This window comes from Monodelphis domestica, chromosome 1, assembly GCF_027887165.1.
Source record: "Monodelphis domestica isolate mMonDom1 chromosome 1, mMonDom1.pri, whole genome shotgun sequence".
NCBI lineage: Eukaryota > Metazoa > Chordata > Mammalia > Didelphimorphia > Didelphidae > Monodelphis > Monodelphis domestica.
Genome location: NC_077227.1, coordinates 256,137,394 through 256,270,524, shown reverse-complemented (window position 1 = coordinate 256,270,524; position 133,131 = coordinate 256,137,394). Strand labels below are relative to the sequence as shown.

At 42.5% G+C, this 133,131-nt stretch overlaps 4 protein-coding genes and 1 long non-coding RNA gene across 7 annotated transcripts; 2 read left to right on the top strand and 3 right to left on the bottom strand.

Moving 5' to 3' along the window:
• Positions 1-5,742: 5,742 nt before the first annotated feature.
• On the bottom strand, positions 5,743-8,370 carry PROX2 (prospero homeobox 2). Its single transcript, XM_007472809.3, has one exon. It carries the CDS (start codon positions 7,981-7,983, stop codon positions 6,646-6,648), a length of 1,338 nt encoding a protein of 445 aa, XP_007472871.3. The 5' UTR covers positions 7,984-8,370; the 3' UTR covers positions 5,743-6,645.
• Positions 8,371-22,601: 14,231 nt separating this feature from the next.
• Positions 22,602-47,157, top strand: DLST (dihydrolipoamide S-succinyltransferase). Its single transcript, XM_001367895.4, has 15 exons — positions 22,602-22,750; positions 23,891-23,924; positions 28,577-28,625; positions 29,962-30,014; positions 30,139-30,213; positions 30,674-30,729; positions 31,759-31,870; positions 34,832-34,993; positions 35,277-35,353; positions 37,191-37,288; positions 40,505-40,635; positions 42,914-42,987; positions 43,497-43,580; positions 44,565-44,732; positions 45,581-47,157. Exons 1-15 carry the CDS (start codon positions 22,688-22,690, stop codon positions 45,713-45,715), a joined length of 1,371 nt encoding a protein of 456 aa, XP_001367932.1. The 5' UTR covers positions 22,602-22,687; the 3' UTR covers positions 45,716-47,157.
• Positions 47,158-48,675: 1,518 nt separating this feature from the next.
• RPS6KL1 (ribosomal protein S6 kinase like 1) lies at positions 48,676-90,043 on the bottom strand. Of its 2 annotated transcripts, XM_001375102.4 has the most exons (11): positions 89,874-90,043; positions 86,685-86,993; positions 82,769-82,893; positions 79,615-79,707; positions 59,575-59,622; positions 58,615-58,747; positions 56,553-57,407; positions 54,621-54,710; positions 54,160-54,242; positions 51,783-51,878; positions 48,676-50,731 (listed from the first exon to the last, which is right to left on the bottom strand). In XM_001375102.4, exons 2-11 carry the CDS (start codon positions 86,950-86,952, stop codon positions 50,621-50,623), a joined length of 1,902 nt encoding a protein of 633 aa, XP_001375139.3. In that variant the 5' UTR covers positions 86,953-86,993; positions 89,874-90,043; the 3' UTR covers positions 48,676-50,620. The 2 variants fall into 2 exon arrangements, with proteins under 2 accessions (XP_001375139.3, XP_056666664.1); XM_056810686.1 differs by lacking the exon at positions 56,553-57,407 and having other exon boundaries at positions 89,874-90,039.
• A 13,916-nt stretch (positions 90,044-103,959) lies between these two features.
• Positions 103,960-127,853, bottom strand: PGF (placental growth factor). Of its 2 annotated transcripts, XM_001375076.5 has the most exons (7): positions 127,300-127,853; positions 125,597-125,639; positions 112,300-112,496; positions 111,136-111,212; positions 106,267-106,296; positions 106,071-106,133; positions 103,960-105,143 (listed from the first exon to the last, which is right to left on the bottom strand). In XM_001375076.5, the coding sequence occupies exons 1-7, from the start codon at positions 127,372-127,374 to the stop codon at positions 105,116-105,118; spliced, it is 513 nt and encodes a 170-aa protein (XP_001375113.3). In that variant the 5' UTR covers positions 127,375-127,853; the 3' UTR covers positions 103,960-105,115. The 2 variants fall into 2 exon arrangements, with proteins under 2 accessions (XP_001375113.3, XP_056666663.1); XM_056810685.1 differs by lacking the exons at positions 103,960-105,143; positions 106,071-106,133; positions 106,267-106,296 and adding an exon at positions 106,597-108,333 and having other exon boundaries at positions 127,300-127,845.
• Positions 121,365-124,002, top strand: LOC107650697 (uncharacterized). Its single transcript, XR_001626491.2, has 2 exons — positions 121,365-123,083; positions 123,287-124,002. It is a non-coding gene; the product is annotated as an uncharacterized LOC107650697 (long non-coding RNA).
• Positions 127,854-133,131: the final 5,278 nt, after the last annotated feature.

The following is a 133,131-nucleotide window of genomic DNA, read 5'->3' as shown; positions in this document are numbered from 1 at the left end:
CAAGGTATACTACATGGAGTGCCTTCTTCAAAAGGTTCCTAAGGGATTGGGGATTTGAATGTTGCATCAATATTAAGATTAAAGTAGAATTCTTTCTCTTCCCAGACCCATGATAATTTTCTAAATAAAGGTCTGAACACAGTGCGACAATGAAATGGGGGTTTGTGCCACTTAATTCCATTTCTAGACTTAGGCACCAATGACTTCTTTGTTAACTGTATCTAGGGCATCCCCAATAATCTTCCATTGGTTTCTTGGTTACTTAAGGAAAGCAGCATCCTGTTCCCTTAAACTCTCAACATTATCCATTAAGTCCTTGTGAGAAACAAAGAGGTAGTCTTACCTCAAAGTCATTTCCCTTATTGTAGTGCATGTTGAGAGTCCTGAAGAGTTCTGAGTTCCTGGGAACTTTCAGTACATTAGGATTTGTGATTCCTTCAGAGATAGCTTGTCGAGCAAATTTTTCCATCTGGATGTAGTAAAACTCACGAAAATTACTGAACCACTTAATGAGCTGGGAGGTGATGCAACGATTGAACTGAAAAAAAATTTTCAACAGGTCAGAAATTAAAGTGTTCCCCCTATTCTCAGGAGTCCCTAAAATAGATACTATATTTATTATATACTACATATATACACTATATTTACTATATAGTATATATACACACACACACTATAAGCAGCCAGTTCAGAATGATGGAGTGATGTGAATATCTTTTAGGTTTCTCTAAAAAGCAGTTCCTTTTTAAAAAAAAAAGTATCATGGTTATTTTCCATATTCTTCATTTAGAGATAGAACAAAATCAAAGGTGTGCTGCCTGTTAGGAAAGAATTATTTCTTCAGCTTTCTGACCTTTTCTTGGTTGCTGGCTTCTAGCCCCCAAGGTGAACAGGAAAAGAGAGGTAGCAAAATACAGATCAACAAGTGCCCTACAGAGTTCTCATGCACATAGCTGGATCCCATGGCACATGTCAACCCCCCCCCCCAAGAGAACAAAAGACTTGGGGAATATGTGTGGAGGTGGGATTCAAGGAAATAACTTGTCAGTAACATGAAGTTGCAAGATGGATGCATGTGAAAATGAGTAAGTTGAGGTTTCTTCAGACATGGAATTCAGGATAACCTATGAAAGTCCTTTCTATCACAGGGTCAAGAATATAGGTCACTCAAACACTTTTTTCTTTGATAATTGATGGAGAGAAATCCCATTTCCAACAGATCAAAGTTGGATTGCACTTTACCCTGGCAGGGTGGCTATGCATGGATGTATATGTTAAGTCAGCTGACCTTCATTTTAAAACACTGGAAATTGGATAGGATTATAGATTGCTAAGGGTACGTCTTATTACTTATTTTAATCATTCTTTTCCAATGTTTTTATCTTACTGATTCGAACCTTTTTGTTAGGAATACTAGACCCAGGACTTAATTTCCTGGGCCATTTGAGGGCTTTGGCCCATACCTATGTACACATGGACTAGAATTTCACCTCCAATTAAAAGAGTGCTTCCAGAACAAGAGGGACACTTTGTATGCTTAGAGTGCTACAAAGGCTTCCGGGGGTAGAATCAGCAAAGGGTTAGGGGATAAGAAAACTATGTTCCTACAGCCTGCAAACAGGGGTGTGCTGATAAGTGATTAACAATAAGTTCTCTGGGAGAAAAAAAATGTGTGCAAGACATACTTTAAGTTTAGTCTGTATTATTAACAGGTTTCTCCATCACTTTCTTAAGTCTAGACAATAAACAAAGCAATAAAGCAAGTCCTGATTTGAGACATTTGCCAATACCAGGGGGGTGCAAATGCTTGCACTGAAAATTTAGCAAATGGCTTTCACGAAAGCTGGTTGTGTCTCCAGCCAGCCCATCCCTACGTGCCTACATCCTACCTCTGGCTTGTCTTAAGTCAAGATCAGTACAGCCAGGCACAGTAAAAACCATTCTAAGGCAACAGTGACTAGTTTTAATTCTCATTAGTAGCTTATCCCTTACCACTGGGGATAAAAGATGTTTTGGCTATGTCTGCAACCCCACTGTATAAAATCCCTGCATGTAGCCCCCATTAGATCAGAGATATCTACTGATATTTCTCTGTAGTCTTATGAATTTTGCTGTTCTGATAAATTACTAGAGAAAGCATAGTGTGTAGTGGGAAGATCATTGTCTGGAGAATTCTGAGACCAAGGTCTCGGTCTTGGCCCTGGCTCGAACTAGCTCTTTGTGTGATCTTGGATAAGTCACTTGACCTCTTCAGCAAATTCCTTCAAATGTGAAATGAGGGGGGTTGGACTAGATAACACTGAGGTCCCTCCCAATTCAATATTCTATGAGTCTAAGGCCTTCAAATAAATTTTTTTAAAGCTCACTAAAACTTGTGCTCATTCTTGTCTAATGTCTTGTTCTACTCGGCCTTCATAAGGTCAAATAAGGATTTGATTTCCATGTGTTTCCATAACTAGCCACTTGGGGGAAGTGAAGTATATCATTCTAAGTAATTGGACGGCTAAAGTGTGCCTTGCTAAGCAAAAACCAGAGAAGTGAAAGTGTTTTCAACACGTGTTTGGTTGGGTTGGCCACATGAGTGAGTTGAGTTGTTTTTACCTGAACATCAGGGAAATAGACTTTCAGGAGGCTGGAGCTTGGATAACGGGTGAAGAAAAACATCAGCTTGGCCTTCTTCAGGTGGCCAGGGGTTAGCCCCTCCTGGATTTGCCCCATTGTCAAGGAGAGATAATTTTTATCAAATTCTCTGACCTGCAAATTGTCTTGCCCCATGTGGTTTTTATTTTCTCTGCAAATGGAAGCTCTTCTTCCCTTGATGCCTAACTAACTCACACAGAAAATATCATTTTTCTTTACTATGTATGAAGATTTTTTAATAATTCATATTTTGCATCTTGAGGCTTGAAATCACATTGTACAGCTTTACTTCATGTATTCATCCCTGTTTAAACACAAACAACCAAAAGTTTATGTGATGCCACATCTCTAAATTCTGGGAATACTCATTTGAGTAAAGGCGGCAGACTGGAGGTACCCTGGAAGTAAGACTGCTAAAAAGAGTACACATGTGGCCCTTGGCTGGATCACTGAATTTTTTTTTTTTTAGATATAGATACCATTCGAGATGTTTGGGTTTTATTTCTGTTATTGTTGCTTTTAAAAAGAATGTATCATATAATTTCTCATATAAATAAAGGTGCCAGCAAGAATGGACTAAGATGGACTAAGCCATTTGAAAACCCAAGCAGAAAGCATCCTTTCTCTCTGAGCTACACTTTCCTCATTTGTAAAATAAAGGGGTTGGACTAGATGATCTCTAATGCCCCTAATTTTCATGAATCCAAGAGTCTGGCATGAATATATGCCAGATTTAGTCCAGAAATTTGTCACCAAAAATTAGGATTTAGACATTAGCAGACATGCCTACTTTTATTCAAGTAGCTTGAAATTCCATGCATTCAGCTGATTATTTAATGAACTCTGACCCTTGTGTCTAAATGGTACTTAGTATGGAACCTTAAAAATGACTCTAGTCTGGGCTTGGAGTCTGAGGACCTGGATTCAAATCCCAACTCTGCCACTTATTGTGTCACCCATGGGTCTCAAATTTCCTTACTTGATGAGGAAGGTAAACTAGTTGATCTCTGAGGTTTCTTCCAGTTCTAAATCGGTGGTTCTGCATAGCTATCCTCTCTTCGTTCCAGTAGTATATTTGGTAGTTTCCCTTTCATCTGAAAGGTCAGGCTGGGAGGGAGGTGTGATTCAATGTTTGCTTTGTCCTTTGTGGGGGGTGGGGGTGGGAGGAGTTCACAGGAATAATCAACTATGAGAGAGTTTGAAAACAACCAGTGTTTATAATAGAGGGGTGGCTTTGGGTTAAAGTAAACAATGATTATGAAAAAGTTGAGCAAAAGCAAATCAGGTAAGGACAATAATCCTCAAATAGTCCCCAAACGGTGGGTAGATAAAGATTGTCTTTGGCATTTATCTTTCATTTTAATATTCCTCTACACAGTCCTATTGGCTAGGCCCTATTCCTCTCCCACAGGATCTTGCTCCTGGTAATCCTCTTAAAGGGCTGAGATGGTTTAAGACCTTGCAACTCCCAGAGTTATTTGTAGGTTAATTTGAATACTCTTAAAACCTGTTAAGTTTTCAAGACCCAAGGGAATGAGTTTCTATTGAATGGATATACTTTGGGGGGGGGGGGGCAGGGTATACTTTGGAGTATTTTGTTCAATTGTCTCAGGATATTACCAATATTGACAGCTACTTCATTTTGTTTTAAATCCTTACCTTTCATCTTAGAATTGATGCTAAGCATTGGTTCCAAGACAGAAGAGCAGTGAGGGCTAGGCAATTGGAGTTCAGAGACTTGCCCAGGGTCATGCAGCTAGGAAATGTCTGAAGCCCCACAGTTGAACCCAAGATCTCCCATCTCCAAGGCATTTCTATCCACTGAGCCACCTAGCTGCCTCTTGGTAGCTACTTTGAATGATATATTGGCATGACTCTGGCCCTGGGAATTTCCTCTATCTTAGGGAGGAGGATGAAGCTAGGACTAAAACTAAATCCAAGAAGATCTCAGTAGGCTAAAAAGGTGGGTTGAGGCAGCCCAGCTAGAGGAAATTTAGTAAGAATGCATGTAAGCTCTGCACTTGGGTTTAAAAAAAAAAAAAGCAGCTACCTAATTTACAAAGTGGGAGAGATGTCACCAGATCCCTTATCAAGAGGAGCAGTCAGTGGGATGTAGCAGCCCAGAAGGCTAATGTAATCTCAGATGGCATTAATAGAAACACCATTCCCAGAGAGATAATAATCCTGCTGCTCTCTGCCCTAGTCTGGCCACAACTGAAATATTATATTTAGTTCTGAATATCTGGCTTAGGAGAGACATTGACACACTCAAGCTCATCCTGAAGAGGGAGATCAAAATGTTGAGGGGATGGAAAGTCATACTGTAAAAGGAATTGGAGGAACTGGGAATGTTTAGATTGAAGAAAGTATATTTGAATAATTGTTACCAAGAAGAGGGGTTATACTTGTTTTACTTCACCTCAAGAGGCCAAAGTAGAAAAGAGGCAGAGTTCAACTGATCTGAGGAAATATCTTTTTGTTTTTAAACCATTAGAGATGTCCAAAAGAATAGTTTGCGTTAGGGACGGATTATTCAACCCCAATTTTCTTCAAACTAACACTAGATGACTATCTTTCAGTAATACTACTAACAATAGTCATGCCAAATAAAAGTTACATTAGATGGTCCTTGAAATCCCTTCCCACTACGTTCTCACCATGGCAGCATGAAACAATTTTCTGGGTCGGTGATATTAATTACAGTGCCGTGTTAGGTTAGCCTTCTTTGGATTATTCTCAGATAATGCTGACAATGTCTCCTCCATTAATGATCTTGTTCAGGTGTTCTAGATAGCTGTCAGACTTGGGTTGCTCTTTATGTTACTCCTATGCCATTGTCATGGGGAGAGAAAACACCACAATTCAAAGTTCCTACCCCTATCCAGAAGACGACTTGTTTCCATCAGATTATCCCTCAGGTAGTTGTTATCTGCCCGTATGACATCTATGGAGACCAGAGTTAGATACAGATTTTTTATAACTGAAAGAGACCTTAGTTCCAATACTGTTGTCCAACACAAAGGGCCAATGGACACAGGACACATGGACTGCCAAAGCCCAAAATAAAAAGATCAAAATTGGAAACATTAATATAGAATTTGGGTACTCCTTTTATCTAGGACCAGCACCCAGGTGAGTCATCCCAAATCACACCCACGTCTGCCCTTTTATATGATACCTTGTAAGGCAGCAGTATCATGCTACTTAAAGCTTTGGTGAGCTCAACCAATTTACACCTGGAAAAATCTCTGGGAACAACAGGGTAAACAGAAATTTCAGAAATATAGCTTCTACTTTTGCCTTTGCTCCAATCTTATTCTGGGTAAGTCATTTCTTCTTTCTGTAAAATGTGACTAATAATGATAATTTATCATATGTGTGGCTATTGCAATGAGAAATGTAATCAGATTTGACTACAGACAAAATTAGCCTGAATATTTGCTTACTTCCTTCATGACTGCCCTGTACCACTTCTGACACTATGTTGCCTCTTTAGTTCTATCAGGGTCTATTTCCCCATGAACAGGTTCTAACACTGTCTCCATCTTACCATGCATGATAGTTTTTATTCTAGCACTTTTACCTTGTATTTTTTTATTCACAACCATCAGGATAGGAAGCATTGGATAAAAATATCAAGGCATTAGCCGATAAATGACCTAAAGATATCTTTCTTGGTATTAATGGAATACTTGGAGCAAGAAAATCCTTCAAGACCCAAGAAATTTAATTTCTAATGGCCAAATAGCAGATGCCATGACAAGAGGTGGGGACAATCATTTTGGCAAGAAGACTTCGTGCTGTTCATGAAATAGCACTATAGGTAATTGCTAACTCTTTGCAAAGCTAGTCTTTGAATGCAGTGAAAAGCTTTGGGTTGCTATAAAGATTGGAATGGAAGAAAAGGTATAAGAAAAACAATGGGAGAGAAGAAGCCTTAACTTTTATCCATATCCCAATATCACTGGGGCTTCCCTCAATTATTTGAATAGTGGCAGGACAGTCTCAGTAACCAGTAAAGGATATGTGGACAGAAGAGAAAGGAATTGCATCTGAGTCAGTCTTCAGTTTTCCATGTTCCATCTTCAATGTTGGAAGAGCCAGATTTTCTACTTGGCTAGAGGTGAAGGGCACTGGGTATGGCCGTTGGCTCATGCCTAATGGCTGAAATTTAAAAGTACTCCAAGGCATGTCTAAAGATGGTGGGGAGGAAGTATCTTGAGAGGAAGAGATCTGGGAAGGGCTATAACTCCAGTGGCTATTTTGTCCATACCCTAACAGCTGGCTAAGAATCTGTTTTTCTGGGATTTGAGAAGTCATAGCCAAGGTTACGTGAGGAACCTGGTAGGGTTTCTGCGTCATTCTTGAATTGGCTGGGTCCCCAAGAGAATCTGAGCATTTCTTCATGGATAAAGGCAAAGCACTCATTTGAGCCTCAGTTTGTGATTGTGACCTATTCTGGGAGGCTTCCATAGTAAGCAAATCTTTCCTTGTGTTCCCTGTAGCAGTAGAATATATATTTTTTCTGTCTTGGCCTGACACTTGGACATCGGTTTCCTGTTGAATCTGGTTGCCTGATGGTTTGGATAATACTTTTCTTAAGACTGAATCCACAACTTGTGACACAGCCCCAGTTAATTCTTTCTTTAATATCTCTGATAGAGTTTTCTCTTCATAAGTTATTAACCAGGGAGTCCTAGATTGGTTTTCCTCTTCAGAAACTTTAGGTTTCTCTTCTTTGGTGTAGTTCCTTTTGAGATGCTTGTACTGGTCAGTGCCTAAAGCCCAATGGTCATGGTTTGGGTCATTGCTATGTTTTAGAAAATTCTTTTTCCTTTCAGTATCTTTCTGGGTTTGAGCTAAGACATTATGTTCAGAAAGCTGGTAGAGTCTCTCTTGAAAATGTCTTAGCTGTTGCTGTAGCATCTGAAGTTGTTCCTTAAAATGGTGACCTTCTCCCTTCCAATTTCCTCTACTGTCCCGTGACCACCCTTCCCCCTGGGGACTCTGCTGCTGAGGAAGCTTTTGTTTCCTTTTGTTCTCCCTACTATTTTCTATGGGGTGCCTGCTCTCTTTTTCCCTGGGATTGCTCAAGGGCATCATTGGGTTCGGTGAGAGAGACATGCCTTGTATGATTGTTTCTACTCTGGCCCTTTTAGCTTGTATTTGTTCATCACAAAACCAGTCAGAATCAACAGAGTTAGAAATAGTGATTTGGTCCCAGGGAATGGATGAATCATGTCCACTTACTCTGGAAGATGGGCTGCTTCCTTCTTCCATAGATTCTCCTATGTAAGAATATGTCTGAGATTTAGAAGAAAGAAGAATAAAATTCGGATCCATACTACTGGTTCCTCACAAACTTGTCAAGTGGTTGTAATTTCACTGGAATTTAGAACCAGAGAATATTCATAAGCATTTTTTTTAAACTAAGGTCTCTCTTTTCCTAACTATCCAGAGCTGAAGCTTGTAGGGCTACCCTCAGTAACCCTCTGGTTGATTCAATAAGGGAATTTTCTCCTCTGATGTTAGAAGAATGAGAGAGAACAGGTACTGGAGGAAAATTTTAACTTCAGTTCCAGAGATCTAGTACCATAACAAAACCAGATTTTCAAATTCTGCTTTTCAGACTCCTGAAAGAAAAGAGAAAAAGAAAATAATTTAGAGACCTCTAAGACTTGCCTTTCAAAAAAGACCCTATTTGCCCACCCGGATTTATGTTCATTTTATTTGCCCATTTATGCCTTTTGGGTGCTATACCCATGTTATTCTTTTATTATTATTATCATCATCATTGTGTCAACTAACTAATAATTTTTGATGTGGTTACCCATATTGTCTTGGCCCTACAGAGCATGTTATTTTTTATATGGTCTTTCTTCAATCTGGAATCTAGTTAAACCAACTTCCCTCCTCCCCTTCTCCCATGTCCATTAAAAAAACCACAACAATGGAGGGGGGGGCAGTTGGATTGCTCAGTAGATTGAGAGCCAGGCCTAGAAACAGGAGGTCCTAGGTTCAAATGTGACCTCAGATACTTCCTAGCTGTGTGACCCTGGGCAAGTCATTTAACCCTCATTGTCTAGTCCTTACCTGTCTTCTGTCTTAGAAGCAATACCCAGTATTGACTCCAAGACAGAAGTTAAGGGTTTGAAAACAGCAATTCATATGATTTCAAGTAGAGGTCAAAAGAAACTTTTTTTTTTTTTATAATCTCCAGTCCTCATTACAGCCTTTTGCCTACCTAAATGGCCACCCACCCACTGCACACTCTTTTGGAGTTAATTTTATTATCTAGAACCATCTCTGTGTCAGGTAAATTTCAGGTCCACAGTAGTGCTTGTGTTCTAGGCAAATCCTGTGTTGTTCCAGCTATAATAGTTGGAAGAGATTTCAAAGGTCATTTAGTTCAAGCTCCTTCCTGAAGCTGGGATCCCCTCAGGGATATGCTCATCATATCATCATAGCCTTCACTTAAAAGAGCTCTGCCTATGGAGAATTCATTGCCCTCCAGAATAACACATTCCATTTTTGGATAGTTCTGATAGTCAAGAAATATATCCTTATATTGAGTCAAAATCTTCTACCCAAATTACATGAGAAGAATGTCTTCTTTCTCTTCTACATGATCGCCCTTCAGATATTGAAGTCAGTCTATCTTTTCCCCTCTTGGCTATGCCTTCTTCATCTCTCTCTCTCCCACCAGAACCCCAGATTCTGTCCCTGCAACTACCCCGGGTTCTGATGGATGAACTTTTATTTTGTATAGAAACGGGCCTGTCTTGTCACAGGTCAGTCATGCCTTTCGGGATTGAAATTAAAACAGCATGTCTTGTTCTTGATGCTGACATTTCCTTTTTTTTATAAGTTTATAAGCATAAGTCTCTTAAAGACCTTTGTATTTTAGTGCTTCTAGGATTTGATGCTATCTCTATGGGACCCGTCTATAACTTAGCAGATGAGATTTAGGTGCCTGAGATTCAAAGGATTTAAAAGACTCACCTCTGGTCATACAGCTAGTAAATGAAAGGGGAAAAATTTCAACCCAGATCTTTTTGTCTTTCTGTCTCTAGGTTACTTTCTCCCTCATATCACATATTTTCTCTAAATAATAATAATCTCTCTTACTATCTAGAATTTTATCAGGATTTGCTAAAAGCTCATTAGCCTATAACACTGACCTTTCTCATTTAAAAAAAATCGAGACCTTTATTCTGGGTCTGAAACAGAATCTTGTTGCTTCTAGTTACTTTGTGAGATAACTGAAGTATAAGGGACTGCTAAGTGGCTCAGTGGATTAAGAGCCAGGTATAGAGATGGGAATCCAGAGTTCAAATCTGACCTCGGATACTACTTACCTGTGTGATTGTGCAAGTCATTTAACCCCCATTGCCTAACCCTTTCTGCCCTTCTGCTTGGAAGTGATACTTACTCTTAGAGTATTGACTCTAAGAGAGAAGGTAAGGGTTAAAAAAATAGCTTAGAGACCAATGTCACTAGATCACAGACTACTTTGGGGTGGGCAAGGTGTTAGAACACTGAAAAGACAGGATGTTCTGATATGAAGGGCTTTGAATGCCCTTCATTTTTTGATCCTAGAGTGATAGGGAGTGACCAGGGTTGTTTTTTTTTAATAGTAGGTCTGACCTACACTTAAGGAAAATTAGTTGCTGAGGGGAAGATAGACTGGGATGAAGAGAGATTTGGATCAGGAATACCAACCAAGAAGTTATTGCAAATAGTCTTCATTGTGAAATAATGAAGCACTGGACCAAAGAGGGAGCAGTGTCAGAAGAGGAGAAAATATAAGAGATTTCACAAACATGGAGTAGCAAACGCTGTCCCCAACATGTAACCATAGGGTATTATTGTGTGTTGAAGAGAGGTTGAATAAGCAGCTCTAGTCTCTTCTCCCAGGGGAGACTAATTCCTGCCTAGAGGAGAAGCAGGAAACGGGTATCAGAAGCTTGGCCACTTTGCTCTCCTCAGAGAGAGGGGTTAACTGCTAGAATTATCTTTGTTCCCTTAAATTTTATTAATCTAGGGAATGTGATTTTGAAGTTCAATCTAACTTCTGATGACTAATTTTCATTAATTGGGGGGGGCATGACCCCAAGCTTTAGATCCAAGGCTTAATTCCTTTTCTACCATATACCAGTTCAACAATGGACACATATAGTGGCAGGGAGACAAGCCCCATTTATCCAAGTCAATAGCAAAAAACAAAAATAAGAAAATAAGAATACATATCAGACAATACAGAGTGAAAGAGCTCTTCCATTGGGGTCAAGGCAACTCAGCTCAGCCCATAAAGAATCTTAAATCTCACCCAAGGAGAAGTCTCTGTAAGCTGTAAGGAACATAATGGAGATTGCCAGCTCCTTCTACTCAGCTTTTTTTCCAGAATCTTTTTCCTTAGCAACCTGAAGTGGGGTTGACACCACTCCACTTCTCTTTTAGAAGCAACCAAAGCCCAAAGAGACTGGAGAGACTCCAAGCAGGTCCAAAGACTTGGAGATACTACCACTCCCCTCTCTCCTGCTCTTGCCAACTCCATACCATCCCTCTTGCAGGCTCAAGCATTGATCTCCATCATTAAGGAGAGAATCTCATACCAAAGACTTTCAGGTTATAATAAAATCAACAGTTGTCCACAGATTGGATTTGGGGGGGTAAGAGAGATTGAAGAATTGTAGATAACACCTAGTTATAAACCTGGGTAACAAAAGATGGTGGTACCATCAAGAGTAAGAGAAAAATTAGGAAGGATCATAAAATATCAGCTATTTTGCTTTTAACAGAAAACAATGTACAGTTGTCCCTTTTGAATAAGGCACATCTTTACACTGCCACATTCCAGTCATTAGTCACATTCCACCAAGTCCCTAATAACCTTGAGGTCAAATTTACCTCCTTGCATTAACACCATTCAACAAGCATTTAAGTACAGTACATACTATAACCCCTGAACACCTTATTGCCCATATGTTTTACATTTATGGATAGACATCTGAGGTGATAAATATTGTATCATTTTAACACTGACAAGTTAACCTACGGTGATTTTTTTTTCCCATCAAAATCCTGGAGTATTCCAAGAAAATAAATACTCATAATATAGTTCCATGTCTAGACTTTCCTAAATATGACAGGAGGTCCAGCTACACAGTCCCTTGATGTACAATATGGGTATGGCATATGGAAAAGCTTTTATTTCGTTCCCTATAAAAGATGCATAAGATGAAAAGAATCCACAGAAGCCCACAACAAATACAGAAATACAAGTCACTCAAATAGCTCATTATATTACTCTCAGAATATAAAGCCACTTTGGAGGCTCCTAAACCATACTCATTCACCTCAGATTTTTAATGGCTTAGAAACTCATGCTAATACCAGGGAAGGGATAACAAGGTTTAGGTCTCCTTTTCCCACCCCTGAACTTGATTTCAGTATTTCAGCTGTAGAAGCCACATCAGCAGACTTCTTTCTTTTCCAAGGAGCATACTGCTGAAGAAATCCCCTTCTAGGAGGTTCAAATGTCCTCAAAGACTCTTAAATTTAGAATTTCGCATAAGGTAATTCCCCAAAGCTGAGAAAGTTCATTCTGAAGAAGTCTAGTTCCTGACTGATGCTCAGAAAAAGGAAGGAAGCAAGAGAAGATAGCCAGGAAGTGGAACTCTTCTTAAACCTATTATATGTTTCTCCTAGAAGTCACCTTTATTTGTTTTGGGGTACAAAAAAGAGAAATTCTCCTCCTTTTACTTGATAAATTACAGCAACGAGGGGAGAGAAGATGCTAGAAAAAAAGGTTGAGCCATTTTCCACAGCTCTTTATATAGACTACAAGGCAAATAACAACTCTTCTGATAAGAGTTGTCCCTCTTCCCCTTAACTCACATATAGTCAAAATATCTGTGTGTGTGTGTGTGGGGGGAATTTATGCCAACTATTCAGTAAACTCCAGTGGCTCCCTATCAAATAAAAAGCTTCGCTTGGCATTGAGAGCCTTTCATAACCTGGCTTCCTCTCACCTTTCCAGGCTTCTTACACCTTACCCCTCATTCTTCAGTTGAAATACCTTCTGACCTCTAAGTTTCTGGGGGCAAGTACCATCTTCCCACCCCACCCCCAAAGAACAATGTCATTAACCAGTTGGAAGCATGGTTTGCATACCATCTTCCTTCTGGTAGCTAATTAATGGGCTGGTCTCCAACAGAATCATACCCACCCATAAACCTCCATTCTGTTCCCTCTAAAGCTGTGCAATTTCCCAACCTTCTCCTTTTTGATCTGGGCATCAATTCTGGGAATAATCTAACACTCAACACAGCACGTATGCAGGTAGCATTGAAAGAATCACACCTCATACTCAGGCAAAAAGTAATGTATTGATTGGGTGTTCAATCAAGAGCATCTAGAGACTGCTGCTCTAAGCAAAGGATTAAAGCACATGGCTGTTCCCATGAGAGGTGCCCTTTTGACAAAGGTAACCTTATCCAGTGGTGGTGATTCATCAATTTGATCAGGGACTACACAGATTGGCCTCTTTCATACATTTATTTCTTGGAATGTTTTCCTATGTTTCTGTCAGCTTGACAGCTTATCTGTCTTATAAGGCTCAGCTCAAATGCCATCTGTTTTATGAAAACTTTCATGATTGCCTCAGCTTGTGATTTCATCTGATAATTTTAGACTCATATATTATTTGTTTCCTATTTATCTATATTGATCATTTCTCTCAATCAAACATATATTAAACAGTTATTATGAATCAGACATTATGCTAGGCATTGCCTTACCAAGACACAATAACCTCAAGCAACTTGACAACAGGTACATATATAAATAAAAACAAATGTATTGGCTTTTTAAAAAACTAGATCCATGATTGAATTGTTATTGATTAAATAAGATTTCTTTTACACACTTACCACAGTGCCTGGCACACCGTAAATGCTATATAAATTCTTATTCCTTTTCCCTCCATCATCCCTATTGAGAACTCCCAGTGAAGAGATTCCTTCCAGGACCTACTCTTCAATTTATGGTCTTGGAGAGTTGCCTGGGGGCACTGAGTTTTAGTAACTTTTCCTAGACATTTCTTCAGTATATGTCAGAGGAGGCAATCAATTCTAACTTTTCTGATTCTGAGGCAAGTGAGTCGCCTTTTATTTATAAAAATACACATGAGATAAATATATTTTATTTCCATGGTGTGGGGGTGAGGGATGGGATTTGCAGTTGTGAAATTTAGAAGAGAGGAGAGAGGGCTCAAGACAGAGCTTTAAAGAAAAACCATGGTTGGAGGTTAGGATATATTTTATAATATAGCAAAGGAAACTGAGGAGTAGCCAGACAGGTGGGAAGAGAACCAATGGAGTGTCATGAAAAGCCATACAGGAGAGAATATCTGGGCGAATTGGGAGTGTCAAATGCTACAGGGTTTAGAGAGTATGAGAACTAAGAAAAAGCCATTGGATTTAGCAGTTAAGAAATCACTGGTGGGGCAACTAGGTAGCTCAGTAGATGGAAAGCCAGTTCTGGAGACTGGAAGTCCTGAGTTCAAATCTAACTTCAGATACTTCCTAACTGTGACCCTGGATTTAACCCAACTGCTTAGCCCTTACCATTCTTCTGCCTTAGAACTGATACTTAGTATAGATTCTAAGACAGAAGTTAAGAGTTTTTTTTTTAATTTTTCTAAAAAAAAAATAAAAAATAAAAAGGAAGAAATCATTGGTAACCTTAGACTGTAAATCCTTGAGGACAGCAACTTTTTTTTTTTAAACCCATATCTTCTTACTAAGTATCAGTTTTAAGATAGAAAAGCAGTAAGGGCTAGGCAATTGGGGTTAAATGACATGACCAGCATCACACAGCTAGGAAGTATCCAAGGTCAAATTTGAACCCAGGTCCTCCTGACTCCAAGCCTGGCACTCTGTCCACCATACAACCCAACTGCACAGACTTTTTTTCCCTTTCTTTTTTTCCCAAGCTTTTATCACAGACCGTAGTACATAGTAGATGCTTAATAAATACTTGTTAGCTTGCCTTCACTTTGGAGAAAGTAGTTTTAATTGAGTGATGACACCAAAAGTCAAATTGCCATGTGTTGGGAAGTAAGTGTTGAGGAAGTAGAAGCAATGAATGTAGGCAGATTATAAATTCTTTGAGGGTACCGTGATTCATTTGTTTTCATATCTTCCCCAGCCCCTAGCATTATGCATTAGACATAGTAGTCACTTAATAAAAGTTTGTTGAACTGAAAGGAAATTCTTGAAAATGTAAGCAGCCTCCAGACACCACAAATGGTATGGTACCTACACTGTTCCAGAATAGATATAGATTATTCCTAAGATGGGAAAAAGCCATCATGGAAACCAGTCGTCTGTGTGACTATTTAACAGAAAACATAGTTTTCCGACACAAACTATCTGAACATGCATCAAAATGTAAGGACAAATTATAGCTCTTCTCTAGTGCATAAAACCACAAGGCAAAAAGGATTTAGAATACATGAGTCTTGCTGTTATCAACAAAACCCTAATCTTTGAGCATTTAAAACCAAAGATACAAAAGACCACTTCCTTTTTTATTGATGTTTGTTATTGAACTGAACTGATTCCATAGTGTGAATGTGTCATGCTCAAAAGCCACCTTTCAACCACAGCACAGAATGGTAGATACTCATGAACAGGCTACAAGTCAGCTTTGGGCTTCCCTTGACAGCAGATGCAAAACACAGATGAAATGGAATGACAGACACATGCTGAGAGTGTGAGACACTAAGTAGGCAATCTCCTTTTGGCTGACTGAGGGAAAAGATATCAAACCAGAGCAGCTAGGTCCTAAGGAAGGTTAGACTATGGTAGCGTCATCAAGAAATAACTCCTAGAAAGCCACTTCTCTGTAAGTGTGTAAGTAGTCTTTTGCCACAGGAACACAAAGGAACCACTACCAAAGTGGCTCCAAAGTAGAATGCCAATATCATGAGAACTGTGGCAAACAGGAATACCTCTTCTGCCTGGAAGATATCTGTGTTCTTGAGTATGGAGGAAGGACTCTTGATTTTGTCACCTCTCTGTCTCTCTGTCTCTGTCTTTCTGTCTCTCTGTCTCTCTGTCTCTCTCTCTCTCTCTCCCTCTCTCTCTCTCTCTCTCTCTCTCTCTCACACACACACACACACACACACACACACACACACACACACACACAGAAGCTTTGAAGTCCTTGGAAAGTACCATCGGTTGTTCTTTTTGTTATCATAACCATTTAGCAAATATTTCTTGAGCACCTGACCCAGTGTTAGCTTTATATGATGGTCATCATTGTCATTATTTAAAGACAAGCCCAAGTTGATCCATAGATGATTTGGTGATACTGGTTCAGTACAATTCCTTCCTTACTTTCATCAGCAACACCTTAATTCTTTTTTTGGCATCTTTAATTCTTCAAGTTCCTAGTTCCCCAAAGTTGTGTGGTAGTAATAGAGTACTTGACCCAGAGTAAAGAAAACCTGAGTTCAAATTTTGCCTCAGATACTTAATAGGTATTTGGTCTTGGACAAGTCCCTTAACTTCTTTCTGCCTCAGTTTTCCTCAATAAAATAATAATAAACAATAAAATAAATAATAAAATGGGGACAATAATAGCACCTACCTCCCAGGGTTGTTGCAAGAATAAAATGAGATATTATTTGCAAGTGCTTTAATGCATCATTATTATTATCAAGTCCTGCTATGAACCTACCTAATGTAGGAAGTGATAAGATTTAAGGGGTCTGAGTATACTATCTTGCTCCAAAGTATTCTCCTTTCCCCCCTATATGCCACAATGGATGGACAACCATTTAATGGCTGAAGCATTTGAATTAGTGGCACTGAGTCTTTAATACCATAGTGACTACTTGCTTTCAAGTTAGTAGGGATCTATGAGATGCCAGGGAATTTTGGTCTAGACTGCCACTCATTAGCTATATGATTTTTGAAAGTTTTTGAACCTTTCTGGACCTCATCTATAAAATTGGTGGTGTATACTAGATTATTTTTAAGGCTCTTTCCACCCTTTGATTTTCAATTTGGCCATTTATGCCATTTTGCCTATGGCTTGACTTGGCTTCCATTGTATAAAAGGTTAGTATAAATAAACCACTCTAGCCTCTACTACTACTACTTTTACTACTACTATGGGTAACAAAATAGGTGTGACCCTTATTTTGGGTGTGTCTGTATATTTATAAACATACTTATATGTATACATATCCATATTTGTACTCACACATATATTTATAGTGGCATATTTCCTGCCAACACTAAGATTCTATTTCATTTTCAAAGATGAAGTGACTAAGATGTTCTATGTATTAGAGTTTCCAATTGTTTGGAGCCCAGGGACACTACCCACTTTCCTCTCTAACACTATCCAGATCAACATTTCATAGATATACAGACAGAGAATAACTCCCTGCAGAGAACAGAAATCAGATTCCAGATAGTCCTTTCAAGTAGTTTGTCTTTTCTATTGATTTAGTCAATAGAATGGAAGCTTACTTGATGGCATAAACCATTTCACTTTTTTATTTAAGGCCAATGATAGAAATAGAAATAGTTACATTTAGAAACCTGACTTTTTCATTGTTTCTGCTTATAGATAACTAAATTAGTTTATTGTAGGATTAGGAGGTCCTAGAATAAGCAAGATTCTCAGAGTCTTTTCCATTCTTAACCTAATTCTGAAGTCATACAGTGTGTAGTTTACCTTTTATATAATCTTGTTCATGCCATTGTTACCTCAACAGTCAGGAACTCTATGGCTTCCTCTAATTTGTCTAAGATGAGATGCTTTGAAGCCTTCTTATAGAATCATAGAATTTATATTGAGTTGGAAAGAAACTTAGAAGCCATCAAACATGTCTAACTTCCTCATTTTATATGAGGAAACTGAGACGAAGAGGTTAAGAAACATGTCCAAGATAACACAGCTACTAAGTGTTTGAGATGGGATTTCAAGTCAGACTCCAATGTAGTATTCTATCCATTACACCATAAGCTCTCTGTAGACCCTCTGACTCTGCAGAGATAGAGGATGGGAGTTCTAGCCTTACTCTCCTCACCTTTAAAATAGAAACATTAATATTTGCTCATACTCATAATCCTACTAGAACTAGATTCCTTAGCTCAATCCCTTTAAGTACCTCACAATATTACTGTGAGAATACAAAAATGGTAAGTGTAAGAGATTGACTTACCCAAGAAGAAATAGATCCAAACAATCTGGCTTGTTTCTTGTAACTTCCATTCAGGGGAGCATTTCCTCTCAAAGGTGGATAGGCAGAGAGATGTCTTAAGGCTAAACTCCCCACCAACATTTGAGAAAAAGAAACTTGATCAGGAACTGTGTTCCCTTTCTCCCAGAGTAAGGTCTTTTTACGGTAGCTGTGAAGAATTGGAATGCTACCTACTGGTGGCTCCCAGGGCGTGGTAAGTAGATTGAAGGGCAGGACCCACTGATACAGTCCTGGAGCTCTCTGTCTGGCATCAAAAGCTCCTACAGAAGGCTAGGCAAGGGGGACTGTTCCAAAGCAGCCAACCAGCTGTGGGGGGCTTATGAATATGCAAATTAATTACAGTCAAGTGCAGGTTGAGCTTTTCCCAGCATGTAGCTATGCTGCTCAGGTGTCCACAAAACTCAGCTTAACTCAGTTCAGTAAGACAGCCTGAAAAAGTGGCTTTTTCTTTCCAAAACCTATTAAGGATCTTTTCAGAGTAAGAAGGGACCAAAGAGCTTATCTAGTCCACTCCACTCATTTTATGAATGAAAAACTATGGACCAAGGAAGTTAAATGGCTTGTTTCTAGCCGCTTTGATCAAGCTCAACAATTTTGAATGGTCTTTGGAGTAAAGGCAGAAGCCTTTTTAATGACATTCAAGGATTGTTGGTCAGTCATTTAGTCTTATCAGAGTCTAAATGATCCCATGAACCATACTGCCCATGGGTTTTGTTTTGTTTTGGCAAAAATACGAGATTTGTCCACTAGATTAAGGCAAGCAGAGGTTAAATGACTTATCAAAGGTTGCATAGCCAGGAAGTGTCTGAGGCTATATTTGAATTCAGGTTTTCTTGACTCCTGGCCCAGAGCTCTGTCCACTGTGTCATCTAACTATCTACTCTTGTAAAACTGGTCTATTGATTGTTTCTCTTCTATATATTGAACATTCCCAAGTCTGTGCCTTTTCTTATATAGTTTCCTTGAATCAGAATGCCTTATTTCTTCATATCCATTTAACTCTACATCTTTCAACTAACATCTCAAGCTTCACTACCTTTGTAAAGTATCCTTTATTCACCTTACCTTTGATCATATTTATTAATCTTTTTTCTCCTTGAGCAATTTTTGTTTGTATCATTATTAATAGCCTTGCAGCACCTATTACAATTCTCAGCTTACAACACATTTCTTATTTCCCTTAGCTAGACTCTAAGTGCCATGAGGTATATTTTCCAACTAGCATGATACCATGAACATAAAAGATATTCAATAAATTTCAATGTTAATATAAGTTCAAGGTGAGCAATTACCTATGCTTTCCATGAGATAAATGAACTTATGACTTCTGTGTAGGGTTAGATTGAAAACAAGAGTTGATTATGAACTATAAATATACTTCTTGAAGTCTTTTCAATCCAGTAGACTCTATCATTATCATCATCACCAGTGACCATTTCTAGAATGCAGTGTTATATTAGGTACTCCAGATATTAAGAGGCATAAGGCATTGTTCTTGTTCTCAAAGTGACTTACAATGTAGTTCACTCAATTTCATGATCATGTATTTACCAAATATTGAAGTATCCACCTTTTAAAGTCATGTGCTAAGTGTTACTTTGAGGGATATTCAGTTCAAAGTAGCATGTATGATATTTCACTCTACTACCTATCATATTCTCTATATTCCATCTGTACTGAGCCATCAGTTCTTATCCTGAACTCCCTTGGCTCTCTGCAAAGCATTGTCTTTGTATCCCTAGCACTTAGCATTGAGCATGGTATGTAACTGACAAACACACACACACACACACACACACACACACACACACATTCTTACTTTATCTCTTAGAATCAGTGCTATATATTGGTTCCAAAGTAGAAAAATGGCAAAGGCTAGTCAATTGGGGTAAAGTGATCTGCTCAAGGTCACACAGCTAGGGGCTAAATTTGAACCTAGGACCTCCTGTCTCTAGATCTGGCCCTCTATCCACTAAGCCACCTCGATGCCTCTATAATTAACTTTTATTTAATGTTCGTTGTATGTTTCAAATTGGTGGCATGGACTTCGGAGGTACTGGAAGACTTCAGAGAAGGGTAAGGGTATTTGGGAAATGCCTCCTGGTAAGGGTAGATTTGAGCTGAGTAAGAGTGGTAAGGGCTGGGCAATTAGGGTTAAGTGATTTGTCTTACCACTCTTTTGTCTTACAACTTATATTCTGCATTGATTTTAAAACAGAAAGCAAAGGTTTAAAATTTGAAAAGAAAGGAAAAAAGAATCCTTTCTCTGAGAGAGCAAACACTTTGAGATAAGACACAAACACAAATAACTATATTAGCTTGTGTAAGTTGCCTACCTAGCCACTTCCCTTGTCCCCTTTTTTCTCTTCTCATCTTATAACTTGAAAAGAGGCTCAACTGTGATGTAGCCATCAAATAGTTAAACTGAGAAGTATTAAGTGTGCCAATGGATGAAGTGTAAAGAATGTTGGATTTGTCACCAAGAGACCCAAGTTAAAAACACTGGCTCTGCTACTCCCTAGCTGTGTGATTCTTGGCTGATCACATAGCCCCCTGGACCTCAGTTTCCATATATATGAAGGTGATGGTGTGCTACATAACCTCTAAGATCCCTTCCAGTTCTATCCTATGAACTTATAAAGATATTATGTGATAAGTACATTGGAGAGATGCCAAATAAAATGAAATGTGAAGTCCTGGATGGGAAGGAAGGTTGCTGCCCAAATGAGGGGTGAGAGAAAACCTCATAGAGGAGATGAGATTTGTCAGGATTGGAACTAAAAAAGCTTTTATGTATACATGCTATATTGTCTTTATTAACGGATAGGTGGGAATCCAGAAGGTAGAGAATAGAAAAAAGGATATTCTAACAAAAAGAATGACATGAGCAAAGTAGAGGTTGGAAGGCACAGATTAAGTTTGGAGAACAATGGAGAGTTCAGTTTTATATGAGTGGAAAGTATATTGAAAAAACATATAAAATAGGGCTGGTAAGGTAGAATGCTGACAGATGGTATAAGGCCTGCAGTGCCTGGGAAATGGAGTTTGAACTTTGCTCAGTAGGCAGTGGGATGCCACACATGGCCAGGTTTATTAATAAGAAAGATTATTGTGTTGGCAGGGTGAAGGATGGACTGCTTGGAAGAGAGAAAAGGGGAGAAATAGAAAGATCTATTAACTGATTTAATTGATTCACCTAGGAGGCACTTAGGGCCTGTACTAGAATGATTAAAGTAGGAAAGAAAGGAAACGAATGGATGGTTGCAAAGGATGGAGGGCTTTGAATGACAGAATTTTATAAACATTGGGAAACCAATGAAACCTTACAGTAAGAGGGTAACAGTTATAAAAGAAACATTAGTTGCTTTGGAATATTAATCTGGCAGGAGTATATAGGATAATTATAGGGTATAGTAGTAATCAATCAGTCAACCAATCATGATGTCAAGAAGACCTGATTTCACGTTCTGCCCCCAACTAGCTGTGTGAACATAAGAAAATCTCTTTTGGTATCCCAACAACTCTCTAGGGCTATAACCTCATAAGATACAGTTGTTAAGCTATATGGATATTCACCATCCCAATGAAATTACAGCTGTGGTTCTTAGCCCAGTGTTTGGTATTTAGGAAGTGATTAATAAATGGTTGTTGACCAATTGACTAAGAAATCCAAAACAAAACAAAAAACCTGGTAGTAGAGGCAACTGTTGCAATAGTTCAAATCTGTGGTGGCAGTGTGAATGACAACATGTGAGGGACATTGTTGAGAAAGAATTAAAAAAAACTTGGTAACTGAATGAATTTGAGTAGAAGACAAAGAAATGGATAGATGAGATGAAAGAAGGTAATAGTCAAGATAGGCACCAAGGTTTTGAATCTGAGTGACGTGAAGAATGATGATCTAAAAGGCAAGTCAGAAAGAGGAGAAAGGCTGGTCTTAGAGCAAAATTAAAATTGAAGACCTCTATTGTTATCATTGGCACAATCCCTCCTCTACTCTCACAATACCTCCCCTTCCTCAATTTCATACATTGTGGGATATCCAGGTGTTACAATTAGGAAACTAGAGTTGTAAAACTCAAGATTCAGGGGAAAAAAAAGAAAAAGGACTGAAGATGCAGATTTTAGTCTTTCTCACTGAGGATGTAGCTAAGGAAGAAAGAAAAGTTCAGCGCAGCATAGGAGCAGAAAGAGAAAGTAGAGCCAGTGAAGAAGGAAGAAGTGTTCCCCCTCCCTCTGCCCCCCAATAAACTATATAGAGACCGGGAGACCAAGAGGAGGAGATGGATGGTTAACCGTTCAAGTGCTTCAAAAGTGTCAAATCTGAAGACAAAAAACTTGTAATAGTGAAAAGAGGAAGTGAAGGAGAGCACTTATGCTAAGATGGTATTGCTCTTAGGGATACTGTAACCAGTTTTGGCCATTCATATTAGTTATCTATAAAAACATTTATTAGGTGCCTACTATTTGCAGCACACTGTTAGTTACTTATGAAAATTAAAAAGTAAATAGGTAATGGTGCCCGCCCTCAATTGCTGGAGGTAAAAAAAAAAAAAACCTAGAATTTGTTCGAGGTTCAGACAAAATCTCAGGCTCAGCCTCTGTCCCTCCTGGCTTCTCCTCCGCATAAAGGTTCAATGGTACAACCCTCCCTTCCCCTCCTGTCCCACTCGCGTGGCGCCGCCCACCGCGCTTCCGGTTGTTGCCGGGCCCTACATCCGGTGTCCGCCCGCCCTAGGCTCCGCTGCCCGGATCGCGATGCTGTCCCGTTCCCGCTGCGTGTCTCGGGCGTTTAGTCGCTCGCTCTCCGCCTTCCAGAAGGTAGGAGCTGGGCGGGATACAAGCTAGAGCGAAGACCACGCGCTAGGGGTCCGGGCAAGGCCACAGAAACTGGAGGGAACGGCAGGGCGGGGCGGGGCGGGCGGCGGCGCTGGCCCGGGCACCAAGGGCACCGGGACGAGGAGGCCGCGGGAGAGTTCGGGCCAAGGTTCGGAGCCGTCTGTCTCTGGTCCCCAGAGAGGCGTCGGGGGGTAGGTGGTGTGCGTGGCCCTCGTATCCCGCCTCCTTCCCCTGTCACCGCTCGGGACACCCGGGGGGGGGGGGTTTAGGCTTGGGGTTTTGATGCGCCCCGGGCCAGGTCTCCGTTCGCGCCCTCCTGCTGCTGGGCCCCGGAAGGCGTGGGATCGGGACTGAGGTCAGGCTTCTCTTCCTGCTCTTGACCTCTAAAAAGACAGTCCTTTCCTGCACCCCCCACGCTGAGCTGCAAGGGACCGAAGGTTCGCTGTTGAACTATTATTAATACCCCAGAGACGGGGCGGGGACGGCCTCGGTCGCGCAGCTCCCCGCCCGGACACTCCACACCCTCCGCGAGTTTCACCCCTTAGGGATGCCAAGAATTAAAAAACCAAGTTGTTTAGTCCCTCCCCGTAGAGCCCACTATTCTTTCTCTGTAGGGGGAGAGAATGCCTTTTACCAAAGCCAGGAGGAGCACGGGTCAATCTGACACCAGTTCTCTAACCATCAATTCCTTTTGTCGTGAGTGTTCGAGATTCAGGGTGTGCAGGTGGTGATATTTATTTTTTTGAATATTGGAAAAGGCCACTTCTCAAAAAGTCAGGATGGCAGAGTGAATAGAGAGCTGATGCTAGGGGTACCTGGGGTCAAGTCCCTTCTCTGATACGTGCTGACTCCTGTGCCGGCAGAGGCGGTGCTATCCAAACTTTTGTTAGAGCTTCTTGTACCAGTGAAATCATAGGTCTAATCTTCATTCTTTCCACTTTAAACTCTTTACACACCGGGCCCTTGTAAATCTCCTCTCTTTACCAGTCCTGGGACTGTTCATGTGTGTTTTGATGGGGAGGGAGAATTTTTCATTTGTGTGTATGTGTGTTTTGATGGGGAAGGGGAATTTTTCCTATCTAATCTCTTGGAAAATACTGGTAATGCTTTCTCTCTTGACAGGGGAACTGCCCTTTAGGGAGGCGTTCCTTGCCTGGTAAGTTTTGACCTTCCTCTTAAAAGTAGTCTGGTTCTGAATCCAACTTCTCTTCTGGACAGAGCATTTATTTTAGACAATTAAAGCATCACTTTTTCTCTGTAAAGAGTGATGCCTTATTTAGAGAAATTTCAGTACAAGTAAATATATAAGTGCTAGGTTTAAGAATACTTAAGCAGTTTTTCTCATGAGCATGTTGAAAATTATTGTCAATAAACATTCCCTCTATTTTAGAATGGAAATTGAAATATTGAAATGAAAGGACTTGTTGTGGAATGCACTAGAAATGCAACTTTGGGTTGTCAGGCTAACTCCAGGTTTCAAAGGAGGGGTGACTTTAAGATCATAAATCCAGCATTTTTTCCCATCATACCATGCTGCTTCAATCATTCAAGCTGTTCTGGGGTGTGCTATTTTAGAACATCTAGTCCTACAGAATTTGCATCTACAGGGATAGCTGAGTTACTGCATTTTCACCCTCTTGTAGAATTTGTGGAGAGTTAGCATAAGTTGAAAAGTTCCCATTATAGGGTCTTTCTTCTCAACCAGGATAGGAAGTAAAATGTTAATAGTTTGAAGAATGAATAGGTTAAATGTTACAACATAAGAATAATATGTCAGTGGAAGGACTTCTTTGGAATAGAATATCTCTACTCTTAAAATGTTTCCCTCCTGAAAACAATCATAGAATAAAAGCAAAGAACATTGAAAAACATGTACCCCAACCCCAAACTTTAGAAACATAAGAAAATAGTTGGGAATAATGGCACATATACCTATATCATTGTTATGTACTGATTTGAGAAAAGAAATGAAGATCCACATACTTGCAAAGGTAACACTATTCATTCTGTTTACTATTACCTTTGCTTCTACTTGATGTTACCATTTTTTACTGAGTTGGTTAGTGTATACAATTTAGTTCTGCTTTTTTCAATCAGCCTCACTTAATGGATCTGCATTTATTTTTTTCTATTCTTGCTATACATTTCTTACAGTACAATAATCCTTTCATTATACATTCATGTAGGACAATTTGTTTAGCAATTCTTATAATTGTGGGGCATATCATTGTTACAGGTTTTTTGCTTTAAAAAATTAATGCTAAGGTACAGCTGGGTAGCTCAGTGGATTGAGAGTTAGGCCTAGAGAAGGGAGGTCCTAGGTACAAATCTGGCCTCAGACTCTTCCTAGCTTTGTGGCCCTGGGCATGTCACTTAACCCCCATTGCCTAGCCTTTTTCTTCTGCCTTAAAACCAATACACTGTACTGATTTTAAGATGGAAAGTAAGGGCTTCTAAAAAAAAAATAATGCTTCTAGTAGGCATCTCTGAAAAAGCTCTCATATGTAAGATATTTAGGGAACGGAGTCAAATTTGTAAGAAAAAGACTGATTCCCCAATTAGTAAAAAATCGAAGGATATGAATAGGCAAGTTCAGGGGAAGAAATTTAAGCTATCAAAAGCCATATTAAAAAATTCCCTAAATCACACATAATTAGAGAAATGTAAGCTAAAGCAATTCTCAAGTACCACCTTGAACCCATTAAGATTGTTTAAGATGATGAAAAAGGAAAATGACTTGCTGGAGGAACTGTGAGAAACTGGATATACAGTTTTGTTTTATAAACCCTTACCTTATCTTAGAATGGATACTAAGTATTGTTGCCAAGGCAGAAGAGGAGCAAGGGTTAGGCAATTGGGGTTAGTGACTTTCCTAGAGTCACACTGGATGTGTCTAAGGTCAAATTTGAACCCATATCCTCCTGATTCCAGGCTTGGCTCTATCCACTGAGATACCCCACTAATATACTGTTAGAGCTGTGAAGTACTAAAGCCATTCTAGAAAGTAGTTTGGAATCTTGCCCAAAATGCTATTAAATTGAGCATACCCTTTGACACAATAATACTGTTACTAGTTCAAGGGAATGGTTTTAGAAAATGCTGGGTGGACTCATATGAACTGATAAAAAGTGAGATAAGCAGAATCTGTATAACACTTTATTATATAATAATAGCAATATCAGCAAGGTGATTAGTTTTGAAAGACTTAATAACAGATCAGAACAACAACTACAATTCCAGAGCACTCATGGTGAAATACCAACAACTACAATTCCAGAGCACTCACGGCCTCCATGTAAAAAAGTGGTGACTGCAGATTGAAACAGATTTTTTTCCCTTTCTTTTTGGACATGGCTAACTTGGGAATTTATTTTGCCTGACTATCAGTTTTAAAATGAGTTCTGTTTTCCTGCTTTCTCAATGGGTGGAGAGGATTTAGAAATGAAAATTTAATTTGAAAAATAAATGCTGCTGAAATATACTATTTAACTCCTAATAGAGAGGTTATGAACTCAAGGTGCAGAATGAGACATCCATTTTCAGACATGACCTATATGGGGATTTGTTTTACTTGTATATGTATATCTGAAGTAGAGGTATCTGTCCCCCCACACCCCAGGGCAGGGATTAGGGATGGTGGTGTAATTTCCAGATTTAAAAAAAAGTAAGAAAAATGGGTCCATTATAAAAGTGAATAGAAAGCAGAACTAGGGTCAGTAGGAAACACATAAACAGGACAGTTTTGAAAATGACATGTTGAATTTATTAGGCTTAAAGATCAAAGCAAGCTCATCATAATACACAGTTGCATCTTTATGTACAATTCTCTTTCCATTCTATTTTGTATATGGAAATGCTTGTGTTTTTTGTTGTCAAGTTCAGAAATTTTTTGGAAAAAAGGAAAAGTGCTGCTGTGAATATTTTTATGCACATGGGTCCTTCTTTTCTAATGCTTACCTTCTTAGGGCATAAATCTCAAAGTGAAATTTGTAGGATAACGGGTATAAACATTTTTTGACTTTTATTATATAATTCCTTGTTGCCTTTTTGCATAGTTATATTAATTCACAACTCCTCCATAAATATGTTAGTGTAAGTTAGGTTTTTTTCATCACCCATCCTGAGTTTTGTCGTCTTTTATCATTTTTGCTATTCTGATGGATGATATATGGTACCTCAGAGTTGTTTTAAATTTTATTTCTCTGATTATTTTCAAGTGATTGGTTGTTAATAAGCTTGTTTGTTGATACTGTTACATTGTAGAGTACCAGTGGCAAAATGGGAAAGATAGGATATTAAAACAATTTGTCGGTGAAGAAAAGATTGTTCTCTCTTTTGTTTTTGTTTTCTTTTATTCTGAACAGAAATTCCAAATAAGATAGATAATTTCAAATATATTGTAAAACATAAAAATATTGTACATGAAACTGAAGATTTATATCATGTATAGCTTAGTTTTTTTTTTTTAAGTTTATACCTATATAAATCACTCTTTGCCTCCTTCTTTCCTTCTCCCTATCCTTCCTTATACTACTCCCCCATCTCATTTCAGGGGTAAGAAGGAAGCTATTGCAACAAATAATCATATTTAAGAAAAATGAATTCTTCTGTTGGCTATATCTATAAACATATCTTATTTTGCATCTTGAGTTCATCACTTTGTCAAGCAGTACTTTATCATCAGTTCTCTAGAATTATAGTTAAGTCTTTGTTACTAGAGTTCTCAAGTCTTTCAAAGCTGTTTGTCTTTACATTATTGTTGTTGTTGGATAAATTGTTCTGGTTCTTTTCACCTCTTCCTGCATCAGTTCCTGTACATCTTCCCAGGTTTCTCTAAAACTGACCTTTTTGTCATTTCTTACAGCACACTGATAGTCTACTATATATACTGATTCATTTAGCCATTCCCCAATAGATGATTTCATGTTTGCTACTACAAAAAGAGCTGCTATAAATAATTTTGTACATATGGGTCCTTTTCTTTCTTTGATCTCTGGGTTATAGGGCTTGACATGATATTATTGAGTCAAAAGATGTGCACAATTTAGTGACATTTTGGTCATAGTTCTAGATGGCTTTCCAGAAAAGTCATACCAATTCTTACCTTTACCAATATGTGCATTAGGGTGCCCATTTCCCAGAGCCCCTCCAACATTTGTCATTGACTTTTTTTTTGTCATTTCCCCCAATCTGAGAGGTGTGAGATAGAAGCTCAGAAGTGCTTTAATTTGTATTTCTTGAATTATTACTGATTTGGAGCATTTTTTCCCCATAGGTTTGTTGTTAGCTTGGGTTTTTCCCAGAAAGAGTTATTTTTGCTTTGTTGAGAGCAGCTAAGTTAAAAAGTCATAAAAGAAAAGCTAAGGGGATGTGAATCAAATGAATGGAGAAATGGTCTGCTTATTATCCAAGGGAATGGGACCTCAAGCAAGGTTCCTATGTGGTTTAAAAATATTTTTTTAAAACCTTACCTTCCATCTTAGAATCAGTACTGTGTTTTGATTCCAAGGCAGAAGAACGATAAGGGGTTATCATTAAGTGCTTTGCCCAGTCACACACCTAGGAATTATCTGAGATCAAATTTGAAACCAGGATGTCCCAGTCTCTAGATCTGGCTCTTGATCCACTGAGCCACCTAGCTCTTCCCTAAAAATATTATGTGTCACAAATTGAAGCTGATCCTATACCCCATTTTCAGGGATGTATAGGAGGCAAAGGAAAACCCTGGTATTTCTCAATAGCTTCTTTGGAAGATAAAGTAATAACTAATACTTTCAGCTAAATTTCCCCCCCTCTTTTTTCTTGCAGGTGTCTCCCTGTGCCAGGGACCAGCTTACCCTTACAGTAAAAAGTTTGTGTAAGTGTTACTTGAGAGCTGTGGATTCCTGAGATATCTGGGAAGTCTTTTGATTTCTGGCTTCTAGGCACAAAAATCATAACTCTTGTTTTGAAGGTTTAGAATTATTTTTGATGATAGCTAGTTTTAACTAATGTTTAAAATGTATACTATGTAAAGTATGTGCATACAGTGTATTCAGGAAACTGGAGACTCTACAAGTTTGGGAGGAAGTGCATTCCATCATGGGTAAAGGCAAGCAGACAACAAGGATTTATTAAATGATCACTATGTGATGGCCACTGTGTTAAGCACTGGGCATACAAAAAAAAAGCAAAAGTAAAGACAGTCCATACTCTCAAAGAGCTTATATTTTTATATAGCTTATCTTTTTGTAAAAATTTGTTTGGCTCCTTTTAGGAGTAACTGTTTACCAAATAAGGTGCTCCCTATTGTTATAAACTTCTTCCTAGTTTTGTTTGTGCTTCACTAGAATCTTTTTTTTCCTACTAGATATCCATTCTGATTTCTTAAAAATCGGACCCAATTTAATAATGTTCATTTTGATCTAAATCCATTTTGCTTATACATATGTAAACTAGTTGTTTATTTTAATCTCATAACAACTAAAAGTGATGTTTCTGAGAAGGGTTTGGATTATAGCTTTCTTCCCCAAAAGATAAAGTGGTATGAAGGAATGTAAAGAAAAAACTTCAGTTTTTCAGTAAAGCCTCCTAGGACTGATATTTGAAATAGAATGTGAAACTACAGAGATATATTGTCACATCATTTTGTCACATCAATGTCACATTTAAAAAAATTCATGGCCTCTTTAGTAGAACACATTGATACAATATATATAGGGATGTAAAGTATAGTATACAATTTGTACTTTACCTTTTTTAAATTAATAATTTAGAATTTTATGTAAACTGCTTCTGACTTTAATTTGTAAACTAGAGGGTAGGAACTCCATAGGATTTGGCATACTGCCATATGTAAGTATATAACAAATATTACTTGAATTTAATTAATTGAATAAAAGAGAAAATTTAAATTAAAAAGTAAAGAAAGAACTTGATTCATTGGTGAGGTGTCAAGAGACCAAATTGCCCAGTTTAACATTTGAAAGAATAAGACCAGTCTGGTTTCTTTGCATACTATATGAATTACATTGATCATATGTATGATACATATTGAATGCTGCTATAGCATATGAAACAAAATCTTTTTGGAGTGGAATTTTGACTATGATGGAGAGCACGTGCTTTTTTATAAAATGAAAACCAAAACTAAGATTTTTGAAGTGAGAAGCATGCCCATTAAAGAAATTAATTGTTGATATTTTTTTCTGTAGCGTAAACGACTCTGTCTTGAATGTTCGCTTCTTTAGAACTACAGCAGTATGCAGTAAGTACTTGTGAGTTAAATAGTTCCTTGCCCTCTTGGGAGAGGAATTTAAGTGAAAAGAGCAAAAACTAAATAGTGGTAAAAGGTGGCTATTGATGTGACTTTTTTCTGCCTCCCTATTTAGAGAATGATGTTATTACAGTCAAAACTCCAGCATTTGCAGAGTCTGTCACAGAGGGGGATGTCAGGTGGGAAAAAGGTAAGATTTGGTACTCTTCTTTTTATTCCGTATGTCTAAATATCATGTTGCAAATACTTCTCCAGGTATTATTAATTAGGTCAAGTAAACATAAATGTATTTTGGTCAGTAGGATCCAATATATACTGTATATTTTCTTCCATACCTTTTCAGAAAATGGCATTGTTGAAAATATGCACTTTTTTTTTTTAAGATCCTTCCCTTCTGTCTTATAGTTGATACTAAATATCAGTTCCAAGACAGAAGAGTGGTAAGGGCATGTTAATGGGGGTTAAGTAAGACTTTCCCAGGGTCACACAGCTAGGAAATGTCTGAGGCTAATTTTGAACCGAAGACCTACTGTTTCTAGGCCTAGCTCTGTGTCCACTGAGCTACTTAGCTGCCCCTGAATATATGATGTTTAAAGTTTTTCTCCTATTATTGAATGTTCCCTTTTGACAGACAGTGGCTTGTTTTTCAGCTGTTGGAGACACAGTCTCAGAAGATGAAGTGGTTTGTGAAATTGAAACAGATAAGGTAGGCTTAGTGTGTGTTGGGTCTCTTCTTACTGCCCTTCCCTTAGTTACTCAGGCCACCAAAAGAGGAGATTAGAAAAAAATTGTTAATGAAATTAACAAAGAATTGTTAATGAAATAGTTGAATTTGTGAGTAAATGTTGGGTTGGGGTTTTTTCTTTTTTTTCCAAGTTGGCTCTGACTTCAAACTGTAACAGTGCTTAGAAGTTCTTAATCTTATGAGTGGAAACCTTTCAAAGCTTATTTTCACTTTTATCACCTAGCTGTCAGGTATTCTTAAAAGGAGAATCTTGTCTGTGTGGTGTTATAGCTTTTGTTTTCTTGAAATGGGCATGGCTAGCTGCAAAATTGATCATCTTAAAGCCCAGGCCTGTCCTTGTCACACATTCCTCTGCTCAGAAAGCCCCCTGGCAACTCTCCCTTCCTGTAGGTGAAATACTAACTCTAGCTTTTAAAGATCTCCCTGTTTGGCTCCAGGCCACATCTCTATGCTTTTGTACAGAAAACTCCTGCAAGCACTCTCATTTTCCAGCCAAACTGGCCTGTTTAGATGTTCCCTGTGTAGGGGATTCCTGTTCCTGTTATAGTACCTTTGCATAGTTTTTCCCTCAAGTCTAGGCAGAATGTACACCCTGTTCCCCTCCACATTTAGAATTCTGAGCTTCCTGTAAATGCTCTCCTGAACCTTCCTACCCCACTGAAACTTTGTATTTTTGTATTGAACTGTGTATGTATTTTGTTGTCTTCCCTGCCACTCGACAGAATGGAGACTTCTTGAAGGAAGGGAAAATTCGACTTTTGTTTCTATATCTGTGGTGCTCATCAGAGTGGTGAATAAGAGCTGAAAGTACTAATTCCCTTATTGTATTCTCTGTTGAATATATCTGGAGTTATTACTGTTTTATAAGGAAAAATGGCTATCTTTTACCTTTTTGGTGTATTGTACTTGCTGTTTTCTGTGCAAAATTAACTTGATTCTAGTATTGAATAAAAATTCTGATGCCTCCCTCAACTCATTTCCATTTTCCAGACCTCTGTGCAGGTTCCATCACCGGCAAATGGAGTGATTGAAGCCCTCTTGGTACCTGATGGAGCAAAAGTGGAAGGAGGAACCCCTCTGTTCACTCTCAGGAAAACTGGCGGTAAGGAAGGAGCTCCTGTTGTCATGGTCTCCAACACACCACCTTGGAGATGGGACTGAGAATAAAGTACTGATTCCCTCCCACCTCATAGGAACTTCTTGGCATTCCAGCCACCTTAGGTGAGGGAGTAAGAGTGGTAACATTTGTTGAGTGTGAACTTGACGTACCTTTGAGAGTTAAGGAATAGTAATGAAGTAGAACACACCAAAATGCTCTCTCCTTGCCTAGGCACATCTTTCTTTCTGGATCTTCTATCTCTTCAAGAGAGAGTAAAGGGGGACAGCTAGTTGGCTCAGTGGGTTGAGAGCTAGGCCTAGAGACAGGAGGTCCTAGGTTCAAATCTGGATCAGACACTTCCTAGTTCTGTAACCCTGGGCAAGTCACTTAACCCCTAGTGCCTAGCCCTTACCACTCTTCTGCCTTAGAACCAATACACAGTTTTAGAGAGAAAGAGAGTAAAGAGGATGGTCCTGTAATAGGAAGAGGCACTTCATTTTGTGTCTGAATCCAAGAGCTCAAAGCATGTCACAGTTTATTTTTCAATCCATCCTGTTCTGAATAGGAATAGTTTTTGGTTTGGTTTTAAACCTTTACCTTCTGTCTTAGAATCAATGCTAAGCATTTGTTGAGATCAGATTTGAACCCATAACCTCTCATGTCCAGGCCTGAGTATCCACTGAGCTGTCCCTGAAATAGTTCTGCTTTAAAAATGTAATAGAGTGATTCCCTTCTTTTTGGTGGATGTGACAAAGAGGGCTTAGCTATAATGACTTCTAGGAGGGGTGAAGGAGTCAACTGCTAAGGGTGGCATCAGACCCAGGGAAGAAATCTCTGAACCCAGATTGGGAAATGTCTGCTGCATCCAAGGGAAACAACAGCCTATCAATAGGAGCCATGGCAACTGCACAGTAGAAATCCAGCATAGCCTCAGGAGAAAAGGATGACCTTCAGAGCAGTACACAGGGTTATGCAAAGCAAACTTTTTAATGAATTGAGAATCTTATCAGACCTAGCAGCTGTTCTAACTCGGGTTAAAAATATTAGTAGTTTGGTCTTTCATACAACCTTAATAGAGTTTAGGTGAGGAATCAGAATAAAGCTAGTAAGTAGACTACATAGAAGAAAACCTAAATTCTCTTCTGGTTCTGCTTCCATTAAAGCCATGTTGCTTTCTTGATCATTAAAGAGCTAAAACTATAGGGACCATTGAACAGAATGGAGAATTGAAACCACTTGATGTTGGGGGTCATTATTAAACTAAGACTTGTTACCTGAAGGTGGAGAGAGAGGAAATATATAATAGGATAGAAAGTACCTTTTGAGGAATTCTAGATTCTCACCTCTTACATTATGGAGTTAAAGAAGAGACTCCCATATGGGTAAGAATTTATCTTTAATGTCTAATGAAACATTTCCCCCCACAGTTGTGAGTATGAGGGAGACTAGAGTTTATGAAATGCTTTGAATTTATATGCCTTGCTATGTTTTATAAAGATATTTGCCAAATAAAATCAACCTCTCTTCTCTGAGATAGCAAGTGGCATGGAGTTAGTAGATGAGGATTTTGGTGACTTTCAGAATATTTTATATTTATTATATTTCTACTTCTCTAATTTGAATCCCCTTTTTTGACTTTTTTGACCCCTGGGAGGATTATCCTCATTTTTATAGTTGAAACAGAGGTTAAGTAACTTGCTCAAGGTGACACCACTAGTAAATGTCTAAGGTCTGATTTGAACTTGGGTGTTCCTGACTTCAGGTCCAGATATTTGTATCCACTGTATCACATCATCATCATTATCATCATCATCATCATAATCTTATATTTTTATAGCAGTCACTGTGCTATAGTGAACTAGGTGGTCTGTGCTAAGCCTTTACAATTACTATTTCATTTGATTCTCACAACAAACCTGTGAAGTAGGTGTGATTACATCCATTTTACTGATGAGGAAACTAAGGGAGACCAAAATTAAGTGCCTTGCCCAGGTTCACACAGCTAATTAAGTGTCTGAGGCCAGATTTGAACTCAAATCTTTGTGGATCCAGGCCCTTCTATCCATTGTACCATCAGCTAGCTGCCCTAGGAAGGAAGAAAGGAAGGATCTTAATTTTTTAAGTGCGTTTTACCAGGTAGGAGCTGAGAATATTTGTGACACTAGAAATATTAGCACAAAGAGCTATAACCTAATTTAGAACATGTAGGGGGATTTTTAAGGGCAGGGATATGTCTTATACCTTTTTGTTTCTCCACTTTCCACAGTAGAAACATTCAATAAAGAATGATTGAAAACAGAATTTAGAACATCAGGTTGTTTTTGTGGCTTTACTTTTCTGTTTTTTTTTTCATGAAAAACTAATTTTAAATTGAAATGACAGGTATATACTGTTCCTCTTCAAGACTTTTGTATAATTACTTTTTTTTAAAACCTTTATCATCTGTCTTAGAATCAACACGAAGTGTTGATTTCAAGGCAGAAGAGTGGTAAGGCCTAGACAATAGGGGTTAAATGACTTGCCCAGGCACACTCAGCTAGGAAGTGTTTGAACCCAGGATTTCCCATCTCTGGGCCTGGCTCTCATTCCACTGAGCCACCAGCTGTCCCTGTGTAATAACTTTTGTGAGCTAAAATTCATCTTTTATTTTGAGCATCCCAACAGTTACTTAAAGGATTCTCCCACATAAGACACCATAGAGAATATTTAGCATATTATGGACTCTTGTTTCCTGGCTTCCTGTTTGATTGTGGCGTTAAAAGATGAGCAGTGGCACTAAGAAGCAAGGAGCCTTGGGACTAGTAGCACTTCTCACCTCCATCTCACTGACCCTGTTTTCATTTCAACCTCTGCAATAATTGTTCAGGAGTGCAACTCTTGCTGAGATGGGGGCTTTACTTCTTGATGCCTATATCAACCAGCTTTTATATGTATGTGTAATAAAGACTCTTTCTCTTTTTTTAGCTGCTCCTGCTAAAGCCAAACCAGCTGAAGCTCCTCCTGCTGCAGCCCCTAAACCAGATTCTGTAGCAGCTCCTCTTTCCCCTCCCCCACCTGCTGCATCTATACCCACCCAGATGCCCCCAGTGCCCCCAGTTTCAGCACAACCTGTTGATACCAAACCTGGTAAGCAATGCTTCTGTTTCCAGGAAGTAGAAGCAGGGGTAGTTCATCAAGTTCCTCTTGTCCCATTTTGTAACAGTTCCTTCCAAGTCTACAAGGGTTCCTTCCTTCCTAATGAGCTTCTTGTCAGTTAGGCCTGATTGGATCCTTCAATGCAGTTTTTGGCAGATTCTTTATGTACTTTCACTAAGTGCCCATAGTCTACTTGATGCTGTAAAGGATAGAAGAGGTAGCAGGAGAAATCATTTCCCTTCCTGATGTATTTATACCTTTTCTCCATTTCCAGTGTCTGCAGTAAAACCCTCTGCTGCTGTTTCAGCAGCAGAGCCAGGAGCTGGCAAAGGTGTGCGTTCAGAACATAGGGTAAGCTGCTGAGGACTAATGAATGCCAGGTTTCGAGTGATAAAGGCACTACTGAGGAGGGGGGATGAGATGTGGCAGTGACAGCTTCTAGGCTGCTACAACCAAATCAACAACTTGCCTCAGGAAACTCTTGCTCAGAGTTTATTCCCTTGGTTGTACCTTACTGCAAGCTGTACCCTTGATTATGTAGATTTCACTTATATTTCAAGAGCTCATGACTCCATACTGATGTCAAAATATAATTTGGTTTTGGACAAAATGATTAGAAATCCCAGATCAAAAGTTAATATGGGGGTGGCGAGCCAGCTCAGTCAGAAGCTGACAAAGAAACAGTTCATTCTTCACCTTGTCTTGGGAGCCTTAAGAAGGGCAGCCCCATCAGCTTTCTAGGGATGAGGAAACAAAGGAAAGGTATATGAGGCATTATTTAGATTTGTAAACACTGGCTTGGGGAGCATAGTGCCAGACAGGAACAATCAGCCTTGTAGCTATTTATAAAGAGCGTAAATTTAATTTTGCTCCCCTTGCCCACAACTGATTCCTTAAGAAACAGAATATATGACAAAAAAGAACAGTGAACTGGAAAGCAGAAGGACCTGGATTCTAACTCTGTCCTCAGCAATTAGCAAAGATGACTTTGGGCAAGTCACTTTTACTTGGATCTGTTTCCTCACCTACAAAAAATGATTATACAATATTTTAAATTAATTTCCTCGCAAATTTATTATGAAAAAAATACTTTATAAACTCTAAAGCACCGTGAAGGCTGCTCTTTACATAATAAGTAAAAATACTGTAGAACAGAGATAATATTAGCACATGGTCACAGCTGTGACCCCTTTTCTGTTTGAATTAGACACTGCTGCTCTAGGTAGTTCTTGAGACTATATTACAGAGAAAGGTCCGCCTGCAGTTTCCTTTCTTGGAGGTTTGCTTTATGAATAAAATAACAGGCCTAGTCTCTACCCTTGTCCCTGTCATTAGTAGTAAATAATAATAGCTTTGAGATCCAGGTCTAGAGATAGGAGATCCTAGGTTCAAATATGATCTGAGACACTTCTGGTTGTGTGACCCTGAGCAAGTTACTTAACCCCAATTGCTTAGCCTTTACCTTTCTTCCACCTTGGAACCAATATAATACTGAGTCTAAGATGGAAGCTGAGGGTTTTAAAAGAAAAAATAATAATGATAAATGATGATAGCTAACATTTATATAGTGCCTACTATGTATTAGAAACTGTGCTAAGTGCTTCACAACTAATACATTGAAAATAACTACCTAAGACATGCCCTTGGTGAATAATCATTTGCAAGGCCTCTGTTGGCTCAGATGTTTGAGAGAGATGATTTGGGGAGTGCTTCTATTTAGCAGAGATGCCCAACAAACTATTGAATAAATTGTTTCTGCTACCATCAGGACAAAAACCTCAAGTGTAGGCAAAACAACTGGGTTTCTTACCTGACAAGGCAGTACTGCCTAGAAAAACTGCAATTTCAGAAGTGCTGGTGTATGATTTCCTTTGCATAAGACATGCATTTCTATAAGTAGTTGCTGTTGTGCATGATTTGGGTTTTATTTTTAAAATCAAAACCATTTCCCGGGACCCACAATCACAAAACACTTAAGGTGAAGCCAAGCAAGTACGGCTTTCTTATCTTTTGAAAAGGCCACCACCAAAAAGGGCAAAGTAGAACTCTGTTGTGTGGAATCACACCAACCTACTTGTTTCTTCAGCCCTGTGCCTTCCAGTGCTGATACTGCTTTGGGCTAAACTGGGATCAGAGTTGATCTCAAGAATCTTAAGGTTTTCTAGGCTCACACTCTTTTCTGTTTTAGGTAAAAATGAACAGGATGCGACAACGTATTGCTCAGCGTCTGAAGGAAGCCCAGAATGTATGTGCAATGCTGACTACTTTCAATGAGGTTGATATGAGGTGAGAATTGTAACCCCATCTCTTTGTGTTTAGAGAATAGAGAAATGATGGTTATTATCCTATACTTAGGAGAGATTTCAATATTGATTTCAGAAAGAATGGTGTTGTTTTTTTTTTAACCAACACTGAATTGTTTTCCTTGCCTATTGACTGTCAAGGCATTGTGTTTCTGAGATTTTGCAATAAACTGGGATCAGAACTGATCTCAAGATAATATATCCAATAATCCAAAAAGATAAGAAGGGCAACAAATCTTTAGATATATTCATAGTGGCAAATGTATTTGAACAGAGAGAAGGAGGCTGAGTTATTAGTTTATTGTGCCATTTCAATATTAAGGTTGTGTTATGAAGTGAAAGGGACACTAAACTTGGGCTCAAAACTTTTTTTTTTGTTCAGCCATTTCCTTTTGCAGTCCATTTTACAGATGAGAAACTGAGATCAGAAGGGTTAAGTGACTTGGCCAGACACACAGCTAGTAAGTGTCTGAGGTCAGATTTGAACTCATCTTCCTGACTCCAGACCTAGTGGTTTAATCACTTTGCCACCTAGTTGCTCCCATCTAATCTCTGTTTTCTACTAACTATATGACCTTGAATACATCATGTCACATCTTCAGGCTTTTTTCTTCATATGTTAAATAAACTGGAAATAGATGATAATTTCTTGCAAAAGTTCCCATTATTGCTTCTTTCAAACCAGAATGTACAACTACTATATTTGTGTTCCTCTAGTTCCTGCATCAATTGCCTATAAAATATGGCCAGCACTGCCTGTATCTGAACTCTGTTGATAATAACCTGTCATTCCATAAAATGATTGTTAGTAAAAGACGTGTCCTAGAACCAATATTTTGCTTCCTTCTTAAACTATTGCCCATTTCTGTACCTGGTCTTCTAACGATGGTTTATACAGATCAAAAAGTATGGCCCTTTCCTATTCTGTTTTCTCTAAACTGGGATGGGTACTTTATAAAATGGGCTATAGTACTGTGTTCCCTAAAAAATAAGATAAAATTATTACTAATTCTGAGCTGTCCTTATTGGTTCCTGTATATGACTCTTGACAAAGTTGTTCCGCTCTTCGGGATTGTTAGAAATCAGCTTATCAGCATTTCTTCTCATAGTAAGCATTTTACTTTTTTTTCAGCAATAATTTTGGGAGCATATCATCCAGCTTTTCAAAAAGGAATTTGATTTTGTGGAAAAGAAGAAGTTTATGGATAAATATCCTGGTGTGTGTTAAAGTAGTTCAATGTTGAGATTTCTTAGTTTGTCACTTTTCTTGTTCTGATTACCAGGAGAAGTTGAGGCAGGGTCTTTTGGCTGTTTCCTTCCTAAAAGCCACAAGGATGCTCTCTTGCCTATTTGATGCAGGGAAGGACCTTGTGGTAATGGATTAGAAGGGAAAACAGCTTGTATTACAGTGCATTAAAGCTAAATTGTACATAAATTGAATTGTACTTTGAAATTCTACCCAATTCCTTAAGACAAAACATGTAAATATTTGTGGCTCTGAAAAAGAGTTGACAAAACAGAAGGGGAAATGTAGTATCTCCAGCTCCTTTCAGTAGCTAATCAGGGTGTCACTTTACAATGGCCCGGGGTCTCAGTGCATCTAATAATCTAGTTTGGTTTGATTGCCTTTAGTGTTTATGCCATTGCCTCACTCAAAAGGGGCTTCTTTGAGACCACCTCCTCTCCCTAGTTGCCTCAGCCTCTGTCACCAAGGGTCAGGACTCAGAAATAGAAGCTCCTTAATGACCTAGGCAATGGAATTTGGGTTGGTTTGAGAGCAAAGATGTTTATCAGTTCTCTTTCCCTCTTCTGCAGCTCTTGTGTCTTGGGATCCAGTAATGTCTTTAGGGTGGTAATCCTAGCAGTAAATAAGGTTAGACTCAGGAAAACATTGTAAACCCGATCAGCCCCCCTAGGAAAACTTCCTTTTTCAAAGACAAAAAGGTCTGAAGAGGAGAGTTAAAGTTGTGTCATATCTTATCTTTCACTTTAATATTATATTAGGCCTATTATAGGGGGAACTGAGCTTTGGAACTGAGTCAAACCTAAATTCAATTTCCATCACAGGAATCTGTTCCGATAAATACAGATATTTCAATGATAAAATTATGGGGAAAACCATTTCCTAGACGATAGTGCTTATGAGAGAGACAAAAAGCAGGTGGATATTGTTCAACAGCTTTCCAGAAATTTCTCATAAAGTTCTGCTTTCTCTGGTAGAAGGGAAAGGCTGAAGCTGAAAGTCCCAAGCTTTATATGAGGCAAAATCCCATTTCTTAAATATCATGACACTTATCTGGCACCAATGAACCTGAAAAGGTGGGGAACTATTTATTTCCATTCTATTTATCTGGATGGGGGCCACATTATTTTAATAGCTATCCTTAGTTTGATCATAAGCTGCTTTGGGGGCAGTTTGTGGGGCCTTAAATATAGTTAATTTGCCCACTTAGTCACCTTTGTGCTCCTATTGTCATCTGGTGAGTTAATACCCTAGCCAAACAAGGAACATAGCAGATGTAAGTCATGCCCTAATTTTGGGGCCCTTGAAAAAATGTTTTTCTAACCAAGTAACACACTAGATAAACTAGATATGATTTTTTGTGTGCATTTTCTGCCAATGAAAAGCTATACGATATCATTTGAAAAAATGATTGGAGATCTTTCAATGGGTATACTGTATATTAGAGGCAGATTGGCATTGATTTCTTCTTGCCTCCCATTGTACTATAACAAATTAATCATGATAAACTTTAGTGAACCATTTTACAGTTTGTTTAAAGGGAGCCTAGAGAAGTTGGGAATTTTAATGGAATGCTTGCCTAATCTATTATTCAGTAAAAATTCCTTTGTATGGGTACCTTCATCAATGAAAATTATACGCCTCTCTCATACCTTAATGGATGGTTTCATGAGTTGCTCTGGCCAAAAAGAATAACAATAGCGAATATTCCTGTGATGAGCCTCTCTGAATTTAGTTAGACTAGTCCTGGAATGCTAGTAATTCTGTCCTGAGGCCTATACTCAAAATTTTTCTAATTTGTATTCCAATTGAGTTGCCTTCCTTCAGGAATCTATTATCAGCCTTATTCCACAATGAGGTGTTGGAGTAGAAAAAGAAAAAATCTATACTTGAATTTAGAAACATGTGAAGGTGTGCACATAATGCTTCCCTTGTGTTTATAATATGTTTTTGCAGTAACATCCAGGACATGCGGGCCCGACACAAAGACACTTTTCTGAAAAAACACAACCTGAAACTAGGCTTCATGTCAGCATTTGTGAAGGCCTCTGCCTTTGCTTTACAGGAGCAGCCAGTAGTAAATGCAGGTGAGTTCACTTGGCCCAAGATGCACACATACACACACGTGATGAGTATTCTCGAAACTAAAGTCTTTATTTCACTGGCATAGAAAAATAAATATTTCATATGAGAGCTTCTTCATTATCTCTCATTTTTAGCTTCCTAAAACAGTAGCATAATGTGTTTCAGCCTATATGTTTTCTCCCATTAGAGAACATTTTTCATTTCCAAATAAAAACCTTTAGAGTTAGTCTTGGCACCAAGCAACGTTTTGAGGGGAGAGGAGAAGAGAATAAATATTATATAGCACCTATTATGTGTTGGGCATGGTGCTAAGTACTTTTACAAATATCTCATTCTCTCAACAACTCTGTAAGGTAGGTATTAGTATTATCTTCATTTTATATATGAGGAAATAGAGGCAAACTAAGTTTAAATGACTTGACTCAGGTTATACAGCTAGCTTCTCTGAAGCCAGATTTGAACTTTGATCTTCCTGACTCTAGACCAGTAATGCCGGCTCTATGGCACTCCATTTCGGGGGGGGAGGGGGGGGGCCGTTAGGGTAGGGGCAGGGCCTGACACTCCTTCTCTAAAAGGTTTGCCATCATTGCTCTATCATCACCATCACTCTCTACTGCTCTTATCCTATGTCTCTTGTGAGGCCATACTTATGAGCAAGTTACCTCTTTTTTATGTACAAAGCTTAGTAAGGGCAACCTTCACCCATCCTCAATGTTATCTAAGAGAGTGACGTCTGTACATGACACACATTCCATGGCAACCTTTTATCTCCAGTTGGGGAGGGGATGGGAATTAATTTACTGGGAGAACTGTTTGTTCTGATCTTTGGACTTGAATCCTTCATCTATATTTTTTTTCCTTAGAATTGATACCAAGTATCAGTTCCAAAGCAGAAAAATGCTGAGGGTTAGGAAATTGGGGTTAAGTGATTTACCCAGAGGTAATACAGCTAGGAATCCTTCACTTACTCTTATATAGAATCTAACCTTGTATTTATTTTCACTTTAGAATATTTGATTCAACAAGATAGTATTCTTTTTAACCTTTCATTTAGATACGTTTCTCCCTCCTGGTTTGATATTGAATAAAAAATTCTTTTACTAGCCATCAGTGGTAGCAAGGCTCCCAAAGAACTGTAAACAACCTTGAGAGAAATAGTTCATGCCATTTGTTTTAATAAGAAATTTTTTGAAATTTTGTTACTCCAAATGTGATAAACAAATCAACATAAACTCTTCTATATACAATAAATAGAAAAAAGGATTGTTGATGGACACCCTCTAATTTCCCAGTTCTTTGCTACAAAAAAAGTGTCCCTGTACATATTTTTACATATCTATGTTCTTTCCCTTTGACCAGCCAGCTCCAGAGAGGATGGGAGGTTCTAGGTTCAAATTTGGCCTCAGACACTTCCTAATTGTGTGACCTTGGGCAAGTTACTTAACTCCCATTGCTTAGCCTTTACCCCTCTTCTGCCTTAGAACCAATACATAGTATTGATTCTAAGATGAAAGGTAAGGGTTAAAAAAAGAGAGGGAGAGAAAAATATAACAAAGCCTCTGCCCTCCAGGAGCTTGACCTTTCTGTTCTTCTACCTGTGTTTGTAAGCACCCTGTTTTGGTTGAATTGTTTTTCAGTTGTGTCTTGACTCTTCATGACCCCATTTGGGCTTTTCTTGGCAAAGATGCTGAAGTAGTTTTCCATATCCTTCTCCAGGTCATTTTTATAGATGAGGAAACTGAGGCAAATGAAGTTAAGTGACTTGTCCAGGATCACACAACTACGAAGTGTCTGATTTGAAATCAGAAAGATGAGGCCTGGCCCAGCACTTTATCCATTTCACCATCTAGGACTAATTCATTTGACTTCTTCTCATTGCTTGAGCAAGAAAGACTGGTTGTGACTTTCAACAGGAAGAGTCTTCATTCTTTCCTAATTTGAAATATGTAGAGGTTGCCCTTTTAGTCTTGTTCAGGTTAGGAAATATTCTTTCCTTCTTAAACTAAGGGATACTATTCCTATTCCTCTGCTAAAAAGAACATTCATACAAAGTTCATAAGGTTTATCGAGTATTTATTGTGTGCAAGGCAGTGTCGTAAGGGAATGTTGGAAAATGTTGCCAAAAAAAAAAGTGCTGGGACCCAAGAGAAGGAATAATAGTGACTGATTGGAGTAAGGAAAAAAAAATCAATTTTGCTGTACAGATATTCTCTTATCCCCACCCAAACCCCACCTCTGAGGAGTGTGTATTAATAATAACCTTTGTCTTTTCTCTCATAGTGATCGATGACACAACCAAAGAGATTGTGTATAGGGATTATATCGATATCAGTGTTGCTGTGGCCACTCCACGGGTATGTAAATTGGGTTTACTGTATTGGGTGCTATAGCATTGCCTCTGAGGGTAGGTAGAAGATATTTGCTTTGGAGATTCCATTTTCTTTTTATTTAATGGACAGTTGGGTGCTGGGGTTTGAGAGGTCGAGACTTGGTATAAAAGAAGCCTTATACTGACCTTATTTAGATTTTGCCTTTTCATATTTAGATCTAACCTTGCCACCCTCCTAATCCTATATGCTGTGAATAATAGTGAAATAGCAAGGCATTTGGGGAAAGTTGTTGGCCTCTTTGGAATCAGTGGATCTAGGGTGAGGACTCTGGTCCATCATTCATTTAGACAAGTCTTCTAACTTTGGTGTCTTATTTTCCTATCTCTAAAAGATTTTTTTCCAGGAATCTTAATGAATTAGCATTATAAAAATGTTTCTTGCTCCTCAGAGGAAAGGTGTTATATAAAGATCATTAAGTACCAAGAATACGTTGTTTTTTTTTCCTCTGTAAACTGGTGCTTCATTCCCTGCAGGGACTTGTGGTACCAGTTGTTAGGAATGTGGAAACGATGAATTTTGCAGACATCGAACGAACCATAAATGAGCTGGGAGAGAAGGTAAATAAAATTCAATGAAGTAACAAAAACATAGAGCTGGGAAAATTAGAGGGTGGGCAAGCAAATCCCCCCCAGCACCAGTCTTTACTTGACTTCTTGACTGCCTTCATTGGCAGAACCAGGATCCCAAAATGGTCTTTTTTTAGTTATTTTTAATTGAATTCCAAAATGTTAATAAATCAGTGCTTCCTGGTGACCTGAAGATAGAGTGAAAGGGGTGGGGGTAGGGAATGCAAAAGCACTGGAGCCCTTTGTCATGAGGTGTCTTTTTTATTTGAACTTCTAATTGAATTTCTTTGTTTTGAGTTTCTGTTTTATTTAAGTCTGTTTCAGTTGAAGAACTTAGAAGAAATTGAGCCAGGTCATGGACAGCTAGGTGGCTCAGTGGATTGAGACCAGGACTAGAGATAGGACAACTAGAGGTTGTCATGGGTTCAAATCTGGCTTTAGACACTTCATTATTGTGTGATCCTGGGCAAGTTACTTAACCCCAATTGCCTAGTCCCTGTCACTCTTCTGTCTTGTAACCAATAAAAAGCATTGATTCTATGGCAGAAGGTAAGAGTTTAAAAGAAAGAAATTGAATCAGGTCCTCAGTGTTTGATTAGAACATGATTGAATCCCCCAGTAAATGAGGACCCAAGTTTTAATTGTTCAGCTTGTAGAGAGATAAAATCTGAATAAATAAGTTTTTTTAATTTTAATTTTTTCCAGATTACATGTTGATATAATTTTTAATACTTTCTGTCATTTTGTAATCCACGTACTCTGCCTCCCACCCATTTCCCCTCCCCAGGGTAGCAGGTAATATGGTGTAGGTTGTACATAAGTTATCATGCAATACATATTTCTACCTGTGTCATGTTATGAAACAACATATATTGCTTACACCAGAGAAAAATTCTTTGAGGAAATAAAGTGAAGAATGATTTGCTTCGATCTGTTCTTTCTTTGTGAATAGGTTTTGAAACTTGTCTTTTTCAGGCCCGAAAGAATGAGCTTGCCATAGAAGATATGGACGGTGGCACTTTTACAATCAGCAATGGAGGAGTCTTTGGCTCCCTCTTTGGGACCCCCATCATCAACCCCCCTCAGTCGGCCATCCTGGGCATGCATGGCATTTTTGATAGGCCTGTTGCTATTGGAGGCAAGGTAGGAACTGCTACAATGTGAGGTTTTATGGTGTTATCACTTGCCTTGTACTATAAAGACTAGTTGCACATACCGAGGTGTGACTTGCTTTATAGAACCTTCTGATGGCGAGGCAAATCCAGCCTTTATCTGGTTCAGCTCCACTTTATGCTAGTTATTAACACTGCTTTGTAGAAGCTTCCCCACAGTCCCAGGAAAGAGTTCTGCAGAGTTCCTGGAACTGTGAGAGAAGTTTCATTCTGTTATCTAAGATTAGCCAAAAGGTATCTGAATCTTACTATGTATTTAGTAATATTATCAGCACTGTGGAGGTGCACCATCGGAGGACATAGTTCCCTCTCCCAAGGAGGTTACTTACAGTCTAATTGAGAGAGAACTTAAAATTGGGAACCTGCAAAAGACAAAACAATTAGATAATATTGTGTGCTGTAGAAAAGATCATTGAATGCTGTTGTAGGTTGGGAAAAGCTTAATGGAGGAGGAGGTAGGTCCTGGGCCTTGAAATATGGGTGGTGGGATTTAGATAGGTAGAAGGGAACATGTCTAAAGGTACTCAGATAAGAAGATAGCCTTAAGGAAGGAATTTTAGGGATTCCTTGACAGAAGGAGCACTTCTGGCCTGTAGAACAGCTTATAAAAGAGGAAAGAGTTAATGTTCTTGGTCAGAGAACACTGTCATTAAATGGGGTTTCCCCTCTTGGGTGTTATACTTGATGGAGCAAGAACCCTAAGTACACAGAAGGGAAAATTCAGGAAGGCACAGCCAAGAAAACTGGGTCTTTTGGTCTGTTTTTTTCTTCATGCCCTGATACAATACAGAGAAGATTGTCTCTCTGTCTCTTCTCTAGGTGGAAGTGCGGCCCATGATGTATGTAGCACTGACTTATGACCACCGACTGATTGATGGCAGAGAGGCAGTGCTTTTCCTTCGAAAAATCAAGGCAGCAGTGGAGGATCCTCGTGTCCTGCTACTTGACCTTTAGAGAAAGTTACACTCTAAAGCTCTAACTCACAGAGACTGAAAACCAGTCTTCCCCTACCCCCTTATGTGTACCTGGGTCAGCTGGGTGGGAGACAGCCCCAAATGCTGCTGACTTAAAGGAAGCCAGAGCACTAGGTAACCAGCAGCTACAGCTCCTTTTAGGGCATTCCTGTCCCTCTCTCCACTGCCTTTGTCTTAAAATGAATGCTCTTACTTCCTTATTATGCTCAAAGGAGGGGGAGAGAGAGAGAGAGAGAGAGAATTGATGGAGCCTCATTAATATCCTAGCCTTTCTTCCATGCATCCTCCCCAGAGATGATTTTGCTTTTTCCCTATGGCGGTATAAATAGAGAAACCACTAGAGATATTTTAACCCCTCTGTCCTACACTTGCCCAGTTTCCAAAATTCTGACATCCTCAGAGGCACAGGAGGAAGATCCTGGCCCCCAGAATTATGAAGCTATCGCCCTGGCTCTGATCTATCCGACTCTGGGCCCTGTGCAAAGTTTCTTTACTCAAATACAGGGGAAGAGATGCTGCTTTGTTTCTTAAAGGGCACCTTCTAGCCTCGGTAGCCTGTGTTGGCTTTAAAATGCCTCTTCTACCTCTTTGGGAAGCACAGACCAGGTGGCCTGAGGTTAGAGGGAAGTCAAGGGCAGGAGGGCAAGCTAGCTTAACAGACTTCAATTTGTGTCTCCAGAAGTGAGAGTGCATCAGGTTTGCACTTAGACCATGGTCCTTTCAGCAAAAAGGCCCATCTCTGCACAGACTTGCTGTGCTCACCTGCTTTTCTTTATAAGTTCCTAGCAATCATACCAGCAACGGTGTTGCATTTAGAACCATATTCATTCTAGGGTGGAAGTGTGGAACAAAGGAGGTAGAATTTGGTTGAGAAGTCTGGAAAATTTCCAACTAGTTGTTGCTGCCTGCTAATTTGAAGTTCAAATTGGTCTTTCTACCCTATGTGGACCAATTCTGGTCTGTCTTTGTGGGCTGGTGGAGGAGAGGAAGCAATATATTGGCTTCTGGGTACATTAGCCCAGGGCCAAGATAAGGACAGTACACTTCCTTAAGTTCTCCACCTTAGCAAAAAGCCAGCTGTGAGTTGTTAGTGTAAGAGAATGAAATGCCTGGAGTCCTCTTTGAAGTACTGCTCAATATTGGAGGGCAAAATCATTGGGGTCCCTTGGAAAATGTTTAAGTATATACTTCCTATTGTGAGGGCTACTGGAAATCCATTGATATGTATCCAAATACCCAGTTCTGAGGCTGCTGGAATCATGGGGCCATTTATCAGGGCCCAGCATGAGAGGGGTGAGGAGGCTGGAATCCAGTACTGAGTGCCTGCAGTGTCTACTATTCTATCTCCGATATACAGAACTTGTAATTAAAATATTTAAAGAATCCAATTTTAAATGAAATTAAAGGGGAAATGTTCTCAAACCGTGTCTTGGCTTCTGGCCTCCTATCTAAAAGATGAAGGACAAGCTTGCTAGTTTTTCAAAAGAACCATTGACTCTTAGAGCCACATCCTGTTCTATCTTTCACCTGTTTCCTGATGCCTTTGGATTAAGTTGGCCTCAGTATTCTAATTGGCCAGAAGAGAGAGCCATGTTACTGACTGCTCACAGAAGAAAAGGAGCTTTCAGACTTGAAACATCATATCCTCACTTCTTGCCCCAGCACTTCCTCTCCACTCTCTTGATGTCTATTTACTTTAAAATATATATTTTTAACCCTTCAATCTTATTATCAATTCTAAGAAGAGTGTAATGGGTTAGGAAATTGGAGTTACATGACTCCCCCCCTTTTTCCAAATTTTCAGTACAACTTTATTTTCATAATCTAAAAATTGTACAGTATATACTTGTTAACTGTAAACTAGTACAAGATTGATTTCCAGGAATCACACAGCTTCCATTTATTTATTTATTCGTTTTCCTTTAATCTTCTGTTTTAGAATCAGTACTGTGTATTGGTTCCAAGGCAGAAGGACACTAAGGACTAGGCAGTGGGGGGGGGGGGGGGGGAGTGGTCAAATTTGAACCCAAGACCTCCCATTTCTAGGCTTGGCTGTCAATCCTCTGAGCTACCCAGCTGCCCCCCCCCCTTATTTATTTTTCAAAAAGGCATTTGCTGCTTTTCCTTAGTTGTCTTTTCCCTAAATTAGATTCAAGTACTAACTAGTATCTACTGTGGTGGGCCATGAGACCCTTAATTATGTGTTTAGCATGGAAACATACTTAGATGGTGGGATGTAAGAATATCTCTTAAAACTGACCATCCTTCCTGCTAAAGTTTTAGCGCTTTAAGTCTGTCACACCAGCAGACGCATGATATAATAGAGTGGGAACCCATTCTCCATGAGACCTTTGAAGGCTCTAGCTTGCCTTCAAACAGTATCCCAGAGGGCAGCAGCCTTAAATGGGAACATGGTAAGAGGGCTGCTGGATTATCCTCTTTGACCCAGTGAATGGAGTCATGACTATTTGCTAATGCTTGGTAGTTCCACATAAAGCATCATTTCTTGCCAGTAACAGGTCTACCCCATGCTGCCACTCCCCCCTCCACTCAGGACAACACCCTGATGTGAGATATGTCCTCAGGTATGTGTGTGGGGAGGGAAGCCTGACCCATGTCCCTCTGGCTTTCTAGTAACAAATTTTGTGCTGGGGCAATGGTGCGTGTGTCCACAGAGAGGGCTCTAGGCCCCCTTTGGCACGTGCACCATAGGTTTGCCATCAAGGCCCTAGACCATCACTTACGCCAAAGCAAATCGGGCAAGCTAGAAAGTTGTTTTTGTACATCCTAATTTCCTCTTGAATTATCACCCTTTCATCCCCAAAGAACTCAAAACATTCCCCCCTCAGTGTGTAGAAGCTTTTTCCCACCTATGAAGTTTAATTCTGGAGTCCCCAATCTCCCTTTTAGGGTGATCATTGCATAAGTAAGACACTTGTAAGACTACCATTTTATTTGGGATGTTGTACATTTAATGGACAAGAGTGACAGTCGTGACTGGGAGTTGGAGGAGTGGGCCACAATCATGCTTACACAGCTGTCCTACAATGTCCTGTGCCCTGGAGAATGCCTGAGCAAAATCCTAGATAACTGCTATCTGAGTGTCACACATGGACACACTGTTGTTCACGCCACACCAAGAATTGAGGTCAGCCAGTCTTCATCCAGAAATGTTCCAGTGGCTCACCCTCAAGGCAGAATAGATGTGCTGTGGTTGGGGTTCTGAGGTCAGCTCCCTCCATCCCTAGGCCTCAGAGACCCCAACTTCTCTGGCCCAGGCTAAAACAACAAGTTTAAATGAGTGAACCTCAAGACCAAGATGTAAAAACCATGGAAAGGACAAATAACCATCTCAGACATGAGAGCTGGAGGGGGACTCTAGAAATCATCCAGTTCATCATTTCTTCAGATGAGGAAACAGAGTCATGGAGCAGAATTGGGATTTGAACCTGAGTACAGCAACTCCCCACCCCTAAACTAGGCTCTCTGCTTTGTATAGTGCCTGTCATTTGGGAAATTGATATCAGTCAGGAAACCCAAGTTGAGCCAGCCCAAAGAAACAAGTTCTCTTGGACTTGCAGGGGCCTCTTCCTCTGCTTTGGGTGGGTGGAAACCCAGTGCTTGGGGAGGGAGAGGGTTCAATAAGGGGTGCTACTGGCCCAGGTCTTTCAAGCATCTTTTGATTCACATCTTCACAGTAGGGCAAGGCCTTCCAGTGTATCCCCCCAACCTTTCCTCCTGACTTCTCCTTGTCCCCTCTCCTCTGGGAGGCTGGAGTGAAAAATAAGGGATCATTCCAGAGGACTTTTTAAAATTCACCAAAGCCCTTCTTTAGACTCATTTTCCAGCCTGCCATCACTGCCTACTTTGGGAAAACCCTGACCAGGGAGTTGTACTCAGTTTATGACTAATGTGATCAGAAGTTTCATTTTGGCTAAGACGGTCTTATCTTACAACAATCTATGCCAGGGGATGGGGGGGGTTGACCCCCAAAATTCCTGGAGGTGGCCCAGGCACAACTTTAAGCTTCCCGACACCCTCTGTGAAATATGGTAGGTAATTTGGTGAATTACCATGTCTCAGCTGAAGATGGCCACCTGGTCTATCACTAGCTCAACAACACTATTTTAGCAGTTTGCTATCTGCTCAGAGCTCCAGAACACCAAGCTAACTAACTAATCCCAGAGAAAGGTACCCTTGAGGTCTGTGAGGTTTGAGCAGCTAAGCTAGGCTTGAGGATCCCTTAGGATGCTCCAGCTCACTGCCCTCTGCTTTGGCTAATGGGAAATACAATCGCCTCGTGTGTTATCATAATCTTTTGCACCTCTATAGTGATGGACAATTACAAAATCCTTTCCCACAAATCTCCTTTGAGCCTCACAATAACCTTAACCCTATGAGGTAGGCAAGGCAGATATTTCTATTTTACAGATGAGGAAACTGAGTCTCAAAAGAAGTGCCCAACATCACACACCCAGTAGGCGGCAGAGGTCAGACTAGTTCCAATATTTTCTGACTTCAAGGTTCCCTATGGTTTCCCCTTATCATGCCTAGGTTCATTTAGGGGTGGGAGTAAAAATTGGAGAACTGAGCCACCATGGAGTATACTTCCAGGGCCTTCAGTGAAACAAACTCATAGGAAAGGGAGTGTCAGAAGCATTGAAGAGAGGCTCAAGCCTGTGGCCCTCCAGGATGCATGATTCAGAATTCATCCTCACCACCAAATGTTTGAAACTTTGGTAGCACGAGGAAACGTAGTCTGACATCCCAGGATTTCAGGCCGGGGCCTTGGACCCATTGGACTAAATTTCTCCTGTGGGCTCTGCCAGCCCAGAAGGCCAGGCTGGGTCTTCCAGAGAAGTTCTCTGCCTCTTCTCTTTTGACCCTACCCCACCAGTTTGTTCCATTGGATGGTGCTAAAAAATGGGTGAGATTTGAGCTTGTTGATACCTCCTCTTCCAGCACCAAGGCGCCGGCAGGGATCAAACTGTAATAACTGAAGAGGAAAAGCCAGGAGTCAGATAAGTGGAACTTCTGTGCCTGCCCTGAATCCCACCTTTGCCATCTCTCCATCAGCTCTGCCTTCTCTTGCTTCCCTTCATTTCCTGGGCACAGTGGCTCCAAGTGTATCCAGTGACAACCTGTGCCCTCTGCACCATCTGGGGATCTCTCTCCTCGATACACAGGGCTGGTAGGGATTCTGCTTGCTTTCACCAACACTGCCCTACTAAACAACTCCCAGGGTTTAAATGGGATGAAAAATCAAGGCAAGGTGAATTTTCTCCTAATATCTCATTAAGGCAAGAGCCTTTGCTCTGGCTCCAACCCAGTTACTAAGTGGTATGGCCAATAAAATCACAAATCTTTTCCCTCACCTGGATTTTAAGAACATCCAAAATGTCCCTGAGAAATCCCAGGACATCCGAATCCCAGACCTATCCTTCCTTCATGCCCCTCCACTTAGGAGCAACAGTGGTGGTGGTGGTAGTAGTAGTAGTGATGATAATAATAATAGCATCTGTATATCACAGGTTGGCATGGTGTTTTACATATATTATCTCCTTTGATTCTCACATCAACACTGTGAGCTTGATATTCCCATTTTATGGATGAGGAAATAGCAACTGGAAAAGCTTAAGTGATTTACCCAGGGCTACAATAGAAAATAAGTATCTGAAGGAGCAGTGAAGTGGCTCAGTGGATAGAGAGCCTGACCTGGAGATAGACCCTTGTGTTCAAATAGGGCTTTATATAATTCTGAGTTGCATGACCCTGGGCAAGTCACTTAACCTCAATTACATAGCCCTTAGAACCAAAACTTTGTATCAATTATAAGATAGAAGGTAGGGGTTTTTACAAAAAAAGAGAAAAGTATCTGAGACAGGATATGAACTTGGGTCTGTCCAGACTCACTCCAAGTCTAGCAGTCATCTCACCGTCCAATTAAGGACAACAAACCTCAAGGCACAGTTTGTCTAGAGAAGAGCTTTTCCCTTCCCTCCCTACATCTGTTCCTACCAGTCTTCCCCAACTAGCATGGCCCTTACCTCAGTAAGCAGGGAGATAGCTGGTCGACTGAGCCACTCGGGAAGATGGAGCCTGGTGTGGATGTGGATTCCTGAGGGGTGGTTCTGGGACAGGGACTGGGGGGAGAGAGAGAAGAGGCACAGGGAGCTTTAAAAGAAAACACCAGAAAAGAAGGGACAGAAGTAACCTAAAATCCTAGGAGGACTAAGGTTGGTTGGTTGGTTTGTTTTCAAACCCTGACCTTCCATCTTGGAATCAATACTGTGTATTGGTTCAAAGGCAGAAGAGCGGTAAGGGCTAGGCAATGAGGGTCAAGTGACTTGCCCAGGGTCACACACAGCTAGGAAGTGTCTGAGGCTAAATATGAACCCAGGAACTCCTGTCAGGTGCCCCCAGGGCTAAGATTTTTGCCTCTGGCAAGGGTTATTTTCCCCAAAAGGGTAGAGGTAGGTCTTCATTACAGTATGAGCAGAATTCAGTCACCAAACCAAGAGAAAATGGGGTCATTGGATGGCTCCTCTTCCCTTTATGCAATTTCTTATGGTTATAAGGATTTCCCAATAAACCAAATTACTTTTAATTTTTTACAGGTAGGCTTTAGAAATGTTAATGTCATTAATTAATTGACATAATAGAAAAGCCTGGGAGAGCCAGGACTGAAGGGGCAGAGATATTTGGAGATGATCCCAGGACTAGTACTAGAAGAGACTCTAAAGGTCATCCTGCCCACTCTCTTACCCCCCACTTTACAAAGAGCCAACTTGTTTGCTTCAGAAGCTAAATGACTTGCTCAAGGTCTCAAGTCATAAAAGACAGTGCCAGAATTGGAACTCAGGTCCTGGAATTTGAAGTTCAGCATTGACTCCCTTGTACGTACTGATGAGAAGATAAAAAATGCAGGGCTGAAGTGATCAGTCATTTAGAAAAGGTATGCAGTAGATGAAGCCCTGGACCTGAAGTCAGAAATATCTGAATGCAAATTCTCCTCAGACAATTGCTAGCTGTGTGACCTTGGGCAAGTTACTTGACCTCTACTTGCCTCAGTTTCCTCAATTATAAAATGGGGATATTAATAGCACCTACATTCCAGGCTTATTGTGTGGATCAAATGAGAAAATATTTATAAGGCACTTTGCAAGCTGCTTTGAATTTATCTAGGTAATAAGAAAGATTTTGAGGAAGAAGGGTCTGAGAAAGAGGTGCCAAAAGGAATTCAGCAGATCAGAAAGCCACCAAGTCAAAGATTAAACAGCTGCACAAAGAGTAGCTTCAACCTGCAACCAAGGGTCACATTTCAGCCAGCCCCAAGGAGTAGAAGTGAAAGGTTGAGGCAGCTATTCTGGTAGAGATCCAAGTTCTGACTGTTAAGAAGCAGGCTACTAAGGAAACAACACAGAATCACAGGCGTTAGAAGGGACCTCAGAAATCCTTCTTAGCACTGTGCCTGGTCCATAGTAGGCACTTAAGAAATTCTTCTTCCCTTCTCTAGTAGCAGTAGTAATAATAATGATAATAATAGGCTTTACGTAACTTTAAAATTTGCAAAACACTTTACATATAGTTACACATTCGATCCTTGGAAAAACTGGAAGGTGGTTCTTATTTTTTAATTATTTTATTATATCATTACTATGTCATATATAATCTTATGTATAATATATCAATTTTATCTTCTTATGTATTAGAGTATATTATATATACCATGAATACAACAATTAAAATATAATAATACAATCTATATGATATAATAATATAAAATACATGTTAATATTTTAAGAGGTAGATGCTCTTATTTATTTATTTATCCTCATTTTCTAATTTTATTATATATCCTGCCCAAGCAAACACTATCCCCATTTTCCAGATAAGAACCTAAGGCAGGGAAGGGTTAAGTGTTTGCCCAGAATCACACAGCTAGCAAGTATCAAAGGTAGGATTTGAACTCGGGTCTTCCCAACTCTAAATCCCTTGTTCTCTCCATTGTACCACCCAGCAGACCCAAGGATGTGGCACCATTAGTGGTGCTATTTGTGTCTCTCTCTTCAAAAGCGGCTGAATCGACGTGGAATCAGGCCATACTCTTGTCTAGCTCACATCATCTCATATTTTCTGATAGGAGAGCATGAGAGACACTTTCGTCAGGTGCTTTACTAAAATCTCATTCAACTATAGCCGTTGCATTCCCTTGGTCTATCAAGCAGGTAACTCATCCACAAAAAAAGGAAATGAGGTTCTTCGTGGGAGTAAATTATTCCAAAGGCGGCTTCCAGTTTTAAATTTATGCTCCTGTTAGCATTGCCTGGCTGGCCTCGAAGGCAGTGGCTTAAACAAAAACAATGAAATTCCTGTCCTTCCAAGCCCACGTAGCATCTCTTGCGACCCCCTTTGCCTACTTACCATTCCAGTTAGAAGTTCATACAGTAGGGATCCGAAGCTCCACCAATCACAGGCTTCCGTCAGCTCAGAAATCCCGCCCACTTCTGCAGGGGTAAGAGGTAACCCCTTTACCCCCGGACTTCTCACATCTATGCTTCCTAGCTCGCTGGCCTCAGCCATTAGCACCCCCTCCCAATCCCTCAGACGATCCACCCTCTTTCCCGCCTCTCCAGCACTCCTAGGTGCCCGTTCTCGCAAGTCTTGCCAGCGTCCAGAGCAAGGGAGAGATGGACAAAGGCAGTGCTATAGTGGAGCGGCTACTGTGCCCATGGAGCATGGAGAGAGGCTCTCTGAGGAATCCCAGGAGGGTGCCTTGCCTCTAGTGGACAGCTGAGTTCCCCTCCTCCCCTCCCCTTCTCTCTCCCCAATTCCTCTGGCTAAGTCAGAGGACCCTCGTGAAGATGTCCAGGCTGACTCCTTGCCTGGGGCACTGTACAGGTTCTCCAGGGCTTCCCTGCAGCACCGGGGCTCCACCTCAGTCCACTGGCCAAAATAGGTGAGACGGATGTGACCTAAATCCCAACATTGGAGCAAAATGGAAGCATAGAGGGTTGGTAATGGGGTGAGAAGAAGAGTAGAAAGGAGGGATGGGGTTGAGAGGGAAAAAGGGAAGGAAGGAAGAGAAGAAGGGAGGGAGAAAGGAAGAAAAGTGAAGGAGGGAAGGAAAGAAGGAAAAAGAAAGAGGGGAGGGAGGAAGAGAGGAAGGAAAGTGAAGGAGGGAAGGAAAGAAGGAAAAAGAAAGAGGGGAGGGAGGAAGAGAGGGAGGGAGAAAGGAAGGAAAGTGAAGGAGGGAAGGAAAGAAGGAAAAAAGAAAGAGGGGAGGGAGGGAGAAAGGAAGGAAAGTGAAGGAGGGAAGGAAAGAAGGAAAAAAGAAAGAGGGGAGGGAGGAAGAGGGAGAAAGGAAAGAAAGTGAAGGAGGGAAGGAAAGAAGGAAAAAGAAAGAGGGGAGGGAGGGAGAGAGGAAGGAAAGTGAAGGAGGGAAGGAAAAAAGGAAAAAGAAAGAGGGGAGGGAGGGAGAAAGGAAGAGAGAGAGGAAGGAAAATGAAAAAAGGAGAGAGGGAGAGAGAACAGTTAAGATCCTTAGAAACTGCTGCAAGATAAATAGGGAAAATCACTGGATTTGCAGTGAAGAAGCCTGGACTAGCTCTCTATGAGGACAGGTAAATAATCTCCCTGCTCTTTGAAGAGGAACCTGTAACACTTTACAGAGTTCTTGAGAATGGGGAGAAGGGAGAACACCGTAAATCTTAAAGTACTATATAAATGAATTCATCTCCAACTGAAGTCAAGGACCCCATAGTCTTTGATTTTTTTTTTAAACAGGGAAACCAGTGGGTCAGTTGGGCAATGTAGTACAAGAGAAAGAACAAAGAGGCCGAAGGTCTGAGTTCAAATTCCACTTTGCCACTTATGACTTATGTGATTTGGGGGAAGTTACTTAACTTTTCTAGGCCTTAGTTTCCTCATTCCTAAATGAAGGAATTGGACCAGAGGGCCTTCAAGGTGTCTTCTAGCCCTAAATTTACAAACCAGTGACCTTTCAGTTGTTCCTTAAGCAGGTAACTAGGTGGCGTAATGCACAGAGTGCTAGGCTTGGAGTGAGGAAAATATGAGTTCAAATACTGTTTCATGTTTGTTAGCCAAGTGGACAACTCATTGAAGCTCTCTCAGACTCAGTTTCCTCATCTGTAAAATGGGGATAACAATACCATCTGCCTCCCAGAATTGTAAGGACCAAATAACATATGTTAATCAGTTTGTGAACCTTAACATGCCCTATAAATGTTATCATTATCATTGGCATCATCAATTATTCCTCTAGCTTACAAAGGACAAGAGCTCAAGATCCCTTTGGTATTTCCTGGTACAAAACTGCCACGTAATTGACCTGGAGCAACAATTCACAAACTTTTTGACCTCAGAATCTCTTTATACTCTTAAAAACTGAGGAGACCCCCCCCAAGAGCTTTTTTAAAAATACAGGTTATATCTATTGATATCTACCCTATTAGAAATTAAAACATATTTGTGTTATGAAATCATTTTGACCGTTCCTCAAATTTTGACTCCTAGCCCTAGTGGTGTGGAGAGGAAACAATTCTTACTAGCTCATCTTGGGCAACTTGAGCTCCTACCAGCTTAGGGGTCTAAGGGAAATTAAGGGAGTCACTCTCTTGGGAAAAGAGTGTAGGAGAGGGGTGGGCTGGCTGACCTCTCCAAGGGGCCTTCACTCTGGAAGCCACTGCTTCCTTATCAAAGGATTTTGAGTCAAAGGTTACCTCCCCTCCCATCTGAGTAGCCATCTACAGGGTGATTGTACCCCCTCCTCTCCTCCCAGAAAAAGGAGCACCTACCAGTGGTGTCCAGCAGCAAGTTCCTGGGGTTGAGGTCCCGGCATAGCACACCCTGCTGATGGAGACCCTCAAGGGCCACGAGGGTCTCCGCTGCCCACTGCTTGACCTGTTCTTCCTTCACACACCATGCTCCTCCTCTGTGGCCTGGACAAGCCCGGTTAGCATGTGGACAGTCCTGAGTTGGGAGCTCTTTGTGCCAGTCACTTCCATGACCGTAGCCCTCTAGTACCCGGCCTGCCCCCTCCTGGATCCAGGAGATACCTCCCAGGGCCCCCCTATGGGTGCTCCACCTCATATTCCGCCTGGCTTGGTGATGGGACCGACCTCTACCCCGACCAAGGCAGCTGGTCATTGCCTCATCCCTTCTTAGGGTCTTTGGTGCAAGACCAGAAGGTGAGGTAGTGCCTTGTGAGGCCACAGGGTCCTGTTCAGAGGCAGAAACATCTGTCCTACATTGATCTCTCCCAAAAGCATCTCCACAGGATGATAGTCTGTGGGACCTGAATATTGGGATTTCCCCAGATAGGCAGGATGCCTTGACTGCAGGATTCAGGGTGGGAGCCTGGGTGGCCTTCAGATCCTTCAGCCCTTTCTGATGGTCAGGAACTCTGCCTCGAGGCACTGATGGAATGTCAGAGGACTTGGGGGATGCCTCAGCATCAGCAGCAGGCTGGCTGGTATGATTCTGGGGAAGTAGACCCGGGGTCAGGAGGCTGAGACCAACTTCAGGACCAGCTTTCCCCTTCTCTTGGCGATCTCCCTGGATAGAGCTGGGCTTCTGCTGGGCTAAGTCGCTGGAGACTTCTGACCTCTGGGGTCCAGGCTGGGAGAGGAGGTGGGACCAGAGGGTTCCTCCTGAGCCAAGCAGAAGGACAGAGAGAATGGTGGGAGGGATGGAGTAGGAGATTGAAGTCCAGAATCTTCCTCCCATCTCCATCAACAGTACAGATCTTTTTGGAATGACTCTCTCCCTTTATCTTCCCCTACTCTAGCTCAGAGCCTTTGCACCAGCCAGACTACTCTGCTCACTGAGCCCTGGATGTGTCAAGCCTTTCCCATCTCATCATTTTTGCTCACCACCAGATCCATTGTTTAGAACACCTTCCCCACTTTTTTCAACCTCTCTAAGTCTTATCCAACCTCCAAAACCCTGGTTAAATCCTGCCTCTTCCAGGAAACTTCTTTATCCCTGTCCATACTTTGAGGGTCTCGATTTCCTTAACAACACTCATTGAGAGCATTATATCTACTTCCTGCCCTTTGTCCCTATTTCCTCTCTCCACTCCTTTCACAGACCCACAAAACTCTTTACTGATTATTCCTCCCTTAAGTTATCTCTACTATTATAGAGGTTCCTTAAAAAAAAAAAAACCCTTACCTTCTGTCTTGGAGTCAATACTATGTATTGGTTCCAAGGCAGAAGAGTGATAAGGGCTAGGCAATGGGGGTCAAGTGACTTGCCCAGGGTCAAACAGCTGGGAAATGTCTGAGACCAGATTTTAACCCAGCACCTCCCATCTCTGAGACTGGCTCTCAATCCACTGAGCTACCCAGCTGCCCCCAGTAGTTAACACTTTAAAAGAGGAAAGATTAAAAATATGCCTTAGCCCACAGAAATGAATGTCTAATAGAGGGAATTTTAGGTATTATCAGTTCTCCTAGAAAAGATATTTTTGGTGGGTCAGGGATGGCCAAGATTCTTTAGGTAGGCAGTTCCCACAGTGTTATCAAGGGATCCCTGAGGGTTCATGAGATCATTTCAGGATATCCATTAGGTCAAAATTATTTTCATAATCATAGGAAGATTCTTGAATGTCTAATATGGTAAATATCAATCAATGTAATCCAGGTAAACAAAAGCTCTTTGAGAAGGTTCTTAGTCATTTTTAAGAGTATGAAAGGGTTCTGAGACTAAAAAGCCTGAGAACAACTGCTTTAGGGAAATCTAATGGGAAGGAGAAAGAGTAGGAACGAAGAAGAAGGAGGGAAGGCCACTGAGAAAGATTCTGGATTGGTGGAGGGAACCCTTGTAGATAGACCTGGTTCTATGGCTCCCACTTACCCTGCACATGCTCCAAGTGCAAGAAGATGGAATCCTCACTCACAGAGTAGCGAAGCAGCTTGGCCATGTAGGGGACACCATTGGGGATGATGGTTGGACGGTCCCAAGTCTCTACATGGCATTTGGGAAGACTCTGGGAAGAAGGGAACCAATTCAAACAAAGAAGAGAGACAGAGCTCAAGGACTATCACCACCAGAGAGGCAGGGGACTCTCTGCCTAGTGGGGTCACCCCAACCTCTGCAACATTCACCCCAGAAATTCACCAGTGATAGGGCTGACTGGCAAAGGAGCTGGGACCAGAAAAACATGAATATGTGAGTATGTAATCATATAAAATTGGAAGCAGAGGCAATGAAAAAGGGGCATGTTCTCGTCAGTCTACCTCCCCTGTAGGAGTCAGCGGCAAGACTTTCTGCTCTAGGAGATCTGATTTTGATCGATTAACCCACCATGAGGCAAGTTCATATAGCAAGCAGGTATAATTTTATAAGTGGAAGCTCAGTCAAATTACAACCTTGGGAAACTGACTGCTTATGGTGGATTCCATGCCCTGTTTGCAAGTTAAGGTGTTTTCACCCAGTTCTGTCCTGCAGAACAGATCCTCCGCATCCCCAAAGGCATGCTCTATTTGCTTGGTTTCCAGAAAATGGAGACCCCAAAGTAGAGCCTCCATTGGTCTGTTCTTGGCCTTTCTTTCTACACCCAGGGTTTAGCAGAATACCTAGCATATAGTGTTGAATGAAGGCTTATTAACTGACTTTTTTGTCTGGGGAGTAGCCTCGAAGGTAGGGGGTCCTAGGAATGAATAAGAAGGTTGATCAACTCAAGGGGAACTAGGCTTGGCTGGAGTTAGTGGGTTCTAATTTTCCATAGGATAGAATCAAATACTAAAGAACAGGAAGCGGGAGGAGTTGAGAGAAAGGGAAAGGGAAAGGGAAAGGCTACTGAGTTGCTCTTACCTTCACTACAAAGGTCCCCCCAGTGGCAGGGTCCTGGACCAGCTGAACCTAAAAAACGATGGAGGAAAAAAGGTCAGGTGGGCTAACACCAGGCTCTTAGGTAACCCAGGACCTGACTTTCCAGTTCTGCAATTCCAACATCTCCCGGGTTCCCTCCACTAGAATGTCACCGAGTCGTCAGGACCCTTCATTTTTCAGGTGAGAGAACTGGAGCCCAGATGGTAAGGATGACTTGTCCCAAATCATTGGCAGAAACAGCACTAGCCATAATTCAAGCATAAATAATGTTTTATGATTTGGAAAGCTCTTTCCTCACACCATCCTTGTGAGGTAAGAAATACAAGTATCATTATCCTCATTTTACAAGAAAAGATGAATACGTAAGTTTGTAATTGAATAAGATTAGAAGCAAAGCAAGAGGAGATGACTCTGGATAGAGCCAGGCATGGAGGCAGGAGATCCTGAGTTCAAATCTAGTCTCAGACACTTCCTCACTGTGCAGCCCTGGTTAAGTGACAACCTCCATTGCCTCGCCCTTACTACTCTTCTGCCTTGGAGCCGCTACACAGTATTGATTCTGAGATAGAAGGTAAGGGTTTTAAGAAGCAAAGACAAGGCACCTGAGGCATGCTCTCATGAGTCTGCCTCATTTTACAAATGAGAAAATACTAAAGCTTAGCAGCTTCAATATGGTCTCCTAAGTCACAGTCCAATATGGTCCAATAAGTCCAATATGGTCTCTTAGTCACAGCCAAGACTCAAACTTGGGTTTATCTGACTTCATGTTTAGTATCATGTCCTTAATAATACACTCCCTAATGGCATGAAAGGGACTTTTGGCAGCCAGTTGGTATACTTTATAGAATGTTGAGCCTGGAGACAGGAAGACCTGAGTTCTAATCCAGCCTCAGATACTCACTTAACTGGGTGAGCCTGGGCAAGTTACTTGGCCTCTGTCTGTTTCTGTTTTCTCAACTATGAAATGGGAATAATAAAATTATATTTACTACATATTATATAAAATTATATATACCTATATGCCATATAGGTAGGTATGATAAAATACCTACCTCTCAGAATTGTTGTGAGAATCAAGTGAGATATTTGTGAAGTGCTTAGATGGTGTCTGGCACACAGTAGGTGCTTAATAAATGCTTGTTTCCTTCTTTTTGCTATCACTTTTTTTTTAAGGAGGGAGGTGATTGTTGTCTGAATCTGTGATTTCATCGAGATAAGGAACTTTTGGTATGAAAACTCCCTCTACTGATGTCGATTGGCAATGTATGTAGTCTTTTTTTAAAAACCTTTATCTCAGTCTTAGAATCAAAACTGTGTATTGGTTCTGTGTAATTAGAATTTGTTACCTAAAAACTATGATTCCCAGCAAAACTACAATTCCCAGAACTCCACTCACTTCCTGTCCTTACATACTGACATAGACAGGATATAAACTGGGTGGAAGTCCATCTCTCTGTCCCTTTTTTCTTCCTGTTGCAGCTTTGGTGGAGCGGGCTTTTTGAACAGGTAGAAAAAACTTAGTCACATGGTTCTGTTTTGTTAGATAATAAACTTTATAAAAATAATACTTCAAGTACTGGCCATTAATTTAACTTTTACAGTTCCACAGCAGAAGATCAGTAAGAGCTAGGCTATGGGGGTTAAGTGACTTGCCCAGGGTCACACAGCTGGGAAGTGTCTGAGGCCAGATTTGAACCAGGACCTCCCCTCTTCAGACCTGACTCTCAATCCACTGTGCTAGCTAGTTGTCCCAAATGTTTATAGTCATAGAAAGATGCCTGACCCTCTCACCCTGACACTTATGAATGTCATTTGGGTAAAATCACTGTAGAATGAGGGAGGTGAAGGAGATGCTACCTACCTAAGGTCTCTTCCACATTATATACCTATGATGCTGTGAGAATGAATGAACTTTATTCATGCTATTTTGTATGTTACTCTTAGTGGATGTATACTATTTGTGTTACAAAATTATAATAAACTCAATTTTATTTTCGTGAGATACAAGTTAAAGAAATTACTTGTATTCATCGTCTTATGAAAAGTTTTAGAATCCTGACACATTTTTGTTAAAGAACTGCGTCTATTGGTACCTAGAGTTTGAAAAGCATTGGAATCAAGGGATGTTTTTCTGTACTTGGAACATCGTTTTTCTTGATCTGCCATCTTCTTCTCTCTACTCCTGGGATGACCTCCTCAGGGTTTATAGCTTAGGAGTTAAGGACAGAAGTCAGAATGCTATGAGGTCACTGTAACCAGAGGAAACCAGGACAACCCAACTCTGCTGAGAAGCAGAGGTTACCCCCCTCCCCTGTCAGTTTTTACTTAGAACCCATGAAGACCAGGGTTTATAGAATTCCTGTGGCTAGTGAGTCATTGGGTGAGAAGATCTCTTTCTTCCTGATTTTCTTTAACCTGAGACAGAGAAGAGGATTCCTCATTCATCTCCCTTTATTAAAACCCTGACCTTCTATCTTTGAATAGACTCCTCATTCTTCACCTCTCTTTTTAAAAATGGAATTACAAATTAAGTAAATTACTTGTGTTCATTGTCTTATGAAAAGTGCTTGAAGCCTGACAGATTTTTGTTAAAGAACTGGATCTTTGACACCTAGAGTTTGGAAAGCATCAGACCTTGACCTGTCTTTGAATGGGCTCTTCATTCTTCATCTCCCTTTATTAAAATCCTGACCTTCTATTTTTTAACTGATGCAAGTATTGGTTCCAAGTCAGAAGAGCAGTAAGGGCTAGTTAATTGGAGTTGAATGCCTTTCCCAGGGTCACACAGTGAGGAAGTGTCTGAGGTCATATTTGAACCCAGGACTTCCTGTCTTCAGACCCAACTTCTATCCCCTGAGCCACCTACCTATCCCTATCCTCATTCTCTTTCTATAAGATTCAAGCATGCATGAATTGGGAGAGTTTCCCATTCATATAGAGGATCTGGGAGGCAAAAGATAGAGAAAAAAGTGCATTTCTCTGTTTCTTTTCTTTTGCCTTTATTTCCCAAAGAACACAATTCTCAACATTCTCAAAGAACACAATATGGTCGTGATGTCTGAATCTATGAATGCATTAGGATATGGCTTCTGAGAATGAAATATTTCATGGCATGAGAGCTCAGGATAGGAGACAGACGGCCAGTTTCTTATTATTGAGAACAATGTTCCGTTTTATTTGGGAGATGCGAATGGACCTGGGCCAGGGAGGGAAGGGCTTTAGTCTGCGGGACGAGTGCCCTCCGGTGGTCACTGGGGAAACAGGTCCAGAGCATCTCCCTAGACCAGACCTGGCGGCTCCAGGACAGTGCCATCTTGTGGCCGATCTGCCTACTACCCCCTGCTAATCCAATTTTCCCCTGGCATGTTCTCTCTTCTGTAAGCCAGCATGAAGGCAGTATGAAGGTCGCAAATCAAAGTCCAATGGGGGAGCCAAGGTCAACGAGGGACCTGCAGCAGACCTTCAAAGAGGGCTAGCCCTCAGGGTTGCCTCTCTTCCACCAAAATCTTGGGCTCAGTCTTCCAATATGATTTTCTTTCTCTCTTTCTTTCTCTCTTTCTTTCTTTCTTTCTTTCTTTCTTTCTTTCTTTCTTTCTTTCTTTCTTTCTTTCTTTCTTTCTTTCTTTCTTTCTTTCTTTCTTTCTTTCTTTCTTTCTTTCTTTCTTTCTTTCTTTCTTTCTTTCTTTCTTTCTTTCTTTCTTTCTTTCTTTCTTTCTTTCTTTCTCTCTTTCTTTCTTTCTCTCTTTCTCTCTTTCTCTCTTTCTCTCTTTCTCTCTTTCTCTCTTTCTCTCTTTCTCTCTTTCTCTCTTTCTTTCTTTCTTTCTTTCTTTCTTTCTTTCTTTCTTTCTTTCTTTCTTTCTTTCTTTCTTTCCTTCTTTCCTTCTTTCCTTCTTTCTTTCCTTCTTTCCTTCTTTCCTTCTTTCCTTCTTTCTTTCTTTCTTTCTTTCTTTCTTTCTTTCTTTCTTTCTTTCTTTCTTTCTTTCTTTCTTTCTTTCTTTCTTTCTTTCTTTCTGTCTGTCTTTCTGTCTGTCTTTCTGTCTGTCTTTCTGTCTTCCTTCCTTCCTTCCTTCCTTCCTTCCTTCCTTCCTTCCTTCCTTCCTTCCTTCCTTCCTTCCTTCCTTCCTCTCTCTCTCTCTCTCTCTCTCTCTCTCTCTCTCTCTCTCTCTCTCTCTCTCTCTCTCTCTCTCCATTCCCAGGCAGAAGGACAGGAAGGACTAGGCAATGGGGATTAAGTAACTCACCCAGGGTCACACAGCTAAGAAGTATCTGTCATTGGATTTGAATCCAGGACCTCCTGTCTCTATCCCTGGCTCTCCATCTACCAAGCCACCTTCCAATCTGGCTTCTCTTATTCCCCTCCATGTACTATCTGTCTACTACATGTCTGTCCCAGTTCCTCTGGCCTTGGAGCTATTTTTTTTCTCCTGGGGGCCAAAGAATGGGTCTACATAAACATATCATTCTTGTTCGTGGTTCTTCATTTTTGAGAGGACCAATGATATCACAGTGATGTCTTGCCTTATGAGCAAATTGAATTTAAGTGAGGCAGAGCCATACAAAGCCATCAGAGTCATCGAAGGCCAAGACAAAAGCCAGGACAATTTTTGGAAAACCCCACCTGACTCAGGCTACCCAGAATTCCAACTGGCCCCCTTCTCTCAAATTTTTGTCTGGCCTTAAAGAAACCTTATCCACTATTCTTAAACTGTGCTTTGCTGCTAAGATTCCAATTACCCCAAATGGTCCTCATTAGGCCTATGGCTTAATTAATCCTAATAATATAATCTTATAACCAGTATTGAACACATTTCCCTTCTACCAAAAAAAAAAAAAGCAAGCACCTGCGCTTCCAGGTGATCAGGCCAACCTTCCAGGGGGCAAAGATTCCTTCTGCTCCCTGTCTGACAAGACATCAGAGGTGACTGAGTTGCTCAGTGGATAGAGCTCCAGGCCTGGAGAGGGAAGGCCATGGGTTCAAATGTGACCTCAGACACTTCCGAGCTGTGGGACCATGGGTGAGTCTTTGAACCTCTGTCTGCCTCAGTTTCCCCAACTGTAAAATGGGGATAATAAAACAGCTACTTCCCAGGGCAGGAGAAAATGAGATCCCATTTGTAAAGCACTCAACACAATAAGTGGTTACTAAATACTTGTTGCCTTCCTTTTTTTCTAAGCTGGGACTCAAAGCTGAATCCACTCTTTTTACAGCTGATCTTCCATCCACTGCAACTACACTGCCTATTCCTTTCTCCAGAATGTATTGCTGAAATCTCACCACCACCCCAACAGCCTACAATTTGTTATTATTGTTCAGTAGTTTCAGTTGTGCCCAACTCTTTGTTGACCCCATTAGGGGTTTTCTTGGCAAGGATACTGGAGAGGTTTGTCAATTCCTTTCAGCTCATTTTACAGATGAGGAAACGGAGGTCAACAGGTTTCAGTGACTTGCCTAAGATTGCACAGCTATTAAGAGTTTGAGCTGGACTTGAACTCAGGAAGATGAATCTTCCTATGGCCCAGTACCCCATCCATTGCACCACCTAGCTGCCTCAATGTGGGACATAGTAGGTACTTATGAAATGTTTACTGAATTGGATTGAATTGCCAGGCATCGTGCTAAGCACTTTACAAAAATTATTTTTTTGTTGTTTCTCCCCAAAATCCTGAGAAGTAGGTGCTATTATTAGCTCCATTTTACAGATGAGAACTCTGAGGTTACGACTTTTCCCAGGGTCACAAGAATAGCTGGTGTCTGAGGCTGGATTTGTAGTTAGGTTTTCTGGACACCAAGATGTATATGATAGTGCCAGCTTAGTGGCCTAGGAAGATAGGAGGGATAACAGGCATGTGCCACCATACTATAGCCTTTTTCTTAAAAAAAAAAAAAGAAAATGATTACAATTATTTTATTCAAGTCCTTTTCTCAGTAGCATAACAGGTAAAGGTAATTATTGGCTCATAGATAAATAGCTAAAGAGACCCTCAGTAATCATCTAATCCAACCCTCTCCATTTACAGATGAGGAAACTGAGGCCTAGGAAGTTAGATGACCCACCCAAAATAAAATGGCAGAGCCAAGGTCTGAACCCAGGTCCTCTGACTTCAAATCCAGCATTCTCTCCCCAACCAGTATCACTCTGGACATGATTTGTCAGTCCTTGATTTGGCACCCTGTTTTGAGTTTAGGCTATTTTGGCACAAGTTTGGAGGACCCAGAGGTTGGGATGCATGTGACCCACAATGGCAGGACATCCCTAGGTTCCAGGCAACCTCTAGGGGGTGTCAGAGGAAGAAGTATTAAACTGGCACAGAAGGGCAACTTCTGGGGAGAATCAGTAAGTTCTGGGGAGAATGTAGTAAGCCTCAGGCAGAATAGTGAGTTGTTGGGGAGGGTGGAAGGAAAAGACTCAAATTCAACATTCCATCTCCAGCCTCAGAAATATGCCTTGAGGAAGCCAGTTCCTTGGTCCAAGAACATACAGTCATGCCACCCCTACGTAGCGTTGCCCCTCCTTGACTAATGCCATTTGGCAACAACTTTAATACATCCCAAGCAAACCCCACTGCAAGAAGCTCCATGATCACATCCTGTTCCAATGAACCTCCCAATAATTCATGTCAGGAAAACTCTAACTGCCCATCACATTTTTGTCAGTGATGGTCACATTTCCTCAGAAGCCATTCCAGACTTTAGACAGGCTAGATCTGTCTGTGGAACTAAAACCACTAACCTTGAGGTCCCTTTCCTACTTTGGGTCCCTTCATAGTTGATTATGTTGAGAAAGAAAAGGCTTCCATGAAATGCTGGGCAAATCCCCAACATGGCGGGGCATTGAGCAAGGCTCCCCTAGGGATGCAAGCCAGCCTGCTTTTCCTGGACCCTTGAAATGTAGAAAGAATGTAAGAGATTCTTTCCTCATGCTCCCAAGCAAATGCCTTCCTACCCTCCAGATGAGTCAGTCCTACCTTGGACCAGGGACAACTATGGTCTCTCGGGAAACCTAGAGGAGAGAAGTATCACGTAGGCAGGACAGCTGGCTTGGTGGAATGGGGAATGGAAGAGAGGACTAACTTCAGAGTCAGCAGATCCCAAAGAGTTTGAAACTTCACTCTGCCAAACATTATTTCCTAGTTATCCCGTATAAAACTTGCTTTGTCTATATTTGTTGACCTGTTGCTTCCCCTGTTAGATGGTGAGCCATTTGAGGGAAGAAGCTGTCTCATCTCTTTTTGAATCCCCAGCACTTAGTACAGTGCCTGGCACATAGTAGGTGCTTAATAAATATTTATTGAATAAATGAATGAATGAAAATAATTTCTCTTCATCTGTAAAAATCAGGGGATTGGACCCAAGTTTCCCTCCAGCCCTAACTGTATTTTGTGTGTTTGACGAGTGGATGTATGGAAGAGGAATTTGACCTCTTGTTTTGGGTCAGTCCCACAGGTCAGAATTAGGAAAAAAAGAGTATTTAAAAAAAAAATCTGACCTTCCTTCTTCTAAATGTTGCTAGGTATTGGTTCCAAGGCAGAAAAGTGATAAAAACAAAACAAAACAAAACAACCAAAAAACTAGGCAATTGGAGTTAAGTGACTTGCCCAGGGTCACATAGCTAGGAAGAGTCTAGGGTCAGATTTGAAGCCAGAATTTCCCATCTCCAAGCCTGGTGCTCCTCTGCTATGCTACCTAGCTGCCCCAGGACCAATGGCGTATTACAAAGAGTTAGCTTTTAGTTCAACATAAGGAAAACTAGATAACAATGAAGGTTTGTCTGAAGGTGGAATGGGTGCCTTAGAATGTAGTTAGGTATGTCTTATTTAAAGTCCTCAAGCAGTGGTTGAATGGCTGTTTGTCAGGGATGTGGTGGATGGGATTCCTACTTAAAGGATGGGCAGGACCAGATGGAGTCCAGACGACAAAGTGGACTTGAACATCCTGCCTAGACAGCTGGAGGTGTTATGATTGGATAAGCTTCTTGTTTGACTCTTTTTCTCAAGCACAAAATAGTCTTCTCAGATAAGAAGTAAGCTCCAAGAATTTTGGGGGTAATGAGTGCAAATGTTTGAAGGTAAACACCCAGTAGGATGATACAGTGGACAGACTACAGAGTCTAGAGCCAGAGGTCTGGGGTTCACACGTTTACTAGCTCTGCGACTCGGGGACAAGTCAGCTAGCCTCTCTCTGTGCCACAGTTTTCTCATCCATACAGTGAGGATGTTGAACTTGATAGCCTCGAAGGTCTTTCAGTTCTAAATCTATGATCCTATCATCTTTGAGGTGTCCTAGACTTGGAATCAGGCAGCCAAAGGATTTAGAATCCTGATTCTGTTACCTAGGTGACCTTGGGCTAGCCATTTCTCTTCCATGGACTTCAGTTTTCTCATCAACAGAAAGAGGCAGGCTTAGACCCTGGCTTCTTAGCTTTTTTTTCTGTGACATGGATTCCTTTGTCAGTTAATAGATCCCTTCTCCAAATAATGGTTTTAAACGTATAAAATAAAATATGTAGGATTAAAAGAAACCAGTTCTGAATGAAAGGATTAAGAATCTTTTGGCTTACATGATCCCTTTCAACTCATAATCCTATGTCCCTCCTCATCTCAGTAGTAGGACATTTGTTAATTAAGAGCTAATTAAGAGTATATTAGAAAATAGTTACATAGAATAATTTATGGATAAATGCATAGGTAAGGTGTAAGTAAAGGCTTCTTTAAATGGAATCTCAGAGATGAATTGTGGGTAAGAGAATTTTTCCCAGAATGCTTTGAGTTACAGTTACCCAACTGTCTTTGCACTTTGGGGTTGATCCTGTGTGGATAGGAGACCCTGATAGAGGTTCAGCTAGAGTGGGAAATTTCTCAACTGCTTCCTACATAAAATTTCATCTAGTAGACCAAATTCAGTGAAGGAGATCACTGGGTGAATTATCATTTCAAGCCCAGCTGGTTTGCTGTGAGTGTGAAGGAAGACCTTGGAGATTCTGAGCTATTTTTTCTAGCTATACAGCTAAGAAGAAAAGTCTAACTTATTCCTTTTTGTGTATAAGATAAGAATTTAGTTAGGATAGATAGATTTAGATAGATTTTGGGGGGATTTAGAAAGAATAGGAAGAGAGTGTAGCCCCACCTTTGTTGGGGACTGAAGAATCTTGTGAGTCAGATTTATTTGGATGGTTAGATAATATTTATTAGCTTAAGATAAATATATTATAAAAATCTTTATCCACTTATTTCCTTTTCTATCCCCTTTCTTTACTTCTTTTTTTATAATAATAAATATATATATATTTTTTATACTCCTAGCTAAGCAGGATTCTTGAGACTGCTCTGAGAACCATCTTGTCTCAACAGTCATAATTTAACAGCCTATCCATCTAGGATAAATTATTGGTAAAAAACACACTATACCAATAATCTAGGAAGGGTTAGTAAAGCCGTACATCTCAGAGATCCCATAATTTCATGATCCTGAGTGGTTCAAAGAATGCTGATCTTTGGCTGCAGAGGCTGTTGACTCTTTTTCTAACCATTAGGTGTCTATCTTGTAATTATAATAGAAATCTCTTTAACCAGGCCCATTGACCAAGACGGCTTGCGTACATCTGTATCATGTTATAAAAAAGGCCCTGATGGTCTCTTGGGAAGAAAGTTTCTCAAAAATACTAAAACCCAGGATAATTCCCCTCCATCCATTGCCAAATGGGATTCCCCACCATCTTGGCCCAAAAGAAATGGTTCAGATTTGCAAAGTCAAATAAATGATAAGCTGGAAACTCTTCCCCAAAATATGGAGGTACTACCTCCCCTTTAGGACACTCCTGTGCCAAAGGAGGCAGAACCTAAAATATAGACTCGGGGCTGGTTAAAAAACTTAGAGAACATCTAGAGTCTGACAGGGCAAGAGAAAGGAAGGGAATAAGCATTTATAATGTTCCTCCTGTATGCTTGTTATAATTATTATCTCATTTGATCCTTACAATCACCTGGGGGGAGATAGGTGCTAATGTGACCCCCATTTCACAGTTGAGGAAACTGAGGCAAACAGAAGTAAAGTGATTTGCTCAGGATTACACAGAGTGTCAGAGGCCAGATTTGAACTCAGGTCTTCCAGACTCCAGACCCAGTGCTCTATCCACTGAACCACCTGGATGTTTTTTTCCCAATTAAATGAGATCATGCACACCACACATTACAAGAAGCTACAGATGAAGAAACCCAGAGGCTGCCTTGGAGGTTAATGGCAGAGCCCAGGCATCCTGGCCCCCAGCCCATCTCTTTCTCTGGTACCATAACACTACCTTGACTAACACTGGTAGGTCAGAAGCAAGATAGTTGGAGGTATTTTGACTGGATAAACTTCTCATTTTGCTCTTTTTTCCCCCTTCAAGCACTAACTAGTCTTCTTAGACAAGAAGTCAGCTCCAGGAGAGTTTTGGGGGTAATGAGCAGAAATGCTTGAAGGCAAACACACAGTAGCATGATACAGTGGTCAGAGAGTACTCAGAGCCAGAGGTCCTGGGTTCAAATCCTATCTGTTTCTTACTATTTTTTACTTTTCCTTTTTAAACCCTTATGGTCTATTTTTTTTAACCCTTACCTTCTACCTTAGAATCAATATTGGGGCAGCTGGGTAGCTCAGTGGATTGAGAGCCAGGCTCAGAGACAGGAGATCCTAGATTTAAATCTGACCTTAGACACTTCCCAGCTGTGTGACCTTGGGCAAGTCACTTAACCCCCATTGCCTAGACCTTACCACTCTTCTGCCTTGGAACCAAAACACAGTATTGATTCCAAGACGGAAGGTAAGGGTTTATATATTTAAAAAAAGAATCAATATTGAGTATTGGTTCCAAGGTAGAAGAACAGTAAGGCTAGGCAATGGGGATTAAACAATTTGCCCAGGGTCACTCAGCTGGGAAGTGTCTGAGGTCAGATTTGAACCTAGGACCTGTCATCGCTAGGTCTGGCTCTCAATCCACTGAGCCACCCATGTGCCCTAGAGCAGAGATGTTTATAAGAAAATTGTCTTGAGGTTGCACTTCCAACAGATGTGCTTTCTGAAAGCCTGACGTCTCTGTAAGTGGGAGGTACCCACTGTCCAGAAGGCAAGGTCTCCTGGTTGAATTTGTTCCCATGATGCAGCCCCATGTGACCTGCATGGCGAGAAGGGCTGGCCTCTTGGCTTTGGGTCAAGGATTCTAAACCTTTTGCCCAGGAGAACAATGGCACTCAATACCTCTCCTAATTTGGGAAAAAAGTGGTTGGAGTTCCTGGCTTAGGAATGAAGAGTATGAAAAGTGTGGGGGAAGAGACAGAACAGAGAATTCTTTGGAGAGGGAAAAAAATCAGTGACAATGATGGGAGCAAATGGTTTGCTTGCATCCTTCCTGCTTGCCTATGGCGGGAGAAGAGGAAAGATGGTTTCCTGACACACTAATGCTTTATGGAAAACGTTTTGTTCATTCTTCCAACCACTAGTGACCTCCTTCCCAAAATTGTGTTTATTTGTAGTTTTTTATTGTTGTTTTTGTTCAGTCATTTTGGTCACATCCAATTCTTCATGACTTCATTTGGGGTTTTCTTGGTAGAAATATTAGAGTGGTTTGTACCATTTCCTTCTCCAGTTCATTTTCCAGATGAGGACATTGAGGCACACAGGGTTAAATGACTTGCCCAGGGTCACACAGCCAGCAAATGTCTGAGGTGGGATTTGAATTCATGAAGATGAGTCTTCCTGATTCCAAGCCAAGGGCTATCACTTAGCTGCCCTGGTAGTTTTTAGCTTTGTATATGTACACATACATATATGTGTGCGTATAAGTATAAATTTATGTCAACATATATTGATGTGTTGTCTCCCCATTAGAATGCAAATTGCTAAAGAGTAGGGATTATTTCATTCTTTGTATTTATAGCCCCAGCACCTAACAGAGCACCTGGCACATGATAGGTGTTTAATAAATGTTTGTTTTGATTAATGTTTGTTGAAAATGTGGTTCAGGGAGCAACTAGATGGCTCAATGGATAGAGAGCCAGACCTGGAGATTGGAGTCCTGGGTTCAAATGTGATCTCAGACACTTCCTAGCTGTGTGACCCTGGGCAAGTCACTTGACTCCCATTGCCTAGCCCTTACCACTCTTCTGCCTTGGAACCAATATACAATATTGATTCTCAGATGAAAGGCAAGGGTTAAAAAAAAAAGTGAAATGATATGAGACCTTCCCAATCCCATCTCTTTGCAGAAGTGACATGTCTACAGGTTTAGTATGTTGCATGCATTTTCAGACTATTTTGATGTATTGATATTTTGTAGTTTTTTTCTTCTTTTTTTCTTTTGTCTAAAAAAATCTCATCTTTTATATGGGATGACAATCTGGGAGGAAGAGGGATGGGGGGAATTATGGTGATACAAAATATATGTGAAAATTTTATTTAAAAAAAAGAAAAGGGGGCACCTGGGTAGCTCAGTGGATTGAGAGCCAGGCCTAGCCAGGCCTAGGTTCAAATCTGACCTCAGACACTTCCCAGCTGTGTGACCCCGGGCAAGTCACTTGACCCCCATTGCCTAGCCCTTACCACTCTTCTGCCTTGTAGCCAATACACAGTATTGATTCTAAGACAGAAGGTAAGGGTTTTTATATTAAAAAAAAAAAGAAAAAATTAAGATTGTTGACAAGTTGCTTGAAAAGACTCCATCCTCTTGCAGGGTAGGTATTACTCCCAAACCATTACACCCCTGGAAAAAAGCTGAGATGCCCTGCTTTAGAGAACTTAAACTTGAACATCTCATGGTATAATATTATCTGGCGGCATGGAAGAATAGGTTGGAAATTAGTTCCAGTTGACTTTCCTGATTCCCTTTTCCTCAGCTGTTGGTGTCTTCCTTCCCAAACCACCTTGTAACCTCTTTGTAGATATTTGTATTCATTTACCTTACATTTATGCTACACATATTTATTTATATGTGTGCTTGTTGTTGGCCCATCTAACTTCTTTCCTCAGTGAGTTCTGTGCCTGGTTCACAGTCTCTTGCCCTCAAAGCAGGGGATTTCTGCATACAGATGGATACTCCCTCAAATACCTTTTAACTTCCCAGTTCCTCAATCTACTCAGTTTCCATCACCTACTCCTCCAGTCTACGTCAGCTACCCAGAGATGAAAATACCCTGATCTTGACATTACCCACAAGGGCTCTACTTTCATGTTCATGAATTTAGAAATTCCTTCAGTTCATCATAATCTGTTATCACTGCATATTTCCTTCTGCCTTGTGACCCCCCCCCAACCCTGTTCTACATCTTCACCATGGCCTCTAGTCCCTTTACCCCTACCTTCTTTTTCAGGCTAGCGCCCCATGCCCTGGCTGTATTCTATTCTCTTTCTTGTCTTGACTCCTTGGTGAAGTCCTTCAACTCTACTGTCATTTATATACGAATCTCTTGCTCCTTTGTCCTATCATTGATCATGCCTTGCCAAATCCCAGCCTTGAATTATTCCCAACAACTGCTACCTTTGAACTCTTCACATCCTGCTAGAGAAAAATCATGAAATCAGGCTAGCCTAGTGTCTACTACAAATTTCTGTTACATAATCTGGGTTGAACTCTCACTGCAGCAAGGCAATCTTTTTATAGCTCCCTAATCAATTTGCTCCCTTGTTCATCAAGCCAACTATCACAAATCTTTTCAACTCTCCTCAAACACCCCATGCTACTCCTTCCCCCATGTTCTCAGCTGAGGACTTTGCCTCATAATTTGATGAAAAAATTGAGGCAAATCACCAAGAGCTAGCTTTTTCTCCTCCCCTCTTTCTTGCCTTGTATTCAGACTCATTTCATCTCACATGAACAGATAACTCTCCCACCCTATCTTCTTGACACATTTCCTTATCTCATCCTACCCCATCTTCCTAGCAATTTTTCTTACTATTATCCCTGCTTTCTCACTAGTCCTTAATGTTACTCTACTTGTTGTTTCCCTGCTGCCTACAAACATTCCCATATTTTCCTCATCCTTAAAAACTCATTTGATCCAGTTATCCTTGCTACCTATTGTCTAATATCTCTTCTCCTTTTCAAATATCAACTCCTTGAAAGTTAACAACAATTGGTACATTTCTCTCCTCTTACTTTCTTCTACATCCTCTACAATCTGGCTTCCAACCTCATTATTCAACGAACCACTCTCTCCAAATTTACCAGTTATCTCTTAATTGCCAATCAAGTGCTTTTTTCTTAATTTGGTTCTTCCTGGACATCTCTGCAGCCTTTGACACTGTCATTCACTCTCTTCTCCTGGACAAGCTCTCCTTTCTACATTTTTGTGACACTGCTTTCTCCTAGGTCTTCTATGTCTCTAATTTCTCCTTCTAAAGTTCCTTTGCTGGACCTTCAACCAAGTCACACTTGCAAACCAAGAGTGTATCCCAAGGCCCTGTCATAGGTTCTCTTTTCTTCTCTTTTTATTTTCTCTCAGTTGGGATCTCATCAGTTTTAAGGAGTTCCCAATTTATATCCCTAGCCCTAAACTCTCTCCTGAGCTTTAGTTTTTTCATCAATAACTGCCATTTGGATAGCTTTTACTGGATTTCCCATAGATATCTTCACAGGTCTAAAACAGAAGTCATTAGCTTTTCCACCTCACCCCACAAACTTCCCTTTTCTGAACTTCACTATTCTTGTTAAGGACACCACCAGCCTCCTAATCATGCAAACCCACAATCTCTGTCATCTTTTTTTTTTCTTTTTAAACCTTTGCCTTCCATCTCAGAATCAAGACTGTGTACTGGTTCTAAGGCAGAAGATCAGTTAAGGGGTGGACAATGGGAAATTAAGAGACCTCCTATGGATCACACAGCTAGGAAATGTCTTAGCCAAGACCTCCCATCTCTAAGCCTGACTCTCAATCTGCTGAGCCACCTAGCTGCCCTTTCTATGTTAACTTAAACTCCTAACTTACCCTAACCCCATATATCCAATTTGTTAAGTTTGCTTGGATCTATCTTTACAATATCTCATGCATCTGTCTCCGTCTCTGTCTCTCTCTGTCTCTCTGTCTGTCTGTCTGTCTGTCTCTGTCTGTCTCTATCTCTCTATCTCTCTGTCTCTCCCTCCCTCCCTCCTTCCCTCTCTCTCTCTCTCTGTCTCTCTCTCTGTCCCTCTCTCAATATAGATATAAATGAGATCTACATTTCTCCTTCTCTCTAGTCATACAACCACTATCATGGTATCATGGTACACAATCTCATCACCTCATACCTAGGTAGAAGTCATTAGCTGCCTTCTGGTTGATCCCTGTTGCCTATTCTGGTTTATGGTTCACTCAGCAAACAAAAGGATCTTCCTGAAGTACCAATCTGAACCACATCATCTTCCTACTCCATGAGATCCAGTGGCTCCTATTGCCTCCACGATAAAATATGATCCTCCATTTGTCTTTTAAAGCACTTCTCAACCTGATCTCGTCCTACCTTTCTAGCCCTCTGATCCCAAACTACTCCCTGTATACTCTAGCATATATCTAGTAACCCAGGTCTTTCTTGCTGTTGTATTTCATACATGATGACATTTCATGATTTTGAACTGGCTATTCCCCAAGCCTAGAATGCTCTCTATCCTCACCTTTCCCTCTTGGCTTCCCTTCCTTTTTAGACTCAGTTCAAATCCCACCTTCTATAGGAGGCTTTTCTCAGTCTCCCTCCCTGTTGAGATCATCATCCATCATCTTTTCATATATCTGATATGTACCTAGTTATTTATGTGTCTCTCGATTAGAGGTTCTCAAGGGCTATGCCTGTGTTTCTGCCTTTCTTTGTAAGGCAGCTTACATAGCCACATAGTACAGTGCCTGAGACATAGTAGGTACTCAGTAAATGTTCATTGACTCTCTGAAATTGAGATTTCTAGGAAGGGCCATTTGAAGATATCCAGGAGAAAGATGCTAGAAAAAGTTGAGCCAAGTTGAGTGACAACCGAGGAGTTTGTTCTTCATCTTTGGACCATGTGGACATTCCAGGGTCAAGTTTTTGGCTGGATTCCCGGATTTAAGCTCCCCTTTGTTTTTCCCTGAAAGGAGACTAAGACTCATTTTCTTACTTCTGCCGCCAGGAAGTGAATTCCTGGAGTGATGCAGATTGTGGTTGGTGTCCATGATCTAAAGTGACCCCTCGGAGTAGATTTTTTTCTCTCATGACTCCAAGTCATCAAAAGTGACAATTTCCACTAACTGAGCAATTGCCCAAAGTGTTTGCCTTACCTTCTTCCTCATGAGGAGGAGTATTCCTAAAGCAAGAAAAGGCAGTTTCTTCTATAGTTAGCAGTACCCACTGCAGGCCACATAGATGCATAAACGTTACCTCTCCCCTTGTGCTCTCTGATCTTTCATTGCTATTTTTTAATTCCCTTCTTTACATAAAGAAAACTGTTGGCTTCATTTTGTAGTTAATGTTATCATTAGAGTGTGGCGTGTCGGATGTGGAAAACAGAGACATATCCCACCTCAGCATGAAGTCTCAGGAGATGGCAGAGGTGGTGATTCCCAATGGAAATCCTAAACACTTTGGAGCACTTTATGACAGTATTTCCCAAGCCAGTTATAGTTGATAAGCAGAAATGATTTTAAGGAGAGAGATGAATAACTTAAAATAAAGCGTCCCTAGATCTAGTGGTATTCATTTACAAACCATCCTGGACCTGGGATGGGGAGGAACATTACTGATTTTTTTTTTTAGATTCTTCATTGGTGTTCAAATGAGAATACCATTCCCCTTCTTAAGCACCCCCTTGTTATGTGTGTGTTTGTGGGTATGTGTTTTGTAAACCTTTGCCTTCTGTCTTAGTATCAGTTCTAAGACAAGAGCAGCAAGGGCTAGGTAATTTAGGTTAAGTGACTTGCCCAAGGTCACATAGCTAGTAAGTGTCTCAGTTCAGATCCTAACTCCATACCTGGTGCTCTATCTACTGGGCTACCTAGCTGCCCCTAGTGATGGTTTCTTGTCCCTTATCATTAATCCAGACAGTGGATTAGATAGCATACATAGAGAAAAAATAAGATTAATAGGTAGCTAGAAAGGTAGATATAGATAGATAGATGGAAATTTTCTCAAATTCTTAATATGAGTAGGCAGGCACTATGTTAGATATTAGAAATAGGATTTTATTTAAAAAATAAACATTTGGGAATATCTGGGAATATATTTGGGAATATCTGGGAATATTCCCCAATATTTGGGAATATCTGGGAATATTCCCATAAATATATGGGAAAATCTGGTACATGAAGGGTCAACTATCTTCATCCTTCTCCAAATTATGTATGGCTATGGATTTACATGAAAAGATACCCTATTTTACCTGCCCTATCCAGTGGTAACCTTGAGGTGCCCTCAGTCTCCGTGGACTCCACCAAGCAGTCTCTCAACCATGCAAAAGGGTCACTTAGATCATGGTCACCAACCATGCTCTGCATCAGGCTAGGAATCCATTCACTGGCTGCAGGAGCCAGCAAAGCATCAAAGGCCACCAGTCTCAGTCTCCTTCCAGGGAGGAACATCACTCCTTGCTTGTCATCTGACACACACTACTGATTAAAATGTTGAATGGCCAAGGCCACATCTCAGGAGCACCACCTAGAAGACTTCCATCCAGGATGATATTAGTTCACTAATCATGACTCTTTGGACCTGTTCTTCCATCAGCTCCAAATCCATCTAACAACCATCAAACAAGTCAAAATGTTCATCTCATGAACAAGTATCTCATTTGAAGTCAAATGCCAAATCTTGGTACATCATGTCATAGCATTCTCCTGATATCATAACCCTGTCTAAAAACTTTCTGCTGATGGTGAGTTAGTAGAGAATTGTAGGTTGTTAGAACTGGAAGAAACCTCAGAAAATAGAAGGGGGGGGGGAGGCAGCTGGGTGGTTCAGTGGATTGAGAACCAGGCTCAGAGACGGGAGGTCCTGGGTTCAAATCTGGCCTCAGACACTTCCTAGCTGTGTGACCCTGTACAGTATTGAGTGTAGGATGGAAGGTAAAGCTTTTAAAAAAAATGGAAAAAAGTTCAAATCTGGCATCACATGCTTTCTAGCTGTATGACCCTGGGCAAATCACTTAACCCCCATTGCCTAGCCCTTACTGCTCCTCTGTCTTAGAATCAATGTTGATTCTAAGGTGGAAGGTAAGGGTTTAAAAAAACAGATAGAGGAACTGAGTCACAGAATCATAAATTTTAGAGGATAAAAGGATCTAAGGATCCATCTAGTCCAACCTTCAAGGAATCCCCACATGCTTCTTGGGCCATCTAGCCTCTGCCTGAAGATTTCCTTTTTTTCTCGTTTCTTTCTTACTTTTTTTAAATAACAAATTTCCACAAGTTTTCTGAAGTTATGTGATCCAAGTTGTCTTTCTCCCTTCTTCCCTCCCCCCTCTCATAGCTGTCAAGGAATTCTGCAATTCCTGCCTGAAGATTTCCAAGGAAAGGGAACCCACCACCTCTGGAGGCAACTTATTCTACATTGGGACAACTCTAATTACTAGGAAATTCTTCCTAAAGCCTAAATCTCTCCTTGGTTTCCACCCATTCTTCTTGGTTCTTCCTTCTAGTGCCAAACAGTACAAATCTAATCTCTATTCTGTCTGATAGCTCTTCGACTATTTAAAATATAGCTATCATGTTCCCCAAGTCCTTTCTTTTCTAGTTGAAACATGCCCTGTTGTTTCAACCAACCTTCCTTTGGCATGAATTCAAGACGCTTTACCATCCTGGTTGTCTTCCTCTGGATGCTCTCCAGCTTTAGCAATATCCTTCATAAACTGTGGTACCCAGAATGAGATACAACATGCCAGATGGTCTATGACTAGGGAAAAGCATAATGGACCATCATCTCCTAATCCTTGGAATTCTCTCAATGCAGCCCAAGCTCACATTTGTTTTTTGGCTACTACTCCATAGTGTTGACTCACATTGAGCCTAAAACTAAGCCCCAGAGGAGTGAGATGATTCCTCCAAGGCCAAACAGCTCATTAATGACCAAGCCAGAATTATAAACCACCTCTCCTAACCCCTACCTCCTGTCCCCCATCCAGTATTCTTTCCACTATACCAAGTCTCCTTTCCCTGGGACATCATCCTTGTACGTAAAGGACAATGTACTGTGTTCCTTGCTTGTATATAAAGGACAGTATGCTGTGTTCCACTTCTCTGAGGCTTACATTGTACTCTGGGCTCTTGATAGGATAGCAAAGTTTCTGTTATTTATGGTATCAGAGTACAAGAAAAAACATGGAGGAATTTAATTTATGGATGATCCAAAAATCTCCTTTGAACCAAGCATTTTGTCCTCCTCCCCAACCAATTCTAACAAGTAGCCAAAGGGAGTGTTTGGAATTTCATCTCTCCCTGCCCAGTCCCCAGAGAGAAAATGTTCAAAAGGTGGGCAGTGGGAGAGGAGAGGTAGGGAGCAGCCAAGGGCCTGGAGCGTCCAGAAGCTGGGTAGTGGGGAGCTGGCTCCACGCTCAGATCATCTTGGGGCCACGAAGAGGCCCTCTTCTTGGCTAGGAAACCTTGTCCACAGCCCTAGGGGAGGTGATGGGTGGCTGTGGGAAGTGGGAGGAAGCCAGCCTGCAGATTACTGAAGTGAAAATTGGCAGGATTTCCTAGGCACAAACAGCATCTTCTCTAGTTTCTGCCTGACTTCCCGGAGGGAGCGTGTTGCCCTGTGTGTCTGAGCCGAAGGGCTGTGGAGCTGCTATTGTCTGGCTCTTGACTCTTCCACTGTTCTCCCTTCCTTGAGGTATATGGAGGGGTTCTGGGAACTGTATCTCTTTTGGATAGGACCCCACAAGGCCTGGAGGGAAGTCTGGCCTCCATGCAGTCTGTCTCCTTAGGGTGACCAGACTCTAGTCTCCTCCGGGGATGAGACACTGCTTTGAACCAAAAAACCCACCTTCTTCCCAGGGTCCCTTTCCGCCAACGCTAGGGGCTTCAGGAAGCAGCTCCTCAAAAGAGGAACAGCCTACTTACCTTTTCGATGACTCCCACTACCTTACAACACCTCAGGTTCTCTACTGCGGAGCTCAAAGTACGGATGGGCCGGAGCCTCAGGCTGCTGAAGCCCTACGTGGAAGAGGAGAGATGGAGAGACGTTGAGCCTGAAGGATGGGTCCTGCCCGAACTTCCTCACACTCAAGCTCCCAGTGACCTCAGTTCTGGGTGGCTATCCCTCTTTACTACTGGGAAATCTAAAGCTCGGGTCTGCGGGTCTGCGGGTCTGCCCAGGTCACTCCCCTGCTCTCTGAGCTTCAGTCAATTGCTCTAGTGCCTCTAGGACAAAATGCAGTCCTCCGAAGCATCCAAACTCCTCCACAGTCTGCTTCCAGCCCATCTTTCCACATTCGCTTTATATTACTCCCCCTCATGAACTACACATTCCAGGCAGGTTGGTCTACTTGGGATATCCATCTCTCATCTCTGGATCTTTGTCCAAGCTGTCTCTTATGCTTGGAATTCCTTCCCTCCTCCCTTCTGCCTCCTGGAATCCTTTGTTCCCTTCGAGGCTGAGCTTAGATTCCACCTCCTACCTGAGGACCTTCCTAATCTCCCCATGTGTGAAAGCTCCGTATTCCTCCCTCCCCCAGCTCCTTTGTATTTACTTCTGGGTCCGTGTTCTGGGCTCCCAGGAAGCCATAATAAGTTCTCTGTACCCCTGGTGTCCAGCACGGTGCCTTCCACACAGTAGGCTCAATAAATGCTATAACTGAGTTCAAGTTGGAGGCAGAAGGCATTTAGAGGCTTCAGGGACCGCCATTGAAGTATGGCTCCCCACCTGTATCCACACACTCTAGGGGCTGTTTCAGAGCCCAGCAGAGCACCTTGTACACAGTAGGAACTCAAGAAATATGTAATGGATGGGGGCAGCTAGGTGGTACAGTGCATAGAGAGCCAGACCCCTGTGGACTTCCTAGCTGTGTGACCCTGGGCAAGTCACTTAACTCTCATTGCCTAGCCTAGCCCTTACTGCTCTTTTACCTTAGAAATGAACCTGGCAAAAGGTAAAGACATATATGTATATATATATATATATATATGTGTGTATATATACATATATGTATAGCTGGAGAGATAGAGATAGATGGGGGAGAGAGGGAGAGGGGGAGAGAAAGACGGAGAAGGAGAGAGAGAGAGAGACAGAGAGAGAGAGACAGAGAGAGAGAGACAGAGAGAGAGAGAGAAAGAGAGAGAGACAGAGAGACAGAGAGAGAGAGAGAGACAGAGAGAGAGAGAGACAGACAGAGAGAGAGAGACAGAGAGAGAGAGAGACAGAGAGAGAGAGAGACAGAGAGAGAGACAGAGAGAGAGAGAGACAGAGAGAGAGAGACAGACAGAGAGAGAGATCTTTCACCCACACTATTGAGCTGAAAGCTTCCAATCTAGGATACCGATAAATGCAATTACCCCTGGGAGAGTTGCAGTCAGTCAATCCACAAGTTCTTATTAATCATTGACTAAGTGCTTGGCACTGCACTAAGCACTGAGGATACAGTGAAAGCCAAAAATAGCCCCTTCCCTCAAGAAACTCACAATCTACAGGGGGAGACAATGTGCAAGCAGCAATATGTATAGATAAGCAGGATACAAGCTAAACTGGAAGTAATTTGAGAAGAAAGGCTCTAGCGTTAAGAAGGATCTAGCAAGGCTTCTTGCAGGCAAGACAGTGCTGAGTCTTAAAGAAAACCAGCAGGGCAGAGGCAGCATGTCTGCCTGCATGTTTGTGTTTCTGTCTCCCTTAAGTCTGCCAGCCCTTTGCTGTGCTAGGATGAGGCAGAGAGGAGGGATCTTGACTCACAACAGCTTTTTGCCTCCCATCTGTAAAAGCTGCCCAGGCCCATAGACGAGGAGGCTATTGATGACTTGGCTGTATCTCTTTCCCTCTGTCAATGAGACATGTAGAGAATGGATGGTAGAGTCTAGAGGAAGTGCATGAGATAAATTGTGCTAGAGACTAAAAAAAAAAAACCAACCAACCAGACCAGAGTAAAGTTGTGGGGATCCCAAGAAAGGAAGAAGCCTCTGCAGAGCTTACCTTCATTTTTCATTATTAACATGACACTAAAATATTAGCCAATGGCTAAGATTTGTTTTAATTTGTGTGAGAAAATATGGCACATGGAGTTGAGCCTCAGTTTCCTGTTGTGTTTAGAGGGCATTGGATTAGATGACCTTTGAGATTCCTCCCAGCCTCAAGTCCCCAATCCTAAAGGATTCATTTGAGAAGCACCAAGATGAACAGAAAAAAGCAGGAGGAAGAGAAGAAAGGCCACCTCAACCTTCACTCTTCTAACTAGCAAAGAATAGTGGACAAAATTAGGACTCGGGGTCTTAGACTGGGACCTGAGAGGCCAGTTGATTCAACCTCTGAAATTTAGAAATGAAGAAACAAGCCCAGAGAGGCTAAGTGACTTCCAAGGTCAAACATGAGACAGAGATGGGATTTGAACCCAAATCCTCTGACTGCAAATCTAAGGCTCAACTTCCATCAAATAAATCCTTAGTTTTAGATCTACAAATGCCTCTGGGGACTTACATATTCAGGATTAAAGGTAACTTGCATATTTGAGAGTCTCTAGTTTGGGTTGTTTTTTTCCTTTTTAATAAAATATTCTTCTAAGCAACTGTGAGAAATATGTCTTTGTTTACTGGAAGTCACCATACAATCATTTCCCTGGGTTCCTGGGATGTGAGCTTGGAGTCAAGACAAATGAGAAAATCTTCCAAAGTAGACAAGTGGCTTTAATGTCATAACTTTGACACATGGATTATATTGGGAGGATATTTAGGGTTACATTAGGATAATTAGGCAGCTGGGTGGCATAATGGGGAGAGGGCTGAACCTAGAGTCAAGAAGTCCTGAGTTCTAATTTTGCCTAAACTACTTACTAGATACATGACTGTGACTCCTACTTAACCTCTTTTTCTACCTCTATCTGTAAAATGAAAATATGAGGCATTCGATCCCATACCTATATTCAACATCTATATCATAAAGTTCTTTTAAGGATCAAATGAGATAATATATGTAAAGCACTTTGCAGACCCCAAAGCTATTATTGCTATTTCCTCTCACATGTCACATGAAATTGTGGATTTAAGGAATCCTGGAGGCAACTGATCTCCTTACCGTGCCAGGGCTGGTCCCGTTCCCCAGTGTCCTTTGAAGGTGGCAGTTGAAAATCTCCTCTGCCCGCCTCAGGTACTTGGTAATCTTCCTTTTCACTGCTTCACGCCTCTCTTTGTTGGGATCAACTGAGGGAGAGATGTGGGTCACCTCCTGGGCTCTCCACCCTCCAGCCCTCCAAGGATGGAATCCCCTCCCAGACCCAAGCTCTGATGCATGAGTGAGTTGGGGTGGGTTCCAAGATCTATTAACCCTCAGTGATCTTCTTGTTTCTACTCTCTGTGTATCCTACACAGGCCTGGAAGATTTACCCTGGAGATGGGGAGAAATCGTATTCTATGTTTTTGCTTCAGATGGTCAACTTCAGAGCTGTCCCCTTATTAACTGCTAAAAGAATCCCTCATCATCAGAAGAGCTGGGAAGCAAGAAAAGAAAAATACAAGAGAGAACAATGGATTGGAGAGCAGAGAGGACTATGGAAAGGTGTGTGCTTGTTTGGGTGAGCATCCAGGACTGATGGGAAGGAGTTGGGTTTTTTTTTTAAACTGTTAGATAGACTATTATATATACAAACACAATTTTTCTACATCACAGTTAAATAGAATGGAATGAATTTTTGATTCTTCATTCCTCACCAAGTGATTTGGCCCAGGCAGACCAAGTCAGATTTCCAAATCTGCTCATGGCAGCAAAAGGAGGGGTTTGGGCTGGGATACTGGCCCCCATGCCCCAATTTGATGAACTTTCTGGGAAGTAAACTTTTATTTGAAATTTTTATTATATTTCAATCAAGAGGGGATGAATTGATGAATGGAGTAATACCTTCGCTCTAGGTCTAGAAAAGGAAGTCTTCATGATAGAGCTGCCCCTATTTCTGAACATCGATCAGAGTCCAGGGTTCAGAGAGTGGTCAAACCCAAGTCCTCTGACTTCAAATCCAAGGCTCTTTCAACTCCATCAGAGGAGTCTGGGAATGTGCTACAGTCAGCTTGAACCAGTTTTCAAGAAGTCAAGTTGTTAAAATGTCCAGTGTAAGTATTTAAACTTTGGAAACCAGCAAATGCTACAAAATGAGGCTCAACATAGAAGTTTTGCTGATTGTTAAGACTTATGAAAGTAAAGAAGAAAATGTTAATGATGCAAATTAAACTTTGAAAGGTATCACCTATACTTTTTTTTGAAGAGCCCATTTAAAAATATTTAGCAGTATGCCTTTGCCTAATCTCTATCTCTTACCCCCGCCCCCAAAGAACCAAGAAATCATCTCCAGCTTAGCTCCAAAAAGAACAGCCAAAGTAGGAGACCATCAAAAGCTCCTAAACCTTGAAATCCTGAGTTCTGAGTACCTAGACCAAGCACATGGCAATTAATCATGCTTAGAGTGATGAGGCTCCAGGAGAGAAGAACCACAAAGCCAAGATGTAAGGTGTTCCTGAGCTTCAACCTTCTAGAGAAAGAAGCATTTTGGGGCAGCATTAGGATGCCGCACTAGCAACAAGAGCTCTAGGAATGAGACAGAGGAAGAAGGGGAGTGGAGTGTTTGAGTATAACCAGCTTCTTTGCAGGACGATTATACAGGGGAATACCACTCCCACAGCAAAAGAAATAAAATGGTAAGGGGCTAGAGCTACGTATGGGGAAAAATAAAACATCTGGATTTTGTCTTCTCTTACCACTGTGAATTATTTGACAGTAAAAGAAAAAATGAAGTTAAAAAAAATGAATGAGGGCAACTAGGTGGTACAGTGGAAGTCTTGAAGTTAGACTCATTTTCCTGAGTTCAAATCTAGCCTCAGACGCATACTAGTCACTTAGCGCTATTTACTTCAGTTTCCTCATGGGGAAAATGAATTGAAGAAGGAAATAACAACCACTCCAGTATTTTTGCCAAGAAAATGCCAAATGGGGTCACAAAGAGTTGAACAGCATTGAAAAATGAGCCAAAAGGTCTAATACCTCTCTAGCAAAACCCAGTCTTTTAAGTCTTTTAGGGCAGTATCCTAAGGGTGAATATTTACATAGATCTTAGAGACCAAAAGCAAGACTGACTCAGATATTAGGGGGTGCCTGTCTAGCAAGGCCAGGTGCATTTCCCTTCCAAGGGAAACCCTTAGGGTAGGATCTTAAAGCTGAGTACTTATATGGAACTCTGGAGTGAAAATGGTACTTAAAGGAAGGTCAATATTTTTTTTTGTTTGTGTTTTTTTTTAAAGGAATAACCTAACTTCCCTGGGGGAATCCAAACCATAGGGTGAGCTAAGAGTGTGGAGGAATGACCTGTATTCAACATATCCATTATTCCTTTGAGTGCTTGCATAGGACTGGAGGACTCTCTTATCTATGTCTAAAGACACTTAGAAATAAGCTATACAAGCAATTTTCAGGTATTTCCTAGCAGCAAGTCTGAGTGTGAGCAAAATGAGCCAGAAAATATGATTTGAGAGACCAACTCCAGCTTCAAACCCATTCTTTATATGCCCAGAGTTTGGAGTACTGGGCTAAAGTTATTCTACCAAGGTAAGAAAATTGACCCAAGATGTTTCTAAGTTCTTATTTTAAAACAACTCATTTGCAAAGGAGGAAGAAGAAAAATTTGCTTCCATGACTAGTTTTCCATTGAGGGCATTCAGAAGATTGCTTTCTCCCAGATATGAATTTGTTCAATTACCTTCAGTCTAATTCCCTTCAAAAACCATTCTGTGATGGAATGAAGAAACTAGGAGTCAGAAAACTTGGGTTGAAGTCTTTCCTGTATCTGCCATTCACTAGATGAGTAATTTGGACTAGTTACTTATCTTTTCTAAGCCTCAGTTTTCTCGTCTACAAAATGAGAATAATAATTTCTGTCTTACATATTAATGCACTGTTGCTGGAGCTGTGAATTGATATAGCCCCATGTTGGTGAACCTATGGCACGTATGCCAGAGGGGGATGTTCCTTTTCCCCTCTCCATGTGTGCTAGAGGACATTTCTCACATCACTCACCCAAAGGGAGCACTTCTTCCCTCCCCTGTCTAGGATAAGGGGGTGGCTCACATGTGGCGTGAGAGTTGTAGTTTGAGTACTTGGTCTCTAAAAGTTTTGCTATCACTGGTATAGCCATTCTGGAAAGCAATTTGGAACTATGTCCTCTAAATTGCTATAAAATCTTTGACCTAGTGATACTACTAGTAGACTTAAAGAGAAAAGGATCCATTGGTATAAAAATATCCATAACAGTTCTTTTTGTAGTGTCAAAGGAAGAGAAACTAAGGGGATACCCATCAATTGGGGAATGGCTAGACACATTTTTGTATATATTAATGAACTGGCATGTTACTGTGCATTGGAAATGATGAAAGGGATGGTTTCAGAAAGACTTGGGAAAGTTTGAATGAAATGATACAAAGTGAAATGAGCAGAACCATATATAATATACATATTATACATAATAAAAGAAAGCTTTGAAAGAGACCAACTTTAAAAGACTTAAGAACGATGACCAATGTAAGACCAACAACAAAATCCAGAGGATAAATAAAGAAGTAGGCTACCCACTCCAGATGGAGAAGTGACGAACCTGAGATCCAGAATAGGACATGCATTTTTGGAAAGGGCCAATGCAAGAGTTCATTTTGTTTGGCTCTGCATGTTTGTTACAAGGAATGTGTTTAACTTTTCTTTTTCATTTGAGGGAGAAGGAAGAAGGTAGAGAAAATAGATGCTTATTAATTTTTAAAAAGTAAACTAAAAGGGTTTTTTTAAATAAAGATATTACCTGCTTTTTATGTGAAAGGATGCCATAACTAAGAAATGTTTTTATATACCCTTATAATGCACATAAACTATTGGTTGTCCTTCCTCCCTCAACAAACAATTCATAGTCTTTTTCTCCTCAAGTTGTCCAATGCCCCTCTCCCAGATTCTCCAGCCCCAATACCTTGTACTCCACTGAGTAGCACATCGACCCCATTTTTATAGTGGTTGAAGGCTGCCTCATAGTCCTCGCTCACATCCCTCTCAAGCGCCAGGCGAATCTGTTTGGCCGCATCCACCAGGTAATCACGCTTGCCTATTCCATGGACATCAGGGCTCTCAGGAGACATGTGGCTCTGAATCTGTTCCAGATAGGCTTGGGTCTGGGACAGTGCTCGTGAACAGGATTCTGATTCCAGGCCTGGGGTGGGCTGCAGAGACACTTGGCTCATGGTTCCACCATTTGTAGAGTGCTTCTAACCCCCATTGCAGCCTAGAATAGGTACAGACAGGCAATTGGAAGCTTCTGGGCTTAAAAGCCCTGTTTTCTGTTTTCTTGCCAAGGCCTCTCCCTCCCTACTATTTCCTCCCTCTCCTATTTCTGTTCTTCTTTACATTCAGAACTATCTTTCACCAAAGACCCCACTGCTTCTTAAGTATTAAATGATTTTGCTGTGGGCTTTGTATAAAAGGGGGTGGTGGAGAAGCTTCAGGGCAATGGGACAGGCAGGGCTTGCCGAGGAATGTATAGTTCCAGATATAGACTCCCTGGCTGAACTAGAGCCCCAGAGGGGCAGTATGCTGACCAATGCCTGAAGAAGGTTCAACTATAAAGCTCAGCCATCCATACTGTATAATATCTGAGGTTCCTAAAAGACTTCCTCACCTTGTGGGTGATCCATAAAATGTTTTTGATGGTAGACAGTCTTCTTTCCTTCCTTCCTTCCTTCCTTCCTTCCTTCCTTCCTTCCTTCCTTCCTTCCTTCCTTCCTTCCTTCCTTCCTTCCTTCCTTCCTTCCTTCCTTCCTTCCTTCCTTCCTTCCTCCATCTTTCTTTCTTTCTTTCTCTTTCTTTCTTTCTTTCTTTCTTTCTTTCTTTCTTTCTTTCTTTCTTTCTTTCTTTCTTTCTTCTTTCTTTCTTTCTTTCTTTCTTTCTTTCTTTCTTTCTTTCTTTCTTTCTTTCTTTCTTTCTTTCTTTCTTTCTTTCTTTCTTTCTTTCTTTCTTTCTTTCTTTCTTTCTTTCCTTCCTTCCTTCTCCCTTACCTTCTTTGAACTGATACCAAATATTGGTTTCAAGGCAAAAGAGCAGTAAGGACTAGGCAATGGTGGTTAAATGATTTGCCCAAGGTCACACAGCTAGGAAGTTTCTGAACCCAGGACCTCCCATCTTCAGGCTTAGTTATCTATCCACTGAGTCACCTAACTGCCCTAGTAGACAGTCTTTCATTTCACACCTATAAAGACCTTATACAACATGGATGCTTTTGAAAGAACAAATGAATCAAATTCATACTAAGCTGTGAATGAATATCACATCCTTTCATGATGGTTTTGATCTTAGAGGGGAAGAATAAAAACTACCAGAATCTTGAAGGTTCAAGAGCAGGAGGCATAGGCATGAAGATGGAAGACTAGGACCACCTTCGACAAATTCCACCAAAATCAAATATAATGATCCCTTGATCCCTTATGGCAAAGAGTAGGAAGCACACTTGATTTGGGGTCAGAGGATTTGGGTTCAAATTGCAATTCTGATGCTTACTATCAATGTGATATTGGGCAAGTTATTTATGTCTCAACTTTTCTGGGCTTCAGTCCCATCACCTGCTAAATGAGGGGGTTTCACTAGATGGTACGATTTCTAATAAATATTGATTGAATTTATTTTCTCTGAAGGCTGGCTGGCCCTGGGTGGGAGAGTAGAGAGATGGGCTTCAGGTTGGCCCAGATGGCACAGTGAATGGAGTGCTGGACTTGAATTCAGGAAGGCCTGAGTTACAATGCTTCCCCTGATACAAACCAGCTGTATGACCCTGGGCAAGTCCCTTAACCTTTCTCAGCCTCTGTTTCCTTTAGTGTAAAATGGGAATAGTAATGGTGTCAGCAGGAAAGTATTGTTTTAAGATTCATATGACCAACACGTATTGTACAAACCATAAAATGCCATTAAAATGCAAGTCCTTATTATTGTTTATTGTTATAGGGCCGTCAGGTGGCGCAGTGGATAAAGAGTCAGGCCTGGAGTCAGGAGGAACTGAGTTCAAATCCTGCCTCAAATACTAGCAGGGTAACTCTGGGCAAGTCACTTAACCCTGTTTGCCTCAGTTCCCTCATTTGTCAAATTAGCTGGAGAAGGAAATAGCAAAGCATTCTAGTATCTTTGCCAAGAAAACCCCAAATGGGGTCATATAGAGTCAGATACGATTGAAAGGACTGAACAAACATTATTGTTATTAACAGCCTCAGAGCTCTTTCCCAAATTTCTGAGCCTTGTTGGATTCTGGGAAGCCACCATCAAACCTTTAGGCCACTTCTGCTTTTCCCTGGTCTCCTGGCCAAGAGGAAGTGAGCAAGATGGAGCTGAGCCAGACAAGGGTGAGGGAGTGGAAATCACCCACAGACCCAGGCAGCTGTGAGTTGAACCCTTAGCCCTTGGGGGTAGAGGGACCCGATGACCTTAAATCCTGGAGGAAGAGAGGGCACATCCTTTACCCCAAAGTCCTGCCTGAGAGGGAAATGTGATTACTTGTGACAGTTAAGCCCCACTTCAGCTATTTGCTGGGAAACAAATGCTGACTGACATTGATGCACCGGGCTGCGCTGGGCAGCCTTGCTGGGGACCCCCAACCTCTGGCCTCTGAATCAGCTGCTTCAGACAAGCTTCCATGTTCCAATGCTCTGGATGTCACCAGAGCCCCAGTGGACTGAGTGCTTATGGGAGGGGTGAAAGGAGAGGTGGAGAGTAAAGACTTTGCCGAGCTCTGAGAGGCAAAGCCCTCTCTGGGGAGCCTGGTTGTAGCATGTAATCAAGCCTAATGATGAAAGCACTAAATCCTAGCTAGCATCCTTTAGCCTGCAACCTCCTTGCACATCCTAGGGGAAACGCCAGACTTTCATTGGATAGAGAATGGTGAGAAGCAGGGCCTATGAGGAAACTAAGTTGGCTGGTCCCACCCAGCTACCAGGGGAGAGGGGAACCGTGACTTGCCCTCAGCTCCCCACTTCCCAGGAGGCGGGATGAAGAGGGGTGCACAGGATGAAAGCGAGGTGGCCGGGAGGCTTGGGGGTGTATGTAGCCAAGTCTAAGTGGGGGGCACGCCCCATCCCCCTCCCCCATCATGCCCAAGGAGGAAACGTGAGGCGGGCAACCCTACCTGTGCACACCAGAAGCATGGTTTGGTTCATGCAGGTCAAAGTCATCTCCGCTACAGCTTCCTCTCCAAGCAGCCTGACCCTGAATCCCACAGGACCATCTCCGCCTTGAATCTCTAGGCAGGTGCAAGCCTCTAGCCAGGGTGCAATGACTCTGTGATTGGCTGTAGATGATCTCATTCTCTTTTGGTTAGAATAAAGCAACCAATGACCAACAAGCTGACTTTCAGCTGGCTCTTAAAGATGCAGTGTCAGTGAGTACCCGAATGCTTAGGGGCTTGACGAAGGGTGGGAATGGAGTGAGGGTCTGGAGGGGGATGGGGTGACCCAGGGAGATCAGGGATGGAAATAGGGAAGGGGAGGGAGGCAGGAAATGAAGTAGGGAGAGCGAGAAGGCAGAGAAAGGTGTGTGGGAGTGGGAGAAAGAGAAGGGAGATGAAAGAATGGGGGAGGGGAGTGGGAGAGAGAGGCATGGGGCAGGGAATGGGGGAAAGAGGGAAGGAGAAGAAAATGGAGTCAGAGAATGGAGGATAGAGGAAGGGAGAAGGACATTGAATGAGGGAAAGAGGGATGGGGAAGGAGAAAGAAAGAGGGAATGGAAGAGAGGCAAGGGGTCAAGGAATAGGAGGAGAGGGAAGCAAGAGAAAGCACATGGGAGAATGACTTCACTAACCCAAGATTATAATGTCGTATTTCAAGAATATTTTCAATGAAATAACCAATTCTGTGCCTATTACAATGGAGTGGATCTGCAAAAATATCATGTCTGAACTAGTTTCTAAAGAATGATCAAAGGCTAGTTGTGTGATCCTGGGCAAGTCACTTAACCTCATTTGCCTAGCCCTTGCTTTTCTGTCCTAGAGTTATCACTAGGACAGAAAAAAAGGGGGGGAGAGAGAGAGAGAGAAAGAGAGAGAGAGAGAGAGAGAGAGAGAGAGAGAGAGAGAGAGAGAGAGAGAGAGAGAGAGAGAGAGAGAGAGAGAGAGAGAGAGGAAGAGAAGAAGAAGGAAAGAAAGGAAGGAAGAAGAAGGAAGGAAGGAAGGAAGGAAGGAAGGAAGGAAGGAAGGAAGGAAGGAAGGAAGGAAGGAAGGAAGGAAAAGAAAGGAAGGAAGGAGGGAAGGAGAGAAGGAAAGAAAGAAAAAAGAAGAAATAAGAAAGAGAGAAAGAAAGAAAAAGAAAGGATGGAGGGAAGGAAGACAGAAAGGAAGGAAGAAAAATGAAAAAGGAAGAAAGGAAGAAAAAGAGAGAAAGGAAGGAAAACAGAAAGAAAAAAAGGAGCAAAGGAAGACAGAAAGGAATGAAGAAGGAAAATAGGAGAATGGAAGGAAGACAGAGAAACAAGGAAGGAAGAAAGAAAGAAAGAAAGAAAGAAAGAAAGAAAGAAAGAAAGAAAGAAAGAAAGAAAGAAGAAAGAAAGAAAGAAAGAAAGAAAGAAAGAAAGAAAGAAAGAAAGAAAGAAGAAAGAAAGAAAGAAAGAAAGAAAGAAAGAAGAAAGAAAGAAAGAAAGAAAAGAAAGAAAGGAAAGAAAGAAGCGAAGGAAGGAAGGAAGGAAAAAGAATGATCAAAAGCACGCAAAATTATATGGGTCTGGATGTTGGAAAGGAGTTGGAGAGAGACACCCGCATGCTTCTCCTTCCCTTTGTTTGGAGCCTGCTTCTCAAAGGGTGGAACCCCAGAATGACCACAATTTCATATTCTTGAGGAGAGGATCTCCTGGACTTAACAATGATGCTCGAGACTGGGTCAGATCTTGTGTCCTATTTGTGCCTTTTTTCAAGGGGCAGAGAAGTGGGGTGGGGTACCCTCCAGGCCTCCACTCAACCTGTTATTGAAGTGAACCCTAGCTAGTCTTGCCTCTGAGGCAGCAGCTTCGATGGAAGTAGTCCCTAGGGTGGGACAGCACAAACAGGCCCAACATCTGCATCCAGGCAGCCCCACCCAGCCAGCTGTCAGCCTCGGAGACCCAGGGAAACAATCAGGAGGCTATCATCCTTCATGTGACTGAGGAAGCCTGGGCGGGTGGCCCCTGAAGCAGAGCTGTGATTTAAGCACGATTTATGGGAAGTCCTTCCTGATCTCTTTAGCTGTAATGTTTTCCCACCTCCCTCAAATTAATACTTAATAAATAACAAGAATTTCTTTTGCAGGCGTTTGTTAACTTCCCCCATATAATGCAAGCCCTAGAAGTCCAGGGCTGTTTCACATTTGCCTCCTTATCCCCAGCATCTAGCACTGACCGTTAATAAATACTTGTTGACTAACAGATAGGGAAAGAGAGGGTAGGAGGGAGCTAGAGGGCAGTGACTGACTCAGATTTGGGTCCTATCCGTGGAGGACAGACAGGTTGTTACAGAAAGGGAGGAAAGGCAGAGGATCACAGAAGGCAGAGAGAGAAGAGTGGGAGGGTTTCCGATGTGAGGAGAACTCGGTGCCTGGCGCATAGTAAGTGTTCATTCATTCAGTCAGTTAACTCTGAAAACAAGTGGATAAACGAGTAGGAGGAAACCAAACTGAATTAGAAGTCACAGGCTCTTCTCTATCTCTGTGATCTTGTACAAATCAAAGGGTAAATGAGCACCTGGTTTGGAGTTAGAAGAGCCCTGGATTTGAATCCTGCCTTTATCATTTACCAACCGTATGACTATGGTACAGGGGATAAAAACTCTAGGACTGGAGGCAGGAAGACTTGAGTTCAAATCCAGCCTCAGATACTTACTGGATCCACTTAACCCCATTGGTCTTAGTTTTCTCCCTTGTTAAATGAGCTGAGAAGGAAATGACAAACACTCCAGTAACTCTGCCAAGAAAACTCTAAATGGGGTCACAAAGAGTCAAAGATGAGCGAAAATGACTTAACCACTTCTGCAAAATGATCGTGGGTCATTGAATTAGAGTCTCAGACCAGGAAGGAATCCCCATGCCTGTTTAATCCAAACTATAACTGAACTGAAAACTAGGCTAGAATATAACCAACAAGTGATCATCCACCGTTTGCTTAAAGACTTCCAGGGAAGAGGAGCTCCCTGCTCAGGAGGTGGTCCCATCTGCCATTTTTAACGTCTACTTGGTGCTCTGGGTTCTATCATCAGAGGCCAAGAAAAACAAGTGTAATCCTTCATCTACATGGCAGCTATTTCAAAATACTTGAAGACATCTATCAGGCCTCCCATAAATCTTTTCTCCAGGCTAATCATTTCCATTTCCTTCAACTGATCCTCATATGACAAGACCTTAAGACCCTTCACCATTTTAACTGCCCTCAGGATATTTTCCTGCTATCTATGCAAGGGTGTGTTGTTTAGTGGGCTATTACCCCAATCAATGTGGAATAAAGAGAAGAGGAGCTAGCTAGGGGGCTCAGTGGACCGAGGCAGGCCTGGAGATGGGTGGGAGGTTCTGGGTTCAAATTTGGCACTTCCTAGCTGTGTGACAGTGGGCAAATTGCCTAACCCCATTGCCTAGCCCTTACCACTCTTCTTGCCTTGGAACCAATACACAGTATTAATTCTAAGATACAACGTAAGGGTTAAAAAATAATAAAGAGCAGACGTCTTCCTAACTTGCTAATGAAGGTGGCATAGTGGATAGAATGCTAAGCCTAGAGTCAAGAAGTCTCATCTTCCTGAGTTCAAATCAGGCCTCAGACTTATTAGTTGTGTGATCCTGGGCAAGTCACTTAATGCTGTTTGCCTCAGTTTCTTCATCTGTCAAATTTGCTGGAGAAGGAAATGGCAAACCACCAGGATCTCTTCCAAGAAACCCCCGAATGTTTTTTTTTTTTGCTTTGAAAAGATTACTCTATTACAAAAATGATTAATATGGAAATGGGTTCAAGTGATAATATATACATACATATATATATATAAAACCCAGTGGAATTGCTTGTCAGCTCTGGGAGCAGGGGGAGGGAAGAGGGAAGGGAGACCACATGAATCATGTAACCATGGCAAAAATTTTTTTAAATAAATAAAAAGAAACTCCCAAATAGGGTCACAAAGAGTTGGACGTGACTGAACAACAATAATTCATTAGGTAAAAATGCTGAATCACTTTACAAGTGTAAAAACTGTATTTTTTTGTCATCATTAAGTTTTATTTTATTAGCTTTGACCTAACATTCTAACGTGTCAAGACTTTTGAAATCTTGCTTATCATCTGGAGTGCTGGCTATCCCTCCCAGCTGTGTGCCATCTGCAACCATGATGAATAGTACCATCTATGTCTTTAATCAAGGCGCCGATGAATAGGTTAGGCTGCACAGATCCCAAGGGCAATTCATCTCTCTCAGATTCTGTTTCCTTACTTGAAAAATGGGATAAAAATAATAATAGCACTGGCCACACAGGGCTGTTGGGATGAACCAATAAAATAACGTATGTTTATCACAAGCTGTAGACCTTCAACCACTGCACTACTATCACAAATCACTTCTCCTGGTTCTTGAATTTCCTCCGCCATCAAATGGTAATAATATAAGACCTTCTCTGTTTACCACATAAGGTTGTTGGGAAGAGCAAATGAGATCAATTGTGTAAAAGCACTTTTGAAAAGTGCCATCTGAGTCAAAGGCATTATTATTATTGTTTCTAGGAATTAGGACCTGTCCTGGAGGAGACAGTGGGTACACATGCCTGGCTCTAGCCATCACTGAAAGTCTGCCCAGAGCTGTCAGCATAACAGCTCATGTTACTGTCATGCCTTCATGGAGGCACCTGGGTGGTCCTGAGCAGATGGTGTGTGTGTGGGAGAGAGGGGAGGAGGAAGGAGACGGAAGGTGGAGAAAGAGGGAGGGAAAGGAAAGGAAAGGAAGAGGAAAGGAGCAAGGCAGGGGGAGAGTGGGAAGGGAGAGAATAAAATAAAGGAAGGGACAGAGAACTCCACCCTCTTCTGAGCTTGACTTGGACTCAGACAGCTAGGGGGGAAGAAAGAAAAAGAAACCCTCCATCTCCACCATTGGTAGGGGTCTTGCTGGCCAGGGAAACTGGGGCCAGGGTTTGGGGCAGCTAGGTAGCCCAGTGAATAGAATGCATACCCTACAAGCAGTATGTTGTCGTTCAGACATTTTTCAGTCATGTCTGACTCTTCATGACCCCATTTGGAGTTTTCTTGGCAAAGATACAGGAGTGGGTTTGCTATTTCCTTCTCAATTCATCTTCCAGATTGAAGAAACGGAGCAAACAGGATTAAGTGACTAACTAGGGTTACATAGCTAGGAAGTGTCTGAGGTTGGATTTGAACTCAGACTTTCCTAACTAGGTTTGGAGCTCTATCCACTGTACCACCAGACTTGAGCTCGAATCTGGTCTCCGATACTTGCTATCTGTGTGACTCTGGGCAAGTCACTTAACCTCTGTCTCAGTTTTCTCATCCATAAAATGAAGATAACTATAGCACCTACATCACAGGATTGTTGTAAGGACAAACGAGATAATAATTATTAAGTGTTTGGGGGCTATATAAGGGCAGTCAGGTGTCACAGTGGATAGAGTACTGGGCGTGGAGTCAGTAAGACCTGAGTTCAAATCCAACCTGGGACACTTCCTAGCTGTGTGACTCGGGGAAAGTCATTTAACCCTGTTTTGTCTCAGTTTCCTCATCTGCAAACATCCTTATTATTATTATTATTAGGATTAAGGCTCTCTTCTAATATAACACCAACAGTCTCTGAGAACAGTGGGTGAAGATCAGTGGCATCTTCTCCTTGTCTGTTTCCATGGTAACTAATCTGCTTCTACAATTCAGGAACACATCATCTTCTTGGAAGACACTTGACCAGCTTCCTAGGTAGAGACATGGTTAGAATATGGAGCCTACTTGCCTATCAGGAAAATGCCTCCAAGCTTACCTCAGAAAGTTCCAGATTCTTCCAAGATGTGTGCACAGCCATCTGTTCATGCTTACTTAGAATCTGTCCCTTCCCACCTGGGTCTTTGGAGAGTGTGTGAAGCCCATACTTTCAGCCTTCTCTAACACCTTTCAGTCTCTCTGTCATCTCTCTAGGGTCTGGAGACACCATTTTCTTCTCTCCTCTGATGGATGGGCTGTCTTAAGAGATGGACAAAATTCAGACAGCCCTTCTAGTGGATTAAGTCTCATCAGATCCTTTTCCATTCAGGGAGAGACAAGAGTAAAGAGAACATGACCTAGGGAGAAAAAGCAGGGACCTGGGAGTTGAGAAACCTAGGTTCCAATTCTGTCTTTACTACTAAGTAGCTATGTGACCTTGGGTAAGTCACAGCCCCTCTATCTCAGGTTCCTCATTTAGAAGATGGAAAAGATAGTAATGTCTCTTTCCTTGCATAGACCACATAGATCAAATTAGAAATCATGTGTAAGACTATCCTAGAAAGCATGAAGGGCCAAGCAGATATTGGTTGTTATTACTAGAGGGCCCCGAAATGATAATAAGCCTTTTTATTTCAGGGTGAAACGCAGGTAAGGAAAGACCCAAAAGAACCCACATTCCACCTTGGCAATTGTGCTGTTGTCTTAAGAGAAGGGCCTCTTCATGAGCCCTTAGGGCCATTTCAAGGGTCTGAGATAAAACATTCTTGAATATGATTTATCCCTTATCTATTTCCTTTTGCCCAGGCTGCCTCCTTCCTTTGCCTTCTTATTCAGCCAGTACCGAAATGTTTAAGGAATGGAAAATAAATTTATTATGAAGTAAAATAAAGATTAAAAATGAAACACACTTGGATTGTGGGATTATTTACTGGGTGTGGGATTATTACCAACTTCCTCAATCTATTAGTGGTAACAATTAATAATTAACAGGATGCTCAGAGCCAGAGCCTGGGTGTGATGCTGAATGGAGTGATTAGAACTCCACACCCCTAGAACCTTGAGGATTCAGAGACATTCCCCTTCCACTTCAACTGGAGATGAGGTTCTGGGGGGGCTTTGATGAAGAGATCTTTTTCTGAAGAGTGTTCCCAAGTGTTCCCACATTGGAGCCCAGTGTATGTTTGGGATTGTTATGGTGAACCATCCTGCCTCCAAGTAGAGCCCTCACCAACAATTTTTTTTTCCCTGGGTCTAATAATACAAAATGTATCTGGGGCAAGATTTAATTGTTGCCAGGGAGGCTGTGGGAATGGGGGGAGGATCCTAGGAAAGAGCTTACCTAGGGTGTAACCAGAGGTGTCATTTAGTAGCATTGTATTTTTTAATTGTTTCTTCATATTCAAGGGACTAAAAATGCTATCAGTACCACCTTAATTTTAGCACTCAAGGGCAAAGTTCTTGTTGCTCCACCCTAGTTAGAGCTCTGCATCTGTGCCCAACCTCCACCTGCCCTATCCCCTTCATAACTCTTCATACTACTTACTACGCACTCTGCACTTCTTGTCTCTCTCTGATATTTCCTTTTCTTCTGCTCCCATTTTCTTCCTAGTGGGGTTAGGGGAGAGAATAGATCCTCTGAACCAGTGAACTTGATTTTCATTCCTGGGAAAAATTTTACAGAGGATAATTAAAGATATGGTTGTTATCATTCTTCCTTTGTTTTCTTTCTTTAAAAATTTTTTTATTTATTTATTTTTAAAAATTTTATGGTTCCATGATTCATATTCTCTCCCTCCCCTCTTCCTTCCCCCCTCCTGAAGCTGACAAGCAATACATATATTAATCACTAAACACCTATTTCTATATTATTCATTTTTATAATAGTGATCTTTTAAAAACCAAAACCCCAAATAAACAAGCGATAAATCATATACTTTTCTTCAGCATTTCTGCTCCTGCAGTTCTTTCTCTGGATGTGGATAGCGTTCTGCCTCATAACTCCCTCTGGATTGTCCTGGATTGCTGCTAGTAGCAAAGTCAATTACATTTGATCGCCCCACAATGTTTCAGTTATTGTGTATAATTTTCTTCTGGTTCTGCTCATTTCACTCTGCATCAGTTCATGGAGATCTTTCCAGTTCTTATAGAAATTAAGCAGTTCATCATTCCTTATAGCACAATAGTATTTCATCACTATCATATATCACAACTTGTTCACCATTCCCTATCTGAGAAGACACCCCCTCATTTTCCTCTTCCTTTGTTTTCAAAGAGTACCAAATCCATCATGAGTGATGACTTGACCCGCACATGAATTGTATTTAAAAGAGACAGAGTTGCACAGAGTCACTCTCCCAGAGATATCAAAGACCTGTGTGGCAAAGGAAAAGTCAGGATGACTGGTGATAGCCCTTTTCCAATGTCTGACCAAGCTCTAAGTGCTCTGCAGCACCTTCATGGCCATTGGAAAGAATTGTTCTCATCTACATGTGCTTAGTTACTCCCATCCTTAACTCACCAACAGGTTGGAGGCTGGTCCATTATCCTAAATCTGGTTAAACCCATCTGCTGAGATGGTTTTACCAGGGTGAGGCTGCTGCACGGCTTCTTAGAGGCACAGATGAGGTAGAAACCAAAAGTGGATGAGGAGCCTTGAAGAGGGCTCTACATAGTATGAGAGCTTGAAAGAGAGATGGTTAGAAGCAGGTAGGTATTTTATCGGATTGAGAGTCAAGCCTAGAGATGGAGGTCCTGGGTTCAAATTTGATATCAGACACTTCCCAACTGTATGACCCTGGACAAATCACTTAACTCCCATTGCCTAGCCTTACCACTCTTCTACCTTGGGACTAATGCACAGTATTGATTCTAATATGGAAGGTAAGGGAGGAGAGAGAGAGAGACAGACAGACAGACAGACAGAGGGAAGGAGAGATGATTAGTGAGCATCTAGCAAAGGAAGTGACATAGCTTCCTCCAGAATAACTTATTTTTTGGACAATTACTAAGCTGGTAGATGAGAGGAATGCCATGGATATAGTTTGATAAGTATCTCCTCCTCTATTAGTAGAGACACAAAGATGAGTACTAGATGAAACACAGTTCAATGAATTCGGACTTGGCTAGTCAAAGCGTAGTCATGAATGATTCACATCTCAGCTTGGCAGGTGGTATCCAGTGTAGTCACCAGAGAGCTGGGCTTCCTTACCTCCTGCACCATTTTTGTCAGTTAGCTAGATAAAAGCATGCACATTCAATTTGCAGCTGGTACCAAGCTGGGAGGATAGCGGGCACTCTGGATGATAGGATCCAAGGATCTTGACAGGCTGGAGCACTGGCCTGAAGCTCATAAGATGAAACGGAATAAGATTAAAGTCTTACACTTTGTCTAAAAAATATAGCACAAGTAGAAGATAATTGAGGTATGGTCAGATTGTAGTTTGCCTGGGGAAAGGAAAAAAAGATCTAGGGATTTCAGTGGACCACAGGCTCAGTGGAGTCAGGGATTTGATGTGGCAGTCACAAAAGCCAATGCATGTTTGAGCTGGAGTCAGGAAAGCCCAATTTGCAGAAAGGAGATATAGTCCCTTTGTACTCTGTCTTAGTTAGATTACCTCTGGAGTATTATGTTCCATTCTGGGGCCATCATCTTAGGATGCTGATAAGAAGGAATATGCCCAAGAAGGGCAACCAGGATGGTGAAGGGCCTTGAGCAGATGGAATATAAGGAACAGTGGAAGAAACTTCTAGAGAAGAAAAGAGAAGACCTTGAGAGGAGGGAGTTTGAAGGAGGAAGGAAGGTTGTGTTCAAGTATCTAAGAAGCTGTTCTGGAGACAGTTAGGTGGTTCAGTGAATAGAGAGTTGGGCCTAGAGACAGGAGGTCCTGGGTTCAAATCTGGTCTCAGACACTTCCTAGCTGTGTGACCCTGGCCAAGTCACTTAACCCTCATTGCCTAGCCCTTACTGCTCTTTTAGAACCAATACACAGTATTGATTCTGAGATGGAGGTGAAGGTAAAAGTAAAAAAAAACCTGTTCTACAGAAAAGGGATTAACTTGTTCTGTTTGACCTCAGAAAGAAGAATGAAGAAGAATGGATGGAAGCTATAAAGAGACAATTAGGTTGATCCCAGGAAGAATGTTCTGACAATTAATGTTGTTCAAAAGGGGAGTGGCTGCCCTAGAAGCGAGGCTGGAGTTCTCTGTTATTGGAGGTCTTGAAGGTCAAAGATTACAGTAGGAAAGAGTTGGATTAGATGGTCACAGGTATACTGTAACTCTAAAATCTAAGGTTCTGGGGCTTCCTCTAGAAGGTACTTGGGTATATTTAGAGGATAATGGGGACTTAGAAGGGGCCAAGGTGTTGAGACCACAAGGAGCTGAGCTGTGGGATGGGGGCCATGCAGCAGGAAAGGAGAGCAAGTATGCCAGGACTCTGATATATACCTATTGGAAGTATACAGAGGGCACTGGTATATACCCATTGGTAAGAGGCCTGCTGAGCCACCCTCTAAAAGAGACCGAAGAGAAATGAAGCATTTTATCAAAATGCCTTAGCATGGTATCTGAAGTAGATCCAGGACATCGACAAAACACTTTCCTCATAATAACCTTGCTAGGTAGGTAATCCAAGGCCCATTTTATAGAAGAGAAGAATGAGGCTCAGAGAGTTAAGTGACTTGTTCTCACACCTTGAGTTAAGTGCAGAGGCCAGGATTTGAACCAAAATCTCTTGACTCTAATCCCAGCCTTCTTCTCTAATTCATTTTAATGTACACAACTTTGGGAAAATTACTTCACCCCTGGGCCTCAGTTTCCTCATCTGTACAATGAGAGAATTGGACTAAGTTATTTCTAAGTGCTAACATCCTATAATTAGCGAAGACAGTCCTGCCTGTCTGATTCACCAGGCTGAAAATATGCTCGATTATTCATTTTTGTTCTCCCCACTAAATAAATGAACTAGAAAATACATTTCATGTATTTCATGCTTTGTTGCAGTCTAGACACAGCCACCATGAAGTATATTATTCTTCTGTCTCCTAGAGGATTCTATCTGTTAATTCTCTCTCTCTATCCAGGGCTTCACTGGCATGTGTGGGAAACATTTGGTTCAATTTGGGGAATGAAGAGATGTTATAGAACAGCAGTTCTCCAAGTGTGACCCTGGGACCCTTATGGATCCCTGAGATCCATTCAGGGAGTCTACAAGGTCAAACTATTTCCATAATCATACCAAGAAGTTTTCATTTCTAATACAGCAAATATCTATAGTTAAAAGGTATAATCTTAATAAGAAAATCTCTTTGGGTAGAGTTGCTCCAAAAGGGCAGTAGGTTGCACAGTGGGTAGAGTGAGTGCCAGACCTGGGGTCAGGAAATCCTGAGTATAAACATGGAACCAATACTTAATATTCATTCTAAGACAGAAGGTAAGGGAAGAAGAAGAAGGAAGAAGAAGAAGAAGAAGAAGAAGAAGAAGAAGAAGAAGAAGAAAGAAGAAGAAGAAGAAGAAGAAGAGAAGAAGAAGAAGAAGAAGAAGAAGAAGAAGAAGAAGAAGAAGAAGAAGAGAAGAAGAAGAAGAAGAAGAAGAAGAAGAAGAAGAAGAAGAAGAGAAGAAGAAGAAGAAGAAGATAGAAGAAAGAAGAAGAAGAAGAAGAAGAAGAAGAAGAAGAAGAAGAAGAAGAAGAAGAAGAAGAAGAAGAAGAAGAAGAAGAAGAAGAAGAAAAGAAGAAGAAGAAGAAGAAGAAGAAGAAGAAGAAGAAGAAGAAGAATAAGAAGGAGAAGGAGAGGAAGAAGAGGAAGAAGAAGAAGAAGAAGAAGAAGAAGAAGAAGAAGAAGAAGAAGAAGAAGAAGAAGAAGAAGAAGAAGAAGAAGAAGAAGAAGAGGAAGAAGAGAAGAAGAGGAAGAAGAGGAAGAAGAGGAAAGAAGAAGAAGAAGAAGAAGAAGAAGAAGAAGAAGAAGAAGAAGAAGAAGAAGAAGAAGAAGAAGAAGAAGAAAAAGAAGAAGAAGAAGAAGAAGAAGAGAGAAGAAAAAGAAGAAGAAGAAGAGAAGAAGAAGGAGAAGAAGAAGGAGAAGGAGAGAAGAAGAAGAAGAAAGAAGAAGAAGGAGAAGGAGAAGGAGAGGAAGAAGAGGAAGAAGAGAAGAAGAAGAAGAAGAAGAAGAAGAAGAAGAAGAAGAAGAAGAAGAAGAAGAAGAAGAAGAAGAAGAAGAAGAGAAGAAGAAGAAGAAGAAGAAGAAGAAGAAGAAGAAGAAGAAGAAGAAGAAGAAGAAGAGAAGAAGAAGAAGAATCAATACTGTGTATGCTTGCAAGGCAGAAGAGTGGTAAGGGCTAGGCAATGGGGTTAAGTGACTTGCCCAGGGTCACACAGCTGAGAAGTGTCTGAGGTCAGATTTGAACCCAGGAACTCCAATATGTTGGCCTGGCTCTCAGTGTTCCATCCAGTTGCCCCATAAGGATGTCTTAAGATCAATAGATTTGAGAACTGCTGCTACAGAAGTTTGGGTTAGAGTGTTCTCAGGGCTAGTTCAGTTGTTCTGGCCAAGTGAAAGCTTAACTGAGTAAGCATGAGTTCCTCCTAGACCTTTAAATAACCAAACAAAATGGTTTTCTACTCAAGATAGGCTCATCCCAAATTCTACAGATCCAGGTCTCTGGGTCCAAGCAATGAAAAGAGGAACCAATTTCCTTTGTGGAAGTGATTGTCCTCAGGATCTGAGCACAGAGTTTCCTTCTGGGACTTTAAGCCAGGATCACTTGTTGCCCTAACATCCCTTCCCCATCCCCTGAATGAGCTTTGCCCATGGTAGCTGACTCACTCCATCAGGCCTAAGAATGACCTTTTCCCACCCTGATCCTCTCCTTCCCAGTTGGGCCCCCAAACTGGGTCACCTCAGGCTGAGCCTGTGCTAGCCACAGAGCTCTTTCCTTTTCCATCTTTAAGAAGTGTGTCTCACAGTCCCAGAGGAGTCCTTGCCTTAAGTGAGCTCGATGGAAAAAAAAAGAGCAGGACAGAGGAGAGGAAAAAGAATCCGAGAGAGGGGCTGGATCCAGAAGGGACTCAAGGGCTCATTAGCTCCATCTCCTTCCTTACAAGTCAGAAAAGGGAAACTCAGAAGGTTAAGGGATTGGCCTAAGAGATTGGGTGGGATTCAAACCCAGGCCCTTTGACTCAAATCCAGGGTTCCTTTTCCAGCATTGCTTCTGTTTGAGAGGCTGGGCAGGAAGTTATAGTAGCATTCCAGTGGGAGCCTCCTACAGCAGAGACTCCGAGAAAGGTGGGGAGTCTTTCCTGAGGCCAGAGGCAGGATTAACATGGAAGGGAGTGTGATAGCAAGATTGGGGTGAGGGGGAAGAGCAGGAAAGGAGGAGTCTAGCATTTAGGCTCGCTCCCTGGCTGCCCTTGTCCCCTTCCAAACAGATGTTCATCCACATTCCAGCCAGAGCAGGATGGAGACATCTCTTCCCAAATCCCTCTGGGGGGCCCCAAACAGGGGGGATTCTCTCTAACCTGGCAGGGCTCCCAGTGCCTAGGATTGGTTCTGAGGAGCAGCGCCGGTCAGCTCATCTCCAGTCAGGCTGAGGGTAAGGGGTGGGGGTAACCTCAGGAAAAGACCACTCCTGAATGAGGCCACTAGGCTGTTGCTAAATCTGGTGGTGTACCATGTTGAGTAGTGACTGGGGCGAGCATTAGCTAGAGGACCCCTGAACAGCAGTCTTGTGTCCCTCTTGGAATGGCAGGGCATGAGAGCACCAGGGAAGTTCTGCCTTCATTCTTGATTCAGAGCAGAATCCAGGATTATGTAGAAAATAACTAGCAAGACACCCTGATGTGCCCGGTAACAGGGCATAGGATGAGTGACTGTGTTAGGGACCCTTGTAGCAGTCTGGCAAAGCCAAAGACTGTGATTTAGCTACTCTCATAATTGAAGAAAATGCTAAATGTCTATGAGAGATTCGTGATAATAAAGATGTAACTTCTTTCTGTCTAAGTTCACGGATTCTCCGAAATCCATCTGTGGAGCCAGTTAAGAACATCTGCCTTTAGGGGGCAACCTGTAAGGGGAGATGGGCTATCTGTAGAAACAAAATAAGGGCTGGACATCAGCAACTCTGAGTTCTGGCCCCAGCTGTATGACCTTAGGTGTGTGTCATTTTATCCAGAGTTTCTGTTCCCTTAGCTTTGTAATGGGGATAGTATTGTAGGCCCTTTTAATATGGATTTATAGGAATTTGCCCAGCCTTAACTGAGGAGATCATCCTTTCCTGGCAAACAATCATAGTTTTCCAGGCCAAAAAAAATTGGATTAAAATACTTTATTTAAGAGAATCTGACTTTTCTTTGGCCTCCCTGCACCCACTGAACATGGTGGTCAGGAAGAATTGGTATGACACATTTGGGAAGGTCCCAGCCTCCTCCCGTTCAACCCCCCTTGAAAAGAAACCTGCTCAACCCATTTCATAGAAGGCTTGAGTATATAAGTGCTCCTCAGTGGCAGAATGCCCTGTTCAGAGTATCTGGGAGCAGGGTAGGGAGGGGGGTCTTCAGGTATTTTTTCTATACCTTGACCATCATGCCCAGGGCTAAGGGCTATCTGCCTGCATCCTTTGGCATGTGTACCCATTGGCACTTCCAGTGGGTCAGAGTGGCATATGGGGGACTCAAGGGTGGCATCCCAGGCCACCAGATAAATTTCTGCAGTCAGCTTATAAGAAGGGGTTGCAGGGTTCTGGGAGAAACGGGAGACTAGAGGAGATCCCACAAACCCCACTGTATCCAATGTTCTCCCAAAGTGTCCCAGGCTTCGATCTCTGGAGTCCAAGTGGCTGCCAGGGTGGGAGGACACTTGCTGGGAACAGTCTTGGGTGCTCCAGCAATTTGTCTCCTGAGACCCTAGCAGGGGTCTTCTCCTCTTCCACTAAGCAAAGGTTAGCTGTCCTCCCCCAGACACCCCAGTTCAGGGGCCACTTCCCAGGCGAGAAAAGTAGGCTAGACTAGACCTCTCTGGTGGACTCTTTCCATATTGGGCACGAGTAGCTGTTTCCTTTGGTCAAAAAAATGGTGCTCAGGCCTTAGACGAGGGAAGCAAGGATGGGCAGGGGGACGGGAGTCATCCAATCCTTCCTTCCCTCTGCACCCCAGGTGACCGCCCCATGGAGGTTCCTGGAGTGAGAAAGGAAACCGTCCCCCCTCCATTACTCGAGTCATAGTTAATGTTCAGTGTTTAGGTACATCCCAGGACCTCAACTTGGGATCTTCCTGTAGTCTCCTCTTTTTCTTCTTAAGGCACCAAAGTCCTGAGGGTCAATCTCCCAGCCGAGGGAGAAGCAGACATTCAGCAGGGGTTGCATTTGGCTAATAAATAGAGGGGCTGTGGTCAGGGAGGTAACTGAGATTGTGAGAGGGGCAATAAATATAAGAGCTGGGCAGAGGCTGCTTTCTTCAGGGCCGACTGGGTTACCTTTGGGGAACAGCGTCTTCGCACCTGCCCAAAACAAAATGCAGAACCAGAGTGAAATCTGGGGGTATTCTTTTGTCAAGGGCCTGGAAGGCAGGATGCCTTGTGGCCAAGGCTGAGCTCTTGACGTTTAGGGCATGAAAGAGAAAAAAGGGGCCCTTTCTGTCTAGGAGTTCCAGATCTAAGTCCAAGGCCTGGCTGCCCTTGATTGTGTAACCCTGGAGTAGTTACTTCCTCTCCCTCGGATCCCAACAACAAATGGTGGGGATGAGATCACAGGATCGCGGACTTGTTGCTGGAAGGGAGGGACCAGAGGTCATCTAGTCCAATGGGCTCATTTTATAGATGAGGAGACTGTGAGCTCCCTGGAGGTTAAATGATTTGCCCAAGGCCTTGAGGGTTGGAAGCAGCAAAGCTGGGCTTCAAACAGACTCTCTGACTCCAAACCCAGGGCTCTTTCCACTTCATCATCACTGAATGGATGAGAGATTGTTTTTAAACCCTTACTTTCTGTCCAAGATTGAAGGACAAGGGTCAGGCAAACAGCATTAAGTGACTTGCCCAGGGTCACACATTTGAGGCCACATTTGAACCCGGGTCCTTCTGACTCTCAGCCTGGAGCTCTATCCGAGTGCCAATTAGGGGTTGAGGGATTAAGGGCCATGGAATCTTTCCCTTTATCACTGGCTTCTCCTGTCCCTTCTGAGTTTGAAGGAGGCCAATCCATAGAGCACTGAAAGAAAATAGAAGTTCTATAGGGTATAGAGACCAGGGTCACTTTGGCAGGCTGCTTCAGTGTACGGGCGCTGGGGTGACTAAGGGGGGCCCCTGCTTCCCAGAAACCCCTCTCCCCCACACAAAAGGATCCTCTCTAGACTCTGGCTCCTACCTCCCACCCCTGCCAGCCCCAGGGCCCCAGCCTCCTGGACTTTCCCCTCCATAGCCCACACTCACTGATGACAGTCTCTGGGCCTTTGCTTCTCTCTCTTCCTCTTCCCTCTACCCTTGAGTCTCCTCCTGTGTAAGAAACCAAAAGGGTCAGGACGTGCTGGCTTTGGATGGGGCTGGGGGAGAGAGGGAAGGGCTGTCCTGAGCTGGAGCCCAGAGAGCCAAGCCCAGCGCACTTGCATCCCAGATCAAGGGCACTCACCTTTCTGGCTTCATCTTTTCCCTTCGAGGCCTGGGTAGAGAAGAGAAGGGAAGGAGATGAAGGTGAGTTGGGAGAGATCATGTTCTGAGGGCCTGTAAATGGCACGGGGGCCGCTGGGGAGAGGGGCAGAGATCACCGGACAGAGAGAACCCTGGGAGAACCCCAACTGCCAAGGCTGGGTTGGAGAGTCGAGGTTGGAAGCCTGCATGCAACATGGCTCCTGGATTGAGAGCGGGAACATACATCAGATGCCTGCTGGGAATGAACGTTCTACCCTGCCCAGGCTAGTGGGGTGGGAGGTAGGAGATGGAGATAACGATAACAATCATGATGATTAGAACTCACATTTATATGGTGCTTTCAGGTTTACAAAGCGCTTTCCTCACAACAACCCTGTGAGGTAGGCTGTACAAGTATCATCATTCTCACTTTACAAATGAGGCGTCTGAAGCTCACGGCAGGGAAGGGGGCTGCCAGGCTCTCGTAGCTAGCTAGCTAGCAAACGGCAGAGTTGAAACTCGAATTCAGGTCTCTTCCAAGTCCAACACTCTTTCTAGCAGGGTACTCAGACCGGGAGTTCAGGGGGAAATGCTGCCCTTCCTCCCCAGCCTTCCCCCGAAGGGCAGAAAGCCCAGCAAACCACCAATCAGTCAAAGCCTGATTACCCTATCCAGGTAGCTTCCCCATCTGCTGTGGTACCAGCAACAAGAAGTCTAAGAGTAGATTTATGTCAAGTGTTTTTACTAAATGGTTTCTTTGTTATAAGAGAGGTAGGGCTCTTGGAGGCAGTATTACTTAATGGAAAGGGGGCTGGTTTTGCAGTCACAAAGACCTGAATTCAAGTCCTACTTCTCTCTCTCTCTCTCTCTCTCTCTCTCTCTCTCTCTGTCTCTCTCTCTCTCTCTCTCTGTCTCTCTCTCTCTCCCTCTCTCTCTCTTCCTCTCTCTCTCTGTCTCTAACACACACACCAGCAATTTGATCTTGAAAAAGTTACCTCTCAATGCCTCTAGTCAACTAAGATTTTTTCAACAGTGAAGGGAGTTTCCATGTTCCACACGAGAAGTTCCCTATGTCAGTGAAATCATATAGAGCCATACAAAGAGCAGAGACGGTTAGAGAGAAAGTTCCACTGGAAAAAGGGGTATTAGAAATTATCGTCATGTGACAAAAAAAACAAATCAATTAAAAACATTTTAAAAATTAAACTTTGGGAATGCCAATATTTTTGCTGGCTCAAAGTCAGTGGCTGCACACCTCAACCCCTCTTCCCTTCAATCCCTTCCTCATCTTCTATTTCTCATCCTTCACTTTTTATAAAAAGGATGCCTAAAAGATTGGGGAAGTATCTGGGTCCCAGCTCTAGAGGAAAGAGGAGGGAGAGCAGAGGTCATCAGTAATTTTATATATATAGTTTAAACTTTTACCTTCTCTTTTAGAATCAATACTAAGTATCAATTCCAAGGCAGATGTGTGGTAAGGGCTAGGAGATTGGAATTAAAGTGACTTGCCCAGGGTCACACAGCTGAGAGCAATGGCTAGACTTGGCCTCTATCCACTAAGCCATCTAGCTGGCCCTGGTCATCATCAGTAATATTAACTAGCGTTTAACATTTTAGAGGCTAGAGCCAGCTCTCCTTTTCTCAGGCAGCCTTCTGGAACATCAAAGCCAGAGAGATATACAAGAATATAGATCCTGGAGGCCAGAAGACCAGCAGTTGTCAGGGGGTGTATGAGAATAGGGAGTAGAGAGTCAGTTGTAACCAAAAGAACCTTCATCTCTCAGGCATATGGTGCTCCTGCCTCATGGTATCTGTGGCTGCTCAACTGGAAAACAAAGCACTCTGGTTGTGTTTTCTCTTTTTCTTGTTTAGAGGAGGAGAGGCCAGTGAGGCTCAAGTGCACGTGATGGCATCAGTCTGGTGTTCAGCTTGGAGGTGAGATCGGAGAAGAGCGAGTCTCCTAAGTGCTCTGTTTGGCTGTCGGGCTTGAGTAGATGCTTCTGCTTCGAGGGTCAGCCTTGTAGTGGAGGGAATCTGTTCAGGTGTGAAATCCTCAGGAGGTGTCCCTCTGAAGAGAAGTTCAGCGTGGGGTACAAATGATATTGAAGCTCTATGTGTGCTTGGGAGGCGGCAGGGTTCAGGGGAAAGGAAACTGGTCTAGGAGTCAGAAAACTGGAGTTCTCTTGTTCTCACATGTACTAACTCTATAATGATTTGAAAATTGATTACTCTTGCTAAACCTCTGTTTCCTCAGCTGTAAAACGGGAACAAAAATTACACCCCCCCTCCCTGCCTCTTTTGGAGCTTGAGGAAAGTATTTTGTTAATCTTAGTGTGTGGCAAACATGGGCAAAAGTCAGGAAGAATGATCAAGCAGGGATGGGATTGCTTTCTGTATCACTGGAGGGAGTACCCATTTCGTTGAGATCTTGAGATTCTTGGGCGGGTCATTTAACTGCTTTGGCTTCATTTTAAAAAATAGGAATAATAATAATAATCCCCATCCCCCCAAAACCCATACTCACACATACCCTTAGAGGACTGCTGTGAGGATAAAATATGTTCATGTACTTAGAAGCACTGTGAAATTGATAAAAGGCTATAAAGGTATCAGATAAAATTAAGACCAGATCATGTGGGTAAAAGTAATCATGGCATAGTGGGTAAAGAGGTGGCCTTGGAATCAGGATAATATGAGTTCAAGTCTGACTTCTGATACCCACTGACTTTATGACTCGAGGCAAAAAACTTAACCTCAGGGTGCCCCTAGGAAATCTAAAAAGCTAGAGAAAGAGTGTATAGGTTCAAATCTGGCCTCAGACACTTCCTAGATGTGTGACCCTGAACAAGTCACTTAAACTCAATTACCTAGCCTTTTTCACTCTTTTGCCTTGGTATAGATATTTGTATTGATATGCAGACAGAAGGTAAGGATTTTTAAAAAGAAGAGTTGCCTATCCACATTGATAGAGGAAATTTCCTCACCAGGGAAGATCTCTCCACTAATAATACTTTAGCCTAGAGTCTCTTCCCTCAAAAAAAAAATGTGGTGGATCACCAAAGGATGGAATAATAGCTAATATAATAATAATAGCTAACATACAGTGCTTTAAGATTTGCAAAGTACATCACATATATTCTCATTTGTTCCTTACCCTGTGAGATAAGTGCTATTATTATCAACCCTATTTTACAGCTACAGAAACTGAGAAAAGCTAAATGATTTGTCCCAGTTCACACAAACAGGAAGTGTCCAAGGCAGGATTTGACCAAGGCAGGGTCTTCCTGACTCCAGGTATAGTGGCTATATCCACAAGGTTAGGAGAAGATATTTGCTACTTATTCCAGCCAAAGCTGAAGTAAAGCCCACCCTCTGCAGCTCCGTGTTGGCAGTGAGGAGGGCAGTGGTAGTAAAGCATGAATGGGTGTGGGGGGTGGGACCACAAAGGCTCCATCCTTAGTTGGGGCCCTTCACTGGATGTGAACCATAGTTGGACAAATTAGGGGTTCCCCAAGCTATTGAGTTTGATTACCTCTAGCCCAGAGGCCAAAGAGAAAAGGAATAGCATCTTCCCTTGCACTTGGGAGTTCCCAATCTCTGAAGATGTCATCTTTTCCTGGCCCCTTGTACTAGCAGTAAGGCCTTCTGGTCTACCCCCCTGGACTGAAGGGACAATGAGCCATTCTTTCTATGCCCCTTGAGCTGGGGCAGGAGTTCTAGGGGCCCTATGATTCAGGGGGAGGATTTGGACATGGCCTGTAACTTTAAAGAAACCACATGTGTTTTCCTTTGACCTAACAAAGAGTCCCTTCCCAGGGCAGGCTGCACTCAGATGGACTTGTCCTCTTGTTCTATCAAGAGGCTATGGAACCTGCTCCAATTTTCCAAGCATGATTGCCCCAGAGCTAAGATCAGCCTCCAAAACTTTTAAGCTTCATCAAGGTCCCAGCAAGTAGCTGTAGTTGTGTTTGGTTGCTAGGGTTCCCAGGACTACAGCTTCCTCCCAGCAACCCCAGGACTGAGTACCCCAGCACTTGTAAAGCCCTGCATGATTAGCAGTTATTCAAACATCTCTTTCCTGCTTTTTGGACAGGACCCAGGAGTCCTCTTCCCATTCTGCCACACAGCTGTAAACCAGCTGTTGGTTCTACCTCTCCAGGCAAATGCTAGAAGGGGAGGTGGGGGGTTAGGGGGGGGCGGGGAAGATGAATAAAGGACTAGGAAATTAAACACAGCTGCAGCCAGAGTGCCTCTTGGTGAGTTAATTATTTCCCTGTCTCCAAAAACCCAGGAAACAAAATGCAGAAGGCCTCAGCAGAGACCTGACCACCCGTCTGTCTCAGCCACTGATTTGCTGTTCAAGAGCTCTTACAGATCACAACACTTCAAGCCAAGGACCTTGGTTTCCAAGAGAGGAGAGCCTAGGAACCTGAAGACAAGCTCTCAAAGACATTAGCAGTCTGGGTTGTGGAGCTACATGATGAATGAATTGCCCTCTGAATAATGGCCTCTGCTTCTAATATGCCACCTCTACCAGAATTATAAAGTCTTTAATTGGATTTTAGGATTAGAAAGGCGCTTACAGATCACTTAGCCCAACTCCACTCCTACTTTTTTTCTTTTCTTTTTTTTTTACAGAGGAGGAAAATGAGGCCCATCGAGGTTAAGGGATTCGCCCAAGGTCACACAGGTAAGTAAGGACAGACCAGGATTTGAACTCTGTGACTCTTTCTATGATCCCATCTCCCATCCCCGGGTGGGCAGGGCAGGACAGTAGAAATGTTAGTACCCTCCAGAGCAGGCCCGAGAGTGCCCAGCGCCCTGGTCACAGCCTGTGCCATGTGGGTGGTGAGAAGCAGGGATCCCGTACCTGCACTCACACCGCACATGCTCAGTGAATGCTAACTCCATGTAGGATGGCTGTTCCCCAGACTTGATCTTCAGAAGCTGGAAAGGCAAAAAAGATCCTGGTTATAAGGTTTGAAGGGCAAGAAGGAGGAACCTTACAATTCCCCATCTATCTCCCCTCTAGAATAGTGGGTTTAACCTGAGGTTTATGGATAGATTTCAGGGGAGACTATGAACTTGGAAGGAGGGGAAATGATAAATGTATTTCCACTGACTTCTAACTGAATTTTTGCTTTTCCTTCGATTATGGAGGCAACAAAAAATTATTCTAAGAAGGGGTCCATAGGCTTCACCAGACTTCCCATGGCACAAGAAAAAAATGGTTAAGGACCTCTGTTCTAGAAAGACCTAGTCTCTCTCCCCAAATGCAGAACATCTCCCCATTGCATGCTCTCCTGCTTCCTTGGAAGGAAGAAAAAGAGTTTGCCTCCTAAGTCCTACTAGCGTCTGCACCATGTACCTCTAATGAGAGCCAGACAAGCAGCTCACTGGGTGCCAAAGAGCATCTATGATGCTACAGCCTTTCCTACCGTGGAACCAAGGAATCAAACTGTCTCATTAGAGCCTGGCATTTCTTCCAGCTGATCCCATTTACAGAGAAACCTGGAACCATTTCAAGAGGTCCCTCTGCCCCCAGCTAATAGCATCAACAATTTCTTCTCTATGGGGCATTTAGGTGGCTCAGGGGATTGAGAGCCAGGCCTAGAGAGGAAAGTTCTGGGTTCAGATCTGGCCTCAGACACCCTGGGTAAGTCACTTAACTCCTTTACCACTCATGTGCCTTAGAACGATATATAGTATTGATTCTAAGATGGAAGGCAAGGGTTTAAAAAAAATCACTACCCTATACAAAATGTGGGAGATGTAAGGGAGTGATAAGGTATGAATCACAAGCTCTAGAACTTGAAAGTTTTTAATAGTATTTAATCTAATATATATATTTACAATTTAATAGTACATATTGAATGAATGAATGTTTCTGTCTCTGGGGCTGGTGTGGGGTGGACAGTGAGAGGTGAAAAACTGGATAAATTTTGGTGATGAGAAAAGAGGGGATCCTCAGGAAAGGAATACCCTGGGCTCAGAAACTTTGTCAGAATCTATGGAAGTAGGTAGAGGGTCCCACCTGCATGGTGACATTGGTTGTCTCCACAGCAACACAATGGAGGTTCTCATCCCCACAGCAGCCAGTGCAACGCCTCAGTGAGACACAGGATGGGCTGAACATGTGCTCCACTTCCCCTGGGTACTCGGTCGCAACATCCACCAGCTTCTCCAGTGAGCGACAAAAGCTTCGGCCCCACACCTCTTGGAAGGGCAGCACTATAAGGAGACAAAGAGGGTTAGGAGCTGAGATCTAGAGGAGGGGAAATATGGGGATCCCTTCTCCCTTCACAAGCACTAAAGTCAACAACACTCAGGTATTATTTATTTTCTTTACAGACTCTTTCCGCATATTACTTCCTATTTACATAGATTTTATTTTCCTCATCTATGAACAGTGCCTTACACATAGCAGATGCTTAATAATTATTTGTAATAATTATTTGTTGACTGTAAATGTCTATTGAATCCTAGGAGACCCAATTCCCTAGACATTTCTTCCTTGAAATCTTCCCTGATTACTATATCTACACCAACTTAGCAGATAAACATAAAGAAAAAGAATAGCAATTTTGGCTAATAGTAGAAAGTAGGGAAAGAGTCACCAGGTCCACTGAGCCCAGCTTGCATGGTAAGGAGGGTCATTAAAGAGCCTTGAAAGGAATTTCTTCATCTTAGCTGAATGGCAGTTTTGTTGAGTGGAGATGGTTTTGAGGGTACCCAGTTTCCTGCCAGAGGGTTATAATAGGAGTTAAAAGGAATTTCAGACCCTGACTCACTCATATGGGGTTTGCAACACAAAAGAGCAAAAGATGGCCCCTGGGGGTTATCAAGCGGGAGATGGGGCATACCCCTCCTCCTAGGGGGAAATAGATCACATAGTAGCCAAAGACCAGCAAATGATATTGAAATGCAGAGGCAGAGATGACCAACAGAAAGCAGCAGAGCTTGGTACATGGAGAAACAGAGGACACCATTCAGCAAGGAAAGCAGCTCCCTTAATCATATCAGTAGAGGATCCTGGTGGTTCCACAGTATCAGAAACATGAATTGCATGCCATGGTCTCTATGTCTCTATGCATGTGCCTTTCCAGTTGTGGTCCCTGATTGTATTAGAGTTGTATATCCTGCAATATATCCCACTACCCAATTATATAGTATAAGCCATGGGGTAGTGTATACCTAGGTTTCTAAAGATGAATTATTTTGGTCATTTATCTTGCTATGCTGCTTAAATGTCCTCAGACATTCTCTTAGAATGTAGACACTAGGACAGCTAGATGACACAGTGGATAGAGGACTGGGCTTGGAGTCAGGAAGATCTGTGTTCAAACCCAGCTTAGCCACTTATTAGCTATGTGACTCTGCCTTAAAAAATAAAAAATGCAGGAATCATATCTTTCTTCTGTAATCTTTGCAGCACATAGCATAGTGCTGGACATGTAGCTGATTACTAATACAGATTGTATTGAACTGAGTTGCAGAATTGTTTTCTTAGCCTGAGTTCCACTGGACTCCTTTAGGATGGGTGTTTCTAAACCCTTATCTTCTGTCTTAATATCAATTCTTTTTTTTTTTAAACCTTTACATTTGATATTGGTTCCAAGGAGAGCAGCAAAAGCTAGGCAATTGGGGTTAAGTGGCTTGCCCAGGATAACACAACTATCTGAGGCCATATTTGAACCCAGATCCTCCTGACTCCAGACCTGGAGCTCTATCCACTGAGCTAAGCTGCCCCTATGAGATTGAAAGTCATTCACCTTTACCCTTTCCTCACTTCATATATAGTACCACAAGCATAAATAAGCCTGTTTACCCTTCTCACCTACTTAGAACCCATCATAATAATTGTGCACTTTCCAATGAACAGAAAACTAATATATTTACATGCACTATCCCATTTAATCCTCACAATAGTCTTGTAAGGTACAGATTTTTCTATCCCCATTTGCAGCTAAGGAAATTGAGGAGGAGCTGTGACTTGCCTAGAGTCATATACCCAGTAAATGGCAGAAATAGAACTCAGACTCTGATCTCAAGTTCAGGGTCCCACCTTCACTCTTCCACACTGGCTCTCAATAGAACAAGGTGAATGGCTACTGAACACTGTTGTGTAGTGTTAAAAAAAAACAAGAAACAAAAGGAGTGTCTGTTGATTGGAAAATAGTTAAACACATTGTGGCGTATGAATGGAATTGGAAATGACAATGAGAAATTCTGGGGAATGTGGGAAGACTTCATGGAATCTTAGAATTTATGAGTTGGAAGGGAACTCCAAAGCCATCTAAGCCAATTCCAGAGAGAGGTAGTAGAGCAATGATATTAAATTCATGTAGAAATGGATCCCTGCAGGCGCCATAATGACACAGAAAACCACAAATTAGCATTATCTATGTCATATTGTAGGGCAGGCAGCTAGGTGGTGCGGTGGACAGAGCACTGGACTTAGAATGAGGACGATTCATCTTCTCAAGGTGAAATCCAGCCTCAGACATTTACTAGCTGTCTGGCTCTGGACAAGTCATTTATCCCTGTTTGATTCAGTTTCCTCCTCTGTAAAATGACCTGGGAGGACAGCTAGGTGGCACAGGGGATAGAGAGGGGATAGAGGTCCTGGGTTTAAATCTGGACTCAGACAATTCCCAGCTGTGTGACCCTTACTGCTACCCTTGCCCTTACTGCTCTTCTGCCTCAGAACCAATACTTAGTATCGATTCTAAGACAGAAGGTAAAGCTTTCAAAAAAAATGATCTGGAGAAGGAAATGGCAAACCACTCCAGTATCTTTGCCAAGAAAATCCAAATGGGGTCAGGAAGAGTCTGACAGGACTGCAACGACTCAATGACGTATTGTATTTTTATTTATTTTGCTAAACATTTCCAAATTAGATTTCAGTAAGGTTCCTGCCCCAATTTGGCTGTGAGTTTGACATCTCTGGTTTAGAGGATAAAGTGCTTTTGTTTGAGTCAGAGAGACTTCGCTTCTGACTTACTGTGTGATGTTGGCCAAGCCACCCAGCATATCTCAATTTCAGCTTTCTCGTCTGTATAATGAAGTCCTTTCCCAGTTCAAAATCTACGATCCAGGCTTGAAAGAGAATCCCCTCTAGAACACTCACAACACATTGTAGGAAATGAGGTAGAGAGAGAGGAGGGAAGCAGAATGAGGAGAATAACATACACCACAGCTACAATAACATAAACCAAAAGAACACCAAAGAGAATCTGAATGCTGAGGAGTTACAATGACTAATACTGGCTCTGGAAAAGAGATAAGTAAACATCTTCCTCCTTTTGGCAGAGAGGAAGGGGATTATGAGCATAGCCTATAGCATTAACTGTCAAATGTGGTCACATTTTGTTTAATTAGGTTTTTCTTTATTACAAGTGAAGAAGGCAGGGACAACTAGGTGGCCCAGTGGATAGAGAGCCAGGCCTAGAGATGAGAGATCCTGGCTTCAAATTTGGCCTCAGTACTTCCTAGCTGGATAACCCTGGACAATTATTTTTTCACTATTAAAGGTATATGTTTATTAAAATGGACACTTTAAGTTTCAAGAGACAGAATTTTGCATGCGGTTAATGGGACCCATTGGCAAGAATAAATGCTAATTGCAAAGATCCTGACTTGCCTTCCTTCAAATCTACCATCTATGTTTTATAGTTGGAATTCACTTATATAAAAATAATAGAGGGAGCAGCAATCAGTGGATTGAGAGTCAGGCCTAGAGATGGGAGGTACTGTGTTCAAATCAGACCTCAGACACTTCCCAGCTGTGTGATCCTGGGCAAGTCACTTAACCCCCATTGCCTAGCCCTTACTGCTTTTCTGCCTTGGAACCAATACTTAGTATTAATTCTAAGATGGAAGGTAAGGGTTTTAAAAAAAAAAGGAATCCAATAAACACCACAAAGATGCTCTCCAAAATACAAGAATCTATAAACAATAATATACTTTGCCTGTTGTCAAGAGAGAAGATAGTGGGCAGCTTACCCTGTGTCTTAGAATCAATACTGTGTATCAGTTCCAAGGGTAGAAAGTGCTAAGGTCTAGGCAATGGGGGTTAAGTGACTTGCCCAGGGTCACACAGCTGGGAAGTGTCTAAGGTCAGATTCCCATCTGTAGACCTGGCTCTCAATCCACTGAACCACCTAGCTTCCTCCTGAGTATAGGATTACTCTTTTTAAATGACTGATATAAAAATAAAAAGCATCAATAATTTTTAAAAAAATAATGATTAATGAACTTGAGGATTTTCTAGCCCAAATCTGGTCTGGTATGAACCAGGTAGGGTTCTGTTGAGAGAAGCCTATTGGACTTGCTTGTCCTGAGAACCTTGGGAAAGATCTCAGGTCTCCCTGGGAAGGCTGGAGCTGAGTGCCATGACCTCTAAGCATCATACACTCCCTAGCTCAGACCTTCAACAGCTATTTCCTAATGAATGAAGTCTGGACTTCTTTGTCTATCTTTCAAGGTCCTTCATAATCTGGCCCCATCCTCCCTCTCCAGCCTCTCCCCTATGTCTCCACCATAAACTCCATGCTCCAGCCATGTCATTTTCCTCACTGCCTTGCAAACACCCTCTGTTCTGTCCCATCATGGTGTCCTCTCTTAGGTGGTTTCCTTCACCATTCCAAATCCTATCCTCCAGGATCCAGATTGGTTTCTATCTCGTCCATCAAGCCTTCCCTGAACATTCAGTTCAACTCTCCCTCTCTCTGTCTCTCTGTCTGTCTGTCTGTCTGTCTGTCTGTCTGTCTGTCTCTCTCTCCCTCTCTCTCTGTCTCAGTGGACACTCCTCTCTGAGCTCCTATAGCACTTGGAGTCTATCAGAGAACATGGCACGCATATGTATGAACATTCTAAGGCACGGTGCTATAGTGTAAAGTTGGCTGACTTTGGAGTCAGTTCTGCTTACTACCTGGGCAACGTTGGGCAAGTCACATCCTTTTCACAGGTAGGAAAGACCTAAAGTAAGTTATGCTTTGGCCTGAATCTTGATTCTCCAGTTGACTGATATGATTTCAGATATAGACCTGGAGCTGGAAGAGATCTCATAGGCTACCTAATTCTTCTTCTTTTTTTTTTAAACTCTTACCTCCCCTCTTAGAATCAAGACTGTGTATTAGTTCCAAGGCAGAAGAATGATAAGGGCTAGGCAATGGCGGTTAAGTGAATTACCCAGTGTCATATAGCTAGGAAGTGTCTCAAGACCAGATTAGAACCAAGGACCTCCACTCTCTGGGCCTGGCTCTCAATCCAATGAACCATCAAGCTGCCCTCCCCCATAGGCCATTTAGTTCAACCCTTTCATCTTACAGATGAGGAAACTGAGGCCAAAGGAACTTATATGACTTGCTCAAGGTCACACCTATAAGCTAGTATCAGAAGCAGGATCTAAACATGGGTCCTCAGACCATAAGGCCAGTATTTTTTCCCTTATATCATGCTGACTCCTTATAGGGAAGAAGATCCCATGTAGTCTACAAAGGTATATATTTTGTCCTTGATTGGGTACCTAGTTCTTGGCTATCTCAGCATTAGTTTCCATATCAGTACAACAAGGAGTTTGGAATAGATGGTTTTCCAGTGATGGTGAACCTTTTAGAAGCCGAGTGTCCAAGCTTCAACCTTCATGCTGCATGTGAGCCCCCCTGACTTACCCCAAACAGGAGAAGGTAGAAGTACTCTGGAGTGAGTGATGGGAGAAATGTCCTGGGGTATGTGTGGAGAAGGAAGCAGCCCTGTCTGGCACATGTGCCATAGGTTGGCCACCACAGGTCTAGACTAAATCTCTTTCAGCTCTACAACTGTGAGGTCTCTAGCTAATAAGCTCCTTGAGGGTCAGAATGAAGTTTTATATATCTTCTATATCCTCTCCTATACTTTTATTTTATTTTGTTTACTTTTTTAAAACCCTTACCTTCCATCGTGGAGTCAATATTGTGTATTGGCTCCAAGGCAGAAGAGTGGTAAGGGCTAGGCAATGGGGGTTAAGTGACTTGCCCAGGGTCACACAGCTGGGAAGTGTCTGAGGCCAGATTTGAACCCAGGACCTCCCATCTCTAGGCCTGGCTCTCAATCCACTGAGCTACTCAGCTGCCCCCTCTCCTATACTTTTAAAAGGAATAATCAGCTTTAGGATCTCTAGGCTACCTTGATCCTCACTGAAGCGCCATTAAACTCTCCAGTGAGTCAGAGCCACCCAGTTTCCTCTGAAAGATGTATAACACCCCAAAAATAAATACTTCCCTGTGGGGAAACCTAAACCCAACCAGAAAACAAAGTGATTCAATGTGGTAGAGTAAAAAAGAGCCTAGTTGAAAGATCTGACTTTTAGGCCCAATTTTGCCATTTCCCAAATAGATGTCATTAAATCTCTCTAGGCCTCAAGTTTCCTCCTCTGCAAAATGAGAGGGATTGACCTAGATCAGAGGTTCTTTATCTCTGGCCCATAAGCCCCCAAAGGATCTACAGATAGATTTCAGGGAGCCTGTGAACTTGGACGAGAAAAAATAATAATTATAATTATATATGTACCTCTTTATTTCCATTAACCTCTAACTGAAATTTGGCATTTCCTTCTATTATTAAGGTAGGCAATAAAAAAATGATTCTGGGAAGGGCTTCTCCAGATTGCTAAAAGGGTCCATGACACACAAACGATTAGGAACCCCTGGATTAGATGACCTCTAAGGTCCCTTCCATCTCTCTCAGATTCTGTGATATTCTATGAACTAGGACCAGACTAGTTGTGGGAAGGGAAGGAGCATGTGTAATGGCAGCCATGCTCAATTGGAACATTGCTCTGGGGTTTAGTGCACAGAGGACTAGAGTTGGGTCACTCCGAGTCCCTGCCCTTATCTCCCCCCCTGCCCCCCAGCCAACACTTCCCTTTTGCTTGCTTGCTATTCTGAGACCGTGGAAGGGGCCAGAGTCCATTCCACCGAGCGGATGATGGCGTGGGTCTTGAGGTAATCCCAGAGGAAAAATAAACCTTGGTCCAAGCAGAGACCATTAGGAAAAGAGGAGAGTCCATGAAAATACCTGGGACCCAGCTGTCCACGTGGCCGAGATGGCCTCTGTAGGGCCAACATGCTGATGCTTATCTGGGTGTCAGAGACAAGGTAGGCTGGCTACCCTTGCTTCTGCCTTCTGTGAGCCTGTCCGTAACTTCTCCGAAATCCCAAGGCTCTCAGGGCCAGCAGAGGTTGAAGGGTCTCTGATCAAGAGGACAGAGCTGGGGGCCCTTGACATGATCTCCAACCTACAAGAGCCTTGGAGGAGAGCGCAGGCAGCCTCCAGGGACAGGGAACAGCACGGGACCCTCCTTCACGAGCTACGTGTTTGGTCTGAAGCCCTCACGGCATACTGACGTGATTCTGAGCATTTAATCTCATTGGGCTGAAAACAATATTAAACAAAAAAAGATCCAGTGGCCAAGGTAAGATAGAAGGCGCTGCCAGTTCTCCGAGGCAGATTCTTTTTCTGTAAGTGGCCCTTACACTCAAAAAGGAGCACTCTGAGCTCTCCCCTCCTGCAGTTCACAAGGAGCTGGCAACAGCTCTTTATCCAGCCGGGTTAAGCAAAAATGACTGTCCTGGCAGCCGAAAGAGACAATGATTTCCCTTTTCCTCTCTCTTTCCGTGTAAACGCTGTTTCAGCAGCTCCTGTAAGGCCTGATTTCCCTAGGTGAGAGGCTAGGAAGCTTCAGGGGGCAGGGGCTGGGGGAAGGGGGGGACATGCTCACAGCCCTCTATTTGTAGGACCTGCACATGGTACAGTGGATAGAGGGCTGGGGCTGGGGTCATCTTCGTGAGTTCAAACCTAGCCTCAGACACAAGCTGTGTGACTCTGGACAAGTCACTTAACCCTGTTTGCCTCAGTTTCCCCCTCCTGAGATGTTCTTTGGAAAGTAAGGGTGGCAGGGGGAGAGGGACAGACACAGATGTCACTAAGCTGCTCCAGCCTTTCCTAATAACAATAATAATAATAATAGGGACATTAGGATTGTGATTTTATTGGTAGTGGTAACATCCAAGTGAAGATACTCCATCCACCAAGGCAACGCATGGTTTTAGAAAGTAGTCTAGAATACTAAGAAATTAAATGACTTGTTGTGTGTGTGTCAGAAGTTGCTCTTAAACTCAGGGCCTCCTGGCTTTGAGTCTGACTTTTTATCCATAATGCTATCTCTGTAACAGGACTTCTTTAAAAAAAAAATGCCTTACCTTAGAATCAATACTATGAGTTAGTTCTAAGGCAGAAAAGAGGTAAGGGCTAGGCGATGAGGACTAAGTGACTTGCCCAGGGTCACACTGCTGGGAAGTGTCTGAGGCCAGATTTGAACCCAGGATCTCCTATCTCTAGGCCTGGATCTCAATCCACTGAGCCACCTAGTCACCCCCTACAACAGGTCTTCTTAACCTAGGGTTCAGAAACTTTATTTATTTTTAAATGATTACCTTCTTGGTATCCATTCTAAAACAGAAGATTGGTAAGGGCTAGGCAATTGGGGTTAAGTGACTTGCCTAGGGTCATATAGCTAGAAAGTATCTGAGGCTAGATTTGAACCTAGGACCTCTTGACTCTAGGTCTAGTACTCTATCCACTGTGCTACCTAGCTGCCCCTGTTGCATGAAATTATTTGCTTTTAATTGTGATAACTGCATTTCAATAAAAAATTTCCTTTGTAATATTATATATTTTATTTTATGATTAAAGTAAAACTTTACTTAAAAGCATTATTCTGAGGAGTTCATAGGCTTTCCCAGGACCATTCATGGTATAAAAAAAAGCTTTAAAATGCCCATTCTACTACTACTTCTTCTTCTACTACTACTACTACTTCTACTACTACTACTACTACTACTACTACTACTACTACTACTACTACTACTACTACTATTACTACTACTTCTAGTAGTAGTTCTTAGTAATATATTACTTTGTTTGCCAAGTATTTTGTCTACATTTCCTTTGATAATCTAAGAAACAGTTCTGCAGAGGGCTTTCTGTGCCTACTCTTTCTCTCCATTCCTTAGTGCTCCTTAAGGCCCTTCCCAACTCATACCCAGACTCTTCCTCCCAGACATTTGGCTGGGCTTGGAGGTGGGGGGAGTGCAGAGAGTGCCAAGCAGGCCTGCTTGGTGTCGGGCTGGTTTAGAATGACCCCCGGAGAGGGATTTTCTCAGTGTTACTGGAGGGTTTTTCTATCTCTCTCCCCCTTTACACGAAAGCCGCCTGCTGAACCCATCTGGCTCCAGTTTCCCATCCCTGCTGGGCGGAGACCCAAGAAGGGAAATGTTCAGTGCCTGAAAGAAAACTTTTCATGCTTGTTGCCTGCCGGGAGGGAAGGGAGCGGGGCCGGGTGGGGCCACTGGCTCAGGGCCTAGAGAACAGCAGGTGTCCTTGTGAAGAGATGTACCAACCCAGGCCTAACAGAAGATATACCAATCTAGGCCGAACAGGAGATGTACCAGCCCAGGCCTAACACAGAAAAGTACCAACTCAGGCCTAGCTGTACCAACCCAGGCCTAACAGGAGATGTACCAACACAGGCCTAACAGGAGATGTACCAGCCCAGGCCTAACAGAAGATGTACCAACCCAGGCCTAACACAGAGAAGTACCAACTCAGGCCTAACTGTACCAACTCAGGCCTAACAGAAGATGTACCAACACAGGCCTAACAGGAGATGTACCAGCCCAGGCCTAACAGAAGATGTACCAACCCAGGCCTAACACAGAGAAGTACCAACTCAGGCCTAACTGTACCAACTCAGGCCTAACAGAAGATGTACCAACCCAGGCCTAACACAGAGAAGTACCAACTCAGGCCTAACTGTACCAACTCAGGCCTAATAGAAGATGTACCAACCCAGGCCTAACACAGAGAAGTACCAACTCAGGCCTAACTGTACCAACCCAGGCCTAACAGGAGATGTACCAACACAGGCCTAACAGGAGATGTACCAGCCCAGGCCTATCAGAAGATGTACCAACCCAGGCCTAACACAGAGAAGTACCAACTCAGGCCTAACTGTACCAACCCAGGCCTAACAGAAGATGTACCAGCCCAGGCCTAACACAGAGAAGTACCAACTTGGGCCTAACTGTACCAACCCAGGCCTAACAGAAGATGTACCAGCCCAGGCCTAACACAGAGAAGTACCAACTCAGGCCTAACTGTACCAACACAGGCCTAACAGGAGATGTACCAGCCCAGGCCTATCAGAAGATGTACCAACCCAGGTCTAACATTGAGATGTATCAGCCCAGGTTTAACACAGAATTACCAATTCAGGCCTAACTGTACCAACCCAGGCTTAACAAGAGATGTACCAACCCAGGCTTAACAAGAGATGTACCAGCCCAGACCTAACAGAAGATGTACCAGCCCAGACCTAACAGAAGATGTACCAATCTAGGTCTAACATTGAGATGTACCAACCCAGGCCTAACACAGAGAAGTACCAACTCAGGCCTAACTGTACCAACCCAGGCCTAACAGGAGATGTACCAGGCCAGGCCTAACACAGAGAATTACTAACTCAGGTCTAACTGTACCAACCCAGGCCTAACAAGAGATGTACCAACCCAGGCTTAACAAGAGATGTACCAACCCAGGCTTAACAAGAGATGTACCAGCCCAGACCTAACAGAAGATGTACCAACCTAGGTCTAATATTGAGATGTACCAACCCAGGCCTAACACAGAGAAGTACCAACTCAGGCCTAACTGTACCAACACAGGCCTAACAGGAGATGTACCAGCCCAGGCCTATCAGAAGATGTACCAACCCAGGTCTAACATTGAGATGTATCAGCCCAGGTTTAACACAGAATTACCAATTCAGGCCTAACTGTACCAACCCAGGCTTAACAAGAGATGTACCAACCCAGGCTTAACAAGAGATGTACCAGCCCAGACCTAACAGAAGATGTACCAGCCCAGACCTAACAGAAGATGTACCAATCTAGGTCTAACATTGAGATGTACCAACCCAGGCCTAACACAGAGAAGTACCAACTCAGGCCTAACTGTACCAACCCAGGCCTAACAGGAGATGTACCAGGCCAGGCCTAACACAGAGAATTACTAACTCAGGTCTAACTGTACCAACCCAGGCCTAACAAGAGATGTACCAACCCAGGCTTAACAAGAGATGTACCAACCCAGGCTTAACAAGAGATGTACCAGCCCAGACCTAACAGAAGATGTACCAACCTAGGTCTAATATTGAGATGTACCAACCCAGGCCTAACACAGAGAAGTACCAACTCAGGCCTAACAGAAGATATACCAACCCAGGCCTAACAAGAGATGTACCAACCCAGGCTTAACAAGAGATGTACCAACCCAGGCTTAACAAGAGATGTACCAGCCCAGACCTAACAGAAGATGTACCAACCTAGGTCTAATATTGAGATGTACCAACCCAGGCCTAACACAGAGAAGTACCAACTCAGGCCTAACAGAAGATATACCAACCCAGGCCTAACACAGAGAAGTACCAACTCAGGCCTAACTGTACCAACCAGGCCTAACAGAAGATATACCAACCCAGGCCTAACATAAAGATGCACCAACTCAGGCCTAACACAAAGAAGTATCAACCCAGGCCTAACTTGAAGATGTACCAACCCAGTTCTAATAGGAAAAAGCCTCCCACAAGAGTAGAAACAGTTGGAAAGTCTTCCATAAAACCTTTTGTTTTGATTCAGTTACCTTTTCTCACTGCTAACAGCACATTATTCCAACTCTCTCTTTTTCCTGGATGGGCAAGAGAGGGGACACTAGGTCAGGCTCAGAGCAAGAGATACTTGGGTTGGCCAGAATCATCGTTGTCTAATTGACTGTACGATCCTATGGCTATAATAGTGTCAGTCACAGGACTGTAAATCTGCAGCTGGAAGGTCCCTCAGAGGCCATCTAACACAACCCTCTCATTTTACAGAGAAGGAAATTAAGACCAAGAGACCTATGACTTCTCTAATACCACAGGGCTATTATGTGCCAGAAGCTAAATCTGAACCCAAGACTTTGAGCTCCCAAGGCCAGTGTCCTTTCCAAAGTGCCACACTGATAAAATAGAAAGAAACAGGCCCTGCTTCTTTATAATGTAGACTACACAGAGGGACCTATATTTTCTTTTATAGGACCCTGCTTTTTAGATGAGTTCTAAATTGGGTTGTCCCAAAGAAAATCTATGGGGTCCTAGGGGAAGAATTGCCTCATATCCCCCACTGTTGCCAGGTGGTACATCTATTGTTAATGTTTAGTTGGTTTTTCAGTCATGACCCCTTTGGGGGGTTTTCTTGGTAGGAACATTGAGCACCTCTCCATACCCCACCATTCCTAGGTCAGTGACGGGTGCCCTGTGGGCACACCTGAAGTGCTCATTAACTAAGAAGACTTGGTTGGCTGCTTCTCTCACCTGGCTGGGTTCAAGAGGGTCAGAGAACACGGAGCAGGTAGGTTTGTCTGGGGAAGGGAGGGGAAAGGATGATGCCAGCAGGCAGAGGATGTTTCCTGCTCTGAGACAGGATATTATCCCAGAGGGGAACAGCCTGCTTGTACATGTTTCCTCACCCACAGAAATGTCTCATTTTGGGGGTGGAAGGGGGAAGTGACTGGTGGGGGTTAAAGCGGTGGCGTGTGGACAGTTAGCACGTTTCTGTGAAGAGCCTGGCATTGCACAGCCTGCTTTCCGCACGTATGTCTGTTTGGCAAAGGCCTGCATGCGCTTTGAAGATTCCCTCTGCACAGAAGTGAGGGAGGGTGTTACTAAGGTTTTGTCTGTTTGTAATCAATGGGAAGTTCTGGTCAGATTCCCAAAGCATCGGGAGGCTACAGCTCGAAGAGGGAACGCCTATCCCCTCCTGCCCCTCATCTTTTGCCTCACGGCTACCTTGGCCCCTTCCTATCTCCTCCCCAACTCACATTCCCAGGGTGGGGGTCATGGAAAAAGGGTCTATGTGAAAACCTGGGAAACCCCCTTTTTGTGACCAATTAGCGACACGGCCTTGATTAGTTCGTTAGCCTCTCCAAACCTCAGTACCCTTGTCTGTAAAGATGAAGGCAAGGGGAAAAACAATCACGGTTTCCAGTTTTACCACTCCTTTAGGGTTCCCAGCTTTTAGGGTCCCCCAACAGCTCCACTTCTTTTTACCCTTTCAAGCCAAACCTCCTCTGGCTCTTTTACCCCCATTTCTCACACCAAGGAGCATTTAGGAGAAAGCCAAGGGTCATGGTGGGCACAAGATTGGAAGGGAAATGATTGACAGACTCCCCATTCTCCCCCTTGGCCAGCTTACCTTCTACCTCTGCGGTGCCATTCTCAGGAGACAGGTCCCACTGCTAAGGAAAGAAATACATGGGAATAAGGGAGAGTGAGTGTCCTGCAAAGAGCCCCCCAAGGAAGGGTGCTGGGGGCACCGTTGCTTTGGCAGGAAAGTGGTCAGCTCTTTATTTGCAAGACCTCCTCAAGAGTTAGTGGGGATTCCGATACCCTTCCTTCCTTCCTTCCTAACTGATTCCTTTCACTCATTCATTACCTCATGTTCCCTCCCTTTCCATCACTTACCTTTCAGGCTCCGGCCCTGGCCAGCTGGGAGACCTTGGGGGGAGATACTTCAACTCACTGAGCCTCAGTTTCCTCATCTGAAACTAGATGATCTCGGTGGTCCCTTCCAGCCTAAGCAGTCTGCAGTATAGAGCTCTGCCTTCCCCCTCTGCTGGTGCTCTGCCTCCTTTCCACCCATCCCCCTTCCTGTGCTCTCCCACAGGAGCCCCTTGGCCCCTTTAATGTCCCAGCTTGGCGAGGTGCCAGAGCCCTGTGGGGAGGGAGATCAGCTGGTGGGAGCAGGGGGCCACTGGGGCTGGTGGTTGTAGAAATGCTACAAGGCCACTCAGCAGCCCGGCTCCCTCAGGACCATCCAGGGAAACAACTGACTCCCCTCCTCTGCTTGAGAAGTGACCTCCTTACTTTCCTGGCCTGCCTCCCACTCTTCTCCCCTCCCTTCTCCCCCCCAACACCCTTGCTTTCAGCATTAAGGACCTGGGTGGGAAAGAGGACTTCCCTAGGCAGTGGGAAGGGATATTATTGCCTTTGGCAGGACGTCTTTACCCAGGCTGGCACGGAGCCAAGGCCCTAAGCCACATGCCCTAGCTCCTGGGAAAAGAACTTGGGAGCTTCTCTTGGCCCAGGGACTCAGGACCTCCAGGTCAGCCGCCGGCTGGGGACCTTGGGGCTAGGCTGACCTGGGGGAGCGAGGTCAAACCCAAGAAGAGAGAGCATTGTCCTCTTAGGCTACCTGAAGCCCCTCCAGGGGGCTCCTGACCCAAGGCAAAGCCATGGGAGAGCCACAACAGTGTCTCCTTTCCCCCCAGGTCCCCCTTGGCCAGGTTGGCCCCCTTGCACTCGGCAGTAATTGGAGCAATCGGGCATGAGTCTGGTCGATTCCCCAACCACCCAGGGAGTCTACGTCCCTGGACCCCCTGCCCCTCCATTCTCTGTTTCCCTAGGGCCTCCTTGGGTCAGAGGTCCCAAAGGCATTGGGCTAGTCACCAGGGCTTGGACCCTGACCACAAGGCCAGGGCCCAGCCCTGGGATTAGCTGGGAGATGCTTTTAGCAAAACCACCAAGGCCCTGGGGCCAGACAGGAAGCCTCCCTCTCTTTGCTGTGGTTTCCCCACAGTCTCAGCCCACCCCCCAGCCCCAGCCCTCCCCCTCCACCCCCTTCCCGGCTAGAAGCCTTAACTGGGCTTGGTTTTCCTCTAGGGGGCTGGCTTAACCTGAGTTCTTCATTCAGGAGGTGAGGAGAGTTCCAAGCTTCATGGAAGCACCTGGAGCCTGTGGGTATCCTTGGCTCTTTGGGATTGGGGAAGGGGGGTGTCTCTGTCCGTGAAGGAGCCCCCTCCTTTGTGCCCACTTCCCAGACTCTTCAGCCCGCTGCCTGGTAAATGTTGGGGAGGGAGAGGGAGGGGGAACTGGGTTTGGGGAAGAGAGAATCCTTACCTGGGGGGATGCAGCAGGCAGGGACAGACCAGCCAAGAGCTGCAGGACACATGTGAACAGCCGCATGGCTGACATCGACTCAGAAGTCCTGGGGCATGGGGCTTGAGATCCAAAGGAAAACCAACATGCTCAGCCCTACGAAGGCCCCCCAGGCAGGGGTGAGAAGTGAGGAGGAGAGGAGCCCCCCAGGAAAGTGTTTTTCCTTGATGGGTTGGAGTGGGGGAAGAGACTCTGGAGAGCCAGTCCGCTTCACTTGGGTCTGAGAGGCAGAGGGACCAGCACCCATAACCCGAGCATCTTGAAGCGGCTTCTGGGAAACTCTAGGAGCAGGCAGGTGAGGGAGGTCTCCGAGAGAGGGTCTTCTTTAAAAAGCGAGCTGGCCAGGAGTTTGGGGGGGGGCTGTCCCCAGGCTGCTCCCTCCCTGCCGTCCAGATGTCCGATTGCCAATGAGGGGTTCCCGGCTGGGTCCTTGGCGCCTCCAGGTTCCCGGCCGCCTCAGAGAACGGACGGCTCCCATCTGAGAGCGGCTGCTGGCTGCAACTCTGTTTCATGGGCTGGGAACTGCCCGAGGGTGGAGCTCCTTCCAAGTCCCTCCCCTCCTTTCCCTGCTGCCTCTGTGGTGAGGCAAGACTCCAGGCTGCCCGCCTAGCCTATAACCCTGGTGCTTGGGGGCTCCCTCCCAAAAGCAGAGCCTCCCAGGAACAAAATGGAGGCCCTCAAACTGGCTAAGTTGAGGATGTGGTGAATGAAAGGGGCTCTCCCTCTCCTTGGGTCCATTTGGGACAGTCCCATTCCAAAGAGTTACTCATTCAGGGCTATGTGGCCTGCTCCCGCCCAGGGCCACCCGGGGCACCCATCTCTGTGGACAATCCCGAGGAAGAAGCCGGTCACTCAAGTGGGGCCTGTACCTGACCCGGCCTCGGCCTGTGCCTGGAGGGGAAGCAGCAGACCAGTCTCTTCCAGAGCTCTCTCTTAGCCCTGCTGGCTCCCTCTACCTTCCCTTCCTCTCCTCCAATCATCCCGCCACCTCTCCCAGTCCCTCCTTTCTCAGGGGCCCCCCAGAACACCCAGATGAGTGGTACTTCAGACTTTGTGCTTCTCCGTGGGAGCCCCAAGCAAGGGCTGGCTCTGGGCTTTGACCAGAGCCCCAGGAGAGGAAAGGCACTCCTGGTTTCAGTTAGGGATAAAGCCAGGACACTGGGCAAGAGGGGTGGCTAGACAAGGTATGTCAGGGTGTGTGAGAGGAAGGGAAGGGTGCAGAATGTTATGCAATCTGTGGGGCATCTCTGAGATGGGGCTCTGGAAGCATGAGCCCGAGCAGGATTAAGTTCTGTTCAGTGGGAGGAAAACTAGACTGGGAAGTCACTGGGATCTGGATTCCAATCTTGACTTTGCAATTTCACACTCGTGAGACCACCCACTTTCTGATAAAGACTTCATAGACTCTATATTCCCATGAAGAACACCTTTTTTGGACATGAACAATATAAGGTTTTCTTTTTCTTGATCATTTGCCACAGGTGTTTAGTTTTCTTTTTCCCAGGGGAAGGGACTGAGAGAGAAACATTTTTAAAACTTGTTAAAAACAAAAAATACGACTTAATTTTAAAAACCTATGTGACTTTGGGCAAGTCTCTTAAAACCTCTAGTTCTCAGTTTCCTCTGACTTTTAAGTCTTTTTTTTTTAACCCCTTATCTTCCTCTTAGAATCAATATTGTATATTGGTTCCAAGGCAAAAAAAGCAGTAAGGGCTAGGCAATGGAGGTTAAGTGACTTACCCAGGGTCACACAGCTTGGCGGTATGGGAGGGAAAGTTTATACTCAGGGCCTCTTGTTTCAGGGCTTTCTTTCTAGCCACTGAGCCACCTAACTGTTCCTTCCACAGTTGGTTTTTTTTTTTTTAAACTCTTACCTTCCATCTTAGAATCAATACTAAGTATTGGTTCTAAGACAGAAATGTTGCAAGGGGTTGGCAATGGGTATTAAATGATTCTCCCAGGGTCACACAGCTAGAAAGTACCACCTAGCTGCTCTTCTTCCATAGTTTTTTTTTTAAGAGTAAAGGTGTCTTTTTTTAAGACACTCATCTTCCATCTTAGAAACGATAATGTGTATTGGTACCAAGGCGGAAGAGGAGGGGTAAGAGCTAGGCAGTGGAGGTTAAGTGATTTGCTCACACAGCTAGGAATCCAATTACTCTTTTTTTTTTTTTAACCCCTACTATCTATCTTAAGAATCAATAGTGTATCTTAAACTGTACTATAAAGCAGCGGTCATCAAAACAATATGGTACTGGCTAAGAGACAGAAGGAAGGATCAGTGAATAGACTTGGGGTAAGTGACCTCAGCAAGATAGTCTATGATAAATCCAAAGATCACCCAAACCCACTATTTGACAAAAACTGTAGGGAAAATTGGAAAACTGTGGAAGAGATTGGGTTTGAATTCAATGTCTCACACTCTACACCAAGATAAACTCAGAATGGGTGAATGACTTGAATATAAAGGAAACTATAAATTAGGTGAACATAGCATAGTTTATCTTTTAGATCTATGGGAAAGGAAAGATTTTAAGACCAAGCAAGAGATAGAGAATATTACAAAATGTAAAGTGAATAATTTTGATTACATTAAAATAAAAGTTTTTGTACAAACAAAATCGATACGACCAAAATTAAAAGGGAAGCAACAACTTGGGAAAAATATAATAAAAACCTCTGACAAAGGTCTAGTTACTCAAATTTATAAGGAGCTAAATCAATTGTACACAAAATCAAGCCATTTCCCAATTGATAAATGGGCAAGGGACATGAATAGGCAATTTTCAGATAAAGAAATCAAAACTATCAATAAGCATATGGAAAAGTATTCTAAGTCTCTTAAAGAAATGCAAATCAAAACAACTCTGAGATACCACCTCACACCTAATAGATTGGCTAACATGGCAGCAAAGGAAAGTAATAAATGTTGGAAGGGATGTGGCAAAGTTGGGACATCAATGCACTGCTGGTGGAATAGTGAATTGATCTAACCATTCCGGAAGGCAATTTGGAACTATGCCTAAAGGGTGTTAAAAGATTGCCTGCCCTTTGATCTAAAGAGATGATAATAATAATAATAAGGAAAAAGACTTGTACAAGAATATTCATAGCTGCACTCTTTGTGGTGGCAAAAAAATTGGAAAATGAGGGGCTGACCTTCAAATGGGGAATGGCTGAACAAATTGTGGTATATGCTGGTGATGGAATACTATTGTGCTCAAAGGAATGATGAACTGGAGGAATTCCATGGGAACTGGAATGACCTCCAGGAAGTGATGCAGAGCGAAAGGAGCAGAACCAGGAGAACATTGTACACAGAGACTGATACACTGTGGTACAATCAAATGTAATGGACTTCTCTACTAGCAGCAAAGCAATGACCCAGAACAATTCTGAGGGATTTATGAGAAAGAACATTATCCACATCCAGAGAAAGAACTGTGGGAGTAGAAACACAGAAGAGAAACAATTGCTTGATCACATGGATTGATGGGGATATGATTGGGGATATAGATTCATAGATATTGATCAAAGACACATGTAAAACCCAGTGGAATTGCTCATTGGCTATGGGAGGGGGATGGTAGGAGGGGAGGTAAAAAACATGATTCGTGCCCCTATGGAAAAATATTCTAAATTAATTAAATACACCTTTTTAAAAAGTGAAAAAAATTAAAGAACTAATAGTGTATTGGTTCCAAAGCAGAAGAGCAGTAAGGGCTAGTCAATGGGGATTAAGTGACTTGCCCAGGATCATACTGCTAGGAAGTATCTGGGGCCATAATTGAACCCAGGACCTCCCTCTGGATTCCAGGCCAGCCAGGCTCTCTATCTTACTGAGCCACCTCAGTGCCCCTGGGGAGAGTTTTCTAGGACTTTGCCCATGGCTGCTTCCTTGCCCAGTACTTGGAATTCGAGAAAAATGAATGCAGTTATTTAGTCAGGCCCTCTGGTTTGGAACAATCAGCTTAGGGGACAGTGAGAACGACCATCACCACCACCAGGCATTTCTAAGGTGATGAGTCACCAGGATTGGAGGATAGCTCTTGGGCAACTAGGTGGCACAGTGTATAGAGCGAAGGGACTAGAGTCAGACTTGAGTTCAAATGCAGCCTTTGACACTAGCCAGGTGACGCTGGGCAGTTCACTTCACCCCATTTGCCTCCGTTCCTCATCTACAGAACAAGGTGGGGCAGGTCATGGCAAACCGTTTCAGTATCTTTACCTAGAAAACCCCAAAAGGGGTCAGGAAGAGTTAGACACAAGTGCAAAAACAACTCCATAGCCATTTGGGCTTATCGCCAGCTGATTCGATCATTTCCTTCTCTCTTGGCCTCAGTTTCCCCATCTGTATAAGTTCTGTATCTCTTCATTCTGCAAAGTGTTCTAAAGTCTAAAGAAAAGTGCCAGCTCTCTGAAGAATGCCCACCCTAGCCCTGGGCAGGGGGGCCAGAAACACACCGCAGGGCACCTGGCCTGGGAGTCGGGCATCTATTTTCCTCCTTCGGAAATGGGTTGTCTCCCTGGCCTTTCCTGCCTGGGACAACACGGGTGGTGAGGAGCAGTCCTAATGAGGCATTTCCTCCTGATCCACAGAAGGAAATCCTCCCGCGTGTGCATGGAGGGGATGCTGCTCTGCCCCCAAGATCAGCGCGGACATGTGTGTGTGTTTGTATACATGTGAGAACTATGTAGAAGCTGGTGTGTGTGTGTGTGTGTGTGTGTGTGTGTGTGTGTGTGTGTGTGTGTGTCTGTCTGCCTGTCTGTCTGTCTGTCTGCAGGCATGTGGACCCTTCTGCTGCCCTGGGAGCCACCCTGCCCTGCCCTGCCCTGCCCCTGCCCTATTCACTCCTCTCCCCAATCCCCCATGTCATGTTCCATCAAATGTGTCGGTGGGCTCTAGGTCAGAGGGTCAGCCTGGGGATGGGGGAGGGCCCTGGAATAGAGCCTCGGCAGGCATACATTCCTGTGGGGAGAAGGACAGGCGGGGCCAGCCCTAACCCTAACCCTGGTGACCTCCAGGTTCTGCTTTCCTGCCCACCCACCCTGTGGCTTCCCAAAGGCACTCTATGTCCTCCTCCGTCCCTGAACCGGAGCGGGGGAGGAGAGGAGCATGCAGAACTGAGCGCGGCCGATGACCAGCTACCCCGGGAGCCTGAGAAATTCCAGCAAGTTGTGACATGCTGGGGCTTTTGGGATTGGGTAGCAAGACTCCTGGAGGCCAGGCCAGGGTGATTGTGGCTCTGTGTGTGTGTGGAACGAAGGCAGATGGAGCTTGGCACAATCTACCCATTCCCTTACTGGCCACTCTGTGCTGGTTGAGTGTCCCCTGCTCTCGGGGTCTATGCCTCAAGCTCCCTCTCTTTAGAGTCTGCACCCCTCCATGCATGGTTTTCCGGGTTGTAGAGGTGAGAAGATGAACCAGAACAAAGGTTCTCTGTTATTGGTTCCCCCTCATTTCCCACCTCACATTTCTTACCTCCCTTTGCCTGATCAGGCACAGCAGCCATATCTTTTTCTTTCTTTCTTTCTTTCTTTCTTTCTTTCTTTCTTTCTTTCTTTCTTTCTTTCTTTCTTTCTTTCTTTCTTTCTTTCTTTCTTTCTTTCTTTCTTTCTTTCTTTCTTTCTTTCTTTCTTTCTTTCTTTCTTTCTTTCTTTCTTTCTTTCTTTCTTTCTCTCTTTCTCTCTTTCTTTCTTTCTCTCTTTCTCTCTCTCTTTCTCTCTTTCTTTCTTTCTTTTTTTTTCTTTCTTTCTTTCTTTCTTTCTCTCTTTCTCTCTTTCTCTCTCTCT

What these genes read in the sequence shown, in the direction of transcription:
- DLST (XM_001367895.4), top strand. Translation starts at nt 22,688, where the DNA reads ATGCTGTCCCGTTCCCGCTGCGTGTCTCGGGCGTTTAGTCGCTCGCTC. An exon ending in CACTCTCAGGAAAACTGGCG is followed by an intron (nt 31,871 to 34,831) that starts GTAAGGAAGGAG and finishes CTCTTTTTTTAG; the next exon opens with CTGCTCCTGCTAAAGCCAAA. An exon ending in GCAGCCAGTAGTAAATGCAG is followed by an intron (nt 40,636 to 42,913) that starts GTGAGTTCACTT and finishes TTTCTCTCATAG; the next exon opens with TGATCGATGACACAACCAAA.
- PROX2 (XM_007472809.3), bottom strand. Translation starts at nt 7,983, where the DNA reads ATGGATCCGAATTTTATTCTTCTTTCTTCTAAATCTCAGACATATTCT.
- RPS6KL1 (XM_001375102.4), bottom strand. Translation starts at nt 86,952, where the DNA reads ATGAGCCAAGTGTCTCTGCAGCCCACCCCAGGCCTGGAATCAGAATCC. An exon ending in GCTACTCAGTGGAGTACAAG is followed by an intron (nt 82,894 to 86,684) that starts GTATTGGGGCTG and finishes TCTCTCCCTCAG; the next exon opens with TTGATCCCAACAAAGAGAGG. An exon ending in ACGGGACCAGCCCTGGCACG is followed by an intron (nt 79,708 to 82,768) that starts GTAAGGAGATCA and finishes TCTTCCACGTAG; the next exon opens with GGCTTCAGCAGCCTGAGGCT.
- PGF (XM_056810685.1), bottom strand. Translation starts at nt 127,374, where the DNA reads ATGTCAGCCATGCGGCTGTTCACATGTGTCCTGCAGCTCTTGGCTGGT. An exon ending in TGCCTGCTGCATCCCCCCAG is followed by an intron (nt 125,640 to 127,299) that starts GTAAGGATTCTC and finishes TTCTTTCCTTAG; the next exon opens with CAGTGGGACCTGTCTCCTGA. An exon ending in CATGTGCGGTGTGAGTGCAG is followed by an intron (nt 108,334 to 111,135) that starts GTACGGGATCCC and finishes ACTTCTCTTCAG; the next exon opens with AGGGACACCTCCTGAGGATT.